Source organism: Platichthys flesus, chromosome 11 (assembly GCF_949316205.1).
Source record: "Platichthys flesus chromosome 11, fPlaFle2.1, whole genome shotgun sequence".
Classification (NCBI taxonomy): domain Eukaryota; kingdom Metazoa; phylum Chordata; class Actinopteri; order Pleuronectiformes; family Pleuronectidae; genus Platichthys; species Platichthys flesus.
Window position 1 is genome coordinate 25,173,224 of NC_084955.1, and position 127,500 is coordinate 25,300,723.

Sequence of the window (127,500 nt, forward strand, 5' to 3'; positions counted from 1 at the left end):
TTAAATGAAATGTTTAATAATTTATTGGTTCTGTCTTTCTTGTAAATTCTCAAACCTATTTTCATAAATAATTCTAAGTTAATGAAACACACGGGAAAGAAAATGCTGGAAGACTGAACGGGGACTTTTTCCAGAAAGGATTTATTTTTGCACCAGCAGGAGGAAGCGAGTGAGAGAAGTGATGGAAAAAGTGGAGAGAGAGAGAAATCAGTGGAAAATGGTTTGTGTAGATACAGCGAGCAAATCAAAGGCCGGAGGAGGAGGAGTGAGGAGGAGGTGGACTGAGGAGGAGGAGTGAGGAGGAGGTGGACTGAGGCGGTCGGGACAATTAGACGGGAATTTCCAGTGTTAGTGAGCGTGTGAGCTGATGTTAGGAAAACTGAAGTTTGATATCTGAACTTATTAACTTTTTCCTTTAATGTAAAAAATGCAGGGAATGACGAGTAGAAAAGAATAAAGAGGGAAAATGCAGAGAAAGAAAGAATAAAGCTCCAGTGAAACATAAACCTCGTCATGATTTAACATTCTGACTTTTCAATGAACCCGTCACTCACTTTCATGTGTGAGAAATCTGATGAGGTCACACGTCCCTCTGCAAACACAGAAATCTCACTTCATGTTCTGTAAATAAACTTTATTTTAAAGTCGTGGATTTCCCCCAAACGCCTTAAATTCATGTCCAAATCTTTACTGTCTCATGATTAAGTCCTTTATGAAAACATATCTTTAGATGTTTATGGCAAACATGCAGAATTAAACTGTAATAGTGAAAATAACAGGAGTTAAAAGTTCTAATTAAGTAAAAGTATACATTTAAAAACTATAAAATGTAAAATTTTATATATAAAAAATATTGAATAGATATTAAGACAAAATATCCAGGTTAGCCAAGCTGCCCCGTCCACTAACACGGAGGAGACAGGGTTTGTTCCGCAGCCGGAGGTTAAAGCTCCTCTGTGTGAAGGAGACCATTTATATTTAAATTTTTTAGTAACTGTAACCAGAGTTTTTTAATAAATCTGAACCATTTTGACCGACTCTAACTCGCCCTCCGCTCCAGAAGATTTGAAAATCTGTGTTTTCTCACGTGCACCTAAATTTAGGTTGGAGATTCAAATGAAATCATTTTAAAGAGAAGGAAAGCAAACGAGGAGAAAGGGAGAGAGAGAGAGAGAGAGAGGGAGAGAGAGGGGGAGAAAGGGAGAGAGGGGGGTGTATAGAGTAGATATGAAGCGATAGAGAATGGAAGGAGAGAGAGTAACAGGGAAAGGGCGAGAGACAGACAATGAAAAAGAGAGAGAGAGAGGGACTCATTTAAAGTTCCTCAGCAAAATTCAACCAGGGCAGATCAGTCCTGCCCCCTACAGGCAGCGTGTGTGTGTGTGTGTGTGTGTGTGTGTGTGTGTTTTCCTGGGGAAGAGTGGGACATCCTGTGACACTGACTCAATGCCCCCCCCCCCCCAACACAAACGCACACACGCAAGTTGTTTACCCCCTTTAAAGCTGCTAACAGACATCCCCCCCCCCCCCACACACACACACACATCAACACACACTCACAGACACACAAAGATGATCAGCGGTGAAAGAAAACCTATTTTTTTTTATGCCGAAAATAAGTTGTTTTCTGTGTGTGTCTGTGTGTGTTTCTATGTGTGTGTGTGCAGCTCATGGCCTCAGGTGAAAGCGCCTGCTGCTTCCTAGCACTGAAGTGTGTGTGTGTGCATGTGGGTGTGTGAGATAGAGATAGAGAGAGAGAGAGAGAGAGAGGGAGAGGGGGGAGTGGAAGTGGGCAGGGCCAGGGGGTGGAGTCAGGGGCGTGGTCAACTTGAATTCATTTGAACACAGCACACACACAGTGTCCCTCAAACACACACACAGTCCTACAGACACAATCACAGTGTGGAGTATCAGAGCTCGGAGCAGGACACAACACAGGGGGAGAACTGCACCTGTCCTGCACACAGACACACACACTCGCACACAGAGGATCTGACCCATCGTCCTTATGTGTGGATGGGACCAAAGTCACACGGTGAGTTCGACTTCTCATGATTTCAACTAAAGAAAAACTCTTAAGACTTAATGTTTTCCTCAGAAGCTTTTTATTTGTTGTTTTTTTTAAGCTCATTTCATTTATTTTTTTATTTGACAATTTTTTTTAAATGTGTCAAACAAAAAAAAAGAAGAAAATAATTATTTAAAACAGTTTGGATCCAAATGTATTCACTTTATTTGTTGTTATTGCTTTTGGGTGCTGACTTGAATCCACGGATGTTTTTATCGGGACTTTGAGTTGAATCGTATATTTTTGACTTTGAGGACGAGATATTTTTTTGTTTGGCTCTAGTTTGGATTGTTTAATACGGGAAGATAATATCTCCGAGTTTTGAGAGTTTGAATCGTGTTTTTCTCAGTTTGGGACTCGGAGGAGTTTTGCATTTGGACTCTGATGTTTGGAAACGTTTCTGGACTTCTTCTTCTCGCGGATTTTAAAAAACGAAGAAAGAGGCTGAGGGAGGTTTTCTCTGGAACAGACTTTCATCTTGACTTTTGAAATTACTCCTCATTTTGAAATTCCTCTGAATTGTGAGCAGACTCAGCTTTTATATTTTCACTGCTTCCAAGCGAGAAGGCGAATTGTGTCGTGGTTCTTGGTTTCACTATTAGTTTTCAAAGTTGCAGCTGTTATGCAAAGAAGTTTTTCTCCGAGGTGAAATATTGAGACGCGTTCCCAAATCTGATCTGTTTTTTAATTTGTTGAATTTAACTTTGAGAAAATGGAAACTGTTGATCCGCTCGTTGTGTTTTCTCATGACGAGAAATTCACTTTCCTTGCTTTTCACAGTTTTACAATTAAAATAAAGAGTTAAGTGGTTTTACAGGAATTTAATTGAATTTTTATGAGTTGTTTTCGCTCTTTTCTGATAATTTTTAAAGGATTTGAAGCAAAGAAAAAAATATATAATTCATTATTTTGGGCAGAATTATAATTAAGTCAGAGTTTTGAGTCTGTTTCGTGTTTTGCTGAAGCTCGACAGAAACAACACTTGAATTAATTTAAAGAGATAAAGAAGCTCCCGTCTCATTAAAATCAGTTTTCTGTTTCCTGAGATGGATTTTAACTGTGATAAAAAGTTAAGCGTCCTCTGACCAGTGACCACGAGCGGCTCGAGTGTCATTTCTCTGTCGCTCAATAGAAGGAGAGTCGACCGCTGTGACTCGAGCCACTTGGATGTGAAATCGTTTTCTTTCTTGCGGCTGCAGAAGAATTCTCGGAGCTGAGTGTGGTCACTGAGGATCTGCTGCTTTCCACTCGCCTGCGTGGGACGAGCAGCATGTTGGTCCCTGTGTGGATATCTGTGTGTGTGTCTGTGTGTGTGTGTGTGTGGGATTGTCTTGGGTGGGATCACGTTTGAAGTTTTGTTTGCGTTGCTGTGGCCCCCAAATGGAAAAGTTTTGGCGCTCCCTTCCTCATCATCCCCCCCCCCACGCCCCAACCACCGCCATCCATTACCAACACACACACACGCTGGGAGTCGGGATGATTTGCCGGTTCCGCTGCAGTGCCACTCTGCTTCCAATTTTAGCTTCATTCAGACACAGACAGCGTTTCCTTCCTCTGTCTTCCACCCCAGGGAGAGACAATAAATCCACCACGCTGTCCGGCTAACTCCCCTCAAGTTGTGCATTTAGTGTGTTTACGTGCACAATAAAATGAAATACACAAAAGGAAAAGTTTCTCTGCCTCGGGGAGGAAGGAAACCAAATGATAAACTTATGATTGTCAGAATAAGAGACACGTGTTGAGTTCCTCTATCGGTTCTTCTCTCGGCCCGAGACACTTTAAATCTCTCCTTTTTAAAGGAGAGAATAAAGAGAACGATGAAGGAGAAGAAAGTCGGATTCGTTTCTCACGACGCGTGAGAAGGGAACGAAAAACAAGAAGAAAGAATTCAAATTCAAATCAGACAAATTAATGACTTGAGAGGAAAGAACATTTTTTTCTTAAAGTTGTTTTCTGAAATTCTAAATTGTCGAAGAGGCAGTTTCCTGTGCGTGTGGGTGTGTGTGTGTGTGTGTGTGTGTGTGTGTGACAGCAGTATTAGTCAGACCCCCCCTCTCTAATGAGTCACCACACAATTATCACAGTTCCTCCTCTCCTCTCTTTCTCCCCATTCATCCCTTCATCTGAGTCTTTATCTCTTTTTGTCTTAATCCTTTCTTTCTTTCTTTCCTCTTTTTTTCTTTCTTATCTTCTTCCTCCCACATCTCCTCTTTTTAGTGAAACTTTTGTTATCTTATTTTCCACATAGTCCACCTCCGCTTTCATCTCTCGTCCTTATTACACTTTTTCCCTTTTCCTCTCGTCCTTCCTTTCTTCCTTCCTCTCTTCCCTCCTTTCTTATTTGCTTCTCCAGTACTTTCGTTCTTGTTTGAAGTGTTTTGGAAAAAATAAATTAAATCTCTCTCTCTCTCTCTCTCCTTCCATCCTGTGTGTCTCCATGTCTCTCGACCAGGCGACCTCTCATAGCTCGGCCATGTTGACCAGTGAGGGGGCGCACAGCATGGAGCAGGACGACTCGCAGCGCGGACCCAAGATGGCCTCCGCCGCCACCGCAGCCTCCGGCGCCGGCTCCAGCTCCGACGGAGCAGAGACCATGACAGACACAGACGTGGACATGGAGATGGAGGAGGCAGACATGACTCGGTGGACGGAGACAGAGTTTGACGAGAAGTGCACGTACATCGTAAAAGACACGGCGTGGGAGGCGGGGCCAGACGGTGACGCCATGATGACCACGACAACCAGAGCCGAGGCTTCTCTGCCCCGGAACCTGGCCTTCAAACACCCAGCTGACGGCAAGGAGGTGAGGATCAGCACACACACACACACACACACACACACACACACAGTGTTGCACATACAAACTTTCTCTCCAGTCACACACACGGCAGAGAAAACCATCTGCACATACACACACACAGACACACACGTGAGTCAGATGCAGGTCATGTAATGAAAAGGGGGCCGTGTCTCATTGTAAAGCTTCACACACACATTGAAGAACGAAAGCTGTGTGTGTCGATGTGTGTTTGTGAGTGTGTGTGAAACGCCTGAAGCAGAATTCACACACACACACACTGTAACGAGCTGTAACTGAATGTCCTGCGTGTTTAAACTGTGTCTTCATCGGTTCGTATCCATTCATTAAAAGTCGTTCATCATCTGAAGCCGTGACGAGGTGTGTGTGTCATATTCCACAGAACTGCCTGCAACACCAGCCCCGCCTGACAGGGGGCGCAGTTCGGTGTCTCATCAAACAGTTTGAGCTGCTGAACGACAAGTTACACATTTGACTTTGTTAACCGAGTGAACTTTAAACCTTCAGATGCTTCACATGCGAAATATGAAATTTATTTGAGTTTTACATTTTTTTTCCTAAATTGAATAAAGTGAATTATTGAAGCTAGAAACCGAATCAAACCTTTAGTTTTATAATTTGGTTAATTTTTGTGGAGAAACAGACAAATTACATTTCCCCAAATGCAACTTTCTCAGTTAACCTGCGAACCAGGTCTCGACCCGAAGCCCAGATTCTCTCTAATGTTTTGTTACCGATCAAACTGGGGATGAAAAAGTCGAAATGTCAAAGGTCAGATAAGAGATCCGGACCACGACTGAACAGAAGGTGTTTAGAGTCTGAAAGTTGAGAAATGTGTGTTTGAGAAGCTCAATGAGTTGAGCATCACGAGATTTATCAGTTTTACAAATGCTTTACGAAATAAAAAGTTTGAATAAGAGCAAAGAAACGATTAAATCGATCCTCTAGTTTCCAGCAGAGTCAGTAAATCGTCGTCTCCACTTCGGGGGCAGCTGGAACTGGAAAGTGCGCGACCTCCAAAGGTCAACTTGTCGCAACTTCGCAACCAACTTTTTTTACAGTTTCTTTCGAAAAGCAGCGTGATCGCATTGATTTTCTAATCAGGGGCTTATCTGTGGGAAACTGAGGGGAGAAGAAGAGAGAGAGAGGAAGAGAGAGAGAGATGAGGAGTGTGTCGTGTTTACAAGCTGATGAGATATCAGCTAACGTTTATCTGGATGGAGAGAGAGAGAGAGAGAGGGAGAGGAAGAGGGGAAGAGGGGAAAGGCTGAGGAACAGAGACGTGTCGCTCTGATCAAAGAACTTTGAGTTTTGGTTGAAAAGGAAGAAAAGAAAAGAAGAGCCTGTTAATACGTCAAAAAGGACACACACACACAGACACACACACACAGACACACACACACAGACACACACACACAGAGTCATGTCTGCGTCTATGGCAGGAATTAGGGAAAGGGGGATTTCCCACGTCACCAGGGAACGAGGGGGTTTGGGAAAGACATTTGTTTGTGTGGGTGTGTGCATGAAGAAAATGTGCGTTTCTCTGCCGTCCACGGCTGGAGTCTGACATCCAGCCGCCACATAATCCCTCACTCCTCTCCTCCTCCTCCTCCTCCTCTCCTCCTCCTCCTCCTCCTCCTCCTCCCGCTCTTTATCTCCTTTGATGGAACCAGAAGAGAAACAAAAAGACGAAACAAAAGCTTTTTTCCTCCTGAGTCTCAGGATGTTTCCTCAGTGAAGTGTGTGTAGTGGCGGCGGTTGTGGTTTGATGTGGCAACGAGTGGAGGTGTGACGAGAGAGAGACGCACACACACACAGACACACACACACACACACACACACACACACACACACAGACACACACACAGACACACACTCCTTTAACGAACAGAAGCATGAAGTCATGTCATTAATCATCGTCAGTGTTTGATAAATGAGTCTTTGAGTCGGAATGTGTTCATATTTATTCGCACAATAATAAGATTTAATTAGATTTAATGATACGTGATGGATCTGCACATGAACACGTGAACACGTGAACACGTGAACACGTGAACACATGAACAAGTTTCCCGTTGAGACGCTGAAAGTAAAGATGTAAAGATCTTCTCACACAAAACATCACAAACAATCCACTTCAAAGACCAGTTTGTGTGACCTTCCTGTGTGTGTGTTTGTGTGTCTTTGTGCAGGTGGTCGGCGTGTGCAGCAGGGAGTACATCCCCAAAGGAACTCGCTTCGGCCCCCTGGTGGGAGAAATCTACACAGCTGACAGTGTTCCCCGAGACGCCAACCGGAAGTACTTCTGGAGAGTGAGTACACACACGGAAAAAAGCACAGACACACACACACACACACACACACACACACTTCCTCGGACGCTGCAGGGACCCCTTCCTGTGACGTCAGTGGAACAGGAAGCCGGGCTCGCGAGAGACGAGGATGTGATGTCATCGTCACACAAATAACATGTCACACGGTGGTTCCTGTCAGTCGACACACACTCAGCAGAACACACAACCCATCACTACCGGTAACTGACAGTGAGAGTGCACGAGCGCACAAGCCACAGATGTGACCACCGCCTGCACTGTGGGTGTGTGTCTGTGTGTGTGTGTGTGAGAGAAGCAGAGAGAGAGTTCCTCTGTCTATCTGACTCTCGATATAAAAGAGTTTCTCCTCCTCCTCCTCTTCGTCACTCTGTGGGCTCGTCTGAGGAGATGAAGATGAAGAGAGGGAGAGAAGAAGTCAAATGTCTGGATGAGGTGTAATTTATATTCTGACAGAGACTCAACCTGTCACTCACTTATTAATTTATTACTCTTTAATTATTTGAGTTATTTATTTACATCCTGACTCATTTCATTAGAATTTTTAATTCAATTTTTAAAAGTTCGGTTGATTCTTTACTTATTTGCACTTTATTGTGTGTTTCTGGTCATTCAGACTTTTACTCTGAAAACTATTTATTTTATCTTAAAGATTTCAGTCTATTATTTTTAGCAAAGTTATAAAAGGAGGGAAAACGAATTTTACTGATTAAATTAATTACTTTTATTTTAAATGAATTAAGACATTTATTTTGTAGTAATATAACTATTTTCAGATTTACTGAAGGAACAAGGAAAGAAAAACCTAAAAAATTTTAAAACAATTATTTTGCGACATTAAATTCTGTGATTGAATCATATTCTATTTTATTACTGAAAGAATGTAGAATTAAAACTTCCTCTCCTCCTCAGATCTACGCAGAGCGGGAGTTCCATCACTTCGTGGACGGCCTGGACGAGACGCGCTCTAATTGGATGCGCTACGTTAACCCCGCCCACTCGGCGGCGGAGCAGAATCTGGCGGCGTGTCAGAACGGCATGGAGATTTATTTCTACACGGTGAAGCCCATCCTCGCCGGCGCCGAGCTGCTGGTGTGGTACTGCCACGACTTCGCCCGGCGCCTCAACTACCCCCCGTCCGGGGAACTGATGATGCAGAAACTCAGTAAGTTTCTTTAATGATGGAAGAAACTGATCAGACTTTTATTGTGAAAGAGCAGGGTTTTTTTTTATTGGACGTGTGAAGCTGCTGAGAAACTTAAAATCAATATGTGTGTGTCTGTGTGTGTGTGTCTTGAGTGTGTCCTGTCGCCACTGTTAATGCGTAACGGTGTGTTAGAGTGTAGCCGCGTCTCCTTCCTCTCTGAACGTTAGCCTGTCATTATCTCACACACACGCACGCACACAGACACACACACACAAATACGAAGGTACACAACCGACAAGCTTTCATCTCTGTCAGTGCCATCGTTGTACTTTTCTGTGTGTGTCTGTGTGTGTGTGTGACAGTGTAATTACACAGACAGGGGGATATGGCCCCTAATGCCACAGTCTTACACACTTAAAGACCCGCTTTTAACATGAAAGCTCACACACACAGACACACACACAACATCTTGCCCAACCTCAATAAAAGAACCAGACAGTGTGTGTCTGCAGGAGTGTGTGTGTGTGTGTGTGTGTGTGTGTTTGTCTTCGTTGACCTTTCTATGAGAAAAATGTGTGAAAGTTGTCGTCACATTTCTTTATAACTTTATAAAAACACACTGACGAGAATCTTTAAACAGAATTGAATCATTTTATTTTACTTTAGTCACAAGTGAGTTAAAGTCACACATTTGGACATTCAACACTGAAATCCACTGTCACACACTCTCACGCACACACACACAGACACACACATTCATGAGGCAGCCTGACTAAGTGCACTCACCCACTTTAGCCGAGTGATCAAAGAGCGAGGGAGCTAAGAGGGAAACTAGAGAGAGAGAGGGGAGGGGGGGGGGTCCAGGTGTGACTGCAGGCTGATGTGAAGGTGGCAGAGGAACCAGAGGACCCAGCCTCTGCGACTCCACGACCCAGGAAAAAATGCGCATGACCTGGGGACCAGAGGCAGGGGGTAGCCCCCCCCCCCCCCCAGTGGGTGTGTGTGTGTTGGCTCCTGTTGACCTGCTGGTGACTTGAATACTGATTTTTACCTACTCTCACAGTTCAGTCCTCTAATGCTACAGACTTTTATTCTTTTAATTTGTTCCCCCCTCCCCAAAATGAGAAGAACTTTAAAGTTGTGTAACTTCAAACACACGTTAGTTTGAAGCTCTGCAGAAGAACTCGTCTGAATCCACTGAGTAAAACCAAGAGAACCACAGACTCTCTGTCTAAGAAACGTTGAAGTGAAACTCCGAGGGCGAAAGGTGAAGCTCCTCTGAATAGTCCTGTGCTTCACGGGGAGAAAAGAAAAAGCTTCTAAACTGGAGCTTCAACCTTTTAAAACTCAAATTATCATAAAATACACAACAGCTATAAATGATTCTGGGATCAGATCTGTGGAGAACTTTGCTAAAGTTGTGTGGAGTTTTAACACATGAGATTATTTCAGCTGCCACAGCTGCTTCAAATTAATTTAACTCACATCTAACTGGTTCAAGAAAGTGTGTGTGTGTTTGTGTGCGTGTGTGTCTGTTTGTGTGCACTTGTGTCTCACTTTCTCTACTCTCCTCCTCTCTTGCTTTTTTTGTCGATTAGCATTCTTTAAGTGTTCGCACTCGAAAGCACCTGTCGGCCATGTGTGTGTGTGTGTGTGTGTGTGTGTGTGTGTCGCTCTGCTCTGCCGACAAAAACACTCTCCCTTGTCGCACACACACACACACACAAACACACACATGCTGGCAGTCATAAGCTGGACATTCCAACACATTCACACCCACTCTTTTCATCTCATGCACATGAAAGCTTGCACACACTGTGAGTTCGCACATGTGTGTGTGTGTGTGTGTGTGTGTGTGTATGTGTGTGTGTTCACCCTGATATATTTGCCTCTTGAAAAGAGAGAAGGTGGAGGAGGTGGAGGTAGAGCCCCCCCCCCCCCCCCACCCACCCACTCACCCCCTCTGTTGACTACTTGAGCTTCCTGGCAGAAGGGCCGTGTTGACAGATTGATATCTGCAAGATGGCCGCCCTGTTTGTTTTCTGAAAGAGGGAAGAGGAGGAGGAGGAAGAGGAGGAGGAGGAAGAGGAGGAGGAGGAGGAGGAGGAGGAGGAGGAGGAGGAGGAGGAGGAGGAGGAGGAAGGCAAACTGATAACCTCAACGTTTACACTGCTGCCACAGCACTGAGACAGGGTCACCGACTGTGTGTGTGAGGGGGGGGAGTCGAGCTAAATTCACCAATGCTACTACTCAGGATTAACTCTTGACACCCTTCATCTTCTCTCTCACACACACACACACACACACAGACAGACACACACACACACTCTCCCCTCTGGGCGACCTCACGGTAAAAAGTTGACTGGGCAGTAAATGAGCTTATAGATAATAGATGGCTCTTTTTAAGGGCCGACTGCAGCCATTTAACAGCCGAGATGTGCCGCTCGCTGACGTCCCGGGGCTTTTAGAGAGAGTGTGTGTCTGTGTGTGTCTGTGTGTGTCTGTGTGTGTGAGAGCGCCTCCTAATCCGCTCTTTCATCATGCGGAGGAGACAGTAGGTGCGAGTGACTTAGGAGGAAACTCTCAGATTTAACCTTTTGACCCGGAAACAACAGTGAGTGGCTGAGAAAATCAGGAGAGCAGGAGCTTGATCAAAAGTGTGAGTGTGAGTGTGTAATTGTGTGTGAGTGTGTGTTTTTACTAAAAGAGGAAGAGTCAACAATCAGACAGGAGCCTTTGTCTGCAGGCGCCTGTGTGTGCGTTGCTTGTCTCATTGTGTGTGTGTGTGTTCTTCACAGGAAACCTTCCATCAGTCCTGTCTGTCTGCCACCATTTTGATTTTATCTTGATTTTATAGACACACACACACTCACACATGCAAACACACACACACCCACAGCGCCTGAAGGCAGCTGTCACGCCTCACTTCCTGTGTCTTGCCGCCGCCCCCTCTCCCCTCACGCTCGTTCGTCAAACCTGTCACCTTAATTGGCCGCCTGAGTTGCTTTGCCCGAACCCTGTGACACACAAACTCACACACATACAGATGTGCTGATGACAACTTTGTGACCTGCAGTTTATCCAGTGATTTAAATGAGATTTGAGTATTTTTTATTGTTCAGAAGAAGTCGTGATTCCACTTCTTGACTTTACAAATGAGGAGAAGATATTCCCTGAGCCCTGAGGGGAAGCAGGAGGACTCTATCTTGAACTGGTGACCTCCCACTGACCTCCTTTCTTTCTGTGTGTCTCCTCAGAGCAATCTCTCCTGGAGGTCAAGCAGCAGCAGGTGAGCAGTGACGAGCGTTTGGTCGGAGCCTCCAGTCCGACCCCCGTCGCAGTGACGCCCGCCCCCCCCAAGAGGGAGCACAGCGTCCTGTCCATCCTGCGCGGCACCAACAGCACCTCGGCCTCCTCGTCCGCCAAGAGGGAGCCCAGCCGGCCGCTGCCCACCCGCCCGAGCTGTGCCGACAGCCCCGAGCGCCCCCTGTACCCCCGCGCCCTCTACCCGGCTTTCAGGGGCCACCCTCACCTCCCTGAAGACTTCCTGAGCCACAAACCTGGCCAGCCGGGGTACCCTGCAACTCGCTCCCCTGGCATGCACTCCTCTGCGACCCCCAGCCCGTCGGCGAGGAGCAGCCCGGACAGCAGCCCTCAGGGGAGTCCCTCCGGTGCGGTGCCTTCACCAGCTTCCTTCTACCACGGTGGACCGGGCTCCTACCCTGGTTACTCCCCACCTTCAGCCCCGCTCTCCTCACCCTTTTACCCTCCAGGAACCCCCTTCCCACGATACCTCCTGCCCCATCACTACCCTCTGTCCGGCGGTGGTGTCCCCACAGTGGGAGGGATCCTCCCCCGGATGTACTCCCTCTACAGCAGCCTCCTGCCCACCCATGTGCCCCTCCTGCCCTCCGACGCAGCAGGGAGGCGCTTCCTGATGCACGACCCCATCCACCCCTCCTCCCTTTCTGCACACAGAGACTTCCTCCTCCCCGGGCCCACCAGTGCCTTCTCAGCCGCCACCTCTCTGAAGGACAAAGCAGCGCCCCACCACCCTTACCCCGGGCACCCTCACCTACACGAACCGGCCCGCGCCCCCTCCAGCGGCTCCCCGACAGCAGGCACGGCGCCCCCCAGCGAGCGGGTGCCTACCAAGCCTACCTCAGCCCTGCTGGCCAGCGCCAGTGAGCTTTGCCACGACGAGGAGGCCATGAACTTGACCAAAATGAAGCGAGGTGTTGGCTCAGCCGGCTACAAGGCGCTGCCCTACCCGCTGAAGAAGCAGAACGGCAAAATCAAGTACGAGTGCAACGTGTGCAGCAAGACTTTTGGACAGCTGTCAAACCTGAAGGTGAGGCTCCAGCCAACATGTTCTTGTTCTGCGTCTGGCTTTCAGAAATGTCTGCTTCGGTGATTTACTGCCTTGTTATGAATCCTGTCCTTTGTACTGTGAGGAGTGCAGAGTGATTCATAGGCTGCAGAGCAGGTTTGAAGCACTTAAAAGAGTTGTACAGGAAGCTAATTACCCAAACTGACAGATAATCAGGTTCATAGTGTTCTTAAAGCTTTGCTGGTTTCTGTTATTGTTGCATCATCTGACCATCTTCTCCCTCTTCTCCATGGTCCAGGTTCATCTTCGTGTCCACAGCGGCGAGCGACCCTTCAAGTGTCAGACCTGTAACAAAGGCTTCACGCAGCTGGCTCACCTGCAGAAGCACTTCCTGGTCCACACCGGGGAGAAGCCGCATGAGTGCCAGGTGAGAAACGAAGCCAGAGATGATGAACTTTCATTGTGATGATCTCCTTGAAAACCAGTTGAGGCAGGAAGTTGTTGCTGACATCATTTAATTTTACAACTTCTCCTCCTCCAGGTTTGTCACAAGCGCTTCAGCAGCACCAGCAACCTGAAGACTCACCTCCGCCTCCACTCGGGGGAGAAGCCCTACCACTGCAAACTCTGCCCGGCCAAGTTCACCCAGTTCGTCCACCTCAAGCTGCACAAGCGCCTGCACTCCCGCGACCGGCCACACAAGTGCCCCCACTGCCACCGCCACTACATCCACCTGTGCAGCCTGCGACTGCACCTGAAGGGCTACTGCCTGGCCGTGGGCTCCGGCGCCGGCAGTCCAGCCGTGTCCAGCCAGGCCGCCCTGGAGGAGGTGCATCGCGCTAACGAGGAGATCGAGCGCTTTGACATCAGCGAGCACGCCGAGCAGCTGGAGCTGCTGCAGGGTGGCGTGGAGGTGGAGGCCCTGCTGGAGAAGCAGGTCCTGGGGATGCCGTGGGGGGAGAGCGACCTCAAGTCCTCCCACTTCCATCCCCGTCACAAGGGCGACGCCGGCGAGCTTCAGTCAGCGGGTTTCGGTTCCTACGAGTCCCCGAACGAGACGTCGGTCATCAAGATCCGGCGCAGCAGCCCCGTCCTGCCACTTCCTGCCCACGTCACCGTGAAGCAGGAGTCGGAGGATCACGCTTAAATGGGCTGTGACGCCATCGGACACGGAGCAGAGACTGCGTGGCTCAAAGCTGTAAATACTTAAACCTCGACCTGGTTGTCGACGGGAGTGACATCACGACCACGCCGGGTTTTCAACCTATCAGGGACTCTTGTACTCAGGGCTACAACAGACACTGTCCCATGACTACTTCGCAGTTTCAGCGTTTATTAAACTGAGAGACAATCAACTACCCAGGACTTAATGTAATTAATATAATGCTATTATCATTATTGTTGTCGTATCGTTTTGGTCTTTATTTTCAAATGTCTTTGTTTTTTTTGGGATTAATTAGTTGTTGTATAACCTCCTTAATTTATTATAGCTACTTTAGTTGTCTTTAAAAGCAATAAGTGGAATGAATGGTTACACTGACAGGGTGAAGTCGATGTAAAAGACTGTTTCTGTTGATTCTGTTTCTCTCTGTGGCCATTTCTCTGTGGAGAGTCTCTCTCTCTACGCCTCCCTCTGTCCGGCGGCCACTCTTCAGGGTTTTATCTATTTAAATTTAAAAACCACTATAGCAGGTTAAAAAGGGTTTGAAAAAAACTTGCCAAAGAATGGCACATGAATTTGTTAATTTAGCAACAAGAGCTTCCTTCAGCCCCCAGCTGCCCTCAAGTGTGACTGCGTCTGACGCCGACTTCATTACATGAAACAGGAAAAGGGCATTTTTGTATATTTTTCACAACAGTTACCTCAGTGTGCATGTGACGATATGAGTGTGTGTGTGTGTGTGTGTGTTTTAAGGGACAGCTGAAGGTGGGAGCTTTCTATTTATTTGCTTTCTTTGCTACTTGAAGAAGAAGAAGAAGAAGAAGAAGAAGGAGAAGAAGAAGAAACCAAACTGAAGTGCAGCTCTTGGTGTGGTCCAAAGGAGCGGCGCCGCCCGCTCAACATGTAGCACATAACGGACTCGGGAGGGCCCCCCTCCCCCCTCCCTTCTCCTCCTCTACCTTTTATTTTTTTAACAACACTGTCAAACGTCCTCAGATTTCTGGATTCGCTCTTGACGCTAGTAACCAAAGTTGACTTTGATTTCAAATGCACACTAAAAAAATAAAAAATAAAAAAAACAAAGAAGGGAAGGAGGAAGACGAGGAGACGCTGAAGAAGGGAAGATGAACTTTGTGTATATGAAGTGTTTTGTTCTTATTTTTGTTCTTTTGTTAATATTTCAGTTGAGAAGCAATGCCCCCCCGCCCCCTCTCTTTGACCCCACCTGTCCGCCATCTTGTTAATGAACTGGCAAACACCAAAGCACCTCGGCCCTCTTTGATGCACTGCCCCCCCCCCCTCTTACTTTATAACTTCAGGCTTGCACCGTTTACACTGTGTTCGTGATATTTATGGTATTAAGACTTAAAACTTAATACTTCTACAGCAGCTGCACATCAACCTGAGCAGCTGTCTCTCTTTCCTCCGTTCGACCAAAGCGTCTCTCTCTCTCTCTCTCTCTCCCTCTCTCTCTCTCGGACCAGAGCTTTAACTCCCTAAAGGACTGTCTCTCTGTTTACATTCTGGTTTACATAGTTATTTATGTGCAAAAATGTCAAAAAAGTGTAAATTATGATATAAATGTTCACTGCTCTAATCTAAACCCTGTGGCTCCGTGTGTTTCATTCACTTGACATCAAACAGTGTTTGTTTAATAGAGAGAAATTTGATTAATGTGATAAATATTATTTTATTTTACACAGCAGACAAATCAATTTACATTTAACTTCTCTTGATGTTTAAGTTTTCTGTTTTGGAAACTGGAGAATTTTGGAAAAACTTTTTTCAGTTCAACATTAACACATAACGTTTGTGAGTAAAGATTTTTATTGTAGTTCACTTACAGAGAAGATCCACAAAGGAAACAGAATAAACACAAAGGAAACAGAATAAACACAGATACGAGTGAGATTTAATTCTGTAGCACATTAAAACCACAGAACTTGATATTATACAAACATGGCAAAAAAAAACACACAAAAAGATAAGTACGATTTTAAAATAAAATGAGTTGACAAGAAAAACAGCAACAGAAAAAAGATAATTCAAAAAATACAAATACAGTAAAAAGAAGAAAGTAAAGTAGAAAACACTCTAGACAAAAACAATAACAAATAATACATATTTATATATTTAATATAATAAATTCTTGAAATAATTTCTTGGAGTGATCAATGATTCAAACGAAAGTGAAATAATAATGTACATTAAAAGAAGCGTGAGACAAACTCAAGCTGAATTTAAACAAAGATTAAAGAGGGATCATTTGAAAGTAGGGTTTAAATAATTGATAAATCAATATATCCATAAAAACAATGAATAAAAACAAAAGTGAACAAACAGGCCAGTGTATTAAAATCAAGATTAAAATCCACTCTGGTGTTAAACAGTTGAAACAATAAGAATGAAGTGAAACAGGTGTTTTCACTTGAATCCCCTGATCGTCCTCTTCATCAGACTCCAGCTCAGCAGCTGTGAAGCACACAGCCGACCAATCACAGAGTGTGTGAGTGTGTGGTGGTTTCAGAAACATGAAATTCAAGTGGTCGGCTCCTCTGAAGGTCCCAAGATGAGAAGCTGTTGTTCTGAACTGAGACGGCGTTCATGTGAAGTCTCTCAGGAAACTCATTTTGACACCAGAGGATCTTTCAACAGCAGTTTCTGAAGCTGTTAGATGAACACAAGTTCAGTCTCTAATGATCCAGGATCAGTGACACCACCTGTGTGGGGGTGCAGCTCCAGAGACTGGTTTCTCCTTCAGTCCAGTGTCTCCCTCCAGTTCCAGCCCAGCAGTAAACGCGGCTCTTGGAGGAAACTCATGAATCTTTATGTCCGTGAGACGGCGAGCTGCAGCAGGAAGTGGGGACACTGCTCTCTGTGTCCTCGGGCTGCAGGAGCTGTGGTCTGGGTTTCATCCTGGAGACAACGTGACTCATTCTAGAGCTTCAGCTCCGGGTTCAGCAGATCCACTCATCGGCAGCGACGACCAATCAGACGCTGACGCTCAGAGATCATAAACATTACATGTGGCCAACAGCTGAAGGCCAGACCGGCACAGATTGAAGGTCAAAGGTCAAACTAATACGGAGGATCATACCAGTTACTCTCTAATGACTAAAACCAGGATTAAAATTCACAATCTATATTATCATTAAAGTGTTTTTATATATATATATATATATATATACACTGATGAGGAGCTTCAGAGTTTCTGTGGAGGAGACGAGTTCCTCTTCACCACAAACTTTGGGCTTTTTGACTTTTCAAAACTTATGTTCACAAACAATCTTTAAAACATGCAAAAGAAAACAAACACTGAAAAACATCATAATTAATGTTTGAAAATCCACCAGCACAGCATCAATAGAGAAGAGGCACATTTCAACACCAACAAAAGTAAAGTCCATGAACGGCTTCATTTTGTAATCCAGAATTCAATCTAGAATTGATATTTGATTATGAACGTTACATCACTGATGTTTGAATTCTAGAGCTGTGTGATGAAGACGTGTCTCTGTGCAGCAGCCGCTTGACAAACAGACGTTTGGCAGAGAGGAAGTGACTCGACACATTTCCGCCTCCAGTTTATTGAAGATCCCACAGAAAGTGACGAGTCGCTGTATGAGCGCGGAGAATCGACCCGTTACCTCATCGCCTCCTCTGACTCAGCATCTTTCACTTTTGCGCAGCGCGTGGCTCTTTCCTGTTGTTCGATCTTCTTATTACTCTCAGGGAAACTTCTCCAGTCACACGTTGACACAGCGAGTTCCACCGCCTCGGTGTCGTGACGCCGGGGGTTCACAGCCCTTTTCTGACCGGCTGTGGGAGGGGGGATATCCCAAAGAAACCAGAAGCCTGGGTTCCACTGGCCCGAGACCAGCTCTGTGGATCTGACTCCTTCAATCTCTGTCTCATCCCCCACAGTCCCTCGTTCCACATGAGCACCTTCTTACCAAAGTGAGACGCCCACCGTTTACAGTTAAAAAGGAAACGCTGATCTGAGATCTGCTCTTTAACTCCAGCATCCGAGAGGCCAGTGCTCAGTGCAACACTGACATTCAGGTCTATGTCATGTGATTCTATCTATTTGATCAGAATAAGAGATTGACTGCTTTGAAATGACTTCTGCAAACATCTAGAGAAGCTGATTCATTTTGATAGAAGAAGGGATTTTGTAATTTAAAGATTCTTTTTGTGACTTCAAACATCACCAACATGGAACCAGCTCAGCAGCCGGCCTCACAGCTTCTCATTGGCCTCTGAGTCCTGTCGGCTCGGAGGAAGCCTCCTGACAGGATTCTCAACTCTTCACCGATTTTAAAAACACGGCAGACCCCAGAAATCATGATTTAAACGATTTATAATCTTTTAGTCGTCAGTGATCAAATGTGACTTCAGAAGAAAAACATGGAGGAGGAACGATGTGTGTCTGTTTACAACAAAAACACATAATGCAATAAAAACTTTGGATGAAGTCACCTCTGAAAAGGCAGAATAAGAGATGTATTGATTTCATCTGAACAAGTTCACAACATCTGGTCGGTGACGCTGTCGATATCAAACAGATCTATTTCTGATCTGAGATCTGTGGCATCTCAAATCCACGACATTGTTCGTTCCACAGGTTGAATCTCGATCGTTCACCCGACTGACCTTTTCCCACAGCGCCCCCATCAGGCGGAAACCTTCCTGTTTCTCTGTGCTGTGATTTTCTGGCTCCAGACTGTGAGGCTGCAGTGGAGAGTCGACAGTAAACAGCAACAGTGCTGCTGGCGTCCATTCAGAGGAAACACGCATCATCTACACACACAGACACACTTATTGAGACATTTATAAACACGCACACACAAACACACACACACACACACCAGGAAATGCATTTAGTGCTCAATCACAAACAAAAGGCCGTATACAAGCTTGTGTTCTTCCAAACATACACAAAAATTATACCCATGCAATACAAACATTAAACATCCGTGTTCTTTCATGTCTCTATTTACTGATTAATCATTTGTCTAAAGAGATCTTGTCGGTTTCCCCTAAAATGTTGTGATGACTTTCATAACGAAACCGTGAACATAACCAACCCTTCAACACCCACGCACACACTCGCATGCACACACACAGACACACACACAGACACACACACTCTCCATCTTCTCCCGGCTGCGTTCCAGAGTGACGCTGACGGAGACGTTTTCTGGAAACCGAGCGGCGTCCTCAGGGGTCATCATGTTTATCATAAACATCTTACAGAACATCATCACTTCACTGGGACGCAGTGGGGAGGGGGGGGCATAGAGGTCAGGACGGGTGACTCAACTACCCACTGCTCCCCCCCCCCGTCCTCAACCAACTTCCCCGAAATTCACTTTCCTTCTCGAAAAGTTTACAACAGGAAGTCTCGGCTGTTTTTGGTGTTGGGCCGAGTTGATGAAGACTCTGATTGGCCGAGGGTGGACGCTGGTCATAGCAGTTTAAGCGCGGGGGGGGGGGGCATCTTTCTATCGAACATCAACACGTCATTAGCACATTGACGGCAGAACCTCGGGGAATATATTATAAACAAATGAGAGCGTGATGGAGACAGTTGGGAGCCAAATGTTCCCCCAGATTAAAACCAGATTCACCATAAATCCAGTTGCTGCCTTGTCACCAGTAAGAGCTGCACCTCACCAGTAAGAGCTCATTTCACCAGTAAGAGCTGGATGATCCTCAGATGACTCCCGGTCTCGTTTCTTTATTTAAATTATGACAAAATGAGTTAACAGGTCAAAGTTTTGCATTGAGAGCCACTCAGTCACTGTCAGTGCAGTATTAGTAGTGTATTAGTAATCTATTACTAGTATGTGGTTAACAGATCATTAAGTTTTAGTTTTGTATAATTTGTATTAACGACACCAGAAGCCACAATTTGTAAAGGAATGGAAATAGTTGTCCCGGGACAAATAAAGTAGATTTGAATTGAATTCTCGGTTCAGAACAACAATCAGCTGAAGACATGTGAGGCAACATTAGAATAAACACACAGGAAGAAACATCGTGTTCATATTAGACGCCTTATTAGACGTTATGTTGAATTAATACAGCTCCAAGGTCCCAGTGTAACATGTAGGAATCAAATCTTTATTATATTTAAGTATTTATATATAAAAATAATGACGATGCAGAAACCAAATAGTGTCCTTATTGTTCTCTTCTGATTCCGTGTTGATAATAAACTCCCAGAGTCCGACTCCTCTGGTTTCTTTCCTGTAAATGTGAAACATGTTCTCCGTGTGGAACTCATTGGGTTGATCTGAGGTAACACGAGGAGAAGGCGTGTCACTAATATGATTTCAGGCCCCGTGAAACTGAGGGGGGCGGGGGGGTGGGGTGGGGGGGTATATGATTTTAAGTTTCCATATTGACAGACTCACCGGCTCATGTGACGTTTATGATTTTCTGAGATTTGTTTAACGCCAAAACTCACCGGGTGTGAAACACGAGAGCGTTAACCGACAACTACGGCTCCAGGCCTGTCAGCTCCGGGTTCACCACATCATACAGTGTGTTTGTGTGTGTGTGTGTGTGTGTGTGTGTGTGTGTGTGGACAGGAGTGTTTCATTTTTTCATGTATGTGTGTGTGTGGGTGTGTGCTTTGGTGTATGTGACCGTGTGTGTTTTTAATCATATCCATGCAGAGTGTGTGTGTTAGCTGCGTTTTTTATGAGCCATATGTTATAGAGCAGCTTTTAAACTATTATACACACACACACACACACACACACACACACACACACACACACTCCTGTTGTGTCATCTCAGTTCAGCAGATGATGCAAACAATCATTTCCTCAGATGCTAAAATTAGCACAAAGTCATTTCTGTCTTTTCCAATCGTCTGAATCTGACTAGTCTAGAATTTTACACATTTCCATGGAAATGCATCAAATGACGCTGCCATCGATGTTTATACAATAATATTCTGAAAGTTATTGGGTTGTTATGAATAACTGGCAAAAGATTAAAGATGGAAACTGATATCAACTGAAGCAGAATCATTTATGTTGGCAAGAAAAAATATAAATATTAGAAAGTAGATGTTAACTCTGTACGAATATTTGAATATTTCTAATCAAATTTTTCCAGTTTAGATAAATACATGTTTTTTAATTACCTTATTTATTTTAAACCTCTGATTCATTAATTTCCCAACATCAGGTCACATATTCGATTTAAATAAACCCTGTTTTACTAGTGACACACACAACACACTCACAGCTTGTGTTGATTTTAGTTCTTTTGTGTCTGTTAAACACGCTTGTTAATTATCTGCTTCACACACACACACACACACACACACACACACACACACACACACACACACACACACGGGCAGGGGATGATGACTTGAGGTGAATCAGCACAAAGCGGTCGCTGCGGCCTCGTCCTGAATCCTCACACATCTGGAGCCCCGCTCTTCCTCTCCTCTCCTCCTCCTCCTCCTCCTCCTCCTCCTCCTCCTCCTCCTCTTCATCTTCAACTTCAAACCGCAGCAGCCGGCGTCTCTTCCTGCTCGACGTCCACATGTTGTTCACATCAACACAAAGCTGCCGCCATTTATACACCATGTTGTCCCGGTCGCAGAGGAAATGTTTTATATGGTTACTGGAACACAAGGGGGGAGTGTGTGTGTGTGTGTGTGTGTGTGTGTCTGTGTGTGAGTGTGTCTGTGTGTGTGTCTGTGTGTGTGTCTGTGTGTGAGTGTGATAATTGGCAGCCTCCAGATCCTCGTTTTATTGATAGTTGTTAGTTTATTATCGGGAAACGTGAGTTAGTGTTACTCGGCGTCTGGCTGTGTGTTTTTGTGTATTTTTGTGCGTTCGACAGAAACCAGGTTCCTTCTGTGTGTGAAAAGTGGCGTATATTAAATGAGCCTCTCTGACGACTTGACTCCGCCCACCTGGACTGACGCTAATTAAACCAGCAGCCAATCAACCGCTGGCTTTTCACCTTTAAATTAAATCAACCTTTTTTCCACTTGTGTCCTCATCATTGTTGACACGGATGTAGCGTGTTTCCACCTCTGATTGTTTGTTTGTGTGTTTGTTTGTTTGTTAAGTGAGGTCACACAAACACAACTTCTCTGTGTGATCTGGATCAGAGGTTGTTGTCTTCACTTTCTTCAACATTGTGTGACTGAAGAACATTTTCACTGATTTCTCAAAGAAAAATTCATGGATCTCGATAAAAGGAAATCATTGACATGCAGGAGTGATTTCCTGCAGCTTGATTACATCTAAGAGACTAGTTGTGTGTTTTCTCTTTTATTTAGCTCTGTGTTTTTTTTTTGTCTCTTCGGCACATAAACAAAAGACATCCTGTTTAAAACTAAATGATTTGAATGATGAGAAAAATAAAACATATTTTTAAATATTTCTGCTCCTGTACAAAGATCAAACAGGAAGTTTAAATCAACACAGAAAAAACAAGAAAAGTAAAACACTGAAGTGTGCACTCAACATGTTGTAGAGCTGAACTCAAACTATAATAATAGTAGCTGATGCATAAGTATTTTTTAATTTTAAATATTTTTTATGTGAAAAGTTTAATAACATCTTTTTTATTTGTCCCTTTAAAATTATAAACTCAATAGAAGCAATGGTCAGAAAAGCAATAAGAACAATATCATAGAGAATATGAAGTAAGAAAGAGAGAGAAGAACATTTGTAATAAAGTTAGAGTTGAATATAAAACAAATTAAATACTGCACCATATTTTCATAAGAGGATGCTAGAGGGAAAGCAAAGTGTAAACTGTGTAAAAGTAATTATTATGTAAGATGCCTTTTAAAGAAGAAGATTAATATATAACGTGTTAAACTTCCTGTTTTGAAGTTTTGAATTCACTGAAGAAGTTTCATGTCAACGACAAAGTGACTCAATGAAAAACGTTTCATTCATAAGACGCCAATAAAAGTGTGTAACGTGTCGACAACACGACTCGATGTGAGCGACACAAATTACTGCTCCGGCTTTTATGTGAACGACATCATCGCAAGTCCATCTGAACATGTGCCGCCAGCAGCCAATCAGGAGCCACGTGTCCCGACCCCGAGGCCACGAGCACAGAGACACACACACACACACACTTTTATTAATAACTATAATAATAATGTGTGTGTGTGTGTGAGAGAGATCAAAGCTTGCTCGCCCCCTATAGTCAACATCATCCTGTCATCCTCTCTCTGTCTTTCTCCAACTGTCTCTCTCTCTTCAGGGTTAATAACAGGTTTGTGTGTTTGTGTGTGTCTGTGTCTGTGTGTGTGTGTGTCTGACTGGAAATGCTGTAAAACACCTCCAGGACACGGAGGAAGCTTTTCTGTTGTTGTTCAGATCCCGACCATGTTTCTATAAGTGTATTTGTTCAGCAGAGGTTTGAACAGATTGATGCACGGTGGTTTCTGTGTCCATAAACTTTTAGCTGTGTGTGTGTGTGTGTGTGTTTGTGTTGTGTGTGGTTTCTTTGCAGAGGGGAAAGTTTTCTTCGATAAGCGGAAGAGGAAAGAGAGGGAGGAGGGAGTGATCTGACTTTTTGCAAGAAACTGAAGAGAGGAAGAACATGAAAGAAAGAATGAGGAGGAGGAGGAGGAGGAGGGGCGACGGACATTTAATGTGTCATCTGGGTGGGTGAGTGTGGGGGCGTGAGAGATGGAGAGAGAGAGAAAGAGAGAGAGGGAGAGAGAAAGAGCTGGAGAAAGAGGGAGAGAGGGGGGGAGAGAGAGAGAGAGAGAGAGACACCAGTGAACTGTGTCCTTTTGAATCATTATAAACTTCAAAGACTGTCGCTCTCGTTAAAATGGACGTCCATCCCTCCATCCTCTGAGAGAACCACAGTGTGTGTGTGTGTGTGTGTGTGTGTGTGTGTGTCTGCCAGGAATAGGGAGACAGGGGTCCACACACACACTTCTGGTTCCCTGGTTTTCTGCTGGTTTCGCTGGTTTTCACTGGAAGGAACCTTTCAACAGATTTCTCATCAATCAGCTGCTGCAAATTAAATAAAAAAATTTTTTTTAAGTAAAACTCATAAAAACCAGCAGAAAACAAAGAGTTGATTGAACCCAGCTGTGAGGTGCAGCTTAACGAGGAGTTAACTGGAGCGTCGGTAAACGAGGAATCACTCTCGTTGACCCCGTTGACCTCACACGCTGCCGATCGCTCACAGGTCAAAGGTCGACGACAACGAGCTCTATATGATCTGAGGCTGAAAGTGATTCCACAAAGTTTAAATATTAAAAAATCTCTGCCTCCTATTGGACAATTGACTCCTGATGTTTAATATGCATCAGAAAATTCTTCATGGTCATATAGAGGAAGTGATGTCATCATGACATCATATAGTGCAGTAATACCTGAACTATTACAACCAATAACAGGATAGAGACACAATCTACAGTTTGTTATTGGTGCATGCATTTGTTAAAGCCCATTTGTTCGCTCTGTGTGTGTGTGTTTGTGTGTGTGTGTGTGTCTGTGTGTCACCATAAACGCGCAAGTGAAAGGGCGGTAAACTTTACGACAAATTAATTTATTTGATTTTGTGGATTTCAAAACCATCAAAGCTCAAAAAACATGATTTTGTTTTTGTTTCCCTTTTTATGCAAATTGTTGTAATACAAATTATCGTTTAACATGATTTCAATTAGAAGCTTTTTGTTTTTTAAAGCATATTAAAGGCCTGAAAACTGTGTGTGTGTGTGTCTGTGTGTTATTGTGTGTCTGTGTGTGTGTGTGTTATTGTGTGTGTGTGTGCTTTGGTCTGTTGCATGTAATCAAACATGTCTAGACAAAAGAGTTAGAAGAGACTCATTAACACTCATTTACTCTGTGTCCTCTCTCTCCCCCTCCCCCCCCCCCCTCTCTCTCTCTATCTCTCTCTCTCTATCTCTCTCTCTCTCTCTCTCTCTCTCTCTCTCCGTCCTGTCATTTCAAATGTATCATCACACACTTTTTCAGCTCAGCAGAAAAACACACACTCAGGGCACGTTGTCATTTTGACTCGTCCCACACGTTCTCTGTGTGTGTCTGTGTGTGTCTGTGTGTGTGTGTGTGTCTCATGACTTCCTCTTCATCACTAATCGCTCTCATCTGTTGATCTTCTTGATGTCTGATACACACGGAGCTGCGGGCCCCGGAGGAGACGTTGTGTTTGTGGGACAGTAGGGGACAGAGTCTGAGGGCAGTTTGTGGTCTGAGCTGATGGTAAAAGTGTGTGTGTGTGTGTGTGTTTGTGTGGGTGTAGTGTGTGTTTTAATTACAAAGAATGGTTTCAGGGAATCAGCTGCAAATCAGAGGTCCGGTAACTTTGTCCATTATTGGAGCCAACAGTGTTTACAGTCACTGTGGAGACACAAAGAAACTGCTGATAAGTGGATTTCATTATGAAGTCGTACTGACACGAGAAACAAGAAACTCTCTCATGCGATTCTGAAAAATGATTAAAAACACCAGTTTGTCATATTATTAAATTCTTGGAGTCAGTGTCTCGATCTCCTGGATTTTTAACTATTGAATTATCGTAAAAATGGAGATTTCCCACATCTTTATTATCAAACGATGTCTGGTTCTGAACCGGTTCCCTTCAGGGTTCTTAGACTCTGGGTCCAGAAAGTGAAGCCAATGCACAAGTGCCTTGAACCTGTGTTCTCTCTCTGACCAGCAGGGGGCGACTCTACTGGTTGTTACTATACAAGTCTTCATAATGTCAGTTTCAAGTCTTCTTCAAAACAACATGTTCATCTTTAAATTATCCATTTAGTGTCAAAAAGACCAATTAGCATCGTATACATTGGGAGTGGGTACCACAGTGTGATTGACAGCCAGAACCATCCAAGGGGTGGAGCTCTGAGTCAGGCCCCACCCCCTTTCTCCAAATATGGGTACTTCTGTTTTCAAAATGGGTTTACCACATCAAACAAAATCAATGTGTGTCTGTGTGTGTCTGTGTGTCTGTAGGGGATTGTTTAATTTATCATACGTGGGTGTGCGTTTTTAAAATGTCACCATGAACATGAACGATATGACGAGCTGAGGCTTCAGAGCAGCAGCTGACAAACCGACGGGTGACGTCCCGGTGGGTCGATGCCCGACACTCTCCAGTGCAGCCGCTCGTCACCGGTGATGTTTAGAGAGGAAACAAACAGCAGTGGTTGAAAGTGTTGGTACTTTCCTGTGTCCGTCATGTTTCCCTCACGCCTTCTTCTTGGTCTCTTCTCGACTGGTGGGATGTGACCAGTCGACCTGCTGGTTGGCTCCTGATGTCCTCAGTCGCCTCCTTCTCTGAGGAGGGGTTCAGATGCAGCTTCTCACTCGACACATGTTTGTGGATCTGGAGCCTGACGTTGATTTCACACTGTGATATTGTGTGTTTGTGTTTGGACCAGAATCTGTTACCAAGCAGGATCGTGGATGAAACACACACAGACACACACACACACACTCAGAATTAAACAATCGTTTCCACATGCAGAACAATTTACCTTCACTTCATTCCATCCAACCCCCCCCCCCCCACCCCACCCTTTATTTCCTATGTCGTAACCCCCCCCCCTCAGTGTGGTGTACAGTATGGGGGTCGGGTGTCGGATCGGGAAATCCCATGAAAGTGTGTGTGTCAGCGAGATGACACAGTGAGACAGAGTCTACATCACTGCGTCTCGAGCTGCAGAGTGTATACAAACACACATACACACACACACACACACACACACACACATTCTACACCCCACGCCAAGCGCCTGGTCTTGACTCAACACCATAAACGCAGCGTCCCATCATGCTCGGCGGCGGCGGCGGCGGCAGCAGGGTGAGAAACCCGATGTGATGACATGATGCGTGACATCACTCACACACACACACACGTTTTGAGTTAGCACACTGGCAGAACGACAACAGACGAGTGTGTGTGTGTGTGTGAGAAAAGATGTGCGGAATTCCAATAGAAGTCTTCACACACACACACAAACACACACCTGCAGGGGGGCTATGAATGCTGTCTGTAATTATTTAAACACACACAAATCACACACTTCACACTGAAGGGTTTAATTCCGTGAAAACAAGCTTTCCCACTTTGAGTCAAACACACACAGACACACACACAGAGACACACACTCCCAGTGACAGAGCCGCCCGGGGCCCGTCTGACAGGACAGTTTAGTGGTCTCATTAGCAGCCGGTGGAATTCCAACAGACAATTAACCAGGAGAGATGAAGAGAGAGAGGGAGGGCGAGTGCCAGCAGTAAAACACATGAGAGAGAGAGAGAGATGGATAAAGTGAAATCACCAAAGACGAGGGAAGCTGAGTGTGTGTGTCTCTGTGTGTGTCTGTGTGTGAATCAGTGCACGACTGACACACTTTTCACTGACACAAATTCATCATCGATTTTGTTCTGAAGCTGTTTTCATCTGGAGAATATCCTGAAAACGTTGTGCAGACATGTTGTGTAGTTGGTGTTTGTCAAGCAGCAGCAGCAGGTTGTCGGGTTGTTCACAACAACGGGAACATGAAGGACCTCCCGGCGTCGGCCCTCATCACCAACAGATCTGGAATCTCCTCGTCTTTCTAGTCCACGTCTTCTACATGCACGGCTCCTCTTCTTCATTCTGAGATATTTGATTCTGACATTTGCAATTTCAGCCTCCGGATGATTTCAGAAAAATGTTTGACATGAATCTGCTGTTTCTGTGTAGAAATGTAAAATGTCATTCATCCTTTGAACCAGGTGAATGTTCCCTTGATGCCGGTGAGCAGTGATTCGTGGAGATTCAGATGAGTCAACGGTTTGATCATAAGATGTAACTGGTGTGAAATCAGTCGTGTGCAAAGTCAAAATGAGTAAAACCATCGTTTTGTGTTCAGTGAGGTGTGTAATGCTTCAGCAAATGTTGTGCGCTTCTTCACTGCACAATCTAGGATTCGATCCTGTGACAGCTCAACCGTTCAGCTCACTTTCATTCAGACAGACCGCGTTGGAAGAATGCTTTGAATGACGTTTTATTTCAGTACGAACAGATGTGTAAACAAAAAGCACAAGATGCAAACTTTACTTAAAAAAAAAATGTGATTAGTTCCCTCATCTCATCTCATCTGGAGAAACCCAGTTAATCCTCTGCTCTCTCCTCCAGGCTGGTCTCAGTGCACAGACCTGGTCCAGCACATGGAGGATGTCAGACGCCTGCAGACTCAAAGCTCAACGCTCCTCATGTCTCATTATATCTGAGCCCAGTTCTTAAAACCAAACAAAACCAGATGCTCGTTTGCGTCAGGCAGCGGAGACAGAGGCCGGAGCTGAACCTGAAACAAACAGACAGTGAAGCTGTTGCATTGATGGAGAGAAATCAACACCTGCTATTGAACCCACGTGTGAAGCTTTTGGTTTCTCTTCCCAGAGACCCACCATCTCCGCTTCGCCTCATGAACAGATGGAAGATGCTCCAATGTGCAGTGTTTAAGGACTCGTTCACACCTTGTTGGGTTCACAGCTCCAGTCTGAAGCTGAACATCAGGTGTGAAGGGTTCCTCAGACAGAGAGGAGATCTGGGTCTGGATCAAACTGACCCTGGGTCTGTTGGTTTGCAGTGAAAACACTTTGTTGGACAGTTTGGACCAATCAAAGGAAAGCGATTAAGCATTAAACAATAGAAGAAGAAAAAGAAGAAGATGAGTACTGTGGTACTGTGGAGTCATGTAGTATTGCAGTATTGTGGAGTACAGTGCCTGAAGGTGCTGAAGCTGGGGGTAATACCATCATGATGTTACTGTGCATTACACGGCGTTCTACAAACCAATCAGAGTCAAGTATGAGTAGACTCCGCCCACGTAGGTGATGTCCACAGGACGTACGCATGTCGGACAAAATCCTTTAGTCCCTAAATTACAACGTGAAACTAAAAGTAACAGATCAAATGAAACTCCAGAACAAACACAAGAAGCTGCTTCTGACACATTTTCACTTTGGGTATTAGTTTCTTTAAGTTTCAGATTTCAGTCCATGTTAAAGGTCAGTTCCAATTCATCGCCTCCGCACAGCAGCTCCTCTTCACCGCGGTTTGTGTGTCTGTTTGCAGGATGACACAACTCTACACAACCCAGACACACTCTGTGGACAGGTGGGAGCAGATTCCCTTCAGGGGGTGTTTCCAGGAATTGATATCTGAATAATGATCCAGATCTTGTGAATCTAAATGTTAAATTTGAACATTTCTGTTTGTGTATTTATCTGATCTCAATACATGTAAATGAAATATGGTGATAAAGTGGCCAAGACGTTGGAATATGAACAAGTGATGATGAAAGATGGAAGAAAAAGAAGAGAAGCAGTCAAATGTTAATTCAGAGACAGAAGCAGACGACAGTTTGTTAACTTCCTCTTTCAAAAATAAAGTTAGACGTTGGGCGGATGATCAGTTCAGTTCAGATCCAATTCTTCTCTTTTTTTTTTTATCATTAATCCAATAAACAAAATAAACATTAAACCATGAAAGCGAAACCAATGAGGGAATCCTCAGCTGTGTGAGTTGTAGGAGCAGAAAGGTTTTCCTCAGGCTCAGGTGGAAACTGAAGAGTGTGAATGTGTCTGAAGTGACGATAAAAGAATTCATAAGGCAGCTTCAGCAGGAAGTGGACACCCCCCCCCCCCGTCGACGGCACAGTCTTCGTCAGGGTGGAGCGAAGAGGAGGGAACTCTTCACCTCCTCTCCTGGGATGTGTGGTCATAAAGAAAGAGAGGAGGAGGAGGTGAAGATGAAAGACAGAAGAGTAGAAAATTAGACGTCGATCTCTTCACTCCGGGGAAACTCCTCCTGTTTCCGGAGCGGAGGAGGAAGAGAGGATCTCTCCATCCTCCCGTCCTAAAATCAGCTTCTCTGAGTGGTCGTAGGAGTAGAAATATAAATAAACAAGATGTGAAAGGAGGTTTGTTCCCCACCTCCTTCACATCCTTTTCTTTTCATTCTGATCTCCGTCTCGTGTCAGAGTCTCGTTAGTTCAGAGATTCCAACGCTTCACGCGAGGACCGTTTCCTGGGAGCGGCGGCCGGCTGGTGGCGGCGGCGGCTGGTCGGTGGATCGGTGTTTTCACGGTGGACGGCGAGGACGGGGTGGACGCCGTCTCAGTCGGTGGGGACGGGGACAACGCAGATGTGCAGGAAGTTGTCAGGGTGGCTGAGGTGTTCGCTGAGCCACTGCAGAGGCGTCTCCAGCAGCGGTTCGATGCCGTGGATCACCACCTGGTGCTGCTTTGGCTCACCTGGACGGAGAGAGAGGGAAATACATTTATAACAATAAGTAAAACATCTTTATTTAACTTTTTAAAGTGTTTAACTATGTTTGAAATAAAAAGAGAGCAGGAGAGAAGAAGGGATCAGAGGGAAAGTGTAGACAAAAAGAGAGAGTAAAGAATGAGGAGGAAACGACAAGAAGACATAGAATATGAATATAAGAATAAAAAGGAAAATAAGAGCAGTAAATGAATGAAGGGTCGAGAGAAGAGGAAATGAGAAAAGGAAGAGAGGGAAGGAAAGAAAGAGGAGTAAAGGATGAAAGGACAGAAAACAAGCGACAGAGGAGGAATCAGAATAAAAAAGGAGAAGGAATGGATGGAAAGAAGGAGAGAAATAAAACTGGTGAACAAATGAAGGGAGGGGGAGGAGCAGTGGAGGAGAAGAGAAGAGAAGAAAGAGATAGATAGAGGGAGAGAAAAGAGAGAGATGGCAAGATGAGGTGAGACCGACCACATCAGAGATCAGTGATACCGCGGGTGTGGTGGTTGAGAGAGAGTGAGGAGAGAAAGTGTGTGTGTGTGTGTGTGTGTGTGTGTGTGTGTGTGTGTGTGTGTGTGTGCGTGTGCGTGTGTGTGTGTTTGTTGTTCAGCTATGAACCAGAGCAAAGTGACAGTTGATTATTTTAGCGCTCGCCGTTGAGTGGATTTGAATTTCAAACTTTCACTCTGACAGCTCGGGCTTTCAGGCAGGCGGGCGGCGCCGCCCTCGAGCCCGGTGACCCCGGGAGTTCGAGCCCGCCCCGTCAGCGAGAGGCCGCGACCGCAGATCGTCCGTTCACACGAGGCGCCGGCTTTCTCGACCGTCTCAGTCATCGCGTGATTTACGATTTGATTTCGCGCTCGAGCTTTATTTTTTTTTTACATGACCTGTTTTGCAAAGAGGAAGTGATGTCATGAAGCCTGAATCATAGTCACCCCGTAAACCGACAACAATGATGGACGACTTAACAAATCCAAAGTGTCTCAATCTCCCCCTGGTGGCTGGCTGCAGAACAGGACACAAGCCCTGTCTCCTCGATGTTAGCAGATGGGACACAGACCAAACAAAGAAAATAAATAGAAACTTAAAGTCTCTGTCACCTTAGTTATTTTTACCAAACTGATGTTTGTTCAAGTTTGATTTAAATTAGTTATTTGATGATTTGAAAAATGAGATCAAACATTCTCTCAAAGTGATTTTCTATCCTATTAAAATGCTAAACATTAAGAATTAAACAGAAGTGTTGTGATCTGATACAAGAAGATCATAAAACCACAAAATATTTAAGTAGTTAAACAGATAATAAAATAAACTTCCCAGAATTTGGAGACATTGTGATATTTTCAAATTATTTTCACATACTTATTTAAACAGTTGTTATTTGTTACATGGAGCTCCCTCCACAGTTCAGTATCTCCTGCTCAAGATGAAGTGATGACTGTTTTCTTTAAAAATCTGCATACACACAGGTTATTAACCTTTAAGCACTTTAGCTTTAAATCTTATAATTTCCTTTCCAAATTCTACACTAGTTTTTAATAATTATTCATCTTTATGGGAAATTTTAAATCCTCTGGATTGAATCAGTGGATTTATTTTGATCTTTTAACCATACGAATTAGAAGCTTGAGGTCGGGTAGTTGAACTTGATTCTAAAACATGTTCAAACAAACTTCACAGTTTACATTTTGCTTTGGTTTCACAAGAAACTCGTCAGACCTCAGAAAATGCTTCTGTCTACAGACAAAGAAGAATCTGAATCTCACCTCCGCAGTGATTCATGTTTCAAGACAAATATTTTTGCAGTTTTTGCAGCCGGAAGGTGACGCGTGTTTTGATCGGCCAAAAAACAGAAACCATGTTTAAGAAGAGCATTAACATGAAAACAGTTAATACAGATGTTTCCACTGTAGTTGGTTTCAAAGACAGAGATTCTAATTTATGCTGTCAGTTTAATTTGAAAGTAGAAATAAACGTTAGGTTCATACAAGTGGTTCTTCAGCCTCAAGCCGAGAAGGACGAGTTCTCTCACACATTCAGGACGTCTGCATGTGCGTGAGAACGACAGACAATTACGGGCCTTTACCTGTCAATCACTCTTGACCTCAGCTCCCACACACACACACACACACAAAAACAGACACAGACACAGACACACACACACACACACACACACACAGAGACATAGACACACACACACACTCAGGTCGTTCTCATTCATCCGCCGAGCTGGTGACATTTTAGCTCCACGTAATATCAGGAGGACGGTTGAGGCAGAGCGCCAACTGTCGCTCTGAGAAGCGGCTCCGCCCTACACCTGCTCACGAGCTGCAGCCTGGACGACAGGGATGTCAGAAAAAACTCTGCTCGGGGAGAAATTACAGATGTGCACACTCAGGACAGAGTCAGAGGTGCAAGCCTTTGCTAATCGCTTCTGCAATAAAAAAAATATATATATAAATATATCATTAGAATTTCACTCAGTTGAGCACATACATCACCTCAAGAGTCCAACAGTCTCCTTAAATTAAATCAAGCTGCACTATATTAAACACACATTTCTTTTTTCAAAATGCACAAGTTATTACTGATGCTCACTGAAAAAGCTGCAGGATGTTTTGTAAATCTATCTATAACGGGCTATATAATGGATATATTACAGTATAATAATATAATTTGACATTGTTACTGCAGTAAAAACAGTTTTGCTTGGTATGGCCTCGCCTCCATTTCCCTGCATTCATTAAGATCACCCTGCGTTTCCTGTTTGGTTCACAGATGAAGCCACTAGAGTATTTTTATTGCCCTCTAGACTTTCTCTCCTTGCTTTGTGATCCTGTTTTAAATTTCACACTGAGATTTGTCCAGGTGATTTTAGTTTTTTTCGGTTGTATTTATGTGCGGTTTGTTTTTTAATGTCCGGCAGAGACGGAGAACTGCACACAAAAGAATTTACTGATTTCTGTTGCTGAATAAAAAAAAACGTTCACTGTGAATGTTTTTTTTTTTTAAGGAGCTCTGGAGAATTTCTAGGTCACTGGAGCAATGGAACGAAGCAGGCCGGTTGAGTGAGGAGAAAACCAGCTCATTCACAAACAGGAAATATTTAGGATTACTCTGGGATTAGATGGACAAGAAAAAAGAACCAGGTGGTGACTGAGTTTAGTCTGAGGAGAGAAGGTGGAGAACTCGTTTGCATCGCGAGCAACAGGGTCTGAAGCTCAAACTCAACCTGTAGTGACACAAGATGCTGTCGACTGTAGAGCGGCTTCAACCGCAAGAAGAGAGGGAGCTTCACTGCGTGTGTGGTTCAAGAGAAAGGAATCAGGTGCAATGATAAATGAGGCAGAAGCACAAACAGTGAGAGAGAAGTTCAAGAGGAAGTTGAAGAGTCATTACTGAAAGGACTCCATCGTCAGTTGAGATGAATGAGTTTAAACCGTGATGCATGAAAAACTGCAGTTATTTGAGCCTAGCTTTTCAAATCAAATTTTGTTTTCAGTATTTGAATTTGTTTTGTATTTATTATTTTGGTCGGTAAAGACGAGACATTCAAGGTCTTTTAAAATCACACAAACAGCATTTTGTTCCACTCAACCATTTTCAATTCAGTTTCTTTCTCCACCAGATGAGCTTGTTTCCACTGAACTGGGATTTACAGCAGGAGAAACATCATCATAATAATAATAATATAAATATAATATAATATTAAATGGCAATTCTCAAAATCCTCAGCTGCACAGAAAGTAAAAGGTGTGAATACCACCTAAAAGACACCAAGAGTGAGAAGACACTTTCTCCGGATCCTACACACACACAAACACACACGCACAAAAACACACACACGCACGCACACACGCACACACACACGCTCCATTTCTGGGTGGAGTTTCATACCCATCTCTAACTTAGCCCTGGGTCTTGCCTGACAACCGGCGTGCAGAGGTGGGTGGAGTTGGCGTGTTTTCACAATCTCACTATGACAAATGGGGGAAATTCACAGTGGACCACGCCCCCTCACACACACACACTCTCCCACAAACACTAAAATACATATTCTCGACCATCATGAGCCACCTGCACCTACAGACACACACGGTCAGTCTCAGTTTATCGGAATCCGAAAGTCGTCCTCCGTTTGAATTCCGGCAATAAACAGGTCGTTAACAGCTGCGACGTCGGAGCAGCAGAGACGTGCTCAGACTCAAAGATGAAAACGACAGGAAGACAAAACCTTTCTGCTCTGATCATTTCCAGTCATGTTAAAGAATCAACTTTGCTGGTTTCCATTCACTCATCTACTCATGTTCGTGTGACGGGTAGCTGAGCGCAAAGAGGTTCATTTAACCATGTGTGTGAGCTGAGAGCTGGAGGGGGGGGGGGGGGTCCGTGTGATTCTGACATCTCTGTCGTGACTTCAGAAGGAACAGAATAAACTGAAATGTTTTCAGAGCACAGAGACGAGTGAGTGCAGTGATCATGGTGAAAAATCATCAATCAAATGAAAACATAATAAAAACCATCATCTCTGACTGAATCTCTGGTAAAAGCCTGAATCACAAGATGACATGACACGAATAAGAGACAAACAACACCTCCCTGTTTGTTACCTCAACACTGGGTTCCTCTGACCTTTGACCTGCCAATAAATAAAGGGGCCGAAAGTTCCTCCAATCACACAATTGTGCATGTTACAGTGTTTTAACATGTTTAGTACAATTTCCTGAACGAAGCAGCTCATGAGACCAGATGGAGAATTTAATATATAAACAAACCATTTGTTCAATTTCCTCCAAAACATGAGTAAATGCTTAATAACTGGTTTTCTTTGGAAAGCAACTGTGACGGCGTAAAACCGAACTAATATACACACTCACACACACACTTTGATACACACACTCTGATACACACACTCTGATACACACGCCCTGTGGTTGAGTGGAGCACGACTTCTGGCCAAGACGACATGTTTTGTCAGCCGAGCGAAGCCGACCACGATTTAGGAAGACCGCAATGGAGCTGCTCCTCAGAGCCAAACACACAAACTGACTGCATGACTGGCAGCCGGGCACACTGACTGGTAACCAGCTGCTGACGGACTGCTGGACGGAAACAACGCCTGGTTCTCTCCTGAACAAGCTTCTTCTCAAAGAATCACAGTTATTCAGTCTGAGACATGTCAAAATTGGGAAAAATGACAAAAACAATTTCCCACGGCCAAAGATAAGAGGCTTTTTTTAAATAAAACTTCTTCTGATCGTCCAATCAGTGCACGAGCTAACTTTTCACCTGGTGTGAAATAAATAAAAATCAGATTCTCTTTCAGTCATTTTTTCTGAACTTATTCGGACAGCTCCAAAATGTCATGAGTGACGTTTCTGACATGAAGATGAAGAAGAGGAGGTGTACATGAAGAAGACGCTGATGAAGACGTCAAGTCGGAGAGACAAGGAGAGGATGAGCTGTAAACAACAACACTGATCTTTCCACAGCAGCGTTTACACTTCACGTCCGGCCTCCTGCTGCTCTACAGGCTCCGCCCCTCGCCTGGATGTTCCCCACATCTTCCTGTTGGGACGAGTCGGGACCCGACAACCTGCTGCTGCGTCACATGTGAAACAAAATACATCTGAACCCAATTCCGGAGTTCATTCTGGAGTTCATGTCTCAAAACGACTAGAGATTCAAGCAGATTAGTAACAAAATCATTTTAACAGCACATCCGCCACAATAGTGTTTCTACTGGTTGAAGTGCATGTAACCTTCTGCATATTGTTGATATCTGGGACTTTTTCATAAGCTGACCAGCATCGTGTGATGTTCAGTGTTTTGACATTAGTAACCCCGACTTGCTAAATGGCTCGTAAGAAGTTTCTAATCGAACCAAAACGACATGATGATTAATGTCAGTGATCGTAACCCCAGTTTATTTTTAAGACAAGATCTCACACGTCCGTCTGAATTCCACCAAAACATCTGCAGCCACTTTACAGTAAAGCTGCACGGACACAATAAGAGAAAGATCTCAGCTGATCACATTTGAATCAACAATAGTGCGAGTCATTCAGCTTGAATTCCCCTGTCTGGTGCACATCTCACACGCCCGCGCACATGAACCATTACCCACTATCTGCTGTATCAAAACCGCCACTGAAACCTGCACACCCCCCTTGAGCCTCTGAAGTGAGCCGACCCGTTCGGCTCCTCACACAGCCTGCGAGGGGGAGCCTGCCGATAGTGAGTGGGCTGTACCACAGATGTGACTGAGATGGGGTAGAGGGGGCGTGAGGGACGCTGCCGGGAGGGAGGGGTCCGGGTGGGGTTGTGGGGGCGAGAGGGGCGGGGGGTTTCCTCAGATTGTTCACAGACAATAATGAATGTGGGTGTTTCGTAATAACGTTCACCTCCGATAAATATGTGGAAAAAGAAGCTGGCTTGATGAGAAGTGCCTGTCGACGCTGTGTCATGTGTCGTGTGTCATGTGTGGGCTGCATCCGACAGATTCCTGCCAAGCCCTTGCTCAATAACACACCTGGCTAAAACACACACAAACAGTCACGGCTGACCGCTGCTCACAGGCACATGTTCCGAGTTCTGAGGGGGAACATCGGGCCGACGGAAACACACACTCCTCGGCCGCGGCATGAGCATGATTCGGGAATCCCCGCCTTTGTTCCTTCCTAACTCGAGCCACCCCCAGTTTGTTTGCTGCGACTGGTTTCTGGGTCCCAGCGGGGTCAACACCAATCCTCCCCGCAGACATAACAGAGCAGGAGACTGTTTGAAAAACCGTATTATTTGATGTTTGAAAGATCAGAGACGCGGAGCACCCCAGATTTTCTTTTTGTTATACGTTAGGGTCCCGACAGAATGAAAAAGTCCTCTGAACTCGTGGAACAATGCTACCAGCAAACCCCCTTCCAGCACCAGCACCGCCCCGCCCCGTCCCCGAACACACGTCCCGGTCTCTCTAAGCCAAACACGCCGCCATAATCCCCGGCTATCACCCGACTCATCTACCAGCCGAGGAAGAGGTGGAAACCAAACAAACGACAAGAGACAAAAGGGCCACTTTCACCTTGATCCGCCAGGCCGGCTGGCAGACTCCCCTGGGAGGGAGGAGAGCGGAGGGAAGCAGAGACTTAGCGTCAAAGACATGAAAGACGTCTACGGCAGACAGGGAAAATGTTGAAGACTACACCTGAGAGAGAGATAGACGATCAAAGGAAAGACATATTGTCTTAGATCGGGGAGGGGGGGGCTGTCGAGGCAGAAAGAAAAAGGAAAAGAGGAAGCAGAGCTCTCCACGTCAGTCACGCACATTTTAAACAAATGCTCAAAACTGGCCAAAAACTACAGAACAAATTAGATGAATGTAAAACATGTGGGAGTCGAATCCTCCAGTAACATCCTTGCACTTGGCAGCTGATCCGAGATGTCAGGTGACGGCTGGATTTCACGCTGCCTCAAGCCAAAGAGCAGAGGAACGGTTTTAAATGTACAAACTGTGCAACCGAGTCAAGGAGTTCTGCAAGAGAAGGATTCTGAGTTCTCCCAGTGAGCGAAAAGGTATTCTTACAGAAAATCTCACATTATCACTCAGCGTCACAAGAGCAAATTAGTAACATGTCTAGAACATGTGTAGTAGGGTTAGCGTTATCTCCGGCCTGTTGCTTCCTTTATGTCTAGTTTACACAGCTGCTTCTTTTCACTCACATTTTCACAAAATCTAATTTCTTCTACGTCATAAAATGCACATTAAAAATACGCTTTCAGAACATTGTGTCCACGCTGACTTGTTGTCTGGAAGTAGGTTTGTGATGTTGTGGCTTTTCAAAGAACCAACGGATTATATGAAACTAAGTGTGAGGGTGTCAGCAGTGGATTGGACAGACAGGTCGGCAGGTAGACCGGGGGGGGGGGTCTGTCTTGTCTGTGCAGGTGAGTCTCCTGTGGGTCGTCTGTCCTAACACACTATTGTCTCCTTATCTACTTCCTCTCTCCTCCTCTGCAGACGCTGTTTAGACTGCTGCTCGCTCGCTCCCTCTCTCTCTCTCTCTCTCTCTCTCTCTTTTCACTCCCTCTCCTCTGCCACAGCAGCAACAACACTTTGACGGCTTCTACGTTAAATCTCCTGTTTGATATTTAAACACGTGAAAAAGAACAGAGAGACTCAATAGATGTATGTGACAAAATGAGCACATATTGAGCTGATAGAAGATGTGTGTTGTTTTCTACTGCACAAGAATCTGGGATATTTTGCATAATATATAAAGGATCATTGAGGAACTGTTGCATGTTCATTTATCAAGCTAATCCAGTTTAGTTTAATCATCCACGAGATCATTAGTCTTTGTCTTATTTGCATTGGTTGGGTAGTTTTTGGAAGTCAGAGTTAAAACAAGAGACTAGTGAATTACAGTTGTTTGTTATGTTCGCATTCCGTATATTGTTTTATGTAAATAAACATGTGAACATCTTTTTGTGCAGCAGCAGGTCTTTATTTACCGAGACTGAATTACCGAAGGTCACTTTTACAGATTCAGAAGAACCTGCAACCAGCTCATCACAGACCAGGCAAGCTTAGAACACTGTATGTTATGAATGACACATGACACTAGTTCTGGTTATGACAAGAAGCTTTCCTTCCAACCAAAAGAGAAATCTCTTTCTCTATCTCTTCATCTTCTCTCTATTCGCCCTCATCTCGCCCCCAGTGGGTGTTTTATCAGAGAGAGTGGATCTCTGACATTTGTCGTGTGGCTGTGTAAATAAAATAAACCTGAGACGAGAGGTTCTTCTCTCACTTCTGGAGGGTGATGGGTCCATATTTGATGAAGCAGGTAGAAACCAAACATGGCTGATACTGTACGTCACACTGTTGGCTCCTGGTAATGTTTAACATGAGTGGGTGTGACGGTCATTTTATCTTTTTATTCTTAATATTGTCTGGGATTTCTTACGTTGTTCACTATCCAAAAATGTCTGTGTGTGTGTGTGTGTGTGTGTGTGTGTGTGTCTTACCTTCATTTGGTATAGCAGCTGGGTACATTTCTTTGAGCAAGTTGCCAAGCGTGTGCACGTTGCCTTCAGGTGAAACGGGGCGAAACAGTCTCTGGACGAACGGCCTATCGCTCATCGTCTGAAACGAATCAGAGCACGAAATTATCAACAACAGCAAAAAAAAGAAACCTATTGAAACGTTCTGCATCCGGTGAAGAAAGGTCTGCGTGCGGGGCCATGTTACAGTGTGAGGGCTCCGGACCAGAGTTTATATGTTGGGAGTAAAAAAGCTGATTTAAACAACAACAAATGTGAACAGTGGCTCGTGTTAACAACCTGCCAATTAAGATGAAGGATTAAAAAAGAAATGCAAAGATAGAGGGGGGGGGGGGGGGGGACATTAAAATAGACTTGAGCTCATTTCAAACTTTCATTGGAACCGGAACTTATCGAGACACATCCCAGAGGAGCTGGACACCACAACTCCAGGTTACATTATCTCACAGCCGGAATTAGCACTGATCGAAATGTACTGTAGCATGACAGAGCAACTCACCAATCATTGATGAAATAAAACCAATCATTTAAAATGCTTTATGCTCCTCAAGCAAAATCCCCCCCGAATTTCCATCTGGTAAACATAAGGAACCGTTACAGATTTTCAATATTTTACTCATCAGACAAGGAATTGCGGGAAAAAGAAAAACCAGAAATCCTGCATCTGGGACTGTTTCAAATAAGGTAACATGACGGGAATTGTGAAGGTGACGAACAGAGCTCACTGGGATGAGATAGCAGGAACACTCACTCACACCACTAGGGTGCATGTAAATCATGTCAATGAGCAGCCTGTTGTTGGGAATGTGGAGCCTGACTGCTCAGAATGGGATGTTTAGCAATCTGCAACTTTTCTACAGATGTTACAAGTGACGCTGACATGTTTTACTGATAGAATCAGTCTGGAAGTCATTAACTTCTGCTTGGGTGAGTATTCAGCAGAAATACAGAAATAGCTTCTACCCAGCCCTGAAATCCTCTGTGTCACCCTGAGCTTCTCGAATGGAGAGAAGACTGACTCTTAATATTATGAGACATTTTCTATTGGTCCCTGTGGTAAAAATCCCCTTTTGCCCTTTAATTGCCCTGCAGAGAGGCTGGAGGTCACAGTGGTGGTTTCACAGAGTTGCATGACGAGGTCCTGACGAGGTGAACTCCTCATCAGCTACTTATCACTGGGATCTAACATCGTGTCCTGCTGCCGACTTCTAGAGTGACCTCTAAGTGACGAACAGCTAAACAAGTGTGACGTACGCAGCAAACATCCCCATGACTGTTTCTTTAGTGATCGAATCTGAAGCCACAACATTCCATGAGTGAGATGTTCAGGAAGCAAGGTGCTAAATCACCAGCCGACACCAGACGAGAGTCTCGGAACTGGACTTTGACTCGAGGGGACGGAGGGTCTGGTGTCCTGGACAGACGAGTGCCAGCCTGAGCAGTGGGACTCGAATGGGGACGACTGGTAGAAGATGAAAGACATTTTGAGCAGCAGTTTTCAGTCCTTCATCTCATCATCACACTCATTGGATTCAGGCGAGGGGCGGAGCCTGGGTGGAGCACCAGGACATGACGTATACATTCTGCTGGTAAATCGTGTTTTTGTTTAGAAACGTCATCAACTGTGAAGTTCCAGGAAATGTTCCTGCTGTTTTCTCACATGGACTCACACTGACATTTCTCTAGCATTTTACAGGGAGGCTGGTGGGAACAGTTCCAGGAAGAGGTCGGCGCACCTTACTCAAACATTTACGTCCCAACAAACAACCCCTCGGGAAAACTTAGGGAAGATGTCCAGTGTTGGTTTGAAATTATAATCAGTGACTTGGCCGTGTTGTGGGTTCAGAGCACTGTGCCTGAACGCCTCTTGTTCAGATAGCGATTGTGCAAATCTCAATTCCTCCTCACTACAACTGTTACACATGTTCAACATGTCATATCCACCAAACTGCTTCGATGTGTTCGACACAGGCTGAGCTCCTGTAAGTCCAGTCACTGAACCGGACCCAGTATGTCAGCAGGTGTGTTATTCTGTAAATGTCAAATGTCTCACTATCACTTTGCCGAATAAAAAATTCAGTGGTTCTAGTTACCATGCGACCTGTGTCCTCAGGGCAGCGGGGGGGCTGTCAGGAGCTGACTTATGTTGACCCATCAGTTAATCAAGCACCTTTCTGTTCAGAAGTACACACGCTAGTTTTACTAATTAGTTCTGGGACTGAAAATGTGTTGGTCAACATTTGACAGGAGTAAAAACTCTGATAATTTATTTGTATTGGGTCAGAATTAGATCTGAATAATGTGGTTAAAATCAATATTATCTGGTAGTGACCCAATCAAAAGAATTATAATAATCTATCACTTGTTTAAAATAAATACTCAAACAAAAAGCTGATTTCTCAACTGATAAACTGAATCAATTTGAGTATTTTTAATATTCTAACCCTATATCACAAAATGGCACAAAGATCGCACATAAACTCAAAGCATCAACTTGGTTTCTAACACAAAACTGAAATAAATTTTCTTTGATTGATTAACTAGACAAGGGAAGTTTGTCCATATAATCATATCAATCGAATTAAACACATCTTTTAGAATTCCATTTCATGAATAGTCCCAAAGACCCCTAATGATGAGCTCGGTAGGATTCAGATTATTAAAAATGGAAATGTCTGGCCCACGCAGCAGTGGAGGGAGAAACCGTGGCCTCGGAGGAAACTTTGGCGCAGGCCGACACCCAACCTGAGGTGTCAAACGGAGGGTCTGACACACAATAGGTTCTAATCAGGAGGCTGTGAAAAGGAAACCGGCAGGGACAGGGATCCAGTAACTACACACCACAGGGCCAGGCGCGAATAAACGAGAGGAAGGTGCCGGTGGAGGCGTGAAGCCGGTGCTCAGGTTACACAGAAAGACTGAGTCACTGACAGGAAGCCCAGTGTTTCGTGTGGGATCATCACCGGGAGCCAGAGCAGAGAGAGTGTGCCACTAAGTGACAGCTACTTCTTTGCATTTTTTAATACCTGGCCATGAATAATTGAGCCGCTCAGCACACAAAGAAGGAGCTATTGATCCCTGGGGAGAGAAGCGTGATACTGTTTGGATGGAGACACTTTTCTTTTCAGCCGCTGCGACACCTTAGCTGGCACAGCAGCACATGGCGACACAAAGAGAGCGGCATCAGGATCCATGTGAAGAGAGACGGCTCGCGCTCGGCCACTGAAAAGCCCAGAGGAACTCAAGACGCTGCCTAATGGACGCTGGGGATTCAATCCGTCTAATTGATGGTAAAACAATAGACAGGGGGGAAGGGGGGGGGGGGGGGTGCAGCACTGTCACTCAACAGGAGTTTCCGAGAATGAAGAGGGGTCAGAGAAAGCACTTCCACCATTTTCTCAGCACACGAAACACACACCTGTGGAGGAGAGACTCTATCGAGGAACATTTAATTAAATCATAAATCATTAATCTCTCAAGCATCATGTAAGCTTGAGCTGTTGTTCAGTACTTCAGCATTCAGACGTCATATTCTCCTTCACCTCCACGTCACTTCACACAATGCCTGTCAGACTACCATCAACTCCTGAAGTTACCTGTTATGATAAGAGCGAGGGTTTGAGATTCTGCCTCTTCTACCACTTTCTGGTTTCAAGTGTCAGCGCACTGTGCGACACCATTTTGAATCCTCGGGTTTGGTCATTCCTCCAGCGCCATCTTGGTTTTTTGAAGCCAGAAGTGACCATATTTGGTGGAGCGGGGGGCGGGGGGGGGGGGGTGGAGCCTGACTGAGAACGTCCACCTACCCCTGCCCCCTGCACCCATTGGACGTTACTGGTGGTAACCTCTACACATCCGGTGCTTTATGGTCTATTTGACTCTAAAGGTTCATAATTCTGAGACTGAGACATAAACTCCTTAATGTTTACTGACGTTATAAAGTGAGAAGAAGAGTCATTTTCTGATTTCTTTTAAAACCAGTGGACTCATGGGATTCTGGTGTGGATCCAGATCAGGGGACCACTCTCCTTAACGAACTGAGACAGTCATTTTTCTCAAGAGTCGTGGATCTTGATGAAAACAGGCACATTAAGGGGACTAATATCTAGGAGGATGTGTAATTTGGTGCAGATTGTTGGGCCTCGTGGAAGTTTGTCCTCTGAGATTCTAGTTTTTTAATGTCTATTTTAATTGCTGTCAATTATCTACAGTATATAAGCATAAGCCTCATAGGTAGATATATCAAAGCTGATAAAACAGGACCAGTGAGTGATACCACTAGTTTCTATATTTAAGATGAGCTTACTCTTTAACACAATAACCAAATAAACCACAGACATGTAAACAAACCTCCTCTGGGTCTTTCAGCTGCTCAGCAGAAGTGACAGACCATGACAGCTTTGTAACTGAGTCAAGGTTCTAGTAGAAACCTCTAATTTACTGTAAATGTGGCAAACTTCTTTTTTCTTCCCCGGCATAACAGGCATATCACCTGTTGCCCCTGGCAGGATTACGCACAACTGTTTCCAGCATTCCCATGTTTTGTAATTGTCTGTGTAGTCACCACCTCCCCCTCGTCTCAGTCAGCCATTACAAGATATCTCGGAGGCAATAAACCTGCATTCTTCGAAGCAGGCCGCTGCTCCGGCACCACAACACGGAGGTGAGTGGAGGTGGGTGGAGGTGGGTGGAGGTGAACCGACTGCTCTTGCATCGGGGGCTAGTGAGTAAGCACTGAGTCACAGAGCGGGAACAGAGAGGTCTACCTGTCGAGCAACAATGTAAGAGGTCTTTAAAGGCAGGACAGTAATTTTCACTTTCCGCGCAGCGAGACACTCGGCTCCCTCGGCCTCTTTAATTCCCCGAGTGGTGTCACCGCCGGAGCAGGAAGATGCACTGGCAGCCAAACAAAGCCCCCGCCGCTGGCCGGAGCCAAGGGCGCGGCAGGCCCGTGCACAGACACACACAATAATAGCACACGGGCACAGGGCTCAAGTGGAAGCAATTGAACTGACAAAGACAAACACATGAAACGAGTGACAGAGGCTCCATGCGGACACATATGGTGTTGGTACACTGAACAAAACTCTTTTGTTCTTTGAGCAGTGTGTCCACATACAACGTTTACACGTGGATACATGTGCATTCATAACCTTTATCTAAATAATACATATTAAAATAAGAGGCCCAACAGTCTCCTCATGAACCCACATTTAAATTAGATCTGCATCAAATTTAACATAAATATCCTTCATGGATCTGCCCCCTTATCCGGATCCGCACAAAAACCAGACCACATCCTTCCACCAAGTTCCATGGTCTGTTGTGTGGTAGTTTTTGTGTTATCCTGCTAACTAGCGAACAAAGGCAGACAAACACACAACCCAGGAAACAATGTTCATAATGTCACAGATAAAAAAACCAGAGTCAAGACAAATTAAACTTTACAGGGACATAAACGAGAATGAATATCTCAGATTTATGAAAAGGACAGAAAGGTGGACTAACTATTTTAGTCCTTCAGGATATGGGGCAGCCACGCACACGCACAGACACACACACGTCAACAGAAATGTGTCGTCCATGCCCATTCAGTGTCCTCGTCTCCATACGGAGCGCAGGCCAGACGGAAATGAGCCCTCTGTTATTTGGACTGAGTGTTGTCATTAATTCTGTCTGCATCAAACACAGCACATGTTATTTACACTAAAGACCACAATCTGGCTTTGAAGGACTATGAGTCTGTGTGTGTGTGTGTGTAGGATGGGGGGGGGGGGGGGGGGTTCCTCTGTATTAGACAGTCTCCTAAGTCATCCACGAGGACTTCTGAGTTCCAAACCGCTTTGTTCTTTCCAACATTTCTGCAGCGTTTCTTCACAATCTCCTTGTCTTCTTCTCTTTGTGGGTTTTGTCGCATCATGTTGGGTCTTGTCACGACAACTCACTGGATCTTCCTCTGAGCCGTCGAGATCAGCTGCGCAGCGTCACTACGCAACTCGACTTTCACACAACTCGAGCTCGGCTGTTTGTTTCTGTTTTTAAACTAATGTGTTGCTCTTTGATTAAAGGATTAAAGTTTTTACAACCTGCTTTTCTATTTCGTTTGTTAATGGTCGTCATATCGGTAATATTACGATTGAACCCATAAAGTTAAATGTTAACTAAACAAGAAACACGAGCGGTGAAACAATCAGACAGGTGGTAAACAAATCCTGTGATGGGCAAAACTCCAACAAGGCCACTCCAGGTATTTTTAAGATGATTCCGAGCAGATTGAGCCTCGGCTCCCCTCCAGACTCTCCGAGCCTCCTCTGCTTGTAAACATTTAGCAGTTTGTACGATAAAAACCACAACATCTCCGAAACAACCCAGACTTTTCAGAATCCATGCTCATTTTCTCCAGCCTTTACAGGGCTTTGATGCTCGGACTGTCACAAAACCAGCTCGGCTCATAAACGACCGTGGAAACTTGCAATCTGGCCACGAAAGAGGCTCCAAACCAGTCGGAGCTGGGTCTCTTGTCCCCGCCAGCACTTACATGGTTTTATAGCTGCAACAAGTGCACGTCTGAGAGGGCGGGCCCCGTCGGTCGGCCTGCATGTTTCGGTCGGCCACTTTAAAGACTTATGTTTTATAGCCGAACACAAGAATGTTTTTGTAGAAGTGTAAAATGGTTTATTTACACGCCGAGGATGTGAAAGTAAAAACACAAAGCATTCATGAGGTTTGTGAATTTCAGGCAAAGAACCAGTCCGGGCTGACAGTGACAGACAGCGGCTCCTCCACCCTCGCTGTTGTGGAGAAATGTAAATGCAGCCATATGTGGAGAGCGGCGTCATATTAGAAACTCTGCATACTCAATGATAAATCATCGCAGGGGGGAATTACCAGCCGTCGCAGGAGATATGATTATGGAACAATATGCTTTAGGAAGTTGCGTTTTGTTCTCAACGTCTACAAATCTTGTTCTGCTTCAAAACACGACTCAAAATCACTTGAGGCCGAATCTCTTTTCTGTCCCGTTTGCTGCTCCTTTTCCTTACGTGATTTCTCCTAACGCGTCCTGACAGGCTCTAAAGTTTAATGCCTTTACAGGACTCGGTGACAGCGAGGGGCCTTTCTGTTTGTTGTGATTTGAGATCAAGGCTTAGCACGCACATTCAACTCAAAGCAGACTGTCAACATGTTTTTGTTGCAAAGATCCAGATGTTTTCCAAATCTTCATTTCCCTAACTGCTCTGGATCTTCAGTGTCCAGCGAGATTAGAAGGAGTTAAATTGCATTTAATAACACCGTTTCTGAACATTGTATGACATTAAATTAACTTCTTCAGTCGTGTTGTGTGATTCCTGAGCGGTTCAGTACCCTGGAGGTTGTCCAATTAAATCTCCACACTCCCATCCTTTCCTGAGCTGAACCCCAGCACTTGCCTGTGTTCCCCCGCCGTCTGGCTCGCAGCGCACTAATGTTTTCCAGCCGCTTATTCATCCTCTCTTATTTCTTTTTCTTTTTTCACTTCATCCAAAAAGGGAATTTTCACCTGAGTCAGGGGCAAAGCTGCAGCGGTTTGACGGAAACACCCGACGTGAGGCCGCTTGTCTGCCGTCGCCTCCTGATCTCACACTCAACCCTCCAGCTCGCCCACCGGCTAAACCTGCTCCGGTGGAATTGCACCACAACCGCGGAGGGTCATGGATATCAAATGTACGGGAACAAATGAATAACCTCCAAAAAGTACAGAGGGATACGCAACACTGGCCTTTTCTGATACGGAGTCTGGTTATCCTCACACGTCACATGGAGAAGAGAGCATCTGAGAAACAGTGAACTCACAAACAGATCCACAGATGTTGAGTTTCTTTTAACACTTAAACAATAAGTGAAATTCAAAATGACTGGATACACTGGTTTTAGATCCAGATCCAGTTAATCTGTGGCTGTCACTGCGTGCTCACAAATGTGGCTTAGTTCAGAAAAGAGATGACTGACTATCAGACACTTACTCATGTGGTTTGAAGAGCGGGATTTTGTCAGGCATGAATGCTTCGTAGCGTTTTGTTTTGGTTTCCAAACTGAGATTAAACAAGAGAGCGTTGTTGGTTATTTCAGTGATGAGTGTCCGGAGAGCATTCAGTTGCTCAATATGAAAGGATGACAGGTAACAAGATGTTGTAAAGAGCTTTCTGCAAATGAGCGAGTGGCAGAGGGGAGGTCAAGTTCACCCTGTCTGGGTTTTAAACTGAACTAAGTTGATTAACTGTTTGTTTTTAAGAATCTTTTGGTGTTTTTCAGGAAGCACGAGACTCTAAATAAAGTGTAGAAAGAACTAGTTTATCAGAACCCGTCTGGTTGGAGGTGATTTCCCTGTTGAAGCGACATCAGACAGACATGGAGGGTTTTAAGTTGCCCTGTGGCTCCATCTACTGGGCTGACAGAGCAGAGACTCAACATCTACTTCAACTCTAAAGCTGCTTTCAGACGTGCACTTAGGCCCCGACATTCTTCTGAAATATTCTGGATATGTTAGTTGCTGAAGTGACGGGAGAAGAAGCCTGTTAAAGTTCTGCAGGTGTAGTTACCAGGTATATCCTGAAGGGGATGTATCTGAAGCCTCCGTCCTCAGTGGGATATTCCATCAGCTTCCTGTTCATGGCCCAGAACTGGTCAAACTTATCTGTGATAACACAAACACGTACGTCAATAATTGTAACACATATCCTCGGATTTAATTATCCACTCAGTGCATAGAAAAGGCAACAGATATGACTTTTGAGGCGATCATGTTTTAATATATTAATTCCTGACACGTCCGGGTGAGCAGCAGCAGGTGAGAAAGTAGGTTTGTGAGAAATGAGATGTACTGGATCATTAACTTCAAGGTGTTATTGTACAACTGTCCATATAGTGGTAGTGATTTAGCTTCCTGACAATTTAAGTTATAGCACACTGCAGATCAGGAGCTAAATATCAACGCAGCTTGGATCTTCTGGTTGAAGGCTGAAGTCTCATCATCAGAATTGATTCCACCCTCCATGTGCTTGGTTCAAACCCTGCCCCCCCCCCCCCCCCCCCTCACCTCTCACTTTCTCACAGATCTTCTGAAGATGTGGTTTTCTCTCCTGGAGGAAACTTTGAACAACCTCTGTTTCTCTCTCTCTCTCTCTCTGTTTCTGGTCCATTTTGGATGTGAAAGTTTTGCTTTAAGCAAAGTTTCATCTCTCACTTTCATGTTTAATAGGTAAGTCCATCTCCTCTGTTTCTGTATAAATGGAGCTACAGTCATTACCAGAGGAAAACAACATGAACCACACCCTGAGCTTTTTATACAAACAGTTCATTGCATCATCTGCAGGCTGCAGCTTCTCAAGTGTGAGGACTTTCAATTTGATATCATGAGACTATTGATAGTTTTCAACGTTATCCTTGGGTTTCAGAAATGCTTTTTGGATTTAGACATTTGATTAAATGACTAAACAACTGATCAAACAGTTGGTGCGACCTTATTTATAACTTGTTGATATGTATCTTTGAATTTGAATCATATATTTCAGCTTATAGGGAATAACAGTGGTAAAGTAAAGATGAAAGTTAATACCTGCTAACATCTGCCAATAAAGAAAAACCTAGCACGACTGCAACAGTAGAGGAAGACACGGTGAAGTATTTGTTTAAGATGCCGCAGGAAGCAGATCACTGGTGGATGAGGTGTTTACTGAAGCCGTGTTTCATCAACTTGAGCTGCAGCGTTCTGAGGAATCTCACACCACATGCAGGGGGTGTGTGTGTGTGTGTGTGTGTGTGTGTGTGTGTGTGTGTGTGTGTGTGTGTGTGTGTGTGTGTGTGTGTGTGTGTGTGTGTGTGTGTGTGTGTGTGTGTGTGTGTGTGTGTGTGTGTGTGTGTGTGCCTCACCGTTCTGCAGACCCATCCACAGCTGCTTGTGGTCTTTCTTCTGCATGTCGTTAACAACTTGGCTCTTGTGCTTGAGGGCGTCGGCCTCCTTGATGCCGGACATGAAGTGGGCCTCGATCACAGAGTTGGACGGACAGTGGAGGAGGTCGCGATCTGGAAAATTCTGACACACATTCCCCATAATTGCATTTTATTTGAAGCTGCGTTATCCATCTATGTATTTTTAACACAAAGGAGCAGAAGCACTCCAGAACAAAGGGGTCAAAATATATTAAATACATTTTTAAAAGGTACTAATCCAAAGTTTGTTGTTGTTTAGCTGCCGTCCTTTCAAAACACTCTTTTGTAAACGCTGGCCTCCTTTTAGTTGGAACCTTCAGATTGTGCTTTATAAACAGAGACTTTTGTAAACTATGATGCAGACTCTAACGTTCTCATCTGGTTCTTATTCATCACATGAATCGACTACCAAAGTTCTAACTCGTCTTCGCTTCAAGCTAAGAAATCTTACTTTTCACCATCTACTTCCTGTTCACAACAAATGACCAGTGTACGTGATATCAAAAACTCATCTGGACGGACGCATGTTTATAATAAAATATGTTTTAAGAGGCTAAAAGAAGCTCAATAAGGATTGGTATAGATAAAAATAAATAGTGAGAGAAATGGTTGCTCCTGTGCGTGCACACACATTCACACTTACTTTAAAGTGCACAGTGATGTTCCAGGGTAAGACTGTGTTGGAGGCGTGGAGGTCAAAGAGAACTCCAATTGGATAGTGCCTGAAATCAAGGAAACGTAAAAAGGAAAGATGTTACTAGTGTAAATCTTTTCATTCAGCTCAACATCAGAACTGCGGCTCCCACTGTGTTTACATGTACTTCAGTAGATGCTAAGCATACCCCTGTGACCTCTGAATTTAAAGTTGCACTCTTCAACTATTTTTTAAAACCTAGACGAGCATATTGAATTCACTTGAGAAAAAGAAAATCTGTTCTGTTTTACTGAATTTACGAGTTAGCACAAAATCGTTGTACTGTCCATCTGAACAATCCCAGAGTCCTGGGCTGCACCAAGCCGACAAACTAAAGACATGAAGTAAGACAATGATCTTGTTAATTCAGAAGAACAAGTAAATGCAATACACGTCTATAAAACCAGATTATGTTAATCTCACAGTATTTGAATTATAATGAAAGGTCTTAATACTAGAGTATTCTTTATCTGTCCATTCTATTTGTCAATTTCTTGGTATTTTTGAGAGTTTTCTATTGTGCAGTCACACACACAATAACCATCATAGTCATTTAGTAAATTAAGAGAGTTGTAAAAAACATATGACACAGTCTCACCTCAGGTTATCAAACTCCCAAGTTATGCATCTCAAGTTGTTAAATTAGTCAAAACAATCATAATTTTTGCATTTACAAAACACTTGAGATTTAAAGTGAGAAAAGAAAAGCAACAGAACGTCACATTTGAGGATCTGAAGCTTGCAAACATTTTGATATTTTCATATGATTCTCCGTTTATCTTCTCTACTGGGTTTAACTGGGACGTTGGCTCTTCCTTGTCTGTTGCAATACTGCCCCCTGGTGATTGAACTTTGTGCCTGACTGTCTGCAAGAGGGCGAGATGAGAACCCGGGCACCTGTAGTCAGTGCTGAAGCTGCTGGCTGAGACTGAACTGACTCATAGAGCGTCTCTCTACAGTTGCAGAGGGTGTGAACATGCTGTTACAGCTCTGACTGGGCGAGACCTGTTTGCTCAACGCAGCAAAACAAGGTCCAGAGACGAGGAAGACAGGATTTCAAGTTTCAAGAAACTGATTTTAATAAAGAGACACATTCTGTGATTGATCAACGTCCTCTCACCATTTCAGTGGCGTTCCTTCCGACTCGCACCACATCTCCTCCACGTCCTCGGTCTTCATCACTTTGAGGAAGTGCTTTTTCACTTTGTCTGTGACCAGCGTCAGGTAGCTCACCCTGGGCAGCAGCAGCTGGGAGAGAGAGAGGAGATTGAAACACTGCAGTCTGGTCCTGTGCGCTGGCATTTGAGCCTAAATTTAACTTCACCACTGCAGGTGTAACTTCTGTTTCTTTGTTTGCTAGCAGATCTAAATCAACAGATCTGGAAAAAACAAAACAACAAGAGAGAAAAGCTCCCTCGCCTTATGCACATGAAACTAAATCTTTAGGAACACATCCCACACCGGCCTTTTCAGCACCTGTGGAGGTTTTGGTTTGTCACCAAGCTGCGTGAAACTGAGCAGAATAACAAGTTGTAGGACCGGATCTTGTGGCACCAGTTTCCTTTGAGCTGTAAGTTGCTTTCAAGCATGCACTGAACTCCAGATAAGATGAGAGAACAAACCTAAGTCCTAATCAGTTGCTGGGAACAATCTCTGGAATTTCTCCTGACAACAACTTGTGATTTCTGCAGCTGAGTGTGTTTTGTCATAACTTGACTCCTGCTGCTCTCACCAGGCCCCAGCCCTCACCTGAATGCTCCAGATATTCTCTGTTATTGTGAACGACAGACATTCATCTGCGTCTTCGACTGTATGACTCCTCATTTTCATTAATATTGTTTTTGTTTGATCAACTTTTGTGTTAGTCACGTTGTAGGAACATCATCAACTTGCTTGCTGTGAGTTTTCTGGACATTCACATATTAACACTCAGACATTATCCTGTCATTTTAACAGAGGGCTGACAGGAGCTCTCAGATCCAGCCTCGCTGGTAAAAAATCTGAAATCAGCTTATGAAATGTGCTGGGAGAATAGGATCATATCTATCTATGGAGACTATGGAGTTATCTGATGTGCTGCAGCATGTTTTCAGCCTAAATGTTCTCGATATCTTCCTCTTGAGCCGCGTTCACACGTGGATCACATAGAACTTTTAGGCTAAATAAAGTAAAAGACCTTATTCCCAGTCGAATGTGAATGTCGGGGCTTGTGGACACTCGGATGAAGCCACAGGAGAAGATGGAGGCATGCTGTGTTTGTTTCTGTTGTATTTTTATCTTTGAGGAATCAGTCACTTACATTATATTGGATTTGGCTGTAACTCTGTTTACCCCTGACACTGCAGAAGAGTTCTGTGGACTCACCCCCCCCTCCAGATAATGAGTGGATTTAGTGGCTGACCCAGGACTCACGTAGTAGGGCTCGGCCTCTCTCTCGGTGACCTCGTCCTGGTTCAGGGTGAAGCAGGCGGGGATCCGGCCAAACCACACGTCCCTCAGCACGTCCTTGTCATCTGCCATGATGCTCCTGCTCCCAGTGGCTCATGCAGACCCGGTTGTCCAGACGCTGGGAGGACTGGGACACCTGCCTCCTACACAACAACACAGAGAAACAGGCAGTCAGGGAAACTTCCAGCTACACAACGTGAGATAGGCGGTGCAGCAGCAGCTAGCACGGCTCCGGGGGGAGTGCGTGTGGCGTGGGGGCAGCTCAGGTGGTATTCACTTCATCGGGGGGGTTATTACCACGTTATTAGAAGAGCGAAAGGAAGTGATTCACAACAACAAGCTGTCAAACTACGCAGCTGGGAAGCAGGTTAGCTCCGGGGCTAGGTGAGCTAGCACAGCCGGTGGAAACACAGCGAGGGGACGTGGAGGACGGATCCGAGGGGGTCCCGCCTGTGGCGGGACGGTGGAGGGGGACACACCGGGGCCCCGCGGCGCTGGAGCCGGAGGGGAACACTTACTTTCGGGTGATGTTTTCCGGGCAGCTCGGAGGGAAGAAGGCCCGCGACTGGCGATGTTGTCATTCCACTGCTGAGAACCCGCGCTCCCCACGAAACAGCGACCCCTAGCGACGGAATGAACACGGCTCATCCGCCACTACTTATGAATACAATTAATACATAATAATAAAAACATCTATATATGAATAAATACATATACAAATTGAATCATAATTTGTTTGTAATAAGTCTGTTCTCTTTTAGTTTCACAGTTCGTCATGTTTGTCAGAGTTCAGGACGGAGACTGTTTGCTGTTCAAGATTATAGAAATAAGATGAAGAACAAATAACAAGGCTCATTATGCACAAATTAAGTTATATAAAATAATAATAAAAATGTGAATAAATAAAATCATACTAATATGTCTGTTCTCCTTTAATTCCACAGTCTGTCATCTTTTTTTCCATTCTTATTATTGTTAAAAAATACAAATCATACAAGCATCGTCTTTTTCAAAAGTTCAGAGACAGAGACTTGTTAACTGAGCAAGGTAGGACAAGAAAACTGCAAAGGTATTAAAATAAATTTTAGAATTGATCCATTTCAATGAATCTGTGAAGATAGACAGTTCTTTCAATGATACAAGTGTTGGGTGCTTTTAAAAAATGTACATTTGTGCAAAAAAAATATTGGTCAAGCACTGTTATTGAATAACATAATCCAGTTTTCTGTGCTCCGTTATGAGACCACTTATAATATCTGTAGTCCTTCTGGACTAGATGCACAACAAGACAACATCAGATGTTCAGATATTTATTTTTCTGCTTTACAGAATAAACACATTATAATATAATCCATTGTTTTAAATGTTTGTCTTTAGTTTCAGGATCAAATTAATGAAATATAAATAAATGTATTTCTAAACATGTTGCAATACGTCATCACCGGTGGAGGAAACCGCTGATATTGACACCTTCCCTCAACCAATCAACACGCTTCACACTCAGCCCTTACCCAACCGGAAGTGAAATCTAGCCAATCAGCGACGTGCTGGGGCTCAGAAGAAGCTGTTGTCTTCCTGCTGCTCAGTTGTTCGAGTGAGAAGAATGGATAAAAAGATGGAGACGGACGATCTGGAGACGCGTCTTCACACGCTGGAGACTCGAGTCTATGGCGAGAGGAGAGTCAAGAGTTCGAAACCCGCCAAGGTCCGTGCACTGCCATTTAATGAGAGGGGTGGGGGTTTTAGAGGCTAGCTAGCTGCTAACGACAGCTCTGTCACTGGGAAGAAGCGAACGCCCTTTTTCATTTGAGCTCGTTAGCTTCACCAAGACAAGTCAACTTAAATGTGTTGGATACAACATCAACACTGTGTGTGTGTGTGTGTGTGTGTGTGTGTGTGTGTGTGTGTGTGTGTGTGTGTGTGTGTGTGTGTGTGTGTGTGTGTGTGTGTGTGTGTGTGTGTGTGTGTGTCTCTCTGTCTGTCTGTCTGTCTGTCTGTGTGTGTGTGTGAGTCTGAGCAGTAACAACAGGATGAAAAGTAAAAGCACAGAAGTGTGATTTATTGGTATCTCAGGCAAATTCTACACTAACTGAAGTAAAGTGAAACCACTGGTTTCCAGGATAATTCATTTGTAAACTATTAACTGTGCATTAATATGATAGTTTATATATTTCAGAGCAATGAATGTTTCTCCTGAGCCTGAGAGCAGCGTCTCATCAGAGCATCATATGATGAGGACAAAGGGGCATTGATGTGGATTTGTTCTGTGGTAAATGAGTTTCCAGGATTGGAACAATGTGCCACAGTGTCCTACTTAAGGTTTTTGTTTCCTGAAGTCAACAGAAAATGAGTTTAAATATTAAAGTAATATCTAAGATGCTGTTACATTGTGTTGATCCCTGTTTCACTGGAGTTTAGGCTCATGTTTTTACTCTGTGTTGGCAGTGTAATGCTACCAATGACACTTATAACGTTGCTCCAACACACTAATGAAATGATCAAAAATGAATTTTCACGACCCATTTTGATGTCTAATGATAAATCTGATGCATGCTGTCTGCTCTGCAGTGTGCGGAGTCTCTGGCCCGGATCCAGGCAGGTCTGACAAACACAGCCAACAAAAGAGAGCGAGTGAAGATCCTGCACAAGAAGAGTGAGTCACACACCGATTTGGATCAGTACTGACAACAGAGTACACAGAAACATTGTGTTACTTTTTATTTTCATACATCAAGATACTCGAGAGAATAGTTTTTCCTGAGTCATGTTAGGCTACAGTATTTCATTCACGGTTCCCACTGAGCATTAAAAAGTTTAAAGGTTTGAAATTCAAAATGTCGGTGCTGGATTTGTCTTTGGTTGGATTTATTACTGTTTGTTGAGCACCTTGTTGTTGTGGTGCAGTTGAGGACCTCATGAAGTACCTGGACCCCCAGTTCACGGACCATATCACCGTACCGGACGCTATGAAGCTGGAGTTCATCCTCGCTGGTAATATTCTGGGACAGATTATTCAAATGAAAGACAGCTGTTTCATTGTGTGTTAATGTGTTGTGTTTTACATGTAAAGCTTAGGGTAGATATTATACATTGTGTAAGTTATCACCTGCTCATTGTGGTGCTGCTGTGTGTACAGAGGAGGATTTCTTGCTCTCCCAGGCTGCTCTGCTGGAGCAGGTCAGCAGCCTCCAGCCGCTGCTGGACAGCAACTACATCCGAGGTGAGTTCACAGGACATCATGAGACTCGAGGACAAACCACCTCAGCACTGGAGGTTCATCCCTCATGTGTTTCTGTTGTTCACAGATGTACCAGAGCACGCTACCAAGTTACAGCGTCTATCCCAGATTCACATTAAAGAACAGGTAACCACCTTTTCTTTCTCTCAGTCCCCCTCTTTGTGCGTGTGTGTCTCTCGCTCATTTGACTCCTCTGGATCTTTTATTACAGGACCAAACTGAAGTTCAGTCGCTGGAAGTAAAGAAGCTTTTTGAGGACTACAACAAAATGGTAAACAAAACGTTCTAACACAAGTCAAAATATTAGACACAAACTGTTTAAGAGCCATAAGAAGGTTAAACTCCATATTGATACACACTTTTGTTGTCGTCTCATGTCTCCAGGGATAAAAGACACGAATAAACAATACCATAATGCTTAAATCATCCATATTTGCAGGAAAACCAGTCTGACTCTTTTCTGTTAGTGATAACCCACGTGTCCTTCAGCCATTGTAAAGTCATGTACACCTCATCTCACTGACCTCTGACCAGCTACAGTTAAAAGCTCCACCCACTGACCCTTTTGAAATGTGATTGACAGATGTTCCTGCTGTCCAAGCAGTTCACCCAATGGGACGAGAGCCTGAGGAAGATGGAGGAGGCCAAGGGCATCCGGCCTGTGGAGGAGTAACACACTCTTCTGATGAGGACGGTGACCGTGAAGAAGACGGCTCTGTGCTCGGAGCTTTAGACCAGAAAGTGTTTCATATGTTGCTTTTTCCCCTAAATAAGTCCGAAAAAAACGAGACACTGAACAAGTTTCAACTAAAACATCTGGGTGTAAATGTAAAACATAGAAGAACTTGGTGTCATGTGAGTCTTCAGCAACTCCCATCACGTGAGATGTGGCTCAGACAGCTCGGAGATGCCCCTGTTTATTTATTCTAAGACAATAGGTTTTTTTAATGCTTGTATTTTGACTTCAGTTTTAATGCATTCCAACATTTCCCCTCTGCTGCAAGTCGATCACTTTAACCCACCAAACCATAAAGGAGCTTTGCTATTTGTACCAGAGCATTGATTTGAAATACAGAAACTGTAACATATGTGTAACATGTCAAATAGAATGACTGCAGTTGATGCAATGAATATTATTACATGTTTATTGGAGTATTCCAGTGTGTGATTTTATTCATTTTTGTCATAACCTGTTTGACAATGCAGATAAATTCATTAAACTTTGCCTGGTGGCTTCCCAGTGTCCTGTGTTGTTTACTCTGCAAAGTTCATCATTGTTTGTCTTCATGTGGTTGTTTACTTGTTTGTGGGTTTATTTGTTTGCAAGATTTTGCAAAAACGAACTATTCAAGGGAAGTGATCATTAAATGTTGGTCCAGATATAAATTACATGGGGGATCCATCATTTAGCGATTCATCTTCTGTTGATTGACTGGTCAGTTTATTGTTTTAAATCTACTGCAGCTGTATTTTGTGGTTGTTTGTGTATAGCCAGAGGTCAAAGGGTCAGGTGAGCAGCCCAAGTTGAACCCTGGTTATCAACCCAGCGTGATGTCACCCACTGGTTTGTGAGCGGCCATTTTCAAACGTCAACTTTGGCATTTTGTCCCGGTGCCATCTCTCTGAAATCAAAAGTAACCATATTTGGAGGGGGTGGAGCCTAACTGACTCCACGCCCACCTACACCCTTTCCACCTCGACCCATTGGATTACTATACCTGTCAGTTACATGATATCCATGCATACAGTACTTTATGCTGTAATTGACTTTAAATCAGACCATATCAAGTATATTGTTAGCATTTACCACGTTGTATATGTATCTTTGATGTATAAATGTAATCATTCTGGTGGACACTCGGTGCTGAAATATCCTGCTCATTTATTTGAAGCCAAATAGTTTCTTCTCATATCCATACCTTATCAACAGAAACTCATTTTTTATTTTCAAAAACTCATATCACATAAGGAAAGAGCAATAAGAGATAAAGAGGTCAATCCTACTGGATTGATAAAATGCATGTTAGCCACTGGAGGAAGGAGCGTTATCTTGTCAGTCATTCATTTCCTTCACATACTTCCACATGTCTCTAGCCGTTACGCTTAAGCAGAAGGCCTGTCCAGTCAAGTTGAACTATAAAAAAAAAGGCATCATTATTATGATTCATTGTGCTCTTGTGGACAATTAAGAACATAACTATCACAGAACATCCAAGCAATAAGCAGCAGGTGCATTAAACTCAATGTGCATCCTTTAGAGAAACAGAACTGAGGTCTGTCCTAGAAGAAGACCTCGTCATCGTTGAATCATATTGATGTTTGGAAAAAACACAATTAACCAAAAAACACTGGGACCAACTGGGACACTGAGGAGTGGTAAATTAACAGAAAATCCTTATTTGGCATTTATTTAAAATCGTCTATTCGATAGACTGAATATATCCTGAAATCTCCCAGATACGAACACTGCCATCTTCAGTCTGCACAGGAGTCAGGAGTCAATCATGACGTTTCATCCAGTTTAAATAACAAACTAAAACCAAACCTAGGAGAAACCATCTTTGAGAACACTTTTTTAAACGTCCTCCTTAACTTTTTTGATTGGCCACGTCTGATCTGCTAACATGGAGTCTGAAGAGATATGACAGCTCCCAAAAGTGAAGCCCAGGAGACTTGATTGCCATCTGGTGGCTGAAGCAGCTCTCTGCAGTACAGGTTACAAAACCGGCCTCTTCCATGTTAGCAGATGGGACATCTTGGTTTGGTTTTTAATCACAGCCCAATGGAGCGCTATTAAACTCACATTTTGACTAGAATTATGAGTATGACAACGTCAGGCTAGTGAATATTGGCCGTAAATGGTAAAATGTTTTCCTGTGTTGAATCAGCCACATACCTGCAGTGATATCTTCCTTCCGTAACGCACATAGGTAGCAAGGTGTTCACAGTTGTTGCTGAGAGCATCATACAATCCACACTTTGCATGTTTCTCTTCGATGCGGGCCTTCATTTGAGCTTCAGTGCCTTTGGTGTATACCCTTCTCTTTTTATCCACAAATCCATCGAGGAAATTGAAAACATATGGGCCGTAAGAAAGATCGAGTTCAGAGAAAGTGCAAAGTGGGCTCAGAGTCTCAGTATCTTCTACAAAATAGAAGGAGAATAAAATGTTAAAGTTAGTGTTTGAACATTATAGATAATATTTATAATGTATTATTTATTCATGTCTATCTGCTCTTGTAGCCTGCAGCCACGTTAGTAGCTCTATGATGCTAAACATTGGTTTGAGCTAAAGACTATAAACGATTAAACCTCGGAATGACGTCACATTTCACAAACACCAACGACGTAGTAAGACGTCTGCACATTCTCTAATGAGAGACGTGATTATAAACAGTAAAAACTTTAGCTGTTACTGTTGATACACAGAGTGGCCATCTTGGATTTCAAAGACCAAGTCAGAATTCCAACTTGACAGGATGTTCCGGCTCCGTGGGGAAATGGAACGTGGCGTTTGGTTGCTGTCTTATGCTAGTGTTAGCATGCTAACAAGCCAATAGTTTGCGATGATATTTTCCATGTCTAATATCTTCAGTTAGCATAATAGCATGCTAATATTTGATAATAGGAGGACCATGTTGAAGAAAAGAAACTGAGCTGAACGAATTCTGTCATTAACTGGAAGAAACCTCTAGAACCAGACTCAGTGTGGGTGACACAGAAGACAGAGCTTCTGGGATGTAACGTGACACGTAGCCTAAAATTAATACTTTATTTATTATTACTAAAATTTCAATTTTTCCTTGTAGTATTATGTCTCTGCTCTCAGAATCTCAGATGTGTTTTTCTTCAACATGGCCCTTATAAAGGAAACGAAAACAACAACATGTTGTTCTAACTTCTGCTGATCTGCCAACAGTGTTTCTGTTGAAACTTTGAGTGGTGGTCATTATTCTCATTATAACTCAGAGCTACATGTGAACAAGACAGAGGAACTTTCTGTCTAATTTCTCACAGGGTTTTTCAGATTGGTGATAAATGGTTTCACATGTGAGTGAGTTTAATTGCTGCTTTCAGTGGAGGACATAGTTTGTAGGTGCACGTACTTAAGCGTTCAAATATGTCGCCTTGGCCAGGATATTTGTCCCCCACATAAACAGCATAATGCTGCATTGTAATAAAACCCATTTCACACACAGGTGGATAAGCAATCATGTCTCCAAACTCCACCTGTGGTTGGGAGAAAGGGAGACAGCAGTGTTACCAAATGAACAATTTACCCATAAACTGTAGCATCAAATCAAACTGAATTGAAATAATGCTTTTAAAGATGCAGTGGAAGAATAAATAAACTAAAGAAAGTGACACCAACTTCTTTTCCGTTGAGTTGTAGGCCTGCTGCTGTGAACGCCACATGAAGGATCACAGCCACAGATATCAGGTTCCTCATGTTTGCAGCAGAGCAGGACTGTAACGTGACAAAAGGAATCATGTTAGATATTCTTTGACTAAATCATAGACTGAATGTAAAGATGGATGACATGTCAGCTCCTGAAATATGAAGCCACTCTCTTGTTTCATTTCTGGATAGTAAGTAGAAGTGGACACAGGTCATCCATTTTTATTTAAAGTCTTTGGACTAAACTTATTAGACACAAAAGTAAAGTTCAGAAAGAAGAAGAAAGAGGAAGAAACAGCAACCATACAAAAGTCAGTGTAATGACACAGACTCAACACATTTAGAGAGTAAGAAACAACATTAAAGAAGAATAGAGAAAGTTAGTAAAGACAAAATCTTGACTTACCACTGATGTATCAAGGAAGAGATGAGGAAGAGATGAGGAAGAGATGAGGAGGAGATGAGGGACGGAGTAAAAAGTCCTGAACAAATTCAAGAAAAATTTAATACTATCTCACTAGAGTCGGCTCCTTCAGGTCTCTGGCTTGTATGATATTTATAATCATGAATAAACCCCCAGTTTTAGATTTCAGTTTCTACAACGATTGAACAGTTATATGAAAAAAGTGGGTAATTGGCTGAATGCATTCACTGACTTTATATTAAACAGTTGAAATGTTTAGGTTTTTAAAGATATGTTTGCCTTATATTGATGGGACAGCATTACATTATATTTCATTAACTATCACTTGTATGTTTCCAGAGCTCTTACCTTCTTCACTGAGATGGTGGAAGCCTGTTGGGGCAGAGGAAAACATCTCCTCATATACAACACTGAAGAACACACCAGTCAGAACAATAATAAACTTTTATACATAACACGTTCAAAACTCAGTAACAATGTGCTTTACAAGTGGAAATAAAAAAATGTAAAGCAAACAATATGAAACAATTAAAAATCAAACAATATAAAAGAATCGCAGACAGCAATAGAGCACACATACAGAAATAAAAATGTTCTAATCAAGAACAAAGCTTCTAATGTCTGAACAAATCCTTCAGTAAAGTCAGGAAGTCGTTTCAGAGCTCTTACCTTCGTGTGTGAGACGATGGGACCCTGTTGAAGCAGAGGAGGCAACTCCTTTTATACAATTCAGAAGAATAAGGCTGATCAATCTCTCTCTCTGATTTTCATATCGCTCCTTTTAATTGCTGAAAGGTAACGACTTCTTCTTCTAATCAGCATGTTCTTGTTCAATAATTCTGCATCAGTTCTCGCTCACTTCCAGTTCCACCACACCTCTAAAAACAGTTCATTTATTTTTCATTTTCATTTGTCTTTTTCTCTTTTTATTCTCTCTCTCTCTCTCTCTCTACTCATCTTCTGCACATAAACATAATCTAAAGCAAACACAGGGACCTCCTTCCTTTTTTTTAATCAAATTAAATTAAAAGAGTTGTCGATGTTAATTCCACCTCTTTTTTTTGTGCTTTCCCTTTGTGTTGGTCACCAAATGGTGTTGCACTATGATTATAATATTAACACTTTGTTACAATAAATTAGTCTATGATGAGTTTCTGGATCAACCTTCAATTAATCAAACCATATTCCTTTTGCACCTTTCATACAGGTCAGTGCAGAGAGCTTCAGAGTTGCAGGTTTTCTGCATCTTGCACAGTTTATATATTATGGTTTTCACGTAGCACTGCTTTTTAAAACAAGTTAAACTCTGAGCAGATACTGGACATTACTGGAGGTTTACTCTGCTGTCCAGTAGGAAAACACCTTGACCCGCATAAAGAGAAGTAGACAAACTGAGCTGGGACCAGTTCAGTAACTTCATTCTGGAAATGGAAATACTACAGTCACCTTTATCACTCACTAAACCTTCACAGGTCCGTTATTACCGATAAGACATTTAAATATCTTTGCTATAAATGCATTTTTAATCCAGAGGCTTGTGTTAAAGCAAACATACCTTTCACCAGACAGTCATAAAAGATAAAGACTTTGTAACTGCCACTAGATATCTAGATCATTTTATTGGAAATCATGCAAACGCCTTGTTCTCTCTGGAGCACGAGTCAAATCAAGGACTCACCGAAATATGAACCCACTGTTCAGATAATGTATCAGCTAAAAATCGTTTGTTTTAGTTTTCAATATTCTGTTTTTGCAGGTGAATTAAATTTCCATCGCTCTGACTCGATAGAGTGAAACCGGGTTTCCATAATAATGTTAGTTTTACATGTGACAGATTCTCTAACAACACTAAAAAGTTACCTCTAAGGAAACTACATACTCAATATTCACTATTTACATCATATCACATATGTTTCTTTTCTTGTCATCAGGTAAAAACACAAAAAGGTATTTAACAGGCCGAGTGATTTCATCTCCAGGTAGGTGGAGGGGGGGGGCCGAAAGCTTGGAAATGGCTGATGTAAGTGCACTTAGTTCAGTAAAAGCTTTATAACTTATGGTCTTAAAATTATATTCTATATATTCTAGAATATATATGTGATATATTATACACTTACATTACATTAATCAGGAACTTTACCTGCATCAAAGCAAAACTGTTACATGTAATAACAGATTTTAAGACAATGTAATGAGAAGAACAAGATTTTATTTGATTTAATTACAAAAACAACCACTGACAATAAGCAGATGCAGATTCAGATACTCTGTCCTTAAAGGGAGAGTTGAGCCAAAGAATAAAGGAGAAATGTCACTTTGAAATCTATCAGACCTGAACTTGGGACTCCACCAGGTCTAAAGCAGAAGCTGGTCGGGTGCTTGAAATCAAGAGTAACCATATTTGGAGGGGGTGGAGCCTGATCGACTCCACGCCCACCTACACCTTCCACCTCGACCCATTGGATGACACTACCTGTCAGTTACATGATATCCACGCACTAATGCACACAGGACTTTATGCTGTAATTTACTTTAAATCAGACCATAACAAGTATTTTTTTAACATTTACCACGTTGTATATGTATCTTTGATGTATAACTGTAATGATCCTGGTGGACACTCAGTGCTGAACTATCCTGCTCATTTATTTGAAGCAACAAAGGTACTTCTCATATCCATACCTTATCAACAGAAGCAGTACAAGACCCAGAGTAGTTGCTCATTTTTTTCATTCAAAAACTCATATCACATAAGAAAAGAGCAATAAGACAGAAGTCAATCCGACTGGGTTGACTGAGGAGGCGGCGTTATATTGTGACTTATTCGTTTTCTCCACGTAATTCCACATGTGTTCACACTCTGGGCGTAGTTTGCAGAGGAGCCGTCCACCAGTTATGTTGAACTATAAAAATAAAACAAATCATTAATATGATTCAATGTGGCCTTCTGGACAATTAAGAACATAACTATCACAGAACGTCCAAGCAATAATCAGCAGGTGAACCAAACTCAATGTGCATCCTTCAGAGAAACAGAACTGAGGTCTGTTCCAGATGAAAACCTCATGGTCGTTAAATCACATTGATGTTTGGAATAAACCAAAAACCAGTGGGACAAACTGGGACACTGAGGAGTGGTACATTAACAGAAATTCTTATTTGGCCTTTATGGAAAATCATCTATTCGATAGACTGAATATATCCTGAAATCTCCCAGACACGAACACTGCCATCTTCAGTCTGCACAGGAGTCAGGAGTGAGGAGTCAGGAGTCAGGAGTCAGGAGTCAGGAGACAGGAGTCAGGAGTCAGGACTCAGGAGACAGGAGTCAGGAGTCAGGAGTCAGGAGACAGGAGTCAGGAGTCAGGAGTCAGGAGACAGGAGTCAGGAGACAGGAGTCAGGAGTCAGGACTCAGGAGACAGGAATCAGGAGTCAGGAATCAGGAGTCAGGAGTCAGGAGACAGGAGTCAGGAGTCAGGAGTCAGGAGTCAGTCTCAGCTGTCAATCATGACGTTTCACTCAGTTTAAATAACAAATTCAAACCAAACTTAGGAGAAACACGAACACTTGAACAAACACCAGTGAGATAAGAACTAACTTAAAAGACAGAAACCATCTTTGAGAAAGTTTTTTTAACGTCTATGTTGATTTGTTTGTTTTGTCCATGTCCCATTTGCTAACATGGAGACTGAAGAGATATGACAGCTTCCAAAAATGAAGCCAAGGAGACTAGATTGCCTTCTGGTGGCTGAAGGAGCTCACTGCAGTACAGATGGGACATCTAAGTTTGGTTTTAATTAATGATTACCTCCTATCAAAATGCGGTGAAAGACTATGATTGACAGCTGACTCTGACTCCCCTTGTTAAGATCGCAGTGTTTGTATGTTCTGTCATCTTTTCTGGATATTGAGAGGAAGTGGAGACGCGACTTCCGTCTTTAATTTCAGTCATTGATTGGAACTTGATGAAATGTGTCTTGCTGTTGTGATATTGGTGCGTAAATGGTAAAATGTCGTCCTGTGTTGAATCAGCCACATACCTGCAGTGATATCTTCTTTCCGTAACGCACATAGGTAGCAAGGTGTTCACAATTGTTGCAGACAGCATCATACAATCCACAGTCGTCACTTGTCTCTTTGATGCGGGCCTTCATTTCAGTCTCAGTGCCTTTGGTGTACACCTTTCCCTTTTTATCCACATATCCGTCGAGGAAATTGAAAACATAGGGACTTCTTGACATATGGATTGGCGAGAAAAAGCAGGATGGCTCTTTGTCTACAAATAGAAGGAGAATAAAGTGTTAGAGTTAGTGTTTGAACATTACAGATAATATCTGCATCGACCGGCTGGTGAGCGGAGAAAAAATGATGAGATGAGACAAAACATCAAGGATTTTTATATTTATGAAACTTATTCTAAAGTTGAACTGAACAAGATGCTGCACATTCCTTATTTTAACACAGGAGACAGAGCTTCTGGGATCTAACGTGAAACTATCACACCGCAGAGAGTTTTGTCTTGTCTTGTTTTTTTTGTCTCGTAACTTCCTGTTTTATTTTGAAATCCTAACTCTCCTCTCGTTTCAGGTCACTTGCCTTTCCTCATGTGTCAGCTGTCTGATTGTCTCCCCTGATCCCGGATTGTTTCCACCTGTTCCCTTCACCCTCATGTGCTTATAGTCTGCGTCTCCCCTTTGTCTTGTGCCAAAGTGTTTCGTCCTTGTCCGTGCACCTAACCCTTTTCCACAGTCATTGTCGTTGTTTTCCTATGAGTTGAGTTGTTTTCTGTTTCCTCCTTGAGAGTGATTTTTCGTTTGTTAAAGTTTTCTGGTTTAGCTTCGTTTTGTGTTGTTTGTAATCTGTTTTTCTTCCTCCCTTTTGGAGCGATTTATGTTTAGAGAGTTTTAGTTAGTATGTTGAGCCTCCTGTTTAGGTGAGCCTTTTCTTTTGTCCTGTTTCATAGTAGTTTGGTTTTCCTCCTTCGGAAGCGCTTTTGATTTCTTCTTCTAGCCTTTTGTTTGTCATCCTTCGGGAGCGATTTATGTTTTAAATCTCTTTCTTTTTCTAGTGTGTGTTTTGAATTTATTAGGGAGTTTTTCTTTCCCCGAGTTATTCTTGCCAGGTCTTAGATATATTAAGTGAGTTTTTCAGAGCCCAATCGTTTGTCACTCTTCATAGAGGATCTGAATTCGATAAAGTGTGCTGGTACGTGTAATCCTCTGCATCTGAGTCCTCATTTCAGTCCAGGCCTGACAGAAACGTAGCCTAAGATTATAACTTTATTTATTATGACTCAAATTTAAATGTTTTGTTGTAGTATTACGACTCGAAATAGTTTCACATCTGAGGGAGTTTTATTGCTGTTTTCAGTGAAGGACATAGTTTGTAGGTGCACGTACTTGAGCGTTCAAATGTGTTTCCTCCAGGATATCCGTCCCCCACAAAAGAAGCATAATGCTGATAATCAGTAGTATTCCATCCAAACTGAGGTTTATAAGCAATTATGTCTCCAAACTCCACCTGTGGTTGGGAGAAAGGGAGACAGTAGTGTTACCAAATTAACATTTTACCAATAAACTGTAACATCATGATTTTAAAGATGCAGTGGAAGAATAAATAAACTAAAGAAAGTGACACAAACTTCTTTTCCGTTGAGTTGTAGGCCTGCTGCTGTGAACGCCACATGAAGGATCACAGCCACAGAGATCAGGTTCCTCATGTTGGCAGCAGAGCAGAACTGTAACCTGACAAAAGGAATCATGTTAGATATTCTTTGACTAAATCATAGACTGAATGTAAAGATGGATGACATGTCAGCTCCTGAAATATGAAGCCACTGTCTTGTTTATAATCAATTTTTATTTAAAGTCTATGAACTAAACTCTTTAGATTTCAAAAGTAAAGTTCAGAAAGATGAAGAAACAGCAAACATACGAACGTCAGTGTAATGACACAGACTCAACACATTTAGAGAGTAAGAAACGACATTAAAGAAGAATAGAGAAAGTTAGTAAAGACAAAATCTTGACTTACCACTGATGTATCGAGGAAGAGATGAAGAAGAGATGAGGAAGAGATGAGGAAGAGATGAGGGACGGAGTAAAAAGTCCTAAACACATTCAAAACTTTAAAAACTATCTCACTAGTTTCGGCTCCTTCAGGTCTCCAGCTTGTATGAGATTTAATATCATGAATAAACCCCCAGTTTTGGATTTCAGTTTCTACAACGATTGAACAGTTATATGAAAAAAGTGAGTAATTGGCTGAATGCATTCACTGACTTTATATTAAACAGTTGATATGTTTAGGTTTTTAATGATATGTTTGCCTTATATTGATGGGACAGCATTACATTATATTTCATTAACTATAACTTGTTTGTTTTCAGAGCTCTTACCTTCTTCACTGAGATGGTGGAAGCCTGTTGGGGCAGAGGAAAACATCTCCTCATATACAACACTGAAGAACACACCAGTCAGAACAATAATAAACTTTTATACATAACACGTTCAAAACTCAGTAACAATGTGCTTTACCAGTAAAAAATAAAAAAATGTAAGGCAAACAATATGAAACAGTTAAAAATTAAACAATATAAAAGAAACGCACACAGCAATAGAGCACACATACAGAAATAAAGAAGCTTCTAATGTCTGAAGAAATCCTTCAGTAAAGTCAGGAAGTAGCTTCAGAGCTCTTACCTTCGTGTGTGAGACGATGGGACCCTGTTGAAGCAGAGGAGGACGTCTCCTTTTATACAATACGGAAGAATAATGCTGACCAATCTCTCTCTCTACTTTTCATATCGCTCCTTTGAAGGGCAAATATTCTAACACTTTTTTTACAGGAAACACACCTTTCCTGTTTCATTACATTAACTTGTTTCGTTTGACTTCAGAGTTGTGGTTGGCGATGTTATTTCCGCCTGTTGTTTTGTGCTCTCTCTTTGTGTTGGTCACAAAACGGTGTTGCACTATGATAATAATTATCACTATGTTACAATAAATGAGTCTATGATGAGTCTCTGGATCAACCTTCAGTTAATCAAACCATATTCGTATAGCACAGGGGCCGTGGCTCCCGAGTGAGTGAGGTCATCTCCAGGTTGTGTTCTTAAAATGATATTATCTATATTCTAGAACAGGGGTCCTCAACGTTTTTCAGGTCAAGGACCCCAAACTGGTGGAGAGATGGAGCAGGGACCCCATACTATGAATATTGTATGAAATTGAGTTTTATATTAAACTGGCCCTAGTGCCATATATAACCATAGCTACCCTGTTATTGTGCATTCAATACTAAACTATTCAAATATAACACAGGTTCATATATTCTTGTTTTTAATTTAAACACGTGCAAGGTACAGGTTGACAATTTCACTGCCATTTATGCATTTATCTTGCATACAACACTGAGCTATTACAATAATTCACAGATTCATGTTTTTATTTTAAACATACATGTAGAAGAATCCTCAAGCCATCTGTGGATACCACACATACTCAGACATTAGTGAGATGTCGGACCCTGATGGGTAGCACACAACTTATCTAACCTTGGACGGATGGAGGTTGTCAGACTGAGGTTTAATGTGTTGGATGCATGTTAATGTGTAATTTAAGACATTTAAATTTTTGGTGCATATATATTTTTAAAAAAAAATTGTCACAAGCTAAATTTTTGGACCCCCCTGCAGTACCGCCACGGACCCCCTAGGCGTTGCGTACCCCCTGTTGAAGATCTCTGTTATAGAATACATATGTGATATATTATACACTTACATTATATTAAGAAGCAACTTTACATGCATTAATGCAAAACTGTTACAGGTAATAACATATTTTAAGACACTGTAATGAGAAGAACAAGATTTTATATTATTTTATTACAAATAACAACCACTGTCAATAAGCAGATTCAGATACTCTGTCCTTAAAGGGAAAAAATAAAAGAGAAATGAAACTTTGAAATCTATCAGACGTGAACTTTGACTCTACCAGGTCTAAAGCAGAAGGTGGTCGGTTTTTTCTCACTCTGGTAAATATTAAGATATTAAGATATGTTTATTTATACCAAACACATGCACTACACACTCATGCAATGGTAGGTACATTTAACCTCTGCTTTTAACCCATCTGGTGCAGGACACACAGAGCAGTGAGCGACCATGTACGGCGCTCGGGGAGCAGATGTTGGGGGAGTAAGGTGCCTTGCTCAGGGGCACTAGACAGGTTAGGGAGACTCTTGGATTTTTGGACAGATCAATCCAGGTTCGCCTTTTGTTGTCTCTCCGTGGAGTCGAACCCGAAACGAACCAGAGACCTTCTCTGCCCATAGTCCAGGTTTCTACCACTAGACCACCGCCTCTCTAAAGGAACCACAGGGACCTCGATCCTGTTTCATTACATTAACTTGTTTCGTTTGACTTCAGAGTTTTGGTTGACGATGTTAGTTCCGCGACTTGTTTTTAGCTTTCTCTATGTGTTGGTCACCAAATGGTGTTGCCCTATGATTATAATAATTAACACCATGTTACAATAAATGAGTCTATGATGAGTCTCTGGATCAACCTTCAGTTAATCAAACTTTATTTGTATTGCACCTTTCATACAGGTCAGTGCAGAGAGCTTCACAGTTGCAGGTTTTCTGCATCTTGCACAGTTTATACATTCTGGTTTTCACGTAGCACTGCTTTTTAAAACAAGTTAAACTCTGAGCAGATACTGGACATTACTGGAGGTTTACTCTGCTGTCCAGTAGGAAAATATGAACTCACTGCTCAGATAATGTATCAGCTAAAACTCCTTTGTTTTAGTTTTCAATAGTCTGTCTTTGCAGGTGAATTTAATTTCCATCGCTCTGACTCGATAGAGTGAAACCGGGTTTCAATAATTATGTTGGTTTTACATGTGACAGATTCTCTAACAACATTAAAAAGAAACCTTTAAGGAAACGACATACTCAATACTCACTATTTACATCATACCACATATGTTTATTTTCTTGTCATGAGGGAAAAACACAAAAAGGTATTTAACAGCCTGAGTGAGGTCATCTCCAGGTAGGGGGGGGGGGCCGAAAGCTTGAAGATGTCTGATTTAAGTGCACTTAGTTCAGTAAAAGCTTATAACTTATATTCTTAAAGTTATATTCTATATATTCTAGAATATATACATGATATATTATACACTTACATTCTATTAATAAGCAACTTTACCTGTATAGTATATTTGACTATGACATCTTTTGAACGTGGTTATGAAGCATAATGACAATTACATCTATGAAGCCTTATGCTCAGACTTTTCTCAGCAGGTCCCTAAATCTTAAGGAACCTTCCCAAATGTAGGCAGTAGGCCCGGTTGTGTGACGTCATTTTATCTCTAGGTTTGTAGTAAACAACTCCCCTATAAAAAGCCTTGTCTTGCAGAGGCAAGTCGGAATTTTCACTATTCGGCCTGTGTGATTTCTCCAGGTGTACCATGGTGCCCGTCTGACCTGTGAAACTTCTGTGTAATAAATTCTGTTATGCTGCAAGTTCTGGGTCCTCGTCTCCTCTCTTCAAACACCGACTTCGAAGAGACACTGCTGCTTGAAAGATACGATAGATTGGCGTCACGACAGAGACGAGCTGTGACCTGCTTCACCTCCAACAGCTTCAAGCGGTGAGGATTTCTCATTTTGACTGAATGTGTCTTGTTGTGTTGATGTCTGAAGAGAAGATCCATGCTAAATTTGACTTCATATACGAAGTGCACATCGCAAATAAAGGGGGGGGGGGGGGGGGAAAGGTGTAACAGTTAAAAAAGGAATGAAATAAGGTAAAGACAGGACATAGTTTAGAATAGCTTAAATTGTAAAAATGAGGTGGTAAATCTGTGCAGGATTACGAAAAATGGTACCTCAATTTCTTAACAGTAAGTCACGGTAATTCCATTGTGTTACAATTTGCTAAGGCATAGACAGGAATTGAGTTAAAGAGAAAAATTGGGACAACCTGGGCCCAGGTCAATTTGAATAAATAAATAACAGTAAAGTGGTAAGGAACAAGAGTTATTAAAGAGGAACATAATAGTAAGAAATTGATCAATGAGCCGCAGAATCTGATTAGTGAAAGCCCTCTGTGACGGATCTAAGTAGAATGGGCCTGAGTTTTAAATAACTGGAGAAGTAGACATAAATTCGAATGCATGCTTCCACTCTGATATATGTTGAGGAACAGTGTCTGATGAAGCCCCTCAATCGGATGATTTACATCTCAAAAGGTAGCAAAAATTAAAATAATGGAAATAAGGAAAAAGCGGCAGATAGCGTGCGTGTGTGACTGGAGCTCCTTGGCTGAGAGAAAGAGTGTGCGTCTGTGTGCAGGGAGCCACCTCCCAGATGTGTGTGTATAACAGGAACAGACCCATCTCAAACAGTGGTCTGTGTGTGTGTGTGTGTGTATGAAGAATGGGATCATTACAGTGTTCGAGCTGTGTGAGAAAGGAAAAAAAAATTGTGAGTTGAATATGCAGTGTTTTTTGGATGTGTGTGTTTATTCTGTTGTTTCCCGGCCGGGATTTAAATCAATATGACTGAATAAACATAAACATATGATATTAATGAACATGAATCTCGTAATACACAATGAGCTCCTATTAAGGAGACTTATGAACTAGTAGTTTAGTGACACCATGAGCTGCCTTTATAGCAGACGTAAGAAAATAAATTGGGTTTAACGTGACATTTTAATATTTAAATACTAGATAATGATCATTTTGATAGGAGGAGAAATAAGTCAGAATTTTTTTTTTAAGGTGATAACGTGAGGAAATTGTTTGCATTGATTATTGACTGCCAATATGTTTTTATTAAGTGTGTCCATATTCTACACTACGAGCTGATATAAATAAGATTAACATGTCTGTTTTTCTTCACTGTGAGTGACACATGTGCGGTGCACAGACTGCACATGAAAATCAAACAGTTAAACTGCTTTACGAAAGAACTGTCGAGTTTTTGACAGTTACAGTAATAAATAATACAATATTGAGAACTTTAAAGATATCATTAGAATGAAATAAACTAAATTATACATTGACCTGGTGTGACCAGAACAACCTGGAGCTCAACGCGCTGAAAACAATGGAGATGGTTGTGGACTTCAGAAGGAACCCAGCCCCACCCACCCCCATCACCCTGAGAGACGCCCAAGTCTTCACTGCGGAGTCCTTCTGCTTCTGGGCACCATCATCTCCCAGGACCTCAAATGGGAGATGAACATCAGCTCCATCACCAGAAGAGGGCAACAGAGGATGTTCTTCCTGCGGCAGCTGAAGAAATTCAACCTGCCAAAGTCAATGATGGTGCACTTCTACACCTGCATCATCGAGTCCATCCTCACCTCCTCCATCACCATCTGGTTCGCTGCTGCCACCGCTAACGACAAAAGGAGGCAGCAGCGTCTCATCCGTTCTGCTGAGAAGGTGATCGGCTGCAATCTGCCATCTCTACAGGACCTGTTTGCCTCAAGGTCCCTGAGGCGTGCAGGCAAGATGGTGGCTGATCCTTCCCACCAAGGTCACAAACTCTTTGAGGTTCTTCCCTCGGGCAGGAGGCTTCGGTCCATCAGGACCAAAACAAGACCAGCTTCTTCCAGGCTGCCGTTGGCCTCATCAACAAGGCCCGGGACCCCTACCTGACTCAGACTTTTATTCCACCCCCACACCTCAAGGATGTGTTAAATTAATAAATTAACACATTATCTCATATTATATAATATTATATATACGTATATTATATTATACTGTATACATTGCATATTGCAATCGGACACTGTTTACTGTTTTGCATTTTGCATTTCACCTTTTACTTCACTTTTTATATCTTTTATCTTTCATATATTTTTATTCAGAAATGTTTATGTCAAAATAAATGCTACTTTGTATAAATATTGGAAAAAAGTGAGTAAATAAGAAGTAAACAGTGAGTAAATATATACTGGTTTTCTATTTTTTATTGCTTTTCCTATGTATGTTGTATTTATTGCATTTTTATGTTTCTATGTTCATTGTAAGCACCAATAACCAGAGCAAATTCCTTGTAGGTGTAAACCTACTTGGCAATAAAATACTTCTGATTCTCATTCTGATTCTGATTCTGATGATGCATGGTATGAAATTATGACTGGTATTTAAAGGAGAAAAACATCTGTTGACCTGAGTGCTGGCAGATAACGTGTGCAAGTGTGATGCTCACACTTTTAATAATGGCCCAGAGAGATTTATCATGTTTAGAAAGGATGTTGGCTGAAATTTTACAGCACTGGTTAACAAAGGCATTAACTGTGTCCACAACAACAGCAGTTTGATTTTTCCTACAGTATTGTAGTTGATGCATTTTTGAATACATGTGAATTAAAGCCCTATGAGACGAATTGTAATTTGTGAATATGGGCTATACAAATACAATTTGATTGATTGATTTAATGATTGATTGATGATACAAACTGACCAAATAGTTTATGACTTGGACTGTTTTAATGATCTCAGCTGTGAATGACCTGAAAGCTGTCGGACTCTTTGTATTGCTTATTTCCCAGATAACGAGTGCAAATGTGTGCAAATCATATTGAATCGCTCATAAGATACTAAATCATGGTCTGTTTCTTTTCCCTTACGATGACTGGAAATTGAGGTGGAGAGACGAGAAGGCAACTGGCCGGTACATCACGGACTGAGGCTTGCTGACATCTGCATGTGCAGCCCCTGTCTTCAGTTTGAACAAGGCCGGTACAGTTTTATCCACAAACTCTTTAGCAAAAATCTACATTTTACATATTTGTATGTGTTCTCATCTGTAGTTATTATTGCTGAAAACCATTTTAACCTGCTTTCATTTGTGAGCTATTATAGGAGATTGATAGAGCACATTCATCTGCTTACATGCACATGAAAAACTATATGCTGTAGTCAGTCAAAACAAAAAACAAGATATGAGGATTGGCAAAGGACTGACCAGTTAATGCATTTAATTAATTAATGGAATAGGATTGTTTGGTTTAAACTCCACTGAGAGTTGAAAATGAGAATTGTTGTTTTTGTGTGGTTTATTGTGATCTGAGCTGTCTTGGAGATTCACTATTGTGACTTTTTGATGATTTGAGATGAATATTGGGTGATTGTTTGCAGCGACTAAAAGCACATTTGGTAACAGTCGGTCACTTGTGGGAGCGCGTGATCTTTTTGTCAAACATTATAAGAGGATTTTGAGTTGTGATATTACATTAATGAGTTGTCTGCCCCTCAAATGTATACTATGTTTAGCTATGCAACAACGCCCCCCGGAAGTGATTCTGAGTTGTTTCCTGTGTTGTTTATTGGCGGCAGCTCCACTCACAAGTTGTGTCTTTCTTCTGCGGGTTAACGCATCGTCTTTTCACAAAATTCATTAGTCATAAGTTCGCGAGTGTTTAAGCTGGTTGGATAGCTAGCGCCCGCGCTAGCGAGACCTTCACAATGAGCTTTTGATTCCTTTGGAGTTGGGAAATCAATTTCATTTTTATTGGATGTGGTGAATTAGTGGCTTTTACCACATGATTGATTGATTTGATGATTTCATTGATTTATGAATTGATTGATTTGGTGGTTGAGTGCTTGATTGATTTGTTGATTTGATTGATTTGTGAATTGATTAATTTGTTGATTGGTTAATTCGTTGATTGATTAATTGACTGGTTAATTGATTGGTTTCTAATTGGTTTATTGATAATAATAAAAAACGAAAACAGCTTTAAGTAGCTTTAAATTTTAGCAATCATTCTTTAATTTAAAATAAGGGAACAAGAGTAAGCTGCTACTATGTGGAAAAAGGACACTCAAACTCCAAAACCAATTGCTCCTGTTGATGTGGTACAGAAAAATAATCCTTTAGTTAAAGACATCGCTAACGTTTCAACAATATCAGAAAAATGGCATAAACGCTGGGCTGAAATTGACCACCATGGCCGGTAGAGGGAACTAGGAACCCAGACGTTATTAGAATAATGCGAGTACTTGTGTCCACATAAAAGGCAGCGCAAAAGAGAGGTAAGAAGGGACGGAAACGCAAAGAAAAGAGAGAATTGGAGCTTGACAGTCTCCAGATGTTTGAAACTGCAAGCGCTGAAAGAGACCTTTTCGATAAATTTACATCCTGACAACATTCTTATTGAACCACTGGGATAGGAAGAAAACCCGAGAGCCTATGTTTCAAGAGCTCATCAAGAGTGGAGACATGTCCACAAGAGCAGACCTGGAGAGGAAGGTTCGATCCAAATTCAACAGCATTCAGAAGAATGTCATAATTGTGGACAGTTTGCCTGTGAGTGCAACAGCTGGACAGAATATGGAGGAGGAGAATACTGAAGAAACATCAGCGAAAGAAAGAACGGAGGATGACATGATTTGTGATTCATCCAAGATTTCTAAGTTGTCAACATCGCAGTACAACAGTGTGCTTCGTCTGTTCCAAATACTTAAATTCCTTTAGTAAGTTCTGAATGATAGTAAATTATTCTCTGTTGTTGATCTAACAGAGATAGTTACACTTCCTATATCGATGTCAGTGCTATTTACGACCAGGCATTAAAAGAAGCTTAGGAAGAACACTCTATCCTGGCTTCATGCAGGCCCTGACTGACCTCCCACACAGGCATTTCACGAGAAAGGGGGGCTATCTCGGTTATTGCTTGATTATTTCATAGTTTCTCATTACATTAGTGATTTGTTCCAGGGGGGAAATGGATGAATGTGACTTATAATTTCACATTTACTTATAGAGTGTTAATCTGTATTGATATTTTTTAATTTAGTATCCAGCTTAAACACTCCAAAAACTCCACGGTAGGTATTTTCTCGAACTTTAATGAATTTTGTGAAAAGACGATGCGTTAACCTGCAGAAGAAAGACACAACTTGTGAGTGGAGCTGCCGCCAATAAACAACACAGGAAACAACTCAGAATCACTTCCGGGGGAATTACACCTTGACCTCTGGTTATGATATATCCCTTAACTGCCACCAAGGGGGCGCTGTTGCATAGCTAAACATAGTATACATTTGAGGGGCAGAACACTCCCTGTCTGGGGTCTTTAAAGATCATCAGAGAACTTCTGGATGTGGCAGGACTCCGAGTTGTAGTTGAAGTCAGATGTGTACCGGGTGAACAGGACTGGTGAGAGCACAGTCCCCTGTGGAGCGCCAGTGCTGCACAACACAGTCTCAGAGACGCAGTCTTACAGCCTGACGAACTGTGGTCTCTCTGTCAGGTAGTCAGTGATTCAGGATACCAGGTGGACATTCACACCCATCTGCAAGAGCTTGTCACTCAGTATTTGCTTAAGTAATTTTCCTTACACAATTTGCAAAAATTCCTAATTTCAGTGGTATAGGAGTACTATGTACGGTCGCCTTGGCAGAGGGGCTGTGAGAGAATTTTCCTGTCCAAATTGTTTGATGAATATTTCAGGAATGATAGCTGCCTGACAGGTTTTTCACTCTCACTCCCTACACACAGTTGCTTTATTATTGGAATTATACACCTGTATGTTTTCGAGACTTTATTTAGCCTCAAAGGGGGAATTATATAGTATAGTTGACTATGACATCTTTTGAACGTTGTTATGAAGCATAATGACAATTACATCTATGACGCCTTATGCTCAGACTTTTCTCCAGCTAATAGATTTCTCTAGCACAGTAACAAACCATAAATGATATGTTAATATCCAGCTAATGAATTTCTCTAGCATAGGTATAGATCATAATGACATGTTGAACCCCCAAGGAATAATAAGAGAAGAGATGGTTTTCAGCAGGTCCCTAAATCTTAAGGAACCTTCCCAAATTTAGGCAGTAGGCCCGGTTGTGTGACGTCATTTTATCTCTAGGTTTGTAGTAAACAACTCCCCTATAAAAAGCCTTGCCTTGCAGAGGCAAGTCGGAATTTTCACTATTCGGCCTGTGTGATTTCTCCGGGTGTACCATGGTCTGACCTCTGAAACTTCTGTGTAATAAATTCTGTTATGCTGCAAGTTCTGGGTCCACGTCTCCTCTCTTCAAACACCGACTTCGACAAGACACTGCTGCTTGTAAGATACGATACCTGCATCAATGCAAAACTGTTACAGGTACTAACAGATTTTAAGACAATGTAATGAGAAAAACAAGATTTATTTTATTTAATTACAAACAACCACCACTGACAAGGCCCTCGATCAGGCCCTTGATCAGGCAGAGCCTGATCGAGTCCACGCCCACCTTCACCTTCCACCTGGACCAATTGGACGACACCACCTGTTACATGATATCCACGCACTAATGCACACAGTAATTTATGCTATAATTTACTTTAAATCAGACCATATCAAGTATTTATTTAATATTTACCACGTTGTATATGTATCTTTGATGTATAACTGTAATGATTCTGGTGGACACTCAGTGCTGAAATATCCTGCTCATTTAATTGAAGCAACAAAGGTACTTCTCATATCCATACCTTATCAACAGAAGCAGTACTAGACCCAGAGTACTTGCTCAGTTTTTTTGTTCAAAAACTCATATCACATAAGAAAAGAGCAATAAGACATAAAGAAGTCAATCCGACTGGGTTGACTGAGGAGGCGGCGTTATATTGTGACTCATTCGTTTTCTCCACGTAATTCCACATGTGTTCACACTCTGGGCGTAGTTTGCAGAGGAGCCGTCCACCAGTTATGTTGAACTATAAAAATAAAACAAATCATTAATATGATTCAATGTGGCCTTATGGACAATTAAGAACATAACTATCACAGAACGTCCAAGCAATAAGCAGCAGGTGCATTAAACTCAATGTGCATCCTTTAGAGAAACAGAACTGAGGTCTGTTCCAGATGAAAACCTCATGGTCGTTAAATCACATTGATGTTTGGAATAAACCAAAAACCAGTGGGACAAACTGGGACACTGAGGAGTGGTACATTAACAGAAATTCTTATTTGGCCTTTATGGAAAATCATCTATTCGATAGACTGAATATATCCTGAAATCTCCCAGATACGAACACTGCCATCTTCAGTCTGCACAGGAGTCAGGAGTCAAGAGACAGGAGTCAGGAGTCAGGAGTCAGGAGTCAGGAGTCAGGAGTCAGGAGTCAGGAGTCCGGAGTCCGGAGTCCGGAGTCAGGAGTCAGGAGTCAGGAGTCAGGAGACAGGAGTCAGGAATCAGGAGTCAGGAATCAGGAGTCAGGAGACAGGAGTCAGGAGTCAGGAGTCAGGACTCAGGACTCAGGAGACAGGAGTCAGGAGTCAGGAGACAGGAGACAGGAGTCAGGAGTCAGGACTCAGGACTCAGGAGACAGGAGTCAGGAGTCAGGAGTCAGGAGACAGGAGTCAGGAGTCAGGAGTCAGGAGTCAGGAGTCAGGAGACAGGAGACAGGAGTCAGGACTCAGGACTCAGGAGACAGGAGTCAGGAGTCAGGAGTCAGGAGACAGGAGTCAGGAGTCAGGAGTCAGGAGACAGGAGACAGGAGTCAGGAGACAGGAGTCAGGAGTCAGGAGTCAGGAGTCAGGACTCAGGACTCAGGAGTCAGGAGACAGGAGTCAGGAGACAGGAGTCAGGAGTCAGGAGTCAGGAGACAGGAGTCAGGAGTCAGGAATCAGGAGTCAGGAGTCAGGAGACAGGAGTCAGGAGTCAGGAGTCAGGAGTCAGGAGTCAGGACTCAGGACTCAGGAGTCAGGAGACAGGAGTCAGGAGACAGGAGTCAGGAGTCAGGAGACAGGAGTCAGGAGTCAGGAATCAGGAGTCAGGAGTCAGGAGTCAGGAGTCAGGAGTCAGTCTCAGCTAACAAATTAAAACCAAACTCAGGAAAAACACGAACACTTGAACAAACACCAGTGAGAGAGGAACTAACTTAAAAGATAGAAACCATCTTTGAGAAACTTTTTTTAACGACTATGTTGATTTTTTTGTTTTGTCCATGTCCACTAACATGGAGTCTAAAGAAATATGACAGCTCCCAAAAATGAAGCCAAGGAGACTAGATTGCCATCTGGTGGCTGAAGGAGCTCACTGCAGTACAGATGGGACATCTTAGTTTGGTTTTAATTAATTATTACATCCTATCAAAATGCGGTGAAAGACTATGATTGACAGCTGACTCTGGCTCCAATTGTTTAAGATCACAGTGTTTGGATGTTTTGTCGTCTTTTCTGGATATTGAGAGGAAGAGGAGACGCGACGTCCGTCTTTATTTTCAGTCTTTGATTGGAACTTGATGAAATGTGTCTTGCTGTTGTGATATTGGTGCGTAAATGGTAAAATGTCGTCCTGTGTTGAATCAGCCACATACCTGTATTGATATCTTCTCTCCGTAACGCACATAGGTAGCAAGGTGTTCACAATTGTTGCAGACAGCATCATACAATCCACAGTTGCCACTTGTCTCTTTGATGCGGGCCTTCATTTCAGTTTCATTGCCTTTGGTGTACACCTTTCCCTTTTTATCCACATATCCGTCGAGGAAATTGAAAACATGAGGACTTCTAGACATATCGATTGGCAAGAAAAAGCAGTATGGCTCGTCGTCTACAAATAGAAGGAGAATAAAGTGTTAGGGTTAGTGTTTGAACATTATAGATAATATCTGCATTGACCGGCTGGTGAGCGGAGAAAAAATGATGATATGAGACAAAACATCAAGGATTTTTATATTTATGGAACTTATTCTAAAGTTTAACTGAACAAGATGCTGCACATTCCTAGTATTACGACTCTAAATGGTTTCACACCTGAGGGAGTTTTATTGCTGTTTTCAGTGAAGGACATAGTTTGTAGGTGCACGTACCTGTGCGTTCAAATGTGTTTCCTCCAGGATATCCGTCCCCCACAAAAGTAGCATAATGCTGATAATCAACAGTATCCCATCCAAACTCAGGTTTATAAGCAATCATGTCTCCAAACTCCACCTGTGGTTGGGAGAAAGGGAGACATTAGTGTTACCAAATTAACATTTTACCAATAAACTGTAACATCATGACTTTAAAGATGCAGTGGAAGAATAAATAAACTAAAGAAAGGGACACAAACTTCTTTTCCGTCGAGTTGTAGGCCTGCTGCTGTGAACGCCACATGAAGGATCACAGCCACAGAGATCAGGTTCCTCATGTTTGCAGCAGAGCAGGACTGTAACCTGACAAAAGGAATCATGTTAGATATTCTTTGACTAAATCATAGACTGAATGTAAAGATGGATGACATGTCAGCTCCTGAAATATGAAGCCACTGTCTTATTTCATTTCATTTCGTTTCATAGAGAAAGTTAGTAAAGACAAAATTCTGACTTACCACTGATGTATCGAGGAAGAGATGAGGAAGAGATGAGGAAGAGATGAGGAAGAGATGAGGGACGGAGTAAAAAGTCCTACACACATTCAAGAAAGTTTAAAATCGAGCTTAGGTCTCCGACTTTTATGAGATATTATATCTGGCAACATGAATACACCACACGATTGAACAGTTATATGAAAAAAGTGGGTAATTGGCTGATTGTATTCACAGACTTTATATGAAACAGTTGAAATGTTTTTAAAGATATGATTGCCTTTAGGGCTGAATGATTAATTGCATTTGCGATAAAATCGCGATATGATAAAACGCGATTTTCTAATCGCAACATGCGCGATTAAAACGTGCGAAAGAAGGTAGGGCACTGGGTTGCTGTCCTCACCCGCAGCAAGAATGCCGCGGAACAACAAAACTCCTCTGATCAAGAAGATAGCGAAGCAAGCCTGCATCATCTACACAGGGACCTAAATTCTTCGGCCGACGTGGCGGACTCACAGTCTGTGAGTCACAGAGCGAGCTCATCCTGCTGCTGACCGCGTTGCGGGCGGCGGACCTGAAAATTGCTCCCCGGAAAAGCAAGCCGTGCTCCGGGGCGGCGGGGCTCCAGAGCCCCCCGGTCAACTACATGCACATCTGCGAGACGGAGGTGTTCAGCATGGGGGTGTTCCTGCTGAGGCCCGGCGCCTTCATACCGCTGCACGACCACCCGGACATGAACGGGAATCTACGGAGCTGCTGGTCCGCACGCTGCCCTTCCAGCACATCCAGCTGGCCCGCCGCATCCGCGGACACAGAGCTTAAACTGCTGCTGCTCCACTTACTATAACAACGCCGCATTCCAACACTTATAAAATGCAATTCAATGTGGAAGTAATCCAAGTATTCAGAATACGTATATAGAATATAGTATCCATAACCAACACTGGAAATGTTACTGACTTGGGAGCAGTAAGACTATAATTTAAAAAATGATTTTCTCAGGACGGTAACTTTTGCACACAGGTTATAAAAAGTGCATGCCTTGTGTTTATACTTACAATGACTTTGATTAAATTACTTAAATGCACACTGATTTGTTGTTCTTGTTTCTGTAATGAGCCGTTAAATTAAAATGTGGGAAAGAATATTGTACAGTAAATGTATCTAATATTGTGTTGGTCATATTTAAATCATTCATTATGGTTTTTTGGGGGGGAAAAAGAAGATAAAATAAAAAAATCGCATATTAAATCGCAATCGCAATATTTGGGGAAAAAATCGCAATTAGATTATTTTCCCAAATCGTTCAGCCCTAATTGCCTTATATTGATGGGACAGCATTACATTATATTTCATTAACTATCACTTGCCTGTTGAGGCAGAGGAAAACATCTCCTCATATACAACACTGAAGAACACACCAGTCAGAACAATAATAAACTTTTATACATAACACGTTCAAAACTTAGTAACATTGTGCTTTAGAAGTAAAAATTAAAAAATGTAAGGCAAACAATATGAAACAGTTCAAAATTAAACAATATAAAAGAATAGCACACAGCAATAGAGCACACATTCAGAATTAAACATGTTCTAATCAAGAACGAAGCTTCTAATGTCTGAAGAAATCCTTCAGTAAAGTCAGGAAGTCGCTTCAGAGCTCTTACCTTCGTGTGTGAGACGATGGGATCCTGTTGAAGCAGAGGAGGACGTCTCCTTTTATACAATACGGAAGAATAATGCTGATCAATATCTCTCTCTACTTTTCATATCGCTCCTTTTGAGTGCTTTTTTTCTCCATCTGGCGAATACTCTCACACTTTCTTTAGAGGAAACACAGGGACCTCCTTCCTTTGTTATTACATTACCTTCATTCGTTTTGACTCAGAGTTGTGGTTGACGATGTTATTTCCGCCTCTTGTTTTGTGCTTTCTCTTTGTGTTGGTCACCAAAGCAATGAGCACTCAATGCACTGCCCTGGCCTTCGAGCAGCAACGGGGTAATCACGAGTCACACAGCATGGACGGCAGATGAAATATTTAATAACAGTAGGTATAATTTGATTTGTCAATAATGAAGAGGAGTCGAGACTTGGTTCTTCCTTGATGGTGCGCAGGAGTCTCTTGGTTCTGGAATCAGGAAGTGATGAGCAGCGGCTCAAAGTTTAGCTCCTCCACTGATGGTTGCTGGGAAAATCCTCACATAAAGAAGCCTTGACTCAGCTGACGCCTTGTGGGTCGGTGTTGTTGCTCATCGGAGTAAAGAATATTGTGTTCCTGCTCTATCAGCTGTGTGTTCTGTTTGTGTAAACATTCGAATCCTTTCTATCTTCCCGTCAGAACCTGGGGCAGCTGCTTGAACTCTGTCTGATGTTGACTGAAGCTAAGGGAGTTATGCTTTAATATGAAAAGTTAGGTGTGAGAACAAGTTAATGCACAGTGTATTGTATGCCACAGATTTACAGTTCCCACAACAGGCAGAGGCTCTTATCAGACCTCTTATCAAGACAGGTGTGAGACTGAGCAGCGATGTGACGCACACACATTCTAACTAACTTCAAGATTAACACTAAGCAGCCACGGTTATTAACAAAAATGTGTGTGAAGGCCCAAACTGCTCCGGCCCCCTCCCCTCCTGCATTTGTTTAGAGTTCAGTTCTATTGAAATCTTATCAGATTCACACACACAGACAAACTAAAACTTAAAATCCTAACACTCTCTCTCTCTCTCTCTCAAATCAGTCAGTCTCTGTCTCTCTCTCTCTCATTCTCTCTATCATTCGCTCTCTTAAACCAGTCAGTCTCTATCTCTGTCTCTCTCTCTCTCTCTCCCTCTGTCTCTGTCTCTCATTCGCTCTCTTAAACCAGTCAGTCTCTCTCTCTCTCTCTCTCTCTCTCTCTCTCTCCCCCCCCCCCCCCTCCTCTCTCCCCCTCTCTCTGTCATGGCGGAGTGTGCGTGGGTGAAAGGTATAGTGGGTTTAAGACTTACTTTGCTGAGCTTCATCATTTAGTTGTATGTTTATTTGTTCGTCTTTAGTTGTATAGTGGTTTTTTTCTGTTTAGATTAGTTTGCTGAGTGAATGTGTGAGTGAGTGTGTGTGTGTGTGTGTGCTAACAGGCAGCATGCCTGTGGCAGCGGCAGCGGCAGCAGACTTTGAGAGTCTGACTCGCCGGCATGCCATTAAACTGATCCCCGCAGTGGCATGCAGTGTGGCAGAGGCCGCTGGCTGTGGGAGAGGTGGTCGGCTGTGACTCGGTCAAGTCGGCCTCCAGGATGAACGGAGCCATCGTAATGTTTTTAGATAGCACGGCGAAGGTGAGCGAGGTGGTGGAGACAGGAGTGGTGATCCACGACACGTTTAATCCTGTTCTCCCACTCGTCAACCCAGCCACGAGGGTGATTATATCTAATGCCCCACCTTTTATTAAAAACGAAACTCTGGCAAAGGAACTGTCTCGGTACGGGCAGATTGTATCACAGATTCCGTGCCCCTGGCTGCAGCTCGCAGATCGAGGAGGAGCTTAAATTTCCCTAAATGTGGGCTGGTCTAAACGTTTCGCTCGAGCTCGGGGGCGCCATCTTGTGGCGCAGATCCGGCAGCACATTCTCAAACGTCAATACAGCACAGCACAATGACTTAGAGACATACTTTTAACTTGTCAAATGTCTTTTTTTACTATGAAAAATGAATAAATAAATATATATAAAAACCAGACACATATTATTTTGAACACTCAATTATATTAGCTAAGTCAAATAAACCAGACAGAAGACTTTGCATCATTGATTTTTTTTATTTTCACCATCCTTCCAACCCTGTTCCCGGTTTGCAGTTTGTCAATTTCCCAGCGTCTATAAAGGAAACAGATTGCAGTTCTTATAGGCACAATAACAATGCAAGATGTAAAACAGATAATTGAAATAAGTGGAGGGATTACGATTTGGTCTAGCAATAGTTGACTACAAGACTAATTAATCACATGACCTCTCACCTGTAGCCCTCCTTCCACTCGTCGCCGTTTCCTGTCCTGCAATTGGTCTTCTTCAGACCTTAGTGATTTAATGACAACATACATTCACTATGAAAACATTCATGTTGGTCTGTTGAAAGTGAGTAAAACTGTTTTTTTTTGTGATTTGATTCAAAAGTGTGATATTCAGGGCACTTACGGCATGGGGAAGTTCTGCAGGAGAGTGAGACACCACCATCTCCTAATTTGCAGCATGTTTTCCTTTGAAGAAGGAAATGCAGGGGACTTCCGGTGGCGCTGAACCTGATGGCTGCTTGAAAATCTCGCTCCCACCCGGTGTGATATAATCCCCTTAGAAAAACCCTACTGATAAAAAAAAAGTACTGATATTAACCATGGAAGGGGAGAAGCAAAGAAAGACTAAATTTAAACCAAGCTCAAAACGTGATAAATCGGCGACATCCGACGAAACATATGAAGACGAAGACGGCAATGAGGACAATGGCGGCGCTGATAAAGAAGTAGCTAACCCGAACATGCAGGCTATCTACAACGAGATTCGGGCACTCAGGTCAGATCTAAAAAGTGAAATGAGTGAATTCCGACGCTCTCTTAGCAACGACATGAAGAAGGAACTGAACGAGTTTAAAGGAGAAATCAACCAGAAACTTGAAGAAGCTACTAGCGAGCTAAATGCTACTGTAGCCAAAGTTGCGGAGGTAGAACAACGTATATCTGATATCGAAGACAGGGATGAAGCTGCGAGGGAGGCTCTCATCCAGGCATTAGAGACCCAAGAGACTTTGCAGGCTAAATTAACCGAATTAGAAGCACGCTCACGCCGAAACAACCTCCGTATACACGGAATACCGGAAGAGTCTGAGGGGCCCGATCTGTCGGCGTTTGTGACCAAGCTAATAAAATCAGAAGTCGGCATGCCGGTAGCGGACATGGACCTCGGCATACAGCGCTGCCACCGGGCACTGGCTCCAAAACCTCCCCAAGGCGCTCCGCCAAGATCACTGGTGATTTGCTTCCTCGAGTTCAGAGTGAAAGAGCAGGTGCTGCACACAGCATGGAAGAAAAAAGTCGTTCGATATGAGGGGAAAAGGATCTATTTCGACCAAGATTACCCTCCCGAGATCTTGAAAAAGAGAAAGGCATACGCGGGAATGCTGAGAGAGCTCAAAGCCAAGGGTATCCGCTTCCAGACGCCACATCCAGCTAAATTGAAGGTGTTTTTTGACAGCGGCACCCGGATCTACGAGAGCGCGGCGGAGGCTGCAAAGGACCTGAAGAAGAGGGGAATCACTCTGGAAAATGAGATAGAGCCAGACCCTACCGGGGAGAAACAACGGAGATTATCGACGTGGGAGAAAGCGGGTGCAAATCGATCCGGACGGGCGGTGGATCGCGGACGGATAAGGGAGAAACTACGGAGCTTTCAGCGCGCCACTCCGGGAACATCTGACGCTGCAGAGTGAAGCGTCTGTGGGTGAGCTACTAAGACACTGACTATCGTTTCTCACAGAGCTGGACAGGTTTGAACTTTTTACCGATTGTTGGGAGCTGTTCTAAATGTTACCGGTGCAGAGTACCATCTCTGACACAGAGAGGCCCTCGATGGACGCGAGGATTTCCTCTCATTTTGAAGCTTTATTGGAACTTCGGACTTGGAAGTCTTTTTTTTCTGTTTTTCTAGTTCATTGTTCACTGTTCGTTGTTCTTGTTATCATGGGTAATGTCACACAAGTTAACACAGTTTGGAAAAAGATATGCATCGTCAGGAGTATAAAGTAGTCACACTGAACGTCAATGGGCTGCATAATCCGATAAAAAGGAGTAAAATTATTGCAAAAATGAAGCGAGAAAAGCAGCAGATAATATATTGGCAGGAGACACATCTCTCTTCTTCTGAACATGAAAAATTAAAAAAGCTTGGGTTTCAAAATACCTATTATTCATTTCATAAATCAGGCCGGAGGAGAGGTGTGGCCATACTGATCCCCAATGCAGTAAATTTTGAATTTATTTCTCAGGTGAAAGATAATGAAGGGAGATTTGTCTTAGTAAAAGGCAAATTAGATAATGAAGCAGTAACTTTATTTAATGTGTATGCTCCCCCAGGGAGTAACAAATCTTTTTTTAAGAAAATATTCGAATTGATGGTAAAGGAAACACAGGGAACCCTGATTCTTGGTGGTGACTTTAACATCCAACTTCAACCAAAATTAGATACATCTAACCAACGCCAAAAGAAAAGCCCAAATGCCATCTTGGTTCAGCGAATGCTTACACAACTGGGCCTGATTGATGTGTGGAGAGAGTCCCATCCCATAGAAAAACAATTTACATATTACTCCCCTTGTCACTCTGTTTACTCACGGATTGATTACTTATTTATGTATAAATCAGACTGGCATAGGGTCAGAGATTGTGAGATAGGGATTAGAGACGTATCTGATCATTCAGGCGTATATTTAACCTTATATTTAAACAACCAACGGAAAAATACACTTTGGAGGCTTAACACAAGCATTTTAAATGACAAAGCAGTACAGAAACAGATCCAGCAGGAATTTGAAACATACCTACAGTATAATGATAATGGAGAAGTGTCTCCTAATACTCTGTGGGATGCAGCAAAGGCTGTAATTCGAGGTAAAATAATTGCCCTTACGGCCTCACGGAAAAAAGAAAAACAGAAAAGACTTAACGAATTACAAGAGGAACTTAAGTCACTAGAGATTAGACATACAGAACAAAAAGATCCTCAAATATTAATTAAAATAAATAAAATCAAACAAGATATAAATGGTATATATGATGAGGAAATTGAAAAACAACTTAAATTTACCAAACAAAAGTACTATGAGACAGGATCGAGGTCTATGAAACTCCTTTCTTGGAGGATACGAAAACAACAGGAAAAGAATACAATATATAAAATTAGGAACCCTATGACAAAAAATATGAGCGGTAATCTAGAAGACATCCAACGCTCTTTTGAACTATATTATAAGGACTTGTACACTCAACCAACCAGAGCCGATACCACAATAATAGAGACGTTTCTAAGTTCGCTGGACCTACCATCCATAGGAGAAAAACAGAATAAAGAAATTATGGCTGAGATAAAGCTAGAAGAACTGAATAAAGCCATCTCAAGATTGAAAACTAATAAAGCTCCTGGTGCAGATGGATATTCGTCTGAATGGTACAAAACATTTAGAACACAAATAACCCCTACGCTGCTTAACTGCTTTAACCACACTTTGAGAACAGGAGAAGCCCCGCAGTCATGGAAGGAAGCAGTCATTTCTGTCATCCCAAAAGAAGGTAAAGATAAAAAGGAATGCAGCTCATATAGACCAATATCAGTACTCAATGTAGACTATAAACTATTTGCCTCAGTCCTATCTAAAAGGCTGGAAGCTATTATCCCGGAGCTAATAGATTTGGACCAAACAGGCTTTGTACTAAATAGACAGACACAGGATAATTTAAGGAGAACATTACAGGTGATGAGTCATGTTACTTCGGCCAAAATTGGTGCAATGTTGGTTAGTCTAGATGCCGAAAAGGCTTTCGACTCAGTAGGTTGGGAATATTTGTATAGGGTACTTGCAAGATTTGGCTTTAAGGACTGCTTCATCACATGTATTAAATCGTTATACTCCTCTCCAACAGCCAGGATTAGGATAAATGGAAACCTGTCACAAACTATTCGCCTAGAAAGAGGGACACGCCAGGGATGTCCCCTGAGCCCGACCTTGTTTGCCTTATTTATTGAACCTTTGGCCCAAGCAATTAGAGAGGACCCTGAGATAAAGGGGATAACTATTAGAGGAGAGGAACATAAAATTTGTATGTTTGCGGATGATGTCCTGCTCTTTATCACAACCCCTGACTCGAGCATCCCCAGATTGATGTGTCTATTAAAGACTTACAACTCGTACTCTGGATATAAGCTAAATACTTCAAAAACTCAAACCCTTACATTTAATTATACTCCCCATCCAGATATAAAAAAGAAGTACAACTTTAAATGGGACTCTTCCACAATAAAATATCTAGGAATAAATCTACCAAAGGATATGTCGAAGCTTTCTGAAATTAATTATGGCCCCATCAACAAAGCGGTAAAATCAGACATCTCTAGATGGACGATGCTCCCGCTGGATATGAGCAATAGAATAGAAATAATCAAAATGAATGTGTTGCCACGATTTCTTTATCTCTTCCAGTCCTTACCCCTGGAGATACCACCCAAACAATTTGATGAATGGGACGGGTGGATTTCAAGGTTTATTTGGAATGGTAAAAGACCGAGGGTACAGTTCAAGACACTGCAGCTGAAGAAGGAGAGGGGAGGGAGAGCTCTACCATGCTTACAGGCCTATTATCATGCTGCACAATTGAAACCCTTAGTATACTGGTGTACACCAAATTATGAATCTAAATGGAAGTCTTTGGAAATTACACAGACAGATATTCCAATACAATCAATATTAGGAAACAAAAGCCAAGCAGAAAATAATTAACAGCTTGAATCAATGGACCCTATTCACGGTTAAACTGTGGTTTAGGGTGTTGAGGAAATTGCAGCTAGAGAAACAGGCCAGGGTCTTGAATTGGGTAGCATATGATCCAGACTTTGAACCTGCGAGACTGGACGGGAGCTTTAAACAGTGGATTAGGAGAGGCATCACATCCTTTTGTTCACTCACTTCTAACGGTAAATTTCAGAGTTATAAGGCAGTTTCTGACTCATTTGGATTGGAAAAATGCAATTTTTTTAGATACCTACAAGCCAGAGACTACTTTAATAAAATATCACAAATCAAAACGGGGAAAGAATATAACCTGATCTCTATATTCCATGAAGCATATGAAAAAAACAACATTAAAAAACTGATCTCACGAATATATGAAAGTATACAAACCTTCAAAAATCAACCTACGTTATACATCAAACAAAAATGGGAAAAGGAGTCTGGTACAGAAATATCAGATGAGTCCTGGATGGAGATATGTGAGACACAAGCAACCACTGCAAACTCAAGATCATTAAGAGAGTTTGGTTGGAAGAATGTTGTGAGGTTTTTTATCACTCCTAAAATAACGGCTTTGCAATCAGGCTCTCAGAGTCCGGGGCTTTGTTGGAGACAATGTGGAGCCATTATGGCCAATCATTTTCATATCTTTTGGGCTTGTCAAAGAATTCAACCATATTGGAGGGAAGTAACTAATGAAATATGTAAGATGATGGGAATTAAATTAGACTACTCTTTTACTACTTTGTATCTAGGTAAAATACCAGAATTTATCCCTCACAAATACAAATACCTGCTAAAGATTCTCTTGGCATGTGGTAGAAAGGCTATAACCCGAAGATGGCTCCAAACTGACCCCCCAACATTGCACCAGTGGAGGGGGATAGTGAAAGAAGTTTACTGTATGGAGAGACTGACTTATATTTTAAGATTGGAATTGGAGAAATGTGTTGAACGTTGGGAAAAATGGATTATGTATGCACTGTGCCTGGAATAGTGTGACACTGTACTTCGATGTATTGAGAAGAATGTGACCATATACTGTTACACCCATGAGTATGTTGTATGTTTGTTTGTTTTTTTTTGTTTTTTTCCCTTTATTTCTTTCTGTTCAAAATTCAAAATCCAAAATAAAAAGTTTAAAAAAAAAAGAAGAAGGAAATGCAGGAAGATGTTAATATGTTGTAAAAAAAAAAATAACACCTTGTACACTAAGCATAATGTGTCACGATTTACACATACCTCGCTGAAATCGCACTTGGCCCCCATTACAATGTACAGAGTGTACTGTAAGTCAAGAGGTACTGGTTAATATAATGTCAGGCGTATTCCCAATGATACATTTTTTTCAATACAAATTAATGTGGTTTTAATGTAGCAAGCAAACATTTTTACAGCAATGCTATAACATGCTGATTAGGTCTTACCATCAAAACAAACACGCCGCAGTTGTTGGAGAACTCTTGCTTTGTTAGGCCCTGAGGTGTGAACAATGTATTTTAATAAAAGTATGGCAAGAAAATAGTAAAAAGTTAGCAAATGCTATTATGTAATGTCTCACCTGGACATCATCCACACCAAGCTCTCTCCAGGGGCCAGAAGAGAGGCTGTGAGCTACGTGTCTGTACAAATAATAAGCGAAGTAAATAAAAGTAACTCAACTTTGTTGGGACATGGTTTTTGTGCAAACCACAGGCCTCCCTTCAGTCAAACCTGAAACAAGGGAGCCGCATGTTCTGGAGTGAACTCAGTCTCCCAGAGTGCCACATGTTCCCTTTGTCTTAAGACAGTCAAGGAACTCAGTCTCCCAGAGGATGTAACAGGATGCTGCATGTCCTGGGAACTGGGCAATATCACACAAAGGTGTCAAGAACCTGGGGGGTCACTCCTATTGGTCACTCTGGTCCAAGACCTGTGAGGTCACCGGGGCCAATATAAGGAGAGGTCTGCCTAAAGTCTCTCTCTTCTTCCATCCTGCCGAGGGCGGAAGGCTTCTCCCTTCTCTCATCCCTCCAAGGACGGAAGGCTGCTACAGCCTCTCTCTCCTACATCGCCAAGGGGGGGGGCCTGGCTGATCCAGCTTCCTTCTCTATCCAACCCACAACCGGAGGTCAGAGGTGCAGCTCCCAGCTCACCCCTCTCAAGGAAATCTCCTCGCCCTTCAAGCTCTACAAAACTCCTCGTAGCGACGCGATGTCCTGCAGGAGAACTTCAACCAGCATCCGAGCACACGGCTCGACAGAATCGCGAATGCAGAACTCTACGACCACCAACCCAGGAGACGTCACAGAACTGCAACTGGACTGCAACTTCTTTTCCCCTTTCCCTCGGACTGGTAACATAATCTGGGCTTAATAATTATACTACGCTAAGCAAGACTGTTTATTTGATCGGTGTGTGTTTATAAGTTTGATATGTGTTGTGATATTGTGGTAACAAGTTATTTGAAAGTAATTGTTAGTTAGGCCCTTCATAGGCCTCCTTTGTAGGTCTCTCTGACTCTTGCATTATCTGATTGACATCTACACAGACACACGCATAGTCTCCACCTAATTAAACCTACCCCCATAAAGCAACCTCAGAAGAAGGGGGGGGGCTCTTATCTTAGGGACCATTTTTAAAGCATGCTAATTTACATTCACACACACACACACACCTCCTTGTTAGTTAGTTTGATTGTTTAGTAATTTGTGTTTTTATACTTTATTATGTTCATAATAAATGTTCTTCTTTCACAAATGTTCTGTCATTAATATTGCATAAGTGAATCTTGCCAATTGTTACACTGTTAAGAACTCCATAAACCTTCATTGTTCTTTATATAATCTTTAATGGTAAAATATTGAGATTTCTAATTGAACTAGATCTAAATGAGACTGATCTTAATCAATAAATTGGCTATCTTTTCCCTTCTATGAAGGGTGGTGCCCCGCGAGAACTTTAACCAACTAAAGTTATGATTTAATATTAATATTTTGAATATTAATGTTTTACATTTTATTTTGATAGCCAAATTTATTGAGTGCCTAAAGGCACACCATTCTATGGTAACACTTTTTAAGCACTATTGCACAACACAGTGTTTGTGTGTTTTGTCGTCTTTTCTGGATATTGAGAGGAAGTGTAGACAGGACTACCATCTTTAATTTCAGTCTTTGATTGGAACTTGATGAAATGTGTCTTGCTGTTGTGAATATTGGCCGTAAATGGTAAAATGTCGTCCTGTGTTGAATCAGCCACATACCTGTATTGATATCTTCTCTCCGTAACGCACATAGGTAGCAAGGTGTTCACAGTTGTTGTTGAGAACATTATACGGTCCACAGTTGGCATGTTTCTCTTCGATGCGTTTCTTCATTTCAGTCTCAGTGCCTTTGGGGTACACCTTTCCATCCTCTTTTTTGTCGAGGTAATTGAAAACATAAGGATCTCTAGTTGTATCGATTGGCGAGAAAACGCAGGATGGCTTTTTGTCTACAAATAGAAGGAGAATAAAATGTTAGAGTTCGTGTTTGAACATTATAGATAATATTTATTATGTATTATTTATTCATGTCTATCTGCTCTTGTATTCTACAGCAAGGCTAGCAGCTCTATGATGCTTGGTTTGAGCTATAGACTATAATCGATTACACTTCGGAATGATGTCACATTTCATGCATACCAACGACGTAGTAGGACGTCCGCACATTCTCTAATGAGAGACTTGATTATAAACAGTAAAAACTTTAGCAGTTACTGTTGACACATGGAGTGGCCATCTTGGATTTCAAAGTCCAAGTCGGAATTCCAACTTGACAGGATGTTCCGGCTCCGCGGTGTAATGGAACGTGGTGTTTGGTTGATGTCCTATGCTAGTGTTAGAATGCTAAGATGTTCACAGAGACAATGCTAACAAGCCAATAGTTTTCCAATGATATTTTCTATGTCTAAGATCTTAGTTAGCATAATAGCATGATAATATTTGATAATAGGAGGACCACGTTGAAGAAAAGAAACTGAACTGAACGAATTCTGTCATTAACTGGAAGAAACCTCTAGAACCAGACTCAGTGTGGGTGACACAGAAGACAGAGCTTCTGGGGTGTAACGTGACACGTAGCCTAAAATTATGACTTTATTTATTATCACTGAAATTGAATGTCTTCTTGTAGTATTACGACTCTGCTCTCAGAATCTCAGATGTGTTTTTCTTCAACATGGCCCTAATAAAGGAAAAGAAAACAACATGTTGTTCCAACTTCTGCTGATCTGCCAACAGTGTTTCTGTTGAAACTTTGAGTGGTGGTAATCTTTCTCATTATAACTCAGAGCTATGTGTAAACAAGACAGAGGAACTTTCATTCAAATTTCTCACAGGGTTTTTCAGTTTGGTGATAAATGGTTTCACGTCTGAGTGAGTTTAATTGCTGCTTTCAGTGAAGGACATAGTTTGTAGGTATACGTACTCAAGCGTTCAAATGTGTTGCTTCCAGGTTATTTGTCCCCCACATAAATAGCATAATGCTGATATGTAATAAACCCCAGTTTACACTCAGGTTTATAAGCAATAATGTCTCCAAACTCCACCTGTGGTTGGGAGAAAGGGGGACAGAAGTGATGCATGTTACCAAATGAACATTTTACCAATAAACTGTAGCATCAAATCAAACTGAATTGAAATAATGACTTTAAAGATGCAGTGGAAGAATAAATAAACTAAAGAAAGTGACACCAACTTCTTTTCCGTCGAGTTTTAGGCCTGCTGCTGTGAACGCCACATGAAGGATCACAGCCACAGAGATCAGGTTCCTCATGTTTGCAGCAGAGCAGAACTGTAACCTGACAAAAGGAATCATGTTAGATATTCTTTGACTAAATCATAAACTGAATGTAAAGATGGATGACATGTCAGCTCCTGAAATATGAAGCCACTGTCTTGTTTCATTTCTGGATAGTAGGAAGAAGTGGACACATTTTTATTTAAAGTCTTTGGACTAAACTCTTTAGATTTGAAAAGTAAAGTTCAGAAAGAAGAAGAAACACCAAACATACGAACGTCAGTGTAATGACACAGACTCAACATATTTAGAGAGTAAGAAACGACATTAAAGAAGAATAGAGAAAGTTAGTAAAGATAAAATCCTGACTTACCACTGATGTATCGAGGAAGAGATGAAGAAGAGATGAGGAAGAGATGAGGAAGAGATGAGGACGGAGTAAAAAGTCCTAAACACGTTCAAGAAAGATTAAAAACTATCTCACTAGAGTCGGCTCCTTTAGGTCTCCGACTTTTATGAGATTTAATATCATGAATAAACCCCCAGTTTTAGATTTCCGTTTCTACAACGATTGAACAGTTATATGAAAAAAGTGGGTAAATGGCTGAATGTATTCACTGACTCTATATTAAACAGTTGATATGTTTAGGTTTTTAATGATATGTTTGCCTTATATTGATGGGACAGCATTACATTATATTTCATTAACTATCACTTGTTTGTTTCCAGAGCTCTTACCTTCTTCACTGAGATGGTGGAAGCCTGTTGGGGCAGAGGAAAACATCTCCTCATATACAACACTGAAGACCACACCAGTCAAAACAATAATAAACTTTTATACGTAACACGTTCAAAACTCAGTTACAATGTGCTTTACAAGTGGAAATAAAAAAATTTAAAGCAAACACTATGAAACAGTTAAAAATCAAACAATATAAAATAATCGCACAAAGCAACAGAGCACACATACAAAGACCAACATGTTCTAGACAAGAACTAAGCTTCTAATGTCTGAAGAAATCCTTCAGTAAAGTCAGGAAGTAGCTTCAGAACTCTTACCTTCGTGTGTGAGACGATGGGATCCTGTTGAAGCAGAGGAGGACGTCTCCTTTTATACAATTCAGAAGAATAACGCTGATCAATCTCTCTCTCTACTTTTCATATCGCTCCTTTTAATCGCTGAAAGGTAACGACTTCTTCTAATCAGCATGTTCTTGTTCAGTATCTGCATCAGTTCCCTTCTGGTTCCACCATGTCTCTAAAACAGTCCATTTAATTTTCTTTTTCTTTTGTCTTTGTTTCTTTTTTTACTCCCTCTGGCTAATATTCTCATACTTCTCTCTCTCTCTCTACTCTTTACATCTTCTGCATGAAAACATATTCTAAAGCAGAGGTCTTCAACGTTTTTCAGGTCAAGGACCCCAAACTGCTGGAGAGATGGAGCAGGGAACCCCTACTATATAAATTGTATAAAATTGTGTTTTATATTAAACTAGGCCTAGAGCCATGTATAAACATAGCTACCCTGTTATTGTGAATTCAATACTAAGCTATTCAAATATTACACGGGTTCATATATTCATGTTTTTAATTTAAACATGTGCAAGGTACAGGGTGGCCATGCCACTGCCATTTATAAACATACATCTTGCATACAACACTGAGCTATTAAAGTAATTCACAGATTCATGTTTTTATTTTAAACATACATGTAGAAGAGACAGTGAATCCTCAAGCCATCTGTGGATACCACACATTCTCCCACATCAGTGAGATGTTGGACCCTGATGAGTAGCACACAACTTATCTAACCTGGGATGGATGGAGGTTGTCAGGCAGAGGTTTAAATCAGCCTCTCAATGTGTTGGATGCATGTTAATGTGTATTTAAAGACATTTAAATTTGTGTAAGAAAAAATTGGTTCGGAAAAAAAAATCCAAAATTATAAAAAACTAGGGCTACGTTGTAGCACTAACGGGCCCGAGCACAGGCAATTTCAAGTCTGTTGCGGTCGGGGAAGAGAGAGCGATCGATGACCAAGCGCACGTCTCTGCCTTGCGTGCGTTTTAAGCTTTGCAGCAAGAATAAACGCTTCACTTCCTGTAGCCAGCAGGTGGCGCTATGATTTTAAGTCATGGTGTCTTTGTAGATGTCATCAGGTCGCGACTCTTGTCTTAAATGTCTAGTTTGGAGTCGATGGGACCAAATATGTCTAAGATATAGAAGCTTGTGTTTTCATGGCGTTCATCACACTTTGCCGCCACGCCACGGTCAGACGGTGTGTCAGAAAGTTGTTTCTTTGATAACTTTTTATCTCCATATTGTTGTGATGACACTCATCTGAATTTTTTGTTGATCTGATGAAAGCTCTCCGAGAAGTACATAAAAATAGAACATGTTTTTATGTACTTGAACATGACATTTCCTGTTGCCACCAGGGGGCGCTGTCATTTTAAGTCAAGATTTTTGTGTTGTTGTCTTCAGGTCGCGACTCTTGTCTTACATGTGTAGTTTGGAGTCCATGGGACCAAATATGTCTGAGATATAGAAGCTCGTGTTTTGATGGCGTTTCGTCACACTTTGATGCCACGCCACAGTCAGACGGTGTGTCTAAAAGTTGTTTCTTTGATAACTTTAGATCTCCGTTTTGTTGTCATGACACTCGTCTAAATGTTAAGTTGATCTGAAGCTGTACGAGAAGTATATCAAAGTAAAAAACATGGAATATGCCCAAAATGGCCACTAAATCAAAAATGGCGGGCTTCCTTTTGGAGTTTTTCATAATGCTCCTTGAGGCTTTTTTGTGCATCTGGTCATGATACACAACTGTCTAGATTTTCGTGAGGATCGATGAATGCTAAATGAGGGGCTTTTCCGTAGGTGGCGCTGTTGAGCCATTTTGCCACGCCCATTTCCAAATACTCCAGAATACGTAAATTTAAACCACTTTCTAATTTACTGCAAACTTTTACAACTTTTTGAGCATGTTTACAAATTCTCAGAATAATCCTTTCAATTTCAATAGGGCCTCGGTGCTCAGGCCCTAATAAAAAAAATTGCCTAATGAACCAAACATTTCGAGACCCCTCTGCAGTACCTCTGCGGACCCCCTAGGGGTCGCGGACCCCCTGTTGAAGACCTCTGATCTAAAGCAAACACAGGGACCTCCTTCCTTTTTTTAAATTAAATTAAAATAAAAGAGTTGTTGTTGACGAAGTTAGTTCTGCCTCTTGTTTTGTGCTTTCTCTATCGGTCGGTCACCAAACGGTGATGCAGTATGATTATTATAATAATATTTATGTTACAATAAATTAGTCTATGATGAGTTTCTGGATCAACCTTCAATTAATCAAACTTTATTCCTGTTGCACCTTTCATACAGGTCACTTCAGTTCAAAGAGCTTACTCTGGTTTACTCTGCTGTCCAGTAGAAAAAACACCTTGACCCACATAAAGAGAAATAGACAAACTGAGCTGGGACCAGTTCACTAACTTCATCCTGCTCACAATAGAAGAGGACGACCCTTTAACCTGGATCCTGTAGTGGCCAGAGTTACCATGAGCTTCCAGGTGCAAACCTGCAACAGCCCTGATGTCATGTTACCCTCAGGCTGAAGGCCAAATGGAAATACTACGGTCACATTTATCACTCACTAAACTTTCACAGGTCCGTAATTACCGATAAGACATTTAAATATCTTTGCTATTAATGCATTTTTAATCCAGAGGCTTGTGTTAAAACAAATATACCTTTCACCAGACAGTCATAAAAGATAAAGACTTTTTAACCGCCATTAGATATCCAGGTCATTTTATTGGAAATCATGCAAACGCCTTGTTCTCTCTGGAGCGAGAGCTGGTGCACGAGTCAAATCAAGGAATCGCCGAGATATGAACCCACTGTTCAAATAATGTATCAGCTAAAGCTCCTTTCTTTTAGTTTTTTAAATATTCTGTCTTTGCAGGTGTATTTAATTTCTATCGCTCTGACTTGATAGAGTGAAACCGGGTTTCAATAATAATGTTGGTTTTACATTTGACAGATTCTCTAACAACACTAAAAAGTTACCTTTAAGGAAACTTCATAGTCAATACTCACTTTTTACATCATATCACATGTTTCATTTCTTGTCATCAGGTAAAAACACAAAAAAGGTATTTAACAGCCTGAGTGAGAACATCTCCAGGTGGGGGGGGGGGGGGGGGGGCGAAAGCTTGAAGATGTCTGATGTAAGTGCACTTAGTTCAGTAAAAGCTTATAACTTATGTTCTTAAAGTTATCTTCTATACATTCTAGAATATATATGTGATGTATTATACACTTACATTATATTAATAAGCAACTTTACCTGCATCAAAGCAAAACTGTTAATGGTAAAAACAGATTTTAAGACAATGTAATGAGAAGAACAACATTTTATTTTATTTTATTACAAAAAACAACCACTGACAATAAGCAGATGCAGATTCAGATACTCTGTCCTTAAAGGGAGAGTTGAGCCAAAAAATAAAAGAGAAATGTCACTTTGAAATCTATCAGACCTGAACTTTGACTCTACCAGGTCTAAAGCAGAAGCTGGTCGATTTTTGAAATCAAGAGTAACCATATTTGGAGGGGGTGGAGCCTGATCGAGTCCACGCCCACCTTCACCTTCCACCTGGACCAATTGTACGACACCACCTGTTACATGATATCCACGCACTAATGCACACAGTACTTTATGCTGTAATTTACTTTAAATCAGACCATATCAAGTATTTATTTAATATTTACCACGTTGTATATGTATCTTTGATGTATAACTGTAATGATTCTGGTGGACACTCAGTGCTGAAATATCCTGCTCATTTATTTGAAGCAACAAAGGTACTTCTCATATCCATACCTTATCAACAGAAGCAGTACTAGACCCAGAGTACTTGCTCAGTTTTTTTGTTCAAAAACTCATATCACATAAGAAAAGAGCAATAAGACAGAAGTCAATCCGACTGGGTTGACTGAGGAGGCGGCGTTATATTGTGACTCATTCGTTTTCTCCACGTAATTCCACATGTGTTCACACTCTGGGCGTAGTTTGCAGAGGAGCCGTCCACCAGTCATGTTGAACTATAAAAAAAATCATTTATATGATTCAATGTGGCCTTCTGGACAATTAAGAACATAACTATCACAGAAGGTCCAAGCAATAATCAGCAGGTGAACCAAACTCAATGTGCATCCTTCAGAGAAACAGAACTGAGGTCTGTCCCAGATGAAAACCTCATGGTCGTTAAATCACATTGATGTTTGGAATAAACCAAAAACCAGTGGGACAAACTGGGACACTGAGGAGTGGTACATTAACAGAAATTCTTATTTGGCCTTTATGGAAAATCATCTATTCGATAGACTGAATATATCCTGAATTCTCCCAGACACGAACACTGCCATCTTCAGTCTGCACAGGAGTCAGGAGTGAGGAGTCAGGAGTGAGGAGTCAGGAGTCAGGAGTCAGGAGACAGGAGTCAGGAGTCAGGAGACAGGAGTCAGGAGTCAGGACTCAGGAGACAGGAGTCAGGAGTCAGGAGTCAGGAGACAGGAGTCAGGAGTCAGGAGTCAGGAGTCAGGAGTTAGGAGTCAGGAGTCAGGAGACAGGAGTCAGGAGTTAGGAGTCAGGAGTCAGGACTCAGGAGACAGGAGTCAGGAGTCAGGAGTCAGGAGACAGGAGTCAGGAGTCAGGAGACAGGAGTCAGGAGTCAGGACTCAGGAGACAGGAGTCAGGAGTCAGGAGTCAGGAGACAGGAGTCAGGAGTCAGGAGTCAGGAGTCAGGAGTTAGGAGTCAGGAGTCAGGAGACAGGAGTCAGGAGTTAGGAGTCAGGAATCAGGAGTCAGGAGACAGGAGTCAGGAGTCAGGAGTCAGGAGTCAGTCTCAGCTGTCAATCATGACGTTTCACCCAGTTTAAATAACAAATTAAAACCAAACTTAGGAGAAACACGAACACTTGAACAAACACCAGTGAGATAAGAACTAACTTAAAAGACAGAAACCATCTTTGAGAAACTTTTTTTAACGTCTATGTTGATTTGTTTGTTTTGTCCATGTCCCATCCACTAACATGGAGTCTAAAGAGATATGACAGCTCCCAAAAATGAAGCCCAGGAGACTAGATTGCCATCTGGTGGCTGAAGGAGCTCACTGCAGTACAGATGGGACATCTTAGTTTGGTTTTAATTAATTATAAAGATCGCAGTGTTTGTATGTTCTGTCATCTTTTCTGGATATTGAGAGGAAGAGGAGACACGACTTCCGTCTTTATTTTCAGTCTTTGATTGGAACTTATCAAAATGTGTCTTGCTGTTGTGATATTGGTCCGTAAATGGTAAAATGTCGTCCTGTGTTGAATCAGCCACATACCTGTATTGATATCTTCTCTCCGTAACGCACATAGGTAGCAAGGTGTTCACAATTGTTGCAGACAGCATCATACAATCCACAGTCGGCACGTGTCTCTTCGATGCGGGCCTTCATTTCAGTTTCATTGCCTTTGGTGTACACCTTTCCCTTTTTATCCACATATCCGTCGAGGAAATTGAAAACATGAGGATTTCTAGACATATTGATTGGCGAGAAAACGCAGGATGGCTCTACGTCTACAAAAAGAAGGAGAATAAAGTGTTAGAGTTAGTGTTTGAACATTATAGATAATATCTGCATTGACCGGCTGGTGAGCGGAGAAAAAATGATGAGATGAGACAAAACATCAAGGATTTTTATATTTATGGAACTTATTCTAAAGTTGAACTGAACAAGATGCTGCACATTCCTAATATTACGACTCTAAATGGTTTCACACCTGAGGAAGTTGTATTGCTGTTTTCAGTGAAGGACATAGTTTGTAGGTGCACGTACCTTGGCGTTCAAATGTGTTTCCTCCAGGATATCCGTCCCCCACAAAAGTAGCATAATGCTGATAATCAGTAGTATCCCATCCAAACTCAGGTTTATAAGCAATCATGTCTCCAAACTCCACCTGTGGTTGGGAGAAAGGGAGACAGTAGTGTTACCAAATTAACATTTTACCAGTAAACTGTAACATCATGATTTCAAAGATGCAGTGGAAGAATAAATAAACTAAAGAAAGTGACACAAACTTCTTTTCCGCCGAGTTGTAGGCCTGCTGCTGTGAACGCTACATGAAGGATCACAGCCACAGAGATCAGGTTCCTCATGTTGGCAGCAGAGCAGGACTGTAACGTGACAAAAGGAATCATGTTAGATATTCTTTGACTAAATCATAGACTGAATGTAAAGATGGATGACATGTCAGCTCCTGAAATATGAAGCCACTGTCTTGTTTCATTTCTGGACAGTAGGAAGAAGTGGACACATGTCATCTATTTTTATTATAGTCTGTGGACTAAACCAGTGGTTCTCAAAATGGGGGACGCGCCCGACACTCTCCAGGGGGGGTGCAATGTCACAGACAATAACATTTTTTTTTTTTTTTTATTAAAAATTACAAAAAAAGACCAACGACCTGTCACTGGTTAGTAAAAGCTCCCTCAGTGGCGAAATGCAAGGGGCTGGACTGACACAAACCAATCAAATACTGTTTTGTTCCTGATCCACCAATCAAAAGAGGAGTGTTATCATTTGAACGCCAGTTGCACTGCTGGCTTCATGCTGGTAAGTGACAGCATGAAGCCATGCAAATTAAAAAGGCACCTCGACACCAAACATCCCGACTTGAAAGAGAAGCCTGTGGACTTCTTTAAACGTAAACGTGATGGCCTCCAGCAACAACAAACCACCATTTCCAAGCATAGCACTGTCTGTGTAGTTGAGGGCGGTGGTGGCGGGCAGTGCGGGGGCGGGCAACTACCCCTTACCAGCTTTGGGGGGGCCCAGCTTGCAAAAGTTTGAGAACCCCTGGACTAAACTCATTTGATTTGAAAAGTAAAGTTCAGAAAGAAGAAGAAGAAAGAGGAAGAAACAGCAAACATACCAACGTCAGTGTAATAACACAGACTCAACATATTTAGAGAGTAAGAAACGACTTTAAAGAAGAATAGAGAAAGTTAGTAAAGACAAAATCTTGACTTACCACTGATGTATCGAGGAAGAGATGAAGAAGAGATGAGGAAGAGATGAGGAGGAGATGAGGGACAGAGTAAAAAGTCATAAACACATTCAAGAAAGATTAAATACTATATCTCTAAACCCCCAGTTTTAGATTTCTGTTTCTACAACGATTGAACAGTTATATGAAAAAAGTGAGTAATTGGCTGAATGCATTCACTGACTTTATATTAAACAGTTGATATGTTTAGGTTTTTAATGATATGTTTGCCTTATATTGATGGGACAGCATTACATTATATTTCATTAACTATCACTTGTTTGTTTCCAGAGCTCTTACCTTCTTCACTGAAATGGTGGAAGCCTGTTGGGGCAGAGGAAAACATGTCCTCATATACAACACTGAAGAACACACCAGTCAGAACAATAATAAACTTTTAAACATAACACGTTCAAAACTCAGTAACAATGTGCTTTACAAGTAGAAATAAAAAAATGCTAGGCAACCAATATGAAACAGTTAAAAATCCAACAATATAAAAGAAACGCACATAGCAATAGAGCACACATACAGAAATAAAGAAGCTTCTAATGTCTGAAGAAATCCTTCAGTAAAGTCAGGAAGTCGATTCAGAGCTCTTACCTTACGATGGGACCCTGTTGAAGCAGAGGAAGACGTCTCCTTTTATACAATTCAGAAGAATAATGCTGACCAATCTCTCTCTCTACTTTTCATATCGCTCCTCTTGAAGGTCAACTATTCTCACACTTTATTTACAGAAAACACACCTCCTTCCTGTTTCATTACATTAACTTGTTTCGTTTGACTTCAGAGTTGTGGTTGGCGATGTTATTTCCGCCTGTTGTTTTGTGCTTTCTCTTTGTGTTAATCACAAAACGGTGTTGCACTATGATAATAATAATTATCACTATGTTATAATCAGGGCCGGTCTTTCCTACAGGCGACAAAGGCGGTTGCATAGGGCGCCACTCAGAGGGGGGCGCCAAAAACTGCGCCGAGCAAAAAATAAAATAAAATAAAATATTTATTTTTGCTAGGCAGAGTTTTTTACGCCCCCTTCTATATGTGGTATGGTAAAATATTATATTTAACTACTTTAACAGTAATTTAAGTAGTTTCATTAGAGAAATCAGTAAATGACCAAATGCTTCCATCCTGTATTCTACAGGTTAGTAGTGGGTGAGAGTCTCCTACGTCAGCTGCTAAAGCCTCGCTTGATCACCACGGGTGTCATTGAGACGTGCTGACTGGTGAAACTTAGAAACTCCGCCCACCCAGTGAGGGGAGACACTCCCGCACTTGGTGGGCGGGGCTACATTCGCCTGTATAGGTGTTTATTTTACCTGCGCCTCGTCTTGCAGGTGGGTCGCGATAGTATATTGTTTACTTTACAGTGTGTAGTTCAGCTCCGACACACACAGACTCTGTAATTCATGTGTTGTCATTGTGCCTTATAAAGACCAGTTATAAGCTAATGTTCAATAGGTCTATATTATAAATGTTTATATTTCTTTATGAGTGATGATGTATATTAAGATGTTTGGAGAAAAGAGACACCATAATGATTGAATGTATGTTTTATGCACTTTAAAATGCAGTTACACTCAAAGAAATGCTTGTACTTGAAATTGTGTTTAATTTGAATAAGATGCAGTCTGGATGTGGAACTGAATGCTCCGTGTCGTTACTGCTGCTGCATTCCTGCTGTATTCTACAGATATACTTTGTTGCTGTGGTATCAATTTTGGGACCCATAACATACATCTCCAACCAATACTTTGATGCCAGGAGTGAAGCTTGCCTAGAGCGCCAAATGTGCTAGGGCCGGCCCTGGTTATAATAAATGAGTCTATGATGAGTCTCTGGATCAACCTTCAGTTAATCAAACCATATTCGTATAGCACAGGGGCCGTGGCTCCCGAGTGAGTGAGGTCATCTCCAGGTTGTGTTCTTAAAATTATATTATCTATATTCTAGAACAGGAGGTACCTCCACAGACCCCCTAGGCGTTGCGGACCCCCTGTTGAAGATCTCTGTTATCGAATACATATGTGATATATTATACACTTACATTATATTAATGAGCAACTTTACATGCATTAATGCAAAACTGTTACAGGTAATAACAGATTTTAAGACAATGTAATGAGAAGAACAAATTTTATATTATTTTATTACAAATAACAACCACTGTCAATAAGCAGATGCAGATTCAGATACTCTGTCCTTAAAGTGAAAAAATAAAAGAGAAATGAAACTTTGAAATCTATCAGACGTGAACTTTTGACTCTACCAGGTTTAAAGCAGAAGGTGGTCGGTTTTTTCTCACTCTGGTAAATATTAAGATATTAAGATATGTTTATTTATACCAAACACATGCACACTCATGCAATGGTAGGTAAATTTAACATCTGCATTTAACCCATCTGGTGCAGGACACACAGAGCAGTGAGCGACCATGTACGGCGCTCTGTGAGCAGATGTTGGGGGAGTAAGGTGCCTTGCTCAGGGGCACTAGACAGGGTAGGGAGACTCTTGGATTTTTGGACAGATCAATCCAGGTTCGTCTTTGTTGTCTCTCCGTGGAGTCGAACCAGAGACCTTCTCTGCCCATAGTCCAAGTTTCTACCACTAGACCACCGCCTCTCTAAAGGAACCACCGGGACCTCGATCCTGTTTCATTACATTAGCTTGTTTCGTTTGACTTCAGAGTTGTGGTTGACGATGTTTATTCCGCGACTTGTTTTTAGCTTTCTCTATGTGTTGGTCACCAAATGGTGTTGCCCTATGATTATAATAATTAACACCATGTTACAATAAATGAGTCTATGATGAGTCTCTGGATCAACCTTCAGTTAATCAAATTGTATTCCTAATGCACCTTTCATACAGGTCAGTTCAGAGAGCTTCACAGTTGCAGGTTTTCTGCATCTTACACAGTTTATACATTCTGGTTTTCACGACGCACTGCTTTTTAAAACAAGTTAAACTCTGAGCAGATACTGGACATTACTGGAGGTTTACTCTGCTGTCCAGTAGGAAAATATGAACCCACTGCTCAGATAATGTATCAGCTCAAGCTCCTTTGTTTTAGTTTTCAATACTCTGTCTTTGCAGGTGAATTTAATTTCCATCGCTCTGACTCGATAGAGTGAAACCGGGTTTCAATAATAATGTTGGTTTTACATGTGACAGATTCTCTAACAACACTAAAAAGAAACCTTAAGGAAACTAAATACTCAATACTCACTATTTACATCATATCACATATGTTTATTTTCTTGTCATGAGGGAAAAACACAAAAAGGTATTTAACAGACCGAGTGAGGTCATCTCCAGGTAGGTGGGGGGGCCGAAAGCTTGAAGATGTCTGATGTAAGTGCACTTTGTTCAGTAAAAGCTGATAACTTATATTCTTAAAGTTATATTCTATATATTCTAGAATATATACATGATATATTATACACTTACATTCTATTAATAAGCAACTTTACCTGTATAGTATATTTGACTATGACATCTTTTGAACGTGGTTATGAAGCATAATGACAATTACATCTATGAAGCCTTATGCTCAGACTTTTCTCAGCAGGTCCCTAAATCTTAAGGAACCTTCCCAAATTTAGGCAGTAGGCCCGGTTGTGTGACGTCATTTTATCTCTAGGTTTGTAGTAAACAACTCCCCTATAAAAAGCCTTGCCTTGCAGAGGCAAGTCGTAATTTTCACTATTCGGCCTGTGTGATTTCTCCGGGTGTACCATGGTGCCCGTCTGACCTGTGAAACTTCTGTGTAATAAATTCTGTTATGCTGCAAGTTCTGGGTCCACGTCTCCTCTCTTCAAACACCGACTTCGACAAGACACTGCTGCTTGTAAGATACGATACCTGCATCAATGCAAAACTGTTACAGGTAATAACAGATTTTAAGACAATGTAATGAGAAAAACAAGATTTATTTTATTTAATTACAAACAACAACCACTGACAAGGCCCTCGATCAGGCCCTTGATCAGGCAGAGCCTGATCGAGTCCACGCCCACCTACACCTTCCACCTCGACCCATTGGATGACACTACCTGTTACATGATATCCACGCACTAATGCACACAGTACTTTATGCTATAATTTACTTTAAATCAGACCATATCAAGTATTTATTTAATATTTACCACGTTGTATATGTATCTTTGATGTATAACTGTAATGATCCTGGTGGACACTCAGTGCTGAAATATCCTGCTCATTTATTTGAAGCAACAAAGGTACTTCTCATATCCATACCTTATCAACAGAAGCAGTACCAGACCCAGAGTACTTAATCAGTTTTTTTGTTCAAAAACTCATATCACATAAGAAAAGAGCAATAAGACATAAAGAAGTCAATCCGACTGGGTTGACTGAGGAGGCAGCGTTATATTGTGACTTATTCGTTTTCTCCACGTAATTCCACATGTGTTCACACTCTGGGCGTAGTTTGCAGAGGAGCCGTCCACCAGTCATGTTGAACTATAAAAAAAATCATTAATATGATTCAATGTGGCCTTCTGGACAATTAAGAACATAACTATCACAGAACGTCCAAGCAATAAGCAGCAGGTGAACCAAACTCAATGTGCATCCTTCAGAGAAACAGAACTGAGGTCTGTTCCAGATGAAAACCTCATGGTCGTTAAATCACATTGATGTTTGGAATAAACCAAAAACCAGTGGGACAAACTGGGACACTGAGGAGTGGTACATTAACAGAAATTCTTATTTGGCCTTTATGGAAAATCATCTATTCGATAGACTGAATATATCCTGAATTCTCCCAGACACGAACACTGCCATCTTCAGTCTGCACAGGAGTCAGGAGTGAGGAGTCAGGAGTCAGGAGTCAGGAGACAGGAGTCAGGAGTCAGGACTCAGGAGACAGGAGTCAGGAGTCAGGAGTCAGGAGACAGGAGTCAGGAGTCAGGAGTCAGGAGTCAGGAGTTAGGAGTCAGGAGTCAGGAGACAGGAGTCAGGAGTTAGGAGTCAGGAATCAGGAGTCAGGAGACAGGAGTCAGGAGACAGGAGTCAGGAGTCAGGAGTCAGGAGTCAGTCTCAGCTGTCAATCATGACGTTTCACTCAGTTTAAATAACAAATTAAAACCAAACTTAGGAGAAACACGAACACTTGAACAAACACCAGTGAGATAAGAACTAACTTAAAAGATAGAAACCATCTTTGAGAAACTTTTTTTAACATCTATGTTGATTTGTTTGTTTTGTCCATGTCCCATCCACTAACATGGAGTCTAAAGAGATATGACAGCTCCCAAAAATGAAGCCCAGGAGACTAGATTGCCATCTGGTGGCTGAAGGAGCTCACTGCAGTACAGATGGGACATCTTAGTTTGGTTTTAATTAATTATAAAGATCGCAGTGTTTGTATGTTCTGTCATCTTTTCTGGATATTGAGAGGAAGAGGAGACGCGACGTCCATCTTTAATTTCAGTCTTTGATTGGAACTTATCAAAATGTGTCTTGCTGTTATGATATTGGTGCGTAAATGGTAAAATGTCGTCCTGTGTTGAATCAGCCACATACCTGTATTGATATCTTCTCTCCGTAACGCACATAGGTAGCAAGGTGTTCCCAGTTGTTGCAGAAAAAATCATACAATCCACAGTTGGCACGTGTCTTGTTGATGCGGGCCCTCATTTCAGTCTCAGTGCCTTTGGTGTACACCTTTCCCTTTTTATCCACATATCCGTCGAGGTAATTAAAAACATAGGGACTTCTTGACATATGGATTGGCGAGAAAACGCAGTATGGGTCTTCGTCTACAAATAGAAGGAGAATAAAGTGTTAGAGTTAGTGTTTGAACATTATAGATAATATCTGCATCGACCGGCTGGTGAGCGGAGAAAAAATGATGAGATGAGACAAAACATCAAGGATTTTTATATTTATGGAACTTATTCTAAAGTTTAACTGAACAAGATGCTGCACATTCCTTATTTTAACACAGGAGACAGAGCTTCTGGGATCTCAAATTTAAATGTTTTGTTGTAGTATTACGACTCTAAATAGTTTCACATCTTAGGGAGTTTAATTGTAGGTGCACGTACCTGTGCGTTCAAATGTGTTTCCTCCAGGATATCCGTCCCCCACAAAAGAAGCATAATGCTGATAATCAGTAGTATCCCATCCAAACTGAGGTTTATAAGCAATTATGTCTCCAAACTCCACCTGTGGTTGGGAGAAAGGGAGACAGTAGTGTTACCAAATTAACATTTTACCAGTAAACTGTAACATCATGATTTCAAAGATGCAGTGGAAGAATAAATAAACTAAAGAAAGTGACACAAACTTCTTTTCCGTTGAGTTGTAGGCCTGCTGCTGTGAACGCCACATGAAGGATCACAGCCACAGAGATCAGGTTCCTCATGTTGGCAGCAGAGCAGGACTGTAACGTGACAAAAGGAATCATGTTAGATATTCTTTGACTTAATCATAGACTGAATGTAAAGAGGGATGAAATGTCAGCTCCTGAAATATGAAGCCACTGTCCTGTTTCATTTCTGGATAGTAGGAAGAAGTGGACACAGGTCATCCATTTTTATTGAAAGTATATGGACTAAACTCTTTAGATTTTAAAAGTAAAGTTCAGAAAGAAGACGAAAGATGAAGAAACAGCAAACATACGAACGTCAGTGTAATGACACAGACTCAACATATTTAGAGAGTAAGAAACAACATTAAGAAGAATAGAGAAAGTTAGTAAAGACAAAATCTTGACTTACCACTGATGTATCAAGGAAGAGATGAGGGACGGAGTAAAAAGTCCTAAACACATTCAAGAAAGTTTAAATACTATCTCACTAGTGTCGGCTCTTTTCAGGTCTCTTTTATGAGATTTAATATCATGAATAAACCCCAGTTTTAGATTTCAGTTTCTACAACGATTGAACAGTTATATGAAAAAAGTGAGTAATTGGCTGAATGCATTCACTGACTTTATGTTAAATAGTTGATATGTTTAGGTTTTTAAAGATATGTTTGCCTTATATTGATGGGACAGCATTACATTATATTTCATTAGTCAGAACAATAATAAACTTTTATGCATAACACGTTCAAAACTCAGTAACAATGTGCTTTACCAGTAAAAAATAAAAAAATGTAAGGCAAACAATATGAAACAGTTAAAAATTAAACAATATAAAAGAAACGCACACAGCAATAGAGCACACATTCAGAAATAAAGAAGCTTCTAATGTCTGAAGAAATCCTTCAGTAAAGTCAGGAAGTAGCTTCAGAGCTCTTACCTTCGTGTGTGAGACGATGGGACCCTGTTGAAGCAGAGGAAGACGTCTCCTTTTATACAATACGGAAGAATAATGCCGACCAATCTCTCTCTCTACTTTTCATATCACTCCTTTGAAGGGCAAATATTCTAACACTTTTTTTACAGGAAACACACCTCTTTCCTGTTTCATTACATTAACTTGTTTCGTTTGACTTCAGAGTTGTGATTGGCGATGTTATTTCCTGCCTCTTGTTTTGTGCTTTCTCTTTGTGTTGGTCACAAAACGGTGTTGCACTATGATAATAATAATTATTACTCAAACCATATTCGTATAGCACAGGGGCCGTGGCTCCCGAGTGAGTGAGGTCATCTCCAGGTTGTGTTCTTAAAATTATATTATCTATATTCTAGAACAGGAGGTACCTCCACGGACCCCCTAGGCGTCGCGGACCCCCTGTTGAAGATCTCTGTTATCGAATACATATGTGATATATTATATACTTACATTATATTAATAAGCAACTTTACATGCATTAATGCAAAATTGTTACAGGTAATAACACATTTTAAGACAATGTAATGAGAAGAACAAGATTTTATTTTATTTTATTACAAATAAAAACCACTGTCAATAAGCAGATGCAGATTCAGATACTCTGTCCTTAAAGGGAAAAAATAAAAGAGAAATGAAATTTATCAGACGTGAACTTTTGACTCTACCAGGTTTAAAGCAGAAGGTGGTCGGTTTTTTCTCACTCTGGTAAATATTAAGATATTAAGATATGTTTATTATGTTTATTTATACCAAACACATGCACTACACACTCATGCAATGGTAGGTAAATTTAACCTCTGCTTTTAACCCATCTGGTGCAGGACACACAGAGCAGTGAGCGACCATGTACGGCGCTCGGGGAGCAGATGTTGGGGGAGTAAGGTGCCTTGCTCAGGGGCACTAGACAGGGTAGGGAGACTCTTGGATTTTTGGACAGATCAATCCAGGTTCGTCTTTTGTTGTCTCTCCGTGGAGTCGAACCAGAGACCTTCTCTGCCCATAGTCCAAGTTTCTACCACTAGACCACCGCCTCTCTAAAGGAACCACCGGGACCTCGATCCTGTTTCATTACATTAACTTGTTTCGTTTGACTTCAGAGTTGTGGTTGACGATGTTAGTTCCGCGTCTTGTTTTTAGCTTTCTCTATGTGTTGGTCACCAAATGGTGTTGCCCTATGATTATAATAATTAACACAATGTTACAATAAATGAGTCTATGATGAGTCTCTGGATCAACCTTCAGTTAATCAGACTTTATTCCTAATGCACGTTTCATACAGGTCAGTTCAGAGAGCTTCACAGTTGCAGGTTTTCTGCATCTTGCACAGTTTATACATTCTGGTTTTCAGGTAGCACTGCTTTTTTCTTAAAGTTCAACTCTGAGCAGATACTGGATATAACTTGAGGTTTACTCTGCTGTCCCGTAGGAAATATGAACCCACTGCTCAGTATTTAATTCCCATCGCTCTGACTCGATAGAGTGAAACCGGGTTTCAATAATTATGTTGGTTTTACCTGTGACAGTTTCTCTAACAACACTAAAAATCACTTGTTACATCATATCACATATGTTTCATTTCTTGTCATGAGGTAAAAACACAAAAAGGTATTTAGAAGGCTGAGTGAGGTCATCTCCAGGTAGGGGGTGCTGAAAGCTTGGAGATGTCTGATGTAAATGCACTTAGTTCAGTAAAAGCTTATAACTTATGTTCTTAAAGTTATATGCTATATATTCTAGAATATATATTTGATATATTATTCAATTATATGATATTAATAAGCAACTTTACCTGCATCAATGCAAAACAGTTACAGGTGATAACATATTTTAAGACAATGTAATGTGTCACGTGTATGAGTATGAGAAGAGCCAGTCTCAGTCTGGTTTAATGAAGTTTTTTATTAAGAAGCAATGAAAAGGTATGAAAAGTAACAGCAAAGCAATGAGCATTCAATACACTGCCCCGGCCCTTGAGCAGCACCGGGGTAATCACGAGTCACACAGCACGGACGGTGGTTGAAATATTATATAACAGTAGGTATAATTTGATTGGTCAATAATGAATTGGAGTCATCTCTTGGTTCTTCCTCAATGGTGCACAGGCATAGTCCCAGCCTCTTGGTTCTGGAATCAGGAAGTGATGAGGAGTAGCTCCCAGTCTCGCTCCTCCTCTGATGGTTGCTGGGAAAAACCTCACATAAACAAGCCTTGACTCAGCTGACGCCCTGTGGGTCAGTGTTGTTGTTCATTGGAGTAAAGAATATTGTGTTTCTGCTCTATAGGCTGTATGTTCTGTTGTTGTAAACATGTGCATCCTCCAAACAAAACAACGCCTTCCTATCTTCCCACCTGAACCTGGGGCCGCTGCTTGAACTCTGTGTGATGTGGACTGAAGCTAAGGGAGTTATGCTTTAAAATGAAAAGTTAGGTGTGACTTTTCATTTGTTTAGAGTTCAGCTCTAGCAGAGACACACACACAGACAAACTAAAAATAAAAATCCCCACACTCTCTCTCTCTCTCTCATTCTCTATCATTCTCTCTCTTAAACCAGTCTGTCTCTCTCTCTCTCTCTCTCATTCTCTCTCTCTCACTCTCTCTCTCATTCTCTATCATTCTCTCTCTTAAACCAGTCACTCTCTCTCTCTCTCTCATTCTCTCTATCATTCTCTCTCTTAAACCAGTCAGTCTCTCTCTCATTCTCTCTCTCACTCTCTCTCTCACTCTCTCTCTCTCATTCTCTATCATTCTCTCTCTTAAACCAGTCACTCTCTCTCTCTCTCTCATTCTCTCTATCATTCTCTCTCTTAAACCAGTCAGTCTCTCTCTCATTCTCTCTCTCACTCTCTCTCTCACTCTCTCTCTCTCATTCTCTATCATTCTCTCTCTTAAACCAGTCTGTCTCTCTGTCTCTCAAAACTGACTCAGCCTTCGGACCCCGACAGGAAGCTGCTCGAATTCACGTTCTCTGGTTTCAACAGAGTGACTGGTCCTGTTCGTAGACGATCTTTGGCAGCGGGAGTACGGAAGCCGCCTGTTGACAGAGGACGAGACCGGGACAGGAGCAGGACAGGACCGGGACAGGAGCAGGGACAGGGACAGGGACAGGACCGGGACCAGGACTCTCTAAGCGGCGGGCTGCTCGGGTCGTGTCGGCCGTGTGGAGCAGCAGCACCAGGGGACCGTCATGGACAGAACGGCCGTTATGAAGGTCGGAGCCGCGGCCAGCGCCAGCGTGTGCGCCCTACTGGGCGGAGTGGTGCTGACCCAGTATATCGTGGCCAAGAAGAAGCGAGCGGGCAAGAAGACCCGGATCATCGAGATGGTGAGTTTCCATTAAAACCAGTGAACACACAAGTCAAGGGGAGAAAGTACACCGGAAGTGAAGAGGATAAGGCTTCAGAGGAAAGTTCAGCAGCTCTGTGGAGGGTTGGATTTACGGGTCTCACAGTAAAGACCAGTATCATGTGTATAAACCAGTATCATGTGTAGTATTCTAAATAACTATGCTCTCTTCCACTTTAGTACTGGTACACTGTCTCACGTAACTTTACGCTTCATACTTTTATCATCACTCATATAGTTTAGACTTAATACTGTCTTTTATATACCGTGTTATAGTAATCTTGGACCAAAAATAATTCATCGGGATTAATATACTTATTTTATTACTATTATTTATAGTTATTTTCACTTCAAAGTAGTTTGTTGATTGTTTTCTGGATTTTTAATAGTTATAATAATTTATTTATGTTCATCTATATCTGCTTTGTGAATGTTTTGGTGTGTTTGCTCAGGATTTTTTTATATAGGAAACAATAAGTAGATTAATCAATAATAACCTGCAGCCCTAATATAAATGTAAGGATTTAAACTAAAGGATTTATTTGAACTCAGACGTTGATAAAACAACACAAGAACCATATATATTGAAAATCTCGACCCACATGCAATACCCCCAGCATGTTGCGACACATTTGCCCCTTTTATTTTGAAAAGCCAGACGGAACTCCCGTGCTCGTGCGCTCAGTATCTTGACTGCACGAGGGTGTACGCAGGCGTGCGTCTCAGACAGCAGCTGCTTTTAGAGGTCACCTGCCTTCCTCTCTCCAAACACAGAGCAGATGATCCTCAGCGTGACACCAGGAGCTGGACCAGGGCACGAGGGGGTCGGTGCTGCTCTCCTCAGCCTGTCGGTGCTGCAGACTGTCAGTGATACAGCCGCTGTAACTGACAGTCATGCAGGTTATGCAAGCTGCACACCAGTCCAGCTTCCTAACCAGTCCGACAGGAATGAGGCCAGTCTGCTGAAGCGTTAACATTCCTCATAACCTAAGGAATATAAGAGACACAGGGACAAACATGTGTTAAAGATCTAAACACAAAACACACACAGAAAGAGTGTGAGTGCTGGGAGCATTCTTCAGACCGGGTCAGTCCGGTGTTCTTATTCCTGTGTGGCCACAAAAAGTGAGACACACTGGATTATGACGTTTCTGGAGTAAAACCTTTACTGAATCCATTCTGTTGATTTTATTTCTATATGAGATCGAGCTGTTTGAACAGGAGACAGAACCAGTTTCACTTTCTTTATCTCTGTAGTCACAGTGTATACAGAAATCCTTATGAAACCCTGGTACATGTAGTTGAACGAATAAGAAGATGATATAGTTGGTAATCCATGTCATGTGGATGTTGAACTATGGAAGATATTTAGGTTGCACAGCAGTTTGAAGGTTTTCAGTCTGAACTGGAATCTCCCAGTTATTCGGCTCCACCTACACAATCCTCCCATTTCTATATTCTTTCTTCATATAGTGAAAAACAAACAAGTCCCTGGTGGCACTGAAACCTTCTCGTTGTTTCCTTCAGACAGTCACCGACAGAGCAGAGGCCATTTTGCTTTTCTTTTGGTTATTCAGGAAAATTAATCACATTTTCGACAGATTGAAAATACTCGAAAACTCCCCAAACTCTGTGGGTGCGTCAGGCCTGTTGAAATCCAACTAAATTGGGTTTAAATTCTCTAAACCCAATTTACAGAATGAATCTATTATATCTTTGCTCTTTTTTAATAATTCTTTCTTCTGGTGAAGGAGCGACGCTGGATGGTTTTTTATTTTTTCGTAGTAGCTACTGGTTACTCCCCAGTTTCCTGCTGTGACCTTCACAATGGAAGAATGTGACCATCTGTTTTTGATGATGCACAAACATCCGCTCTGAATCCCAGGAGATGACAAACCCTATGACAGCTTCTCAGTTTAGACTCTTTATTCTCTGTCCCCGGGGGGGGGGGGGAAATCACACCATCCGTGTCATTTTATGAATATATGGACATCTCAGATAAACCAGCACCTTCTCTTCTTCATTGCTAGAAGCTGCTGTGGTAATAGTACTGTTCAGCGTTTTGTGTGTAACTGCTGAAACTGCAGCGACCTCCAGTGGAAAAAATACAAGAATCCATTAATACGGAGGTCAGAGGTCAGAACACAGTGAGGTCAGAGGCAACAGAGGTTTTGTTTAATGCTCAATTGATTATTCAAAACTTTCTTTTTAAACAGACACATACAGTAGAATGTGGAATGCTCTGCTCGACCCCTGTTTGTGCTTTATGAGCGTGTTTTCTCTCTGAGGCCTGGTTCCAATAAGCAGCAGCTTCTCCATAAACTCAAACCCTCACTTTCCTGCTGTGATAAGAGTCGACTGCTCTGCCCGTTGAAGTGTGTGTGTCTCTGTTTAACCCCAGGGGGCAGCACAGAGCTTCAAAGCTTTTCTTTTGAAGAGTCAACATGTGTTCTCCTCAGTGTCTGTAATCCTGTTATGAAGTATTCAATCCATAGATGTTGCCTTTACACATAAAACTAGAATGTCACTCAGGATAAACCTTCGCTAAGACCCAGCCGTCCCTGCAGGTCTCCTGAATGTGACAGATTTCTTTCAAGGTCAATGATTTAATTTCGGGGAAATTGGTAAAATCTTGTCAGAATCCACGACAAACGTTGATGGATCCATTTGAGGCCAACGACTCATCACATAAACAAATGTACAGCAGTGAAAATACAATCTCATCGGATGTGTTGCTATATTCTCACATTTTTTTGCGTTATCAAGTTGTCATTTTACCCGAATCTCTGAAATGGTATTGCAAATGTATGAAAATGTGCAGTTCATCTTTTATGGGTTTTTGTTTTGTCAGTCAAGTATAATTAATGAGTAGCGGGGGAATTCTTTACCTGTCAGCGATGAACAAGAAGGATGAAGGGATCTACTACTAGAAATATTTGCACAGCCAAGAAGTTAACAAGGTTGAGTTTCAGCAGCAGAATAATCTTGAGCCTGAACACGGGCGGGTCCAGTTTGGCTGCTGTTGAAACTTCCTCAAGTGGCCACGCTGCTTTATCAGTGTAGCAACAGATGGAATTAATAGTGTGAGTCCGACCACAGTGAACTTTAGAGCCTTCATGTCAAAGCAGACGCTACATCCCCAGTTATACACACTCAAGACGTGGAGCTGCACTATAGTCTGAATTTAACATCACTGGGATCAGTCGTCTTTGAGTTTGTGTCTCAAGATGCTGAACAACCTGTCGATGTTGATGGAGTAAAACCCTCCGCAGGGCTCTGGACATGGTCCTTGATGACCTTTGACCTCCAGCAAACCCCAGCTGGGTGACAGCAGCATGAACCCATCAGTGACCTTTGTCCTGACTGGTGCAGATCAGCTGGGATTTCAGAGGAATGCTGGGAGCTGGTTGAAGAGGGGATGTGATGTTAGAACTCTCAGTGTCTCTGTGTTTACAGAAACATCCTGAGCAGCTACTTTCTGAACTTAGTGAACGAATCTTCTGCTGCTTCATCCACATCTTTTATTTTTACTTTAATAGTGAATCAATAATCCTGTTTGCAGAGGAACCTTTGCATTATTACTGCAAATGAAGTTTGTGTTTGCACAAAATCAACATTACAACTTTTCCAAATCTCAGGCAGCCAGTTCCAAAACCAAGCCTTAGACAAGTGTGACATCATATTCATTCAACAAGAACTGTGTGTGTGTGTGTATGTGGGGGGGGGGATGATTGTGTGTGTGATTGACCATTGTGTGTCTGAACAGCCTGGTGTTGAACCTTGACCCCAGTGACCTTTCATGCAGAGCCAGGCATTTACTGCACGTGTGTAGGGGGAGGGTGTGTGTCTTGTGTATTAAAATGTGTGTACTCAGCAGAGTTTTGAAGCGGGTCGTCCCCCCCCCACACACACTGATTGATGTTAAAGGTTTCTTTTTCAAGAGGTCAAAGGTCACATTATTGAAACAAGCGTACACTACTTTTCCTCCTCTGGCCCCATTCCATGTCTATTTATGCTGAACTATGTGTTGACATGGGTCAGCTGAAATTGTCACTGTGAGTGTGTCTGTGTGTGTGTGTGTCTGTGAGCCAGCCTCACCTCACAGAGGGGAGGGGTTATGTTGTCTAATCTGTTTTGGTTGCTGCCCCCTCCCTCCCCGACTCCTGCTGGAGATATAAAAACCCTCCGCAGCCTCACAATCCTTTCTTCACCTTGTGTTAGCTGAGACAACAGACCCGAGGTAAGTGTGTGTGTGTGTCTGTGTGTGTGTATAACTCCTACTGCTTCAGGCTTTTTCCCTCCCTCGCTTGTAGTTGCTTTAAAAAACGGTTAATGCTGCAAATTCTTGATATCAATCATTTAAAAAGCCCCCTCTCCAATATTCACCTCTCCTCTCGTCATCAGGATGCTTTGACCTTTGACCTTTTGATGTTATAAGTTGCTGTCGCCATGATGACTGACTTGTGTGACTCTGCATGAAATCCATCATCAACACAGTGAAACATGTCATTTAGAAACAAACCTTTAATGAGACCGGTTTTCTATTCCTCTCTCTCTCTCTCTCTCTCTCTCACTCTCTCTCTCTCTCTCTCTCTCTCTCTCTCTCTCTCTCTCTTGCAGCTTGGATGTGTAGGAAGTTGTTGTGGGTCTTTCCACACTGAGATAACTGTGTGTGTGTTTGTGTGAGAAGTTTATCAGAGGATTTGTGGCAGAGAAACTTACTTTTATTTTTAGTTTGTGTTCTGAGTGTCGTGTTTCTGTCGAGTGACTGATGAGGTTATGGGAAGCTCCCCAGACATTACATAAGACTGGGGGGTGTTGTGTTGTGTGTTTGTGTGCGTTACCTATTTGGTTGTTTGCTTTACATGAGCACAACATCTACTACACACACATAGTGTGTTTGTGTTTCCTTTAAAAACCCTCAAGTAACAACGTTGATAATCCAATGAGCTTTTATATAAATCTATAGATTTAGATTTGTGTTCACATAAACAGATTTAAGTTTATATAAATATAGTGTTTCAAAATGTTGGACTTCACCCAACACTGCACACACTCCTCAATCCAGTGGTAACTTCTTTTTATCCTTGTCTAAGAAATTATACTGAAATATCGATCCTGGAAAGAAAAGAAAAACAATTCAAGAATCAGAAAAAATTGCAATACTTCATTTTCCTCCACCCATAAGATGTAGACAGTTATCTGTCATATATATAAATCATGTGACTCTCAGTGCATAGGTTCTCATGTCACAACACGAGCAGATATACAGGCTCCTCATCCCAGACCTGGTTGAACACACAGACACACAGTCGCTCCCTGAGGCAGCTGCACGGAGCCGGCAGGTTTGCAGGTTTGACTCTCACCTTCACAGCCGCTCTGATCAAATCCAGTTCCACGTGTCTCCACTTGCTCCATTATCCAGAAATGAAGCCAGAATATGGATTAACATGAACATTTAGAGACAGAGACGATGAAAGCTTCCCCTTACACACATGCGTTTGTGGTAATCCTGAGTCTGATGCTTTGGCGTCTTTGGGAGTCTACATGTTTTTCTTTACCTATTATGTTCTCTACCTGGTTTATAATAAAGATGAAAGTTCAATAAACATCCTGGTTAGTTAGTATTCATCAAAGATCAATTACCTTCACCGTCCTCCTCAGTGACACCGTGTTCTCACACAGCGATCCTCCAACTCGTCAGGCAGACGTGATGTGAACGAGATGAAGTTACATGAAGCTCCCTGCAGGGTGTGTTACTGAAGTGTGTTCCTTCAGCCGGTTACACAACACCCACACATTCCACACATCAGCTGTTTTGTGACCCTGAAATCTCCAACTCGGTGTGTGTGTGTGTTTTAGGGACAGTGTGTTCCAATACACCAAAAGCTTTATCAAAGAAATGTGTCAGTGTGTTTATGTACTGTGTGTGTGTGTGATTTTGCAAGAAATATGTCATGACATGCAGTTGGTTCACATTTCGCCGACGCCCCCCCCCCCCCCCCCCCCACGCACACAGCTAGGTCTGCAGAGACTCTTCAGGGTGAAGTTCTGTAGTTTGAAGCTGTCACACTGATTGAACATCTTTCATCCTATAGGAGGACAGTAAAAACATCAAGATTAAATAACCTCCCTCTCTCTCTTTCTCCCTCCCTCTCCCCCCCCCCCAGATGCCTCAGTTTGAGAAGTCGACGGTCCACATGAGGGATCCCGAGCGGGTGGAGCAGATCATCTGTGGTCTCATCAAGGGAGGAGCTTCCAAACTACAGGTAGAAACTACAGGAAGTGATGAAGATGCTCCTTCAGTTAAAGGTTTTGGAGAAATGGCTCCATCTGGTGGAACTGACTCTCACAGCTGAACACTTTAACTGGTGGATTTCATACATTCAATACATTTACACCTTAAAATATGTTTTTTATGTTTAAGTTCCCTGTGAGATTCTCTGTTTCTTTGATTCTTCTTTTTCCTTTGAAGAATCTCCTGTGTCTCATGTTCATTTCTTTCTCGACCCTCTCTCAGATCATCACAGACTTCGACATGACGTTAAGCAAGTTCGCCGTCAACGGGAAACGCTGCCCCACGTGTCACAGTACGTACGACCACGAGTCCTGTTTTATTATTTATTATTCAGTCACATTTCCTCTCGCCTGCTTGATGTGTGCGTTGTGTTGTGACCGATCTGTTCAGACATCATCGATAACTGCAAGTTGGTGACAGAGGACTGCCGACAGAAGCTGCTGCAGCTGAAGAACAAATATTATCCCATCGAGATCGACCCTCAACTCACCATGGAGGAGAAATACCCATTCATGGTGGAGTGGTGAGTGACAGACACACACACACACACACACACACACATACTGTTTCATACAACATTCACACACTGCCATGATTGTAATTCTGCTCACAAGAAGCCATCAGAGACATTTATTTATAAACGTGTGTGTCTGTGTGTGTGTGTGTGTGTGTGTGTGTGTGTGTGTGTGTGTGTGTGTGTGTGTGTGTGTGTGTGTGTGTGTGTGTGTGTGTGTGTGTGTGTGTGTGTGTGTGTGTGTGTGTGTGTGTGTGTGTGTGTGTGTTTGCAGGTATTTCAAGTCCCACACGCTTCTGGTGGAGCAGCGGATAGAGAGAGACAAACTGGCCGAGGTGGTGGGCGAGTCAGAAGCTGCACTCAGGTGAGACTCATCACTGAAGCTGTTTTCAGACATGGACTCAGACTCGTTCACACGTGGAGCAGCAGCAGGTTGTCGGGTCCGACTCGTTCACACCGACAGGAACAGGTTGGGAACAATCAGGCGAGGGGCGGAGCCTGTGGAGCAGCAGGAGGCCGGACATGACGTTTTAATCTTTTCAGCTCATTTTCCCTGTGTATTCTCACATCGGCTCATTATCCATAGTTTATTCAAGGAGGCTTTTCAAGAAGAATTCCAGATAATGTCCGAAGCAACTGGTTCATTTGTGTTCCATCAGGAGAATGTGTTGACCTGAGTTCATGTCTGAAGGCAGCTGGATTGAACTGTGTTTCCTCTGGGACTGATGTGTCTGTGCTGGTTTTTCAGAGAAGGCTTTGAGCAGTTCTTCGACCGGCTGCAGCAGCACAGTGTCCCCGTCTTCATCTTCTCCGCCGGCCTCGGGGACGTCCTGGAGGAAATCATCCGCCAGGCCGGAGTCTACCACCCCAACGTCAAGGTCGTCTCCAACTTCATGGACTTCGATGATAACGTGAGTCCTGCAGAGAAAGAGACTCCATCTCTACGCTGGTGCCTCCGATTCACTGAGAGTGTCTCTCCTCACTGATTGGTTCTGCTCTCCGTCCCACAGGGCGTCCTGAAGGGCTTCAAGGGAGAGCTGATCCACGTGTACAACAAACACGACGGCGCCCTGCGGAACACAGAGTACTTCAAGCAGATGAAGGAATACTGCAACATCATCTTAATGGGCGACTCGCTGGGGGACCTCAGCATGGCCGACGGCGCGCCCAACGTGGAGAACATGCTCAAGATCGGCTTCCTCAACGACAAGGTGACGCCAGATGCTCTTCAATATCAGCTCCCAAATTTATTCTCTGAGAAATCAACAAACATGTTTAAACACCTTATCTCACAATGTTAGATAAAGTGGGAAATTAAAGAATCCATCCCAAAAGTTAATATCTTCCACGGTGCATGCCCAAGTCCTCACTTGAGCAGTTTTTCCATGATCCTGATATATTACTTTCTTGGCAGAAAGTAATTATTAAAATAGACTTAATTATAATATAGAAATCCTGAGTTCCTGAGTTCTTGTCGTTTAAAATCTGAAAACAGGGTTTCTTATTTCTGCTGTATCTCGATGTGAAACACCTCCTGACTCTTTGCTCCTCTCTGATCCTGCAGGTCGAGGAGCTATTGGACAAATATATGGACTCTTATGACATTGTACTGGTGAAGGACGAAACTCTGGAAGTGCCCAACGCCATCCTCCAGAAGGTTCTATAACTCCTCCCACAAGCCCCCCCCTCCAACGACCAGTACTCCCCTCTTTCTCCCAGTCCTGTGGCCTGTCTGTAATTAACCCTGGTCCCAGCTGCAGACTGGTACCTGTTGAATACTCCACTCATCTTCAGACACCCCCCCCCCCCTCCCCCTAACACACACACACACACGTGATGGAAGCCTTTATTAAAGCCCCCGAGAATGAACAGTTTTAAGTTGCCTGTCACTTATGAGTTCTGTCATTTAGATTTCTATTAAATTAAAGAAAAACCAAAAGTGAGTTTTGAAAAAATATATTCTCCATTTTTCTAATTTGCACATTATTGTTAATATTATTATTCCTGGTTTTTATTTTTCCTATGGTGATGATTTTAAACCATAAATCAGGTGCCCACAGATGTACAGTGTTTTTCTTCTACTTTTCCCAGCATGCACCTCCTGTCTGTTTTCATTACGCTGCAGTGTCGTGGGAGAAGTTCAAACAAGAACAAAGAACTCTGGGAAATGTGACTCATTCTTATGGAATGTGTTTCACAGTACCAACCCCCCCGACACAGTACTGGTTTAATGAAACAGGGGATTCACATCACCAGAGGGAAACCAGTGAATCTGAACCTCCGGTGATCCTGATCTGTGGGTTTGAACCGGTTCATGCACTGAAACGCTATGTTTACATGAGACTGTTTTAATCCCAGCGTTTTCTCATTTAGATTCATATCAACACACGAGAGACAGGAATCTGTTCAGTCACTGACAGATTCATGTCATATTTAAAATTGTGTATTCATGGGCCTCAATAATCCAGTGTTCTCCTCTTCAGTGTTGCTCCAAAGTTAAAAAAGAGAATAACTAACTTGACCTTTAGTTGAACAGCAGGAACCACAAGAGGGAGAGAATCTCCTTCCTGCAATTTCTTATTAAAAATGAAATGATATCACAGTCTATCTCTAGGGTTGTTTAAGGCGACACGAGGAGACTCACTGTGGCCCAGTTAAACCATCTGTCATCCTGTGGCTGGAACTCAACCCTACCTCTGATCTATATTTTAATTTTGTGAGGTTCAAAGCTAAAACAATCTCACTTTGTCTCATGTTGTGTTGTTGAATGTTCTTTATCGGGACTTTGTGTTTGTTTTTAAATGTGCTGCTATCACCCGCATGTTGCCTTTTCTTAATGTTAAATTTATGTAAAAGAATATAAATATACATATAAATATTTATATCAATAATATGGGAATACTGTCATACTGTATATGTGGGCATCATAAGGAAATGTATAGTACTTCATGGCATTTGGAGATATTTCCAGTATAGACCGGTGTGTGTGTGTGTATTTTTATAAGATTTCTTGTCTTCTTTGAGTGTTTGAACTGAAAATGCAATAAAGATTCATTTTGTGAGCCACGACTGGATCAAACTCAGACGGCCTCGATTACATGACGTAGAAACTACACAACTTTGGGATCGGTGTCGTACAGTGGACGCGCTGCAGCACCACAGATTAGTGACATCATTTAGAGTAGAAGAAGAACTTTTATCAGGTATTTTATCGACAAAATTAAAAAAAAAACTGACTCGTTCACATCTGGTTATTGTAATGTTTTGGATTTAACTGCATCTCCGCTTCATATGACACAAATGTACCATGTGTATATATATACCACGTGTCCTGCGTAGAAATAAATGTATTTAAACTACAGAAACTCAGCAGCTGGAAGTGTCGGATTAAAAATAATAATACAATGTATATTTGAATGTAAAATCTGAAAAATATGATGAATAGAAAGTACAACATTTCTCGAAAACAGTGAAGTAGCAGTACTTTTAAAAGGTGTTTTTTGTGTTCCTTTCTATCCCCTTGTTGGTCAAAGAGTAAGATTCTCACTCCGGGTGTGAGCGGTTCGGGTTTAAATCCCATAACGAGCCCATGGTTGTGCTGATTCAATATTTTGATGCATGATATATTAAATTCCTGTCGAAATCATCAAAGAAGATCTGGATGAAAACATCATCTGTGGATCATGGATCCTCCTGGAACTGCTCATTAAACTGAACTCAAGTCAGTGTCAGTCAAAGTTTATTCATACAGAACATTTCAAACAATGACAGAAGTTCTGAGCTCAAAACAAAAATGAATATAAATCATATCCTGAAAAGCAGTAAAACATCAAACATCATTAACCTTTAAAATCTGAATTAGCTGCAGTAAACAGCCAGTGAGAAGAAGTGGGTCTCTGGCAATGATTTCAAGGTTTTGTTTTTGTTTGAGCAGTTTTAATGAACATATAAGGTGTTCCAGAGATTAGACACACCCACCGCGAAGGGTCACCTCAGCTTCTGAGCCGAGATCTCACACAACCAGAAGCAACAGGTTGGTCGAGCTCAGTGTTACGAAGGTGCAGTTAGAATAAAGAGGCTGCAGTTCATTTCAAATCATTAGATATAAAACAGCCTGAAGATGGAGATTTTTCAGATGAGGTTTGAACACGAGGAGCAGAAGGATCATCGTGGGATGAGCAGTAGAGTCCGTCAGACACAGGGAAAATGATATTAAGATCATGGGTTCAACTCCCGGACGAGTCCTTGAATTTTCCACAAGCAGATCAAACTCCTGGATGGTCACAAAGAGACGAGATGATTAATTCATAGACTCCTGATGTTCCTCTTATGATGCTGGAAGGTTAAAATCACACAAACACGGAGAAGAGAAAAACCTTGATGAAAAGCAAACCTCAATAAGATAAGATTAGTTAAGATAAGATAAGATAAAATTAGATAATCCTTTATAAGTCCCACAATTTGGAAATTTGAAATATTACAGCAGCAAGAGTAAGAAATAGGAATCAGTGAGTAATAATAGGAAACATGCAAGGAAATATAAAAATATATTCAGTGTAAAAAAAGAGAAGGACTATTGCAGAGTTATATGTGTGTATTAATATAATGTGTATTCTAAACATATTTTTTAATAAACAAACCTCCCTCTGTCTTTATTATTGGCTTATTTTCTGTTTTTAATAAACATTAAAATAAAAATAAACCGGCCCCCGGTGTAAGAACTCGGTTTCCCGTCGGCCCCCGGGGCTCCCGGAACTTCCGGTCCTGCGCACCGGCCCCGGCTTCCCCTCGGAGCGTCAGTGTCATGACAACAGCAGCAGAGAAATGTGATTTGTGTCTGAGGCTCAAACTCTGACGTGGAGAAGACAACCGACCGGGAACCGACCGGGAACCGACCGGGAGCCGCCAGGTGCTCTGCGGGGAACCGGGGACCCACCGGAGACACACACCGACCCTCACCGACCCCTCTGCCCGCCGGAGAGCCGCCCCGGTGCCCAGGTAACTTCCAGCTAGCTGATTAGCTGCTAAGCTAAAGTCCACTCAGCGTGTTACCGTTAGCTCTGAGCTCATTGAGTGTGTGTGGGACTGCAATCTGCTTTTGGACGTGTGTGTGTGTGTCTCTGTGTCTGTGTGTTTCTCTGTGTGACAGTTACACACATGGACACACAGGTGAGTGTTGGTACTGGAGACACAAAGTGCAACACAACTGTTGATTTCTGAGTCTCCTCCTGATCTGAGGTCTGAACCAACATGGAGCCAGAGTCCAGGTTCTCTCCAGGATCAACTGAGACGCTTCATCTGGAGAAGACTGATCCTGGTTCAACGATCTGTTCATCATAAAGATAATAATGTTTCAATATCCAGATGGAAGCAGCTTGAGCTGCAGGGAAGTGATAACTGTGTGGAACGATAGGTAATAGACTCAGATTCAAACACACACACTAATTGGATGGATAGAAGGATAGAAGGATAGATAGATAGATAGATGGATGGATAGATACAAGGATAGATAGATAGATAGATGGATAGATAGATGGATGGATAGATACAAGGATAGATAGATAGAATGATAGATAGATGGATAGATAGATAGATACCAATCTCAGAAAATCCTGTCCTCCAGCAGCAATATATCCGGAACATTCATAATATAATAATATAACAACATGTTCCTCAAAACTAAATTAAAAGGAATGGATAAAAACCTTCAATCACAATGAATGAATGTATATTTGCCAAAAGGAAGGAGACTTAGAAGTTACAAAATAATAAGAAACATCAAACTGATAACAATAAAAGTAAAAATGTGAAAATGAAAGGTGCAGCTCAGCAGGTTTAGTTTTAACAGATGATAGCATTGGAGAAACCTCAGATTCAGGATCATATTCCAGTGGCTTGAAGCAACAGAGCTAAAGACGTCTTCACCAGTTACAGCTCACCTGACCTGGCTGGTTCATATTTCATCACCTGAACTAATTTCATACTTTGAAATATGGGCTATTTCTCAATGTTAAAGATTGTTAACGTACTGATATTAACTTACATTTCTTCTGTCGCTCCATGTCCATATTTTAATCCTCGACCTTTAGTGGTAACAGCTTGTACCAGTGAACTGTTTGATGTCACATGACACATTATTTACATTATTTTTATTTGTGTGCATGTATCCTGAGTTATACAGGTCTAGGATCATATTCACAATATAGTGTTTTATGTGAGTACTTAAAAAACCTGGTTTTAACCAATCCTTGTATCCAACAAATGTTTTTTTTTTATTTCAAGTGAATCAATGTTTATCTTTTTGAACAGACCTCCTTTATTAAATAGATATCTTTTATATCTTGGCAGTAGAAGGTGTGGTATTCCTTTAACAGCGGCTCAGGTCTGTATCTTAGATCGAAAGGAGGGATTCTCTGGTTCTGGATTAGCTGCCGGTTCCACCTGCTCGGCACTTAGCATAAAGAAAAGCTGCTTGCACCCACCCGCCCCCAACTCCTCCCCCCCGTCCCCGCTCACACTCAATCCTGGGATCACGTGACCAGCTCTCTAGCTCTGTCATTGGCTGTGTGGTGCACAGAGCTTTGAGCATTGGGGAGGAAATTGAATGGGACATTTTCAAAGACACTTTACACCACAACATGTGATGTTCACAGCAGAAGAACTCTAACCTCTCCTGTCGTCCTCTCTCTGTCCACTCAGCGGCAGCATGTCTCTGTTCAAAGCCCGTGATTGGTGGTCGGCAGCTCTCGGCGAGGGCGAGGAGTTCGACCAGGGATGCCTGTGTGTCGGAGATGTGGACAACAGCGGCAGCGGACATGGTCAGTGTGTAGAGAGGAGGGGACACACTTACCAGCACAAAGCATACAGAGAGCAGGACCTCATCTAAAGTCTGTCACATTCACTTTACTCTAGAGCAGCTCTCATGCACTGACTGAACTCTCTGAACGCAAATGTCTGAGTCAGTTGCTCCAGACGTTCTCTGGAGTTTTTCCTGACAGCCCCTGATTCACATGCCCACAGAATGTCCCAGTGAGCCCGTGTGAACATACTGCAGGAAAAGCTCCAGAAACATTGACTGTTAACACAGGATAAAACTCAAATCTGTAAAAAACTGACACAAACACATCAGGATTAAAAATGTGAGGCACAGATGAAGATGTTCACTTGGAAAGATGAAGAGGTTTTGATCATAACAACCAGCGTCGGTCACAATTCTGTAAATAAAAGCACAAACATAGCGGAGGTCATACATCATGTTCTGCTTCCTGCTGCTCTAAAGGCTCCGCCCCTCACCTGTTTGACATATGTATAAAATTAAATGTATTTATTGTTTTACAAAGTATTTATCGTGTTGAAACCCACAGAAACCCTGTTAGAGGAAAGAACATAAATCCATACATTGTTCTCTGTGTCAAGATTTCAAGTGTTCACCACACCTCCTTTATTTAATAATCAGCCTCAGAGTATTTATTTTAACTTTAAATCAGTCAAATATGTGTTGATATAAAAAAAAGAAGTTGTGTGACGTGTGTGTTCTCATAGAGATCTTCTTCTTTGAGCAGCCGATGTAATAACCTCATTCTTTCCTCTGTGATTTATAACCTTGCAGACAAAGTGGTGGTGGGCAGCTACATGGGAATGCTGCGCATCTTCTTCCCACATGTCAGTAAGTCCAGTGAGGCCGGTGTGGCCGACGCCCAGCTCCTGGAGGTCCAGCTTCAAAACGCCATCATCCAGGTGGAAGTGGGAAAGTTCGTCTCGTGAGTAGATCTGAAACGAGCCGGGGCCGGGGACACCACGGGGTTAGACAGGATGTGTACCTCATCCATGCAGTGCATTGTGGGTAACACAACCCAGTTTATTTGATTCTGGTTTGTAGGTTTGGGTGGAGCTCTAACATCGACTCTAATGAAACCATCGGTTCTATTATTAGGTTCCGTGTTGCGATGGCACTCCTGATAAATCAATCATCTCCGATCTTTGCTCTCACACCAGGATCACCGATGCAGTTGGTAATCTCTCTGCCCCCATTGGCTGCCTTCCTGCGTGCGGGGCCCAATTAGCATCAGCCTAAAGTCTTTTGCATAGGAGCTAACTTAAATCACCGTCGCATGAATTGAGGTTTGTTGTATCAAGAAGGTCAGAGGTCACCGTTGGAGAGGAGGAATCAAACCCGTGAGCTTTAGATTACAGAGCCGCTTCGCCGGCCACCCTGACGACCATATCTCTGTCTCACATGTGAGCCGCTGCCCAGGAATTAATCACAGGTCTGTCTGAAACTCTATGGCATGACCTTCTGTGAGTTATACGCATTCATATAATAACTTATAATAGAGCCGTACGTTAAGCTGCCAGGCAGAAACACCCATTCATAACTCATCACACCGCTTTTTCATTCATAGAGAAACCCTCCCGTCTGAAACCTACCACCACATTAACATGTCTTTTTTCTTCTGCCCTGCATGCGAGCCCAAAACCGCCACGTCGGGAGTTTCTCTCCCGCCCGGTGATTTATCGTGATCCATCAGCCACCGGCGCTCCAAACATAGTTCTGCTCATAACATCAGGCTAACCGCTGAGCTGCTAGCATAGCTGTCAGAACCCAAGGGCCCTGTGCTGCATAATTGGATCTTGAGCGAGACCCCCTCCGAGTCGAGGTCTAGTGAAATGTGCAAATTCCTTCAGTAAAAACAAGTTGTTTTGCAGCAAAGATGATTCAGGGACCCCCCCCCCCCCCCCCCCCACAGCCAAAAGTATTTCAAAGTGGGGAGGACGAAGGGAGGAAGAGGAATGATGTGGGGACAGCGAGCGGCTCGTGGGACAGATTATTTACTGGAACATCTGATTCATCTTGCTTTATAATTAACTTTGCACGAGAGAAAACACACTGAACCCGTTTGCCCTGAAAGTTTAAACCGTCGATA

The 127,500-nt window shown here is 42.3% G+C and overlaps 8 protein-coding genes and 1 long non-coding RNA gene across 12 annotated transcripts in view; 4 read left to right on the forward strand and 5 right to left on the reverse strand.

Moving 5' to 3' along the window:
- The first annotated feature begins 4,505 nt into the window (after window positions 1-4,505).
- prdm1a (PR domain containing 1a, with ZNF domain) lies at window positions 4,506-15,438 on the forward strand. Its single transcript, XM_062399039.1, has 6 exons — window positions 4,506-4,871; window positions 7,079-7,198; window positions 8,129-8,381; window positions 11,621-12,714; window positions 12,992-13,120; window positions 13,235-15,438. The coding sequence occupies exons 1-6, from the start codon at window positions 4,506-4,508 to the stop codon at window positions 13,838-13,840; spliced, it is 2,568 nt and encodes an 855-aa protein (XP_062255023.1). The 3' UTR covers window positions 13,841-15,438.
- A 12,439-nt stretch (window positions 15,439-27,877) lies between these two features.
- atg5 (ATG5 autophagy related 5 homolog (S. cerevisiae)) lies at window positions 27,878-52,944 on the reverse strand. Of its 2 annotated transcripts, XM_062399225.1 has the most exons (8): window positions 52,849-52,944; window positions 52,295-52,473; window positions 51,003-51,130; window positions 49,832-49,910; window positions 49,129-49,291; window positions 47,799-47,893; window positions 39,184-39,301; window positions 27,878-30,146 (listed from the first exon to the last, which is right to left on the reverse strand). In XM_062399225.1, the coding sequence occupies exons 2-8, from the start codon at window positions 52,400-52,402 to the stop codon at window positions 30,010-30,012; spliced, it is 828 nt and encodes a 275-aa protein (XP_062255209.1). In that variant the 5' UTR covers window positions 52,403-52,473; window positions 52,849-52,944; the 3' UTR covers window positions 27,878-30,009. The 2 variants fall into 2 exon arrangements, with proteins under 2 accessions (XP_062255209.1, XP_062255210.1); XM_062399226.1 differs by lacking the exon at window positions 52,849-52,944 and having other exon boundaries at window positions 52,295-52,759.
- Window positions 52,945-53,877: 933 nt separating this feature from the next.
- dctn3 (dynactin 3 (p22)) lies at window positions 53,878-56,804 on the forward strand. Its single transcript, XM_062399248.1, has 7 exons — window positions 53,878-54,035; window positions 54,899-54,983; window positions 55,235-55,321; window positions 55,467-55,550; window positions 55,636-55,694; window positions 55,780-55,839; window positions 56,152-56,804. Exons 1-7 carry the CDS (start codon window positions 53,934-53,936, stop codon window positions 56,239-56,241), a joined length of 567 nt encoding a protein of 188 aa, XP_062255232.1. The 5' UTR covers window positions 53,878-53,933; the 3' UTR covers window positions 56,242-56,804.
- Window positions 56,805-76,615: 19,811 nt separating this feature from the next.
- On the reverse strand, window positions 76,616-94,389 carry LOC133964917 (uncharacterized). The gene is made up of 7 exons (XM_062399247.1): window positions 94,067-94,389; window positions 93,746-93,769; window positions 79,742-79,817; window positions 79,484-79,579; window positions 79,242-79,362; window positions 78,747-78,982; window positions 76,616-77,138 (listed from the first exon to the last, which is right to left on the reverse strand). The coding sequence occupies exons 4-7, from the start codon at window positions 79,559-79,561 to the stop codon at window positions 76,965-76,967; spliced, it is 609 nt and encodes a 202-aa protein (XP_062255231.1). The 5' UTR covers window positions 79,562-79,579; window positions 79,742-79,817; window positions 93,746-93,769; window positions 94,067-94,389; the 3' UTR covers window positions 76,616-76,964.
- LOC133965514 (uncharacterized) lies at window positions 83,504-89,904 on the reverse strand. Its single transcript, XR_009923871.1, has 6 exons — window positions 89,809-89,904; window positions 89,675-89,725; window positions 89,490-89,534; window positions 83,891-83,952; window positions 83,713-83,770; window positions 83,504-83,572 (listed from the first exon to the last, which is right to left on the reverse strand). It is a non-coding gene; the product is annotated as an uncharacterized LOC133965514 (long non-coding RNA).
- A 3,016-nt stretch (window positions 94,390-97,405) lies between the features above and the next one.
- On the reverse strand, window positions 97,406-101,177 carry LOC133964399 (uncharacterized). Its single transcript, XM_062398445.1, has 5 exons — window positions 101,094-101,177; window positions 100,141-100,236; window positions 99,899-100,019; window positions 99,404-99,639; window positions 97,406-98,114 (listed from the first exon to the last, which is right to left on the reverse strand). Exons 1-5 carry the CDS (start codon window positions 101,169-101,171, stop codon window positions 97,953-97,955), a joined length of 693 nt encoding a protein of 230 aa, XP_062254429.1. The 5' UTR covers window positions 101,172-101,177; the 3' UTR covers window positions 97,406-97,952.
- Window positions 101,178-105,024: 3,847 nt separating this feature from the next.
- On the reverse strand, window positions 105,025-108,437 carry LOC133964311 (uncharacterized). Its single transcript, XM_062398323.1, has 6 exons — window positions 108,386-108,437; window positions 107,861-107,903; window positions 107,428-107,523; window positions 107,186-107,306; window positions 106,662-106,897; window positions 105,025-105,596 (listed from the first exon to the last, which is right to left on the reverse strand). Exons 3-6 carry the CDS (start codon window positions 107,503-107,505, stop codon window positions 105,423-105,425), a joined length of 609 nt encoding a protein of 202 aa, XP_062254307.1. The 5' UTR covers window positions 107,506-107,523; window positions 107,861-107,903; window positions 108,386-108,437; the 3' UTR covers window positions 105,025-105,422.
- Window positions 108,438-111,283: 2,846 nt separating this feature from the next.
- Window positions 111,284-121,638, forward strand: nt5c3a (5'-nucleotidase, cytosolic IIIA). 3 transcript variants are annotated; one of them, XM_062399376.1, is made up of 8 exons: window positions 111,284-111,744; window positions 117,935-118,033; window positions 118,285-118,354; window positions 118,453-118,585; window positions 118,851-118,940; window positions 119,325-119,487; window positions 119,587-119,787; window positions 120,141-121,638. In XM_062399376.1, exons 1-8 carry the CDS (start codon window positions 111,607-111,609, stop codon window positions 120,240-120,242), a joined length of 996 nt encoding a protein of 331 aa, XP_062255360.1. In that variant the 5' UTR covers window positions 111,284-111,606; the 3' UTR covers window positions 120,243-121,638. The 3 variants fall into 3 exon arrangements, with proteins under 3 accessions (XP_062255360.1, XP_062255362.1, XP_062255361.1); XM_062399378.1 differs by lacking the exon at window positions 111,284-111,744 and adding an exon at window positions 115,941-116,004; XM_062399377.1 differs by lacking the exon at window positions 111,284-111,744 and adding an exon at window positions 116,918-117,515.
- Window positions 121,639-123,393: 1,755 nt separating this feature from the next.
- Window positions 123,394-127,500, forward strand: part of bbs9 (Bardet-Biedl syndrome 9) — a 135,297-nt gene continuing 131,190 nt past the window's right edge. Inside the window, 3 exon segments of the mRNA XM_062400218.1 lie at window positions 123,394-123,574; window positions 125,276-125,394; window positions 126,186-126,336. Coding sequence (XP_062256202.1) covers window positions 125,283-125,394; window positions 126,186-126,336 — 263 coding nt within the window. The 5' untranslated portion in view covers window positions 123,394-123,574; window positions 125,276-125,282.

Coding starts and splice junctions, on each gene's coding strand:
- prdm1a (XM_062399039.1), top strand. CDS start 4,506: ATGTCTCTCGACCAGGCGACCTCTCATAGCTCGGCCATGTTGACCAGT. Junction 12,715..12,991: donor GACAGCTGTCAAACCTGAAG/GTGAGGCTCCAG, acceptor TCCATGGTCCAG/GTTCATCTTCGTGTCCACAG. Junction 13,121..13,234: donor AGAAGCCGCATGAGTGCCAG/GTGAGAAACGAA, acceptor CTCCTCCTCCAG/GTTTGTCACAAGCGCTTCAG.
- atg5 (XM_062399225.1), bottom strand. CDS start 52,402: ATGGCAGATGACAAGGACGTGCTGAGGGACGTGTGGTTTGGCCGGATC. Junction 49,292..49,831: donor ACATCACTGTGCACTTTAAA/GTAAGTGTGAAT, acceptor AATGTGTGTCAG/AATTTTCCAGATCGCGACCT. Junction 47,894..49,128: donor GTGGATGGGTCTGCAGAACG/GTGAGGCACACA, acceptor GTGTTATCACAG/ATAAGTTTGACCAGTTCTGG.
- dctn3 (XM_062399248.1), top strand. CDS start 53,934: ATGGATAAAAAGATGGAGACGGACGATCTGGAGACGCGTCTTCACACG. Junction 54,984..55,234: donor GAAGATCCTGCACAAGAAGA/GTGAGTCACACA, acceptor GTTGTGGTGCAG/TTGAGGACCTCATGAAGTAC. Junction 55,551..55,635: donor GGACAGCAACTACATCCGAG/GTGAGTTCACAG, acceptor TGTTGTTCACAG/ATGTACCAGAGCACGCTACC.
- LOC133964917 (XM_062399247.1), bottom strand. CDS start 79,561: ATGAGGAACCTGATCTCTGTGGCTGTGATCCTTCATGTGGCGTTCACA. Junction 79,363..79,483: donor TACAACTCGACGGAAAAGAA/GTTTGTGTCCCT, acceptor TCCCAACCACAG/GTGGAGTTTGGAGACATGAT. Junction 77,139..78,746: donor GAGAGAAGATATCAATACAG/GTATGTGGCTGA, acceptor TTATTTTTATAG/TTCAACATAACTGGTGGACG.
- LOC133964399 (XM_062398445.1), bottom strand. CDS start 101,171: ATGACTTTTTACTCTGTCCCTCATCTCCTCCTCATCTCTTCCTCATCT. Junction 100,237..101,093: donor TCTTCCTCGATACATCAGTG/GTAAGTCAAGAT, acceptor GTCACGTTACAG/TCCTGCTCTGCTGCCAACAT. Junction 98,115..99,403: donor GAGAGAAGATATCAATACAG/GTATGTGGCTGA, acceptor TTTTTTTTATAG/TTCAACATGACTGGTGGACG.
- LOC133964311 (XM_062398323.1), bottom strand. CDS start 107,505: ATGAGGAACCTGATCTCTGTGGCTGTGATCCTTCATGTGGCGTTCACA. Junction 106,898..107,185: donor AAACACATTTGAACGCACAG/GTACGTGCACCT, acceptor TTCTATTTGTAG/ACGAAGACCCATACTGCGTT. Junction 105,597..106,661: donor GAGAGAAGATATCAATACAG/GTATGTGGCTGA, acceptor TTTTTTTTATAG/TTCAACATGACTGGTGGACG.
- nt5c3a (XM_062399376.1), top strand. CDS start 111,607: ATGGACAGAACGGCCGTTATGAAGGTCGGAGCCGCGGCCAGCGCCAGC. Junction 118,586..118,850: donor TACCCATTCATGGTGGAGTG/GTGAGTGACAGA, acceptor GTGTGTTTGCAG/GTATTTCAAGTCCCACACGC. Junction 118,941..119,324: donor GAGTCAGAAGCTGCACTCAG/GTGAGACTCATC, acceptor CTGGTTTTTCAG/AGAAGGCTTTGAGCAGTTCT.